A 144,179-nucleotide genomic window follows, 5' to 3' on the forward strand; every position below is an offset into this window, starting at 1 on the left:
TATGAATTTAAGAATTAAAAGTACAATATAATACTAATAAAGTACAAAAATAGTCTATTTTTTTATCTGTATAGTTACCAAAAATTTACTCTTTCAAAAATTGCCAAAAAAAAAAATCACTTCTGGGAAACTACACAGGCGAGCCTAGGGCCAAATCTCTTGTCTTGGTATTTCCAACAACTGTTCTGTTTTCCTTCTTCTGTTTCCTTGTCAAAAGTCTCCTGTTTAGCCTGTTTTGGCCAAGGGCAGTTTGATATTTATTCATTGATCTTTCCCTTTATTACAGTATCTTGAATTATAATTAGCATTTTTCAAGCCCTTTTACTTTATTCTTCAAACATTCAACAGGCATCACTCTCCTCTTTCTGTGAAGCAGTTCAGACCCATGGAAGAGCTGTCATCTCGACATTCTGGACCTAACCACACAGTTCACCAATTCTCCATTAGCTGCTTTCATTGACAGTTTGATTAAATGATTTTTTAATTTTGTTTCCTCCCATAAATAACATGCAATTCAAAGTGCCTGGAAAAGTGTAAAAGCACTTGATGTTAGGAGTGGTTCTGTAAATATGCTCAGGGGCAATTGTCTAGGTGCTTGTAATTAAGCAGGCACCAAACACTTGGAGGTTTTGGATGTACTTTTAAAGTCTAAAAATGTAAACAATGTCCTCTCCCTTCCCCAGGAATTCTTAATGCACTAAAGGCGTAAGCAAAGAAGTTAAATCACAAGTAATCAGCTCAGTTACACTTCAGAGCAGACTGTGGCAGGACTTTTCGGTTCTCAACCAGATGGAATTAGACTCCTTGCAAAGGAGGCAGTGTTATTTCTTGTCAGGGTTTCAAAATGAACAGATAAATATGAAAAAAAAAAAAAAAACCAACAAAAAGCAAATACCTATTTTTCCTTTTGAAAAATATAATAGAACATTTAGAGGACAGAATCCTTGAGAGGTGACATCACCAAAAGGTATCAGACACATTTTAAAAAAAGTAAAATCATTGTATCTATTTCATCTTCTGATCTGACCAAAGAGAAAACAGAAATTAACAGGATATTTCCCTGTGTTGTGAGGCAAAGAAGAAATCTTCCTTTTCAATATAGTAAATTCTTGGATTCAAAGTTTATGACTTCTTTTTTCTATGCCTTTGCTATAGGCTGAAGTTTTTACATTGAGACAGCCATCATGGTGTAAAAACGTAAGTACAGTGGGTTTTATCTTGATGTAATTGAGATAAATCCAGGTGAGGGCACAGGCGAGCTGGAGGCAGAAAGCACTTTTCTATCCAATGGAGGTAGGAAGATCTGTTTAGAAAGCCTTCGGTGGAAGTGACTACTGCAGTCAGGTATAATAATACCTCCTTCCTAGACAGATTAAGAACACCGTAACCATACATGACTTCTTTGTTTCTAATTTAGAGAAGTTTATAAGACTTTATGGTTTAGTACCTCCAATCAAATTGTTTCTGATTTTGGTTTTGTTTGGGTTTGGTGTTTTTTTGGTGTCCAGATCCCTTTTGATTTGAGTATACTACCACCAACTTCTGGAAAAGCTTTGACAACCCCTTCAGTATTTGGCCCTGCATATTTTAATAGGGAGAATTCCACCTGACATCACCTTGGAAAGAATTATTACTGCTGGCGTGGAGGCAAAGATTGTGTATTAGCTTCAATGCTGAAAATGCTTGTATCGACATGCCTTGCTATAAGGAGATGTCCTACTAGCAACACTGACAGTGTTTCTTAGTATCACTGGAGCTCTTGGTCAGATTCCAAGATCAAATTCATCACTGGAATGCTAATAGTGATTAAGGAAGTAGGGTTTTAAAATACTTCCTTTTCAACAGATGCAAAATGATCTAAAGATATTTTTAAATTTACTAGAATAAAGAATGCACAGTTAAGTAAATGAACTTTCTAATTTCAGTGTCTTGCCAAATGTAACATTCTTCCAATTATTTGCATAGCAGCTAAATGCATCTAAATTTCCTGAAAAAATAATAACATTAAAAGTGATTGAAAGAAGGCCGGTATTGTTTCAGAAGGCAGAAAAGATTGTGGTGCCTATCTGCTCACAGGAGACATTGAAACCTGTATCTCCTGCACCTCCAGGTGTGTAGCCTTGAGGCATTAAGGCTCATAGGGTCATGAGGCTTCCTTAGCCATGAGGCAGGAGCTCATTTGCATGAGAGGACTCTGCAGCTCCCCCGCTGAGGCTGCTCAACAGTTTAGGAAACAGATAAATCAAGATGGGAGCCAAAAGAAGCCATCTATTGGGTAGGACTGAGAAGGGTCCTTGGCTTGTCCCCAGGCTCTAACACTGCTTTTGCATTTTTATCCAGTGCTTGGCTAGCTACCCAAACGGTCCTTGAGGATTAGCTAGAGCCTGGGTGTTCCCCTATCCTTCCTCATGGTCACCTTGCCCTACTAACCCACTAGGTTACAAATTTATGTTCATTCTAGATCCCCTTCTCTGGTGCTGTTAGAGCTTTGATTCTTTTGCCATAGCTCTTCCAGACTTATTTTATTTAATTTTAATTTATTTTTTAAAATTAAACTGTCTACTTCTACTGTGGTATTTTTTGCAATGTCTTGTAGACATGTGTGAGGTGGGTCCCTACCAGGCTGGTTCCCCCAAGGAATACAGGAGAGGAATACAGTTTAGGACTGAGCTATGGAGGTCCACCAAGTTTCAAACAGTCCTTGGCGTGACTATAATTTTAGGTGCCTGAGGTATGTTATTGACAAGAAAGCATAGTTGCACACAGACTTCTGCTGTATAAGGAATCAGGCAAGGGAAGCAAGGTTTGAGGATCATATGCTTGGACTTTGGTATTTGTATTACACAGAAGTGCAACTGTGTGGCACTTAAGCCTTTAGTGGAGCCAGCCCTCAACTTCTTTGCAACTGTTCACTCATCTCTTAATTGGAAGTAATTCTCAGTAATTCTCAATACTTAGTTGGAAGTAATTCTCAGTAATTCTCAGCCTACAGATCAAGAACCTCCAGATACATAGCAAAATAGAACAAAGTGATTTTAACAGGCAACCAATATTTTAACAAGCCACCCACCCACCTGCAGTACCGCATTCAGCTCGGGGGCCCCCAGCATAAGAAGGATGTAGACCTGTTGGAGCAAGTCCAGAGAAGGTCCACAGAAATGATCAGAGGGCTGGAGCACCTCTCCTGTGGAGACAGACTGAGAGAGTTAGGCTTGTTCAGCCTGGAGAATAGAAGGCTCCTGGGAGAACTTGCAGCAGCCTTACAGTACTTAAAAGTGGCCTACAAGAAAGCTGGAGAGGGACTTTTTACAAGGGCAAGTAATGATAGGACAAGAGGGAATGGCTTTAAGCTGAGAGGATAGATTTAGATTAGATATTAGGATGAAATTCTTCACTGTGAGGGTGGAACAGATTGCCCAGAGAAGTTGTGGCTGCCCCATCCCTGGAAGTGTTCAAGGGCAGGTTGAAAGGGGCTTGGAGGAACCTGGCCTAGTGGAAGGTATCCCTACCCATGGCAGAGAGGGTGGAACTAGGTCATCTATAAGGTCCCTTCTTACCTGAACCATTTTATGATTTTGGGGGAAGTCTATGAAGGTCTTCAAGTTTGCAGATAATTCCGGTCCTTTTAACAGCTCATAGGTTCCTGCTGAGAACACAAAACCACAGCAGGAAATAGCCAATATGGTTAGAAATTAGAGTATAGCCTCAATTACTAAAGCAGAAAATAGTTAATACATTTTAAAAGGAGAGAAATGTATATCATTCTGATACACTGCTTGCATGCTGGATAACTTGCACTCACGAGAGCTACTGAAAACAAGTGTTCCAAGACCCCATAACTTCAGACCCATAACCGTCTGAAAGGCTGCAGCAGAACTGGAGCCTATGGGAATAGCAGGAGAAAGCTGTAGGGAATCGGAAGCCCTTCTGCTTTTTAAACTGTGTGAACACATTATCTGCACATGCACAGGTTCCTATGGCAGCACAGTTACAGGGTTGTTTGGAAATCTAACTAGTAGCCAGGGTCTATGGATAAACTATGACAGCAATGCTTATCTATTATAACTATGACTTTTAAAGAACTGACTTAAATTAGTTATGGCTGTTGTTTAAATTGATAAATGGCTTATGCAATAATGGTTTATTAAAAATAGGTTTCTTACTTCAGTTGCAGTAACACAGCTTTAAAGCCCATAAATCTCACAGCCGTTGCACTCCCTGTTGGAGTAACTTAAAGTTTTGCAATTGAGTTAGTCACTGGTTGGAGTGTTTGGGGTTTTTTTTGTGTGTGTGTGTTCTGCTTTTTTTTTTTTGGTAAAAAAAAAAAAGAGAGAAAAGGAAAAATTAACCAATGGTGAATTATGAGTTCCTCTCGGGGTGACCTGACTTTTCCTTCCATGAGTCTGTTTTGTTCATTTAGAAATACAAAATACCACAGTGTGGCATATGTTAGGATGAGGAATCAGGAACCACATTTCTCCATAGGGGCTGTCCCACTTGTATTTCAGCCACTTTTAGAGGACTTTGGAGCATTACAATGTAAATAATGCACTGAAGAACTGCTGGGGATTTTTTTGTTTGTTCATTTTGTTTCTCAGAATAAAGAATTAATTAAAAGAGGCTAAGACCGAATTCAGCCTCAAAGCCATACATGCCTTCTATGATCTAACAAATATTCAGACGCCTGGACCTAAAAAACCCTGTCATCTGTAACAGAGATCTTTGGTGTCTCCCAGGAAAGTTATGTTGCCATGTAGTATTTGGGTTCAGAACAAAGATCATGAATAAAAGTAGCCAGTGTTTATACATTTAAAATCAAAGTTTAATGGTCTGTAAATGAAATGGGAGGGAATGAGGGAGAATTTGAGGCTAGCACATTGTTTTTCTTTGTGCTTTCTCCTTTGCCTCACTCAGTTTACAATGAAATTTAGCCACCAACTCCCACCACTGTTTTTCTTGGAGAACAGGGTAGGATGAAGAAACACAGCAATTAAATATAAAAGACACCCATGCATTGCAATAGGAGCTGAATTCCATGTGTTTGGTAACAGGAACTATAGGAAAAAATAAAAGGAGGTGACTCAGGTCCACCTAATCTTTAAAATCTGAAGCCATTCTCAATTCCTACCATCTCTGATCTCTAACCCACCTCTGCCCCACATGTAAAAATAGACTTTGTTAGTCAAACGGGAATTTTTGTTAAGCTCTTTTAGTTCCAATTGGTAATGCTGCTGCCATGACACTCACATCATTTAAAGTTCATTATGCTCCCATGTGTTTAACACATGGCTAGCAGCTCTTCCAACAGTCAGGATCCATGTAATCACAGCAAAGCAGTTAACATCATAAATAAAGCAAACATGAACTGATACTACACGCTTCCTTCTCATGGTGAATTAGGATGATGAACGTGAGTTCAATGCCATTTTTCACCTAACAGCAAAGTTGATAGACTTGGACCATGCAGGTACTTGGAAAATAATGTTTACCGGTTTCTTTGTCTCGTATCTGGCAATCCTGGGCCAGTCAGCCATATTTGTGATTCATGGGGCCCTTCATGATGGCAATTTCACTTTCTTCTTCTACATTTCCTTTTAGGTTTCTTTTTAGTTCGCATGTACGTAGGTCATTGTCAGCAGAGCACTTTAAGGGAGCTTGTCATCTTTGCTCATGGTTGGAATCTCATTTGCTCTAGGCACCACAAAAAGGCAGATCTTTTAAGGGATACAGCCATGCTTTATTTAAAAAGACGCATTATTTGAGGTAATTCCTGACCATGATACTTATTTAAGAGTATTTATGGTAACTGCATGACTTCAAACAAAGCTGAATTTTTAAGTGCATGCATATGTATACATGTGGCAATAGAGCCGATATATTGTTTGGTTTTGTTGCTGCTGTTGTTTCTTTAAGGCATATCAGATTGCCGTCCTATTTCTATCAATCATGATGGAAATATAATTCAATTTAATTGTCAAATCCACTAGCCTGAAACTTTGGATTCAGGTGTCTCAGAATTGGAGATAATGTCCTTTGATTCTCTGATTGCCTTGACAGCTTCTGACTTGGATTGAGAGGTGCCTTAAGTATTACTTATAGTGCATGTAGCTATTAAGGCAGTGGCCAGACTTATCTCCTCTATGGGTCACATGAAACTGCACTTTCCCTGTATATTTTAAATTTTTATGTGGTCATAGTAGCATCTCCTGAATCTGCCTATGTATCTTCCCATTCTTCTTCCATACATCTGAGTCTGTGACTTTGGCTGAAAAGTTATCTTTAAACTCTTTGTCCTAATGATCCAGACATTCCAGACTTGCATGTAAAAAAGACGTACTTGCATAAAAAGTCCCAGGGCATGAGTTACAGCATTACAAATGAGGTAAGAGTTGTTTTAGCGAGTTTACCAGCAATAAGGCCAGAAGATTCCAAGTTTGTTTTGGGCTGGTGTTATGGGCTTTTCCTAACAAATTTAAATATTAAAAAATTGGGTTTTGTACAGCATGAAAATGAAAACAAAGCCTTTTCAACACTTTCAAACAGCTACTGGTTAGAGGCCTGATTTGAAGGTATGGACTCAAGTTTGTCTTCTTCATCAAAAAAATAGTCGTCTTCATCCCCAGCTCCTGACATTTGGAAACAAAGGGGCTTGAGAGTTACTTTGTCCACAATGAAGCCAAAAACTTAATTGACTTGGTAGCTGTCTTTCTGCCTGTGTTCTTTCTCCATTTAAGAAATGAAGATACACTTCATCGTAGATTATAAAATAAGCTTCAGATCAGCTTTACTTACAGCCCTGTAAATGACTGTTGGGACTCTGATGTCAGATTCACAGAACTAGTTCCAAGTTTTTTTTTGTTTGCTCATAAGCTGCTGAATAGATTAGCGGCATGGTTTTGTTAGGTGAATGCAAATGTGCCAATAAAAAGAAGCACATTGCCATTTCCCCTCCTAAATAATTCACTAAGCATTTTTATATTACTTTCTTCTGTGGGCTGACAACTTTATATTCTTTACTACCAAGTTTATTATAAGCCTGTATTATCTTTTAAAAAGTGTATATATGTTAGTAGGTATATAAACATGCACCTCCACAGTAAGTTTTGTGTCACAAAGCAAATCCTATAAACTGCTCAGTTGCATAGTATTTTTTTATTTAAACTAGGGTCATAAATACTTCTTTAGCAGACAAAACCAATGTTGCATGGAAATACACTTTATTTTGCATAGGTTCATTCAAGCACATTGTGTCTCAATGTTAGAGGTAATTAACACACTTGCAGACTTTAAAATAATCTAAAAAGGTTTTAATTTAGTGAAAATTCTAAACACAATAGCAATATACATGCTCCTTAATTCACATGCATCATAAATTTAAGAGCGTGATTGCACCTGTAAGAGCTGAGCAGCCATTTACATTCTTGTAAATATTGTTTTGGTGGAGTGAGCTCTTAATAAGGGTTATTAGTAAGTTGGTATCTTTGTTTAGTGATTCTGGAAGACCAGTACTGGTCATCACTGTGATGATTCTCTATAAAAATTCTATATATGTGCACGTTTGGACTGTTGTTGGAGCAGTAGGGAGGGACAACTTCAATGGGTTTTTTTTTGCTTGTTTTTGAATTAATATGGGACTAGCAATCCCAGCACAGAAAGGCAGCTCTATCATGTAGCTGAAATGATAATAATTAATCTAATTATCATGGTGTAATAGCTGTATTTTATTAAAACTTCACAGTAGTGTTGTTGAGTTTTCCTGGTGAAACACTCAAGGCTGCCTTATCGACTCAGCAGATGGCTGCTCACCACTACGCATTTTGATTTCTTCAGCAGGCAGTTCCTGTAAGATGCATCATTGTGTTGTACAGTGTGAGTTTTAAAGACAAAACCATCTCTAAATTGTGCAATTTTTCCTTTGCCTGCTCTGTGCAGAGCTATCATGGACAGAAGGGCAGCTCTTCAGGCCCTGCCAGGATCGCAGCAGCCACCAGGATCCCTGTTGAGGTCAGTTTGCTGTGCTGGATTATCACATCCCCATCCAGGGGGTATAGTGACCTGAAGTGCTTTTAGAAATCAGACATGGGGTTTCTAATACTACTAAGCAAGCAATATTTCTTTGTCCCTCCCTTTTTAAGCCTACTGCTCACTGTACACACGTTTTGTTGTGTGCTGATCCTTGGTGAGAGTTCAAAAGACAAAATGCCTTCATGATTGCTTCATTTTTGTGATTAAAATTGATTTTACTGGAGCTAATAAGGACAGAATATAGCTCAGATTACTTTAAAAGTATTGGTAAGAGTTGAGTGTCTGAAGAAACACATTTCTTAGGAATGGAAGTCAAATCTCTGCCCAACTGGAAGCCTTGTGGCAGCATCCAGGGACTGTCTGGGGGACTAGGTGGAAAGAATGACCATTTTATGGATTCTGAGCCACTGGGCATCAGTGGCTTCTAATTTCAGACTCATGCCATGATATATAGGGGTTTTCCTGGCTTTGGAGACAACCTTTGCAACTCTGTTTAACTCTCAATACCTGTGTGAAGACTAAGCAAGAGTGCAAATAAAAAGAGTAAGCTTAAGAAGCTGAAAGTGCAAGTTCTCTCGTGTGAACAGCTGGATTACTCCCATCCCATTCTAGGCACTGGAAGCAGAAGGAGCTCTATGACTGACATAAACTCCTCAATTTTCTGTCATGTGTGAGTATAAACCCCACTGCATTGCATACTATTTAGTTTTCTTTTCCAGAACTTCTTTAAAGAGGAAATATGATGAAAGACATGATAGTTCAGCCTAGAATGTTACGGAGTTTTGCAATCTACCCATAAATGACGTGAGAGGACCGACTCTCTGCATACCTAATCTATGACAAATTACTAAATGCTGGGATAGAAAAAGCAGATGCCATACGGAGTTGTATTTCTGCCACCCTGTTAACTTTAATCTTATGTAGCTAGGACGTCGAGTTTCTGTTAGTTTCTCATCTGTTTTTTTCTAAGGAGTCATCATCATTTTACTGTGTCTGTCTGTAGGACGGGGAAGGAAACTACATTTTTTTCCCGTAGATCTGAAGTTCAGAGCTGTAAGTGAATACTCTTTTCCATAAGTTCAGTGCCCTATGCACATGGCTTTAAATATTTCATATTCATATTTCAGGTCATTTCATATTCTCATCTTTCAGAAAGGGAGAACTCAGTTTTCTGGAATATAAAAGATTCTTCAGCCTCCAAGGAGCAAAAATGCAATTTAAGCTTCCCAGAGCCACTTCACAAGCAGGGATAGCTACCAGTGATTAGAGTATCGCATTTTTTTCAGAAGAGCATCAACTGTAATGACCTTCATATCCTGGATTTTGGTTCAGAAGATGTCTGTGTTAATAAGGTTGTGTCAACAAGTGTCTCCATCTTCATTTATGATATCCCAGGGACACAGAATTTAAGAACGCTATAGTGCACAAATGCTGCTGTTACTATGACAAAGAACTGTGGGGGGAGATCAATTTCCGCACAACAGTACCACTGATAAGGAAGAAAGATGTGCAAGTGTTCAGGAAAGTTGTGGACATGGAACAATTAAAACTAACAGAAAAATATTCCAGTGGGTAGAGTCAAAAAGCTGTTCTTTAATTTTTAAATTTGCACAGCAATAACAGAGACAAATGAGCCTCTGAAATATTTTGGAAAATGTCACTTTGCAAACCTTGTAGATTGCTTAAATGTTTATTAAAATGGACCAAAAGCCAAAATTCTCTGGGTAAAATAAATACTTTGTCTTTGCTAAGTAACAATATTTGTGAACAAAACATAAAACTATAATTTTCATGTGTCAAACATCGTAGCATTTAAGATTAAATGTTGGAGTCAGACTGGGCATTTTTTTACATCTTCCTATTTACAAGCTGCTCATTAAGACCATTTACCTCACGTTAGCTATTAAAATGACTAACATTTTTAAAGTTTGCTCCATGACTAAAATAAAAACAACAGAAATGTCCTTTTACCATAAATTAACAAAAAGCAGAACCATATTTTTGTTATCTAGGAGAACATACTGTTATAAATACAGCTGTTTTTCATCTACAATTACATAAATAATAAACACGCTGCCATTCACAAGGATTTTAATAGATGATTATATATAAGCAATATTATGTTCTAGCAGAGGATGGCATGAGTTTTCATCATTCATTTTTATTGTACTTATTCAGGACCCTTGTCTTCATCTGAAAACTGTGGAACAGACTTCTTTGCTACAACATTATCCAGTCGCTGTCCTTGCAGATATGGGTTCACACTCTGAAAAAGTTTCAAATTATACTTATTAGAAACAGGGAAACATACAAAAGGTAACTAGGATTCATGGATCTATTTATACATTTCTTATCTGTCAAATACTTGCACACCGAAGAAAAACAAAAAAAATTACTTCCAGGGAGTAAATCTGAAAGTCAATCAATGATTTGTTTTCTAGTATTTTTTGTGTGCAAGAATTTAATCCTATCCACTAAAAAGCATACAAGTGAAGGAGAACAACTGAGAATAAAGGACAGTTTGAATTAAACACTGTCTTTTTGCTCCACTTCTACTTTCCTCAGCTCAGCAGAGAAGCAGCAGCAACAGATCTCATTCCCTAATTCCTGAGGCAGGACGGAACTTGCTTGAAGAGTACAAGTAAGCTTTAGCTTTTTAGGCTCTGATGAATCTTATGCCGGGAGACGAGTTAGATACCATGATACCATTTCTGACCAAAGTCTCTTCTTTAGCCTATCTCTTCTCCAGGAAACCCCTCCTTGCTTCCTCTCTTGATACCAAGATAAAAAAGTGCTGGCACAGAAGCAGAGCCAAGCAAGGGTTTGGCATAAGGAAAATAGCTCTCATACCACTGCCAGAACAAGGGAAGGCTGGAAAGGATATCCCTGGAGAGGGTTTAACTTCACTTTGCACCATGCAAGCAGCACAACGTGAAACTGAAGATGAACAGATCCTGTCTCAAAACTGTTTGGAGATCATAATACTGTAGAATGTCTATGCTTGAATTTTATCTGTAGCAATGGAATAAAATGCATTTACTGTCATTGCAAGTATCAAGCAGTTTAGTGGAGCTTCAGAATTAACTTAAATATTATTTACACCCACTTTCTGGCTTGTTACAGTGTCAGTGTAAATAAAATTCAAGTATATACTTTCACAGATATAAACAAAAATTCCAGTGTGCTGGGTTTTGATGCCAATAAAATTTGTTTGCTTAAGGACAAACTTTGGAGGAATGCAAATTTGCCTGATTCTTGTCAGGCTGGCTGTATCACAAATATTACTTAGGATATTTCTGTGCTTCTTTCCCCAAAATGTAGGAATTCAAAACTATGGAAAACAAAAGAAAAAATCTCCAACTTTTAAAATAGGCATGAAATATTTATTTTCAAATATCCTAAGTATTTGCCAAAACTTTGGAAAAGATTTGGGGTTTATCTTGTCTTCAAGCTTAAGACCTTGGGTTTCTCCAGATTTGTAAATGCTATCATTAATACCTAATCATAGCACAGAGCAGCCTTTCTGCTTGCTTCTGTTGTTTTTTGAGTGCTTTGCTTGCTGCAAGTAAAAACATAAAAATATTAAGAACCAAAAATGAATGTGGAAAAATCTTTGAAAACAAAACACTAATTTAATGCTTTAAATTGTTAAAAATAAGACACATGTAAATGATTTGTTTGTGTTTGTTTAAAGAAGTTCTGTTTCATGTTAATTTAGTGAAATTTGTCTGTTGCATAAACTTCTAGGAATTATTTGAAGATTCTTAGGAAGATTAATTGGTCTTTTTTATGGAATGATACTTGCTACTTTTTGAACTAAAGTTGAAGAGAATGAGAATACAGAAAAATTTGAATTCTCAACTGACAAAAGAAAAAACATAATAAAATGCAAAATTTTTGGCTGATTTCGCTAAAAAATGTTTAATCCTACACAGCTGTGCTGAATTCAAAGTAACATGATTCCCAAGCACCTGCGTACTCAGCTCGGAGACCACGGCAATGTGACTCAGTGATTACAGAAGCACTCCTGTCATGTCTGGGATAATAGATTCTGGACAGGGCTATGCTCATGCATAGATATTTTAAAAAGGGGAGAACTGCTAGTTAAACTAGTGGTCCCCATAGGCTTGCTTGTTGGGCACTGCAAATGCTGCCAAAAAAACAGACAGTAGCAAACAGTAAATACGTACCTTTGCTATTTATACTGGTCATTTGTGTGTATGTATGTTAGTATGTGTGTTTATATGCACACAGAATATACGTAGTTTTGTAGACACCAATAGTGCCTCTGTGACTACTCTGTATCTATAGCATTGTATAGATACACCACAGTTATGTCGTACACATTTGGCCAGGACTTTCTTTAAGCTGAAATATGGATATTCTGACCCTAAAGACCAGTCTGTTGCTGGAAGCTAACCTCTCTAACCTCTCTGTCTGTGCAGAAGGGCATGGAGGAGTGGCAGGGACTGCAGAAGGCAGGAGGGGAATCCAGTGATCTTGGTTTCTGGAAAAATACACTCTGATGGTGACAGCTCTCAGTTACCCTTCTGCTGACAAAGCAGAAACTCTGAATTGTTCATTAAAGCATTAGTAATTGTTACAGTACTACTCTCAAAACAATAAAATACTTTAAATTATAATGAATTTACTATTGACATGCCTGTGCTAAGAAAATAAATCTGCTGCTGCTCTAATCCTACTCTAACATGCTGTTCTAGCTATTAATAAATAATCCAAATAACTATTTCCAGAGTAAATTCTACTCACTTCAGAGTGAAAATCAGGTGCCTACTTTTTCCTTTTCTACTAACAAAACTGAAAATCAAACGTAAGTGGGAATCAGATAATAAGCTGAAGATAGATCATTAATTTACAGCTGAACGGTGTTCACTGCCAGCGGTATGTGAATCGGTAAGAAATGAACTCATCTTCTCCCGTTCTAGCAAAGACTTTAGGTTTGAGAGTTAAATAAATAAATGTTTCAGTTATTTTAAACCAAATTTACTCCATTTACAATATAAACTGTGCTGTCATATTTTGAAAGGCTACTTTCTGGCAGACAGCTAGGCTTTCTCTTCTTGTAAAAAACATACATACATATACCAGCGACAAAGCTGAAGATTTGACTCTGCTTGAGAGTGATTTTTGATAAAAGGAAGCTTGACACTACTAAAAAGAGAGAGGCGATAGTGAGGTGGACTGCACAGAGCTTTTATGTGATACATGGATTGCCTTCCTTTTTCAGGGGCTGAGAGATGAGAATGCCTTCATCTTTGTCTTTCATGCAAGTGGGGCACAAAGGCAGGAGTTTAATCTGAGGTAAATCTAAGTACGTAGGTGAATCAAATTACATCAGCTAATTAACCAGTCCCACTGTCATTTACACCCAAAACCATATTCACATGCATGGGTAGTGATAATTAATTTTACCAATATTTTAGTAGGAAACTTAGATTATGTTTTAAAGACATTTAAATAATTTTAAATGGTTTTACGCAAATAGCATAGATTTAAAACACAGCTAATATAATTTTTTTTAAATTAATGCTCTGCATTGAAGTGCATCTTCTGAAAGCAATGAGCTATTTAGAGAAATACATCTTGTACTCCGCAGACAGTCCTGAAGCTTGCTGTAGTAGTTTATCACAGAGATTCCCTGACTTTACACATTATCTAAGGTAAAATGCAGAAGCATTAGACTGACTTTTCAACAGTATGATATTAATTCTTATTAGCTCTCTAAATGATACAGGGGCTGTAAAGCATTTTGATAGTTACCCTCTTTCTTCTTTTTGGACCACCATTAATCTTCTCAAAGAGTAAGTTCTTGCTCTGGAAGGAGAAGAAATGCAGCCATTAAATTTATTACACTTTTATTTAAAAATATATAACTTTTGCTGTTAAATATTACCAAGTTTAGAGGGGTGTGTAATTTTATAGGACCGATAAACCACAAATAAATATTTAGATATTCCTGGTAACATTCTGCAGTTCTTCAGAAGCTGTCACAGTCTTATTGACAATTTAAAAGCCAGTAATTTTCCACTATGTTGCACTATATTATCATCTGTGTTCAGACAGTAAGTGCTTCAAGTACATAACAATATTAACTGGATGCTCCCCATCATGTGATATACGGTATGAAAAAAAAAAAAGAAAAAAAAAGAAAAGGGACAGAAAGAAAAAAAGAAAAATAAGAGTGGGAGGGATAGGAAGGAGGAATCCTACCTCTGATGCATCTTTCTATACACTTGAGGTGACACAAGAACAGAAGCAAAAATATTTGCTTTACAAGGGATTTTATAATTCCTTTTAAAATGGCAATTGGCGTCATTCCTACTGTTTTGTTGTCTTAGCTTATTCCATTCCAGATATCAACACTTCCCAGTGCAAAGCTCTGCTGAAAGGAGTTCAGAGCCAGCTCTTCTTTTGTTTAAGTAGTGCCCTCAATAAAGTCTCTAAAAACCATTTGGTCTATAACTTTTTTAATGGCAAACCTTTTGAAAACTGCCAAAAACATCTTGGCAGAAGAGAAAGTTATGATGATTAGAAAAGAAGAAGAAAAAAAATACAACACAAAAAACCCCTCTGACCATAGTTTACATAAGTGCATCCACATATTGTTGTATTTCATACAAGCAGTGAATTCTAATAAAGTCTGGAATAACACACATGCTCAACACATTTTGTTTCAATTGTGTATTATGAAGAAAAACAAAACTCAACCCTAACCTGAAAATGGAAGAAGAGAAGAATTACATGTATAAAAGCAGAACACTGTATAAACAAGGCCATTAATTCTGCTATAAACAACTGACCTAACATTGATTATATAAATAGAAAGTGTAATTCTAGCGCGAGACAAATTCACCAAACACTTCTATCCTCTCTGCAGCCCTGATATGAGAAAAAACAAACATTTTCAAGTGTTACAATGAAATCTGCCAAAATTGTCTATTTTGTACTTCTCATGTTCATTAAACCCCAAATTCACAAAGCCTATCTCTTGCCCGACCTCAGTTATTTTGTCTGAGTTGTTCCAAAAAGGAACAGAGATGAAGTTGGCCAAGGGAGACATTCCTGACTAGTCATTTATGCAAACTGACTTCGGGAAAACTCCAATTTAACATTTTAAACCTTCAGATGCGTAAATTATTCTATTTATGAAACAAAGCACTGCTGAAGCCTCTCTCTGTAAACTATTTGACCTTATACTTTTCACAGAGGAACAGCATTTCTGAAACAGAAAGAATTTCTTGACTACTGCAGCTAAGATTTCTGTCACTCAGGAAAATTCCTTACAATTGAACTGTTCCTGCTCAGAAAGATTGTATTTTGTTTAGTCTCTTTGGGAATGCTTGAAGACTGTAACTACTACTTAAGCGCTATGCGGAGTGCAAAGCAAATGAGGTTATGGAGCATGAGCTAAGAGTATTCTTGTGCGGTAACAGCACTCCTGAAAATATGTTCCACTGCGTAAGGGCCCACGCTCATCAGGCACCAAAATTTGCCCCTGAAGTGCTCACCATTCTCATCCATCACTTAGGAGTTGGTAGGACTGAAGGCAGAATTTCTCCAGTTAAAGATACACCTCATATGGAGATGTGCTGCATATGAATTGCTGCCTTCCCCTCACTCTGGAGCTTCCTTTGCACCCTCCTGGATTAGGCTACTACAGGTTGGTATTTGGGTGGGAAAACCCCAGAAATTAAAATGCTTACAACTAACCAACTAATGTCGGGAGAGTTACCCTTAGATCTTTCAGACTTCGCTGAAGCTTTAAATCACTGATAATTGGCAGCTCTTTAATCTGGACCTGCACAATTATTAAGCAAAACTGAAAAAGAAAACTGCATTAGCAAGCTTGCATCCTTTCAGAAGGGCTTTTTTTCTGGCAATTTAGTCTTATTCGGTATATCAAGCATGACAATTTTTATTACACCAAGCATATTACACTGAATGAAACAAGCTGGACTGTCTGAAATTGAAGACCTTTCCTAATAATCACCCTTGACATCCAGATATTTGGTAAAGAAGAATTAGTGTTACTCACTGTAACTGAAGTTGGACTAAAATTAAATCTGAGTAACTAGTTTCATGTTTCCATTAAAATTAGGAAGACAGAGATGATAACTTCTTTAACAAGAATTTCAACTTTGTCAAATATTTTTATCCCTGTTTCCCATTTGCCTTTCTTTGCAGTGTCTTGTATGCCTCCATGTAGCTGATAAGCAAAACTGTCATTATTTGTACCCTTAAAATTAAGTGTTAGCCATTGCTTCAGTAAAAAGAGGTGTTACTGAAAAACACAGTTGCTTTTAATTTTCCATTTGTACTGATACTGGTGTCAGAAACCACAGTTGAATTGCCCTCCTCTTTTTAACCCCTACATGTAGTAGTAGTTAACACTTTGGGTTTCAATAAATAATTTATATATAAGTGGGGTTTAGATTTGTACTGTAATTTGTATATTGTATGCTATCTTTTTGCAAGTCTTTCTGGATGCCAACAGCACTTTTTCAGACTATCTAAAGAGTCAAATTGTAAGACACGGAAAAGGCAGACTCAAATGGAAAGTACTTGTCTCCTGCAAGGAAAAGTCTGAACTGAAGGTAAGAAAACCCCAAACCAACCAACAAACAACATAAATCTTAAAAACTATAGTTACACAATAGGGTATAAAATTCCAAAAGTTCCTTATCTTACTAGTCCCACTATCCCCTCTAGGTTTTCCATGTATGAGGAGAAAAAAGAAAATAAAAAGAGTCTTTGGGCTAGAGAAGAGTATAAACTAATTATCTCGCCATATAAATAACTTGTTTCCAGGACTTCCCACAAGGCAGCATATTGATATTTGGAAAGTTGTCCCAAAGACATGAAAATTCTTCCTCTTTCTTCCCTCTCCTAACCCAGTATACATTTGTTATGATTCATATATTGTATCATCCTATGTATTAGTATTATCTACATGTAATATTTCACATCTACATGGAATCATACACTTTCCTGTATGAGACAGCTTCTAGACTTGTTTTACCCTTATGTGTCTACTATTCACAGGGTACTGCAGAGGTCCCACAGCTTTGCAAGCATGAGAGTCTGTCACCAAAACAAATCAACCAACCTGTTTCTTTGCCATTATTCATGAACGAGCAGGTCTTTTAGTTGTTGTTATTTGTTTTTTTTCCCTGACCTGCTAATGTAATCTGGGTTTTACTGCGGTTACGCTAAGGAATGCATGCTGGCTCCTTGAAAGGACAAGTCAGAGGGAGCTGTAACGCTGCCTCAACCACTCTGTGGCAGGAAAAGGCAGGGGAGAAGCTCCCCCAAGAGCTGTGAGGAGATGCCAGCTCACACGGGTCCAGGAGACACTCTGGCTCCAAGGGCCTCAGACAGTGGTGACAGCCTAGTGCATTCACAGCACGCAGGAGTTCGTGGAAATGCAGTCTGTAAATACACAGCCGTTACAGTCCCTGGGGCGTTTGATCCTAGGCTCTGTCACAGGAGAAGCAGGAATGGGCTGCTAGTGGACAGAGGGGATTCTGGTGGCTGGGGGCAGTGGGAGGATGAGGATGCACACAGTCACATGCTGAGCAGCCCGCAAGTTGGCTCTGTTGGTCATTTACAACCTAACCCAGATGACAGTAAGTGATCTAAAAGATCTGATCTACTTTATCTCTCATTTATAAAGCCTCAAACAGCTAATTTTTAGAGTGCTTTTCTGCTCTTATTTTTCTAGAGAGATAAAAATAACAAAACCAGCCATAAAACCAGATATGGTTGCATTTATCTTTTTAATGTGTAATAATATACAATGAGGAGGCAATTGGGGCAATTCTCCTGGATCTCAGCAGAACATTTGCTCATGCACATTACCAGCTGTTTCATCTCTAATTAAAGAGATCTGGAGCTGGCTATGCTGCAGCTAGATATGATTACTGTTTAGTACCTAACAGTCTGTTTTAATCTATGCATGAGTTTTTTCCCCTGAATTAGTAGTGATGGATGGAGAAATGAAAAAGGCCAGTATTCACTAATGATCATCTACAATTTCTTAAGCGTATACATTGCTGATGACAATGCCGTATGTATGCTTGATTCTGAAATATTGCTATAGGCCAAAGATTTACAGAGGTGCTTTTATAGTCTTCAAAATGGTATTATGAAAGTAAATTACTTACGAATAATAAGAAAAATAACAGCATTGTCTGGCATAAATAAGAAAATGCACCATCTGGTGTTTTTAAAATAAAAACCTTTGATGGTAATTACTTAGAATGCAACAAGAGTTTCCAAAATTTGGATATTTGGCATGATTCTCTCTAGAAATTTAGCACTCACATAAGTAATTAAGACTATAAATCTTTGCTGCTTTGATTATGAACGATGAATCATTGTCTCACAGTTAAAGCAGGAGTAGAGGCTGCCAAGCATGTCCATTTATCGATATATGCTTAAAGAGCACTGGTTTATGGCAATCTTCAGTTGTTAAAGTGTTATAACAATATAAAATGAGATTTTGTGATTTGTTGTAGAAGCATAAATTATGATCATTGCTACTGTTTTCTTGGTGCCTGAAGATGGATTTGGGATTGGACGTTTGACTGACGTAATCTAAGATTAAGCATCAGACCTCACTTTGGAGCCTTTACCCTTCAGAAATAGTCTAGCTGCAGTTATTAAGGTCCTTGTATGCTCAGAGCAAGATTTTTGACCTTAGTGCAGCTTGCTGTCTTTATTATATGCAATGTGCAAGATGACATGTTTTTAATGTCAGTGCACAACCCGAATAGAGGAAGAAGCAGCATCAGTCCTCCAAAATCCTTAAGCCAGAGAGCTTCCTCAGACCAATTTGTTTGAACCAAGATTTTTTAAGGTGTTCATGCGCTGTTACACTCCATTTCTTTATTTATTTTTTAATATCTAAGTAGCTGAACAGTGAACAGTCACTGAACCTGGATAATCTTTCAAATTAGGGACCTGCTACGTTTTGAAGCCTTGCACTAAAATCTGGACTAATTTCAATTACGTGTTTACTGCAGTTTGAAATGTGGTTTGCTGCATTTATCAAGCTCATACACAGTTGTTGTGCTTTGGGACAGGTAATGAGAGACGGATTTCTACTTTCTATTTTTTATGGGCTTTTCACCAATCAATCAGTCATTATTCCTATATTTTTAAGGCCAAGTCCATCTTTTTAAGAAGTTTCCCTTCATTTTTCCAGCAGTAAGCACAATATTCTCCTTGTGGTTTCATAGTATCCCATGCAGCAGACAATACGCAGTTTCACATGCCACAAAAATAATCACGCAGCATGTACTTACCCACTTGGCCATGTTGGGATAGTCATGCTCTGGATCAAAAAGGTGTTGGTGTAATTGGTATTCTCTGCTGAACTCTGCTGTGTCTGGGGTGTTTTCTAGACATCCATCATCAACTGCAAAAGTATGTTAGAAAGCACTTATGTACCACATTAATCAACAAACTTCTTTAATGCAACTATGCAATCAAAATAAAAAACAAACCAAAAACCTGGATGACTAGAAAACATCCGATTATTTTTTTTTTAAAAAGGAGTTTGTCAGGATATATTTAATTAAAAAAAAAACAACAAAAAGAAAACCAAAACCACAACTTCATGAGACTTCGAAACTGAACAAATTTATTTTCCCAGCTCTCCCACTCTTTTTTAAATTTAAAACAAAAATTCCTTTTAAATTAGTGATTGAACTTGATTTTACATAGAACTGCATGTTATTCTGATTCAGAAAGGATTGGATCCTCTTTTCATTTTTAAATGCCTAAAGGAAGCTTTAGAAATTGTTTAGGCAATACTTTTGAAGCTCATGGTAAAACAATGCTGTGAGCAAAACAGAATTTCCTTCACTGAGCAGCTCTTCATGAATTCCATTTCTGGTTTGCTACTTTGTTCAAAATGGCTGAAAATCATTTATGCATCATAAAAGCTCATAAAAATGCAATGTGGCAGAAGTTTTATGCTGAAGACTCTTCTGCAGATTTGTAAGTATCTGATGGGTCCAGAAACCTCCTTTAATCACAGTGGATGGTTTTGCAGACAGTGTCACTTCAAGGCCAATGCCCTTTCAAAAATTTTTAACCAAAAAAAAGTCATCTTTGGATTAAACAAAGATTCAGTGACTTGAGGCCAGAGTAGCTTTTCGGATACAGTCTTCTTGTGGACCTCCCTCTGCTTTGTCAACATGGGGAGCTTGCAGTCCTAGTTCTTCTCAGACATACCCAAGGAGATCCTACCATGGAGCATGACGCTGGGCATCCAAACAGCTACATCTGCCAGAACGCAGGCACTCTGGAGGGGACACCTGTGAACTTTCTTTTCTGTACTTGTGTGATCATCATGTAAAAAGATCTGCAGATGGATTATCTTTTTTCCCTTAGATGTGGGAAACAGTAGACTTGACTTAAAAATGAGTTGATTTAATGACCTGAGGAGGTTATTCTAAGTGCAAGAGATCCTGCTTTCTCTCCTTTCTCCTTAAAACAGGAGGAAAAAAATTTCCAATAGGAAACAGGGGAAACCTAACCACAGTGGTTAAACAACTCAGAAACCATTAAACTTGGTCACAAGCACTTAAAAAATATTTCAGTCTCAGCAAGGACAAGGTCATTGCAAGAGAGAAGCAGGTGACAACAGAAATGTGGTAGACTTTCTCAGAGCATCTGTGTCTTTTTGGTAGAAAACACAAAGGGCAGCTGGACATGTGTGTCTTCTGTGACTGCTAATTCAAAAGTCTTCAAGCTCAAGTGCTCCAGGCTTACGTATTCCTGCTGTGGAATGTGCGTATGTAGACAGTGACTGGAAAAATTGTTTTCCATTAAGCAAATCCACAGACCTGATTGAGGAAGGCCTCTGGTAATTTGTATGCATAATGCAGTCACCACTTGAATTTCCATTTAAGGCTCTGAAAAACATTTTACTCTAATCCTAGTAGATACTATCTTCACTCCCAGAGTACCTACGACAGAGCCATTTATCCTAGCAGGCAGCACTTCCCTGTGAATTCCCCTTGTGTTCAGATCTGACTGTATTAGCGTAGCTAATAGCTAGTAACTTTTATTTCACCTAAGAAAGAAAAAGTGAAGGGATTTTCAAATACGTTTCTCTGGATGTCAGGTTTCAAATTTATTTATCTGATCACTAACAAGTCTAATGGGCAAGCACAGAACTTACTTAGAAAGTCTCTGTATGTTATGTGTGTGAGAAAACTTAAACCCATCATTTGCCACCTGTCAGGCAACAGCTATATTGAACAAAACGGAAGATTAGATATTTCAGAAGAGATGCAGGCATCATCACCGAATGGGCTGTAATAGAAAACAGCAAGGGAGGACTATTCAAAATCTTGTCATATTTTTGAATGAAATATAAAAACACTGTTTGCAAAACTTTTCATGTCTTTTTTTTATCAATTCTAAGCTACTTAGAACTTTTTTAAATAAGAATACAGACAACTGGTTTGCATTATCCAAATAACATAAAAGAAGACTAAACAGAAAAGATTTTTAAAGGATCTCTTAGCTCACGAATGAAAAAAAAATGAGAAAAATAGAGTGCTCATTCCCAGTTCAAGCTCCCAAGGCAGCCAATGGGTATTTTACTACTACTTTCAGAACTGGAAGTCATTCCTTGGCTCAAATAACAGGGAAAAGATCAATTCCCTTAGGGTATGCCTTTATCACGCACATGCAGTGCTGCTTTCGACATCCTTCAACACAAGCCACCCAAGCATGGCTTGGAGTATGCACAGGTGCAAGCTGAGGGATGCACTGGTTATCTCCGGTACGATACTGCTCCGCGCTCCAAGGCTGCACTGCTCCTCTGCCAGAGTGACCCTACGTGCAGTGCGCTGGAGTATGTCCACGTCGTTCTGTTTCTTGGCACAGATGCACCCTCAGTGAGCTATAAAGCCACACAGATTGGAGCCAAAGTATCTTAAATATTGACTTATGCTCTGGATTGGAGATCAGGGCAGACAGTTTCATTCCTCTTGGCACAAGGAAAGTCTCTAAAATAAGGGTAAATCTCATCTGTACAGAATGATAACTTTTTTCAGGGGCCAGCCTAAAAATGAACTCCCTCAGGAACAAAACACTATAGTAAATCTCACTATCTTCTACTCCAAGATGATTTCTTCCACCTGCCCTTCTCTAGCACTCATACAGCAATACAGAAGGTGAACATATTAACAAAAAAAAAAAAAGCTTATCTAAAACACCTGGATTGATCAACAGTTCTGCTCCTTGAGAACGGAAGAAAACACCCACTGCTGATCAACTGTTGTACTACTTAGTACAGTGCCAAAAGACTGAAAGAGGTACAGTGAGAAGGCCACAGCAGAATTACCTGTTTTTCCAGTAGGGCAGGGATTTGGAGGGTCAGGATATCCTTGGTCTTCACTGAAATCCTTCGGTACATTATCTCCTGTCAGCTCAGCTACAATGTTTGGGATATTGCCATAAGGACCCAAGTGCTGGAGACCCTCATGTGCACCACCTAGCAAAGATGACATACACACACAGTCTTCTTACAAGATTAAAAGTGTAAGTGCTTTCATAGCTCCAAGTAATCCAAACTTTAAAATACATGTACAATTGTTATAGAGACAGATCCAAGTTCAGATTTCAAACATCTCTTTTAGAAACATAAATCTGTGAACTAAATTGGATAACTTCGGTAATGAAAAATGAAACTAGGAAACAAAATCAGCCAGTTATCATTAATCTTAGGGTTATGTTTCTTCCATAACTATTTATGTTACAGGTAAGAAAATGCAAAGAAAAAGAAACATGAGATGGTAACAGAACTTAACAGATTTACAGCACAGTCATCTCCAGTCACCAATACCTTTACTGTTCATTGTAGCAACTAATAACTGAAGAAGATATGGCAAGACAGCACCATGGCAAAAAGACAGTTAACAACACTAGAAAAATAATGGCCATTTGCACAGCCTAGAAATACATCAATGAAGTCATGTGGGGGACCCAAGGTATATCGAATTTGCTTGTATAAACTATAAAAATTATTTCTAAATCAAATTATTTCTTAAACACCAATTTCAGTTTCCTGCAGTAATGGTGAAAAGTGAGTAAGAGTCCATATTGCTGATTAGAATTCTTGTGCAGGTATACTTACACAGTGGTCATTATGGTATGAAACATCACATGCAGTGAATTTCATACTTTTACTTAACAGATCAGGCCTAGATGCAGGCTTTTGTATTTGCCTGCATATACTTGCATGAAGCACCATCACTGCAGGATTCCGACAACAGCAGGCATGTAATAACATTACATATCACTATATGTGTTATTATAAAACTATGTGCAGGTTTTATAACTCGGTGGTGGAGGACACAATGGGTGATGGGCTTCCTGTTCTTGGGCAAACACACATGGAGGTGGTGTGCAACAGCCTTCTTCCACACATCTCAGCTTGGGCGCCTTGCCTTTGATAAGCAGGGTCTTCCACTAAAGGTTTGGGAACCAAACTCAGGCCATTCTCTTTATATGTCTCTCTACAAATATTTATCTGCTGCAGATCTTTTCTGCACGAATTACTGGCCAAATGCATCGACAGGCTAAAACCCAGCTGCTTGCGGAGTTTTGCAAATACTATTGTACAGTATTCTTTTGAATTCCAGTCAAATAAAAACTTCATTTCAAGCATGCTCTTTTCCTCTGCCATAAGACAGCCACCACACACGTTGCAGAAATAGCTAATATAGTTATTGAGTTCTGAAATGGCTGTGTGACAGCAACATTTTTGAAAAACCTTATATAATGAGGGATAACAACATACAGTCAACATATAAATTCCACAAAAAATGAATGAGAGGAAAAGGAATTTGAATGATTGAAAAATGGGAGTTTAAGAGTGAACACAGACACAACTGTTTGGGTAAATAGGATGATCACCATATTATCACCAAATAGTCTTATTTACATTTCTATAATTTTCATAGGTCCAGAAGATTGGAATAAAGATTCTGAACATGAAAGCTGCTCCAGAAGAAGCATTCAAGTACTCCTGTTCCAACTTACAATAAATACTACCAGTCTAAAGCATCTTTTATACAGCTAGGCACTGTAAGATAACATAATCCCTTTCAAAATTGCTAACATAAGGCAGTTTTGAGAAATTCTGTATTCATTTCTATGTTTAGAAGTAGCAGGTGAATGAAATCATCTAAATTTTGTAAATAATCAGTTGGAAGCTGACATCAAAGTACCAGAAGCAAGATAGTCTATAAACATATGTTTCAATTTTATTTGCACAACGGACTAAAATCTAATCAGCATGCTAATTGTCCCTCTCAAGTACACATTTCTTATTCTGTAATGCAATGTTGAAGGAAATTTTCATAGATATGTAACAAGCATAAAAGTAGCCCTATAAAAAAATTTGCATCTCTGTCACATGCAGTTTTTCCCTTGTAGCTGATCATGAGACCTGGTACTAAAACCACAATAGTGTTATACACACTATGAACTTTACTGTGTATTTACAGTCCATAGTCAACACAAAGATGGTGCTTGTAAGAACTGCGTAGATTCACAATAACACTATGGGGATGAGGCTAAAAAATGTATAACATACATTTAATCTAATGTCATTTAATCTAACATCTAATGTGTACCATAAAATATTTCCTTTGTACTGAGCCCCTTCACATGAAGATTGATTGCATATACGTACTTAAAAGCATCAGGTTATGATTGTGCTGTAAACTACAGAACCACATAATCAATACGTGTTTGAACATCCTGTATACAATGTGGTTCACTATAGGACAATCCATCAGATAGAAGCATATCTATGCTTGTATGTGGTGCAGACCTCTTGGCACCAAAGCTCCATCCATAAAGAAAACAGAGGTACTTAGCAGGCTCCAGTGTGCTATATATACATCTAAGTTTAAACTGACTGCCAAGAATTCCCTTGACTGAGTACAAAACAATCTTTTTATTTTAATATAAAGGATTGTTTCCTTTAGGTATAAATGTCCAGGATCATTTAAGGGTTTTTCCTTTCTTTCCAAGAGTATAGACAATAGCACCTGCTCTGGTGCCATAATTTAGCACACTTTAGTAAAATGACTCAAGTAATAGCATTATACTCAAGTGATGGCATTTGGAAAGCCCATTCCTTATAAAATCTGATAAATAGTGCACTCAGTAAAGACTGCAATAATAGAAAAAAAATGCTATGAATATACCAGATAGGGATATTGTGTACAGTAATTCACAAGCCATATTAGTTTTGGTATGGTAATGTTACTGATTTGAAGAAACATACTAGGATTAAATACGCTGCAGCTACCAGGTCAAAATACTGTGATACAAACATATAGTCAGCTACAAATACGGCACAAAGTGGTTCTCTTGAACATCCTGTCAGAGACTGAAAGAAAAAGATGACTAAGGAACTTCTTGTAATTTGCTATCCAAGGGAAGCATGAGAGACACCATTGTTAAAGTATTTGAAACTGGACTGGCAAAAATACAGAACAGTATAGAGAACATGCCTGTACTGAGAAAGGATGAATAGATAAATCTATTTTTTCCCCATCTCTCCTTACTTCTTCTATGAACTGGCTTTTGTGTGCCACATTTTGGCAAAAAATCCTCCAAACCAATCAGCTCCCTTTCACGTGTGGGACTTCTGTGTGAGAATGTAGTGATTTTACATCTCTACAGGATAAACTAGAAGTTTAAGCCGTTTGGACTGAAATCAGTACTGTCATAAGTAAGATTTGGATTTCATTTAAAATATATGCACCAAGTACATTTAACCATCTTCAGGCACTGGTCTTGAACTGCTGCAGAGTGGAAAACAAAAATGGAACAATGCACCCCTCCCCTTTCCTATAATTCTAGAAAATCATCTAACTAATTGCTGTTATCACCTCAATTAGAGATACCTGGAATGACTAAAAATTTAAAGTGCTCATATTTTAGCTCATTTCCTTGTAGAATCAAGACTGTTTCTATGGGTGGGAGGACAATATGGCAAATGGTTTTGGAGAAAGGGGGGGGGGGGGGGAGATAGAGCAACTAGTTCCCTGCCAGTATTGAACATTCCCCTGATCAAACACATCCAATGGAAATGCTGTTAGTCCACGGAAATTCTAGTTGCTGCTACCCATCTACTGGTAGCATAAAGAACAACTGACACAAATCTGCTCTCAGAAGCAATCCTCCACATCAAATACAAACAGGTAATGCTGCCCCACAAGAAGAGTAATTTTAAGAAAGTCAGTGAAAATAGATTTTCAGAGTGTGAAATTATTGCAGAACATGTAAAGACAAATAATAAGACAAATCTGCCTTTCAGTCTGATTGGAACTGTTTCCCACATCATGGTGTAGATAGGAGAAATTCAGAAAAGAGGTGGTTTGGCCAATGATGGCTAGGAGATACAAAGTAGAATGGAGTATGTGCATATGTTGTGAGTAAATAAATCCCAGATCTCAAATTAAAGCTCTTTTATACAAAGTCATGCTAGATGCCCTAGTTTTCATATTTTTGCTCTTAAACATAATGAAGTGGATTCTTAAGGTGTCTAAGCCCTTTTCAGACGCACAGAGGAACACTCCCCCCAAGTAAGATCTGCACTTCTTATGATCTTGAGCTGTACAAACTCTAAGCAAATACGAGCTGCAAGGGAAGCCTGGTATACCTTATCCTATTTGTGTAAGATTCTTGAGGGAGTAAATAGATATTAATCAGAGAAGCAATACCATCTTTGCTGCTTTGCAAAACCTTTTGTTAACCCAGACTCTTAGTTCTTATCACTGCAAAAAACACATTTGCATTTCATTGGACAATACAAGGAAAAAGTTCTTTACTGTGAGGGTGGTGAGGCACTGGAATGAGTTGCCCAAAGAAGTGGTAAACACTCCATCCCTGGCAGTGTTCAAGGTCAGGCTGGAAGGAGCCTTGGGCAACATGCTCTAGTGTGAGGCGTCCCTGCCCATGGCAGGGGGGTTGGAACGAGATGATCTGAAGGTTGTTTCCAACTGTTCTATGATTCTATGATTTACCTTATATCACTAAAAGCTTTACAGTCCAAATGTGATTTCTCCCATGCGTCTTCAGCTAGCTTCATCCTGGAGTCCTATCCTGGTTGCTGAGATGGATTAAGATTAAGAAATAAGAGGCACTGAAAAAATCATTAATTATCACTTTTCTCTATTCCACAAAAGCTGCTAAATAAGACAGTAGGAAAGGAGAAAGAGCACAGGAGAACCAAGTATGGAAAAATGCAAACCTAGCCAACTTCCTTAACCTTTCAAGATCATGCCTCAGGAAACCCAAGAAAACTACAGCTATACGTACTCAAGCATCCCAGATTCCAGAGTCAGCTTGTCTTCTTAATGACACAGTTTCTTAAACTATAAAGATTAATTTTCTTTTTTCTCTGCAGAAGGACAAATTCTTTTCAATGTGTTTTGTTTTCTAAAGCCTTAAGCACACACATCATACAATTACTGACCTTGTTTTCAGTGAGTAATTCCATTCTATCCCATATTTTAATTACAAACAGTACAAATACGTAAGATATTAAATGCTTTTTTGTGAAATCACAAAGTAATGCCTATGCCTCTCTCACAACAAATTTATAACATTAGCTTATATACCATTATTATTCATTATTCAAATTGCACACACAAAAAAAGATCCAGCGGCTCACTGTTTTCCTGACACAGCAAAACCAATCTCTTCAGCCTTCCTTGGTTGAGCAGTCCTCTCAGGGACTATATTAGTTTGCCCTTCAGTCTGAGCAGAAAGGTTTTGCACTTCACTGCATGGATAAGCTTACTTTTTACAGACACAGTGCAACGGGCAGCACGCAGCAATAGGCCCCCTCTACCATGCTAACTTCCAGCTGCCATGCATCAGCAGAGTCAAGGGGAAGCGAGTCAAGCACACACATGGTGTGTTATGGTAGCTGCCATAACATTAGCTTTCTAATGACCACGTGTGCAGTGCATGGCTGTATGGAACCAGGCAACAAAAGGAAGCAGGTGACCTACTTTATCCCACATGGGATGGGACACTATTTCAGTCCCATAAATGTAAGTGTGCCAATGAAAGACCGGAGGACTTTATTCACTGTTATTGACACCGGCTACTTGAGGAGTCCAGATGCTCTGTCAATGTCAGCAAACTCACAGTTAAAGAAAAATGCTCCTTTTGCACCTATAACATGAAGCACGGGGGCACCAGAATTGTAAGGAATTGGATCATGTCTTCTATCTACCACTCCACTGAACTTCACAGTTTTCCTGGTCATTTCCCCACTCATATTCATTCAGCTCTATTTCCCATGCAGATGGCTCAAAGTCCCAGCTGGCTCTTCAACAGAAGTGTTTAAAAGCTTTGCATGCCTGTCTGACAGCTGCCACCAGGATGGACTACCCCAGGCAGCCTCACTATGAACAATCCGAGTGTTGGGCTACAAAGCTCCCAAGTCTCTGCTTTGGTGAGTTGGTATAACCTCACAACCCCAAAAGCAGAGTCAAGATGTGGTTTCTTTTGCACTTGAACAAAAACGTTGCCACATGATGAAGACGCAAGAGAATGGTGAGATGAAGAGCTCCGCCAGGTAAGACCAATGCTACTCTTAGGTGGTGCAAGAGGTACTTGGGCCAGCTAACCTGCGGTACTACAGCATCCCAAGGGGAGAAACCAGCTTCTTCCTCCCTTCTGTTCAGTGGCTGAGAACATTCCTCTTCTCATTCATCCTTGCAGCAGCTGTGAGGACACTGCTGAAAGCACGCACGACAGGAAGCACAGAGAGAATAGCTCTGGAAACCTTGGGAGCATGCCAGAGATCCTATCTCCTGCACACAACACCACAATCAAGAAAAGCAAGAATCTCTTCTTTGTCTAGACTTCCAAAATATCTTTTCATAGAACCAAATAAATTTTCAAAGCTTCTCTTACTGTATTTAAAATTCAGATGGAAGCAGGGGAAATGTACGTAAGTTTGAGAACAGTTAGAAAAAGGTACAAATCCTAACTAAGGATTATTTTATACATATGAAAGACAAGCAGGGAAAAAAATCAAGAGCTCATCATAATTTGCCCAATATTCAGTGGCAGATTTTTAAATTCTTATGGACCATATTCCATTGCTAGATAAAATTTTACAGTTTCATTTTAAATTTCTACATAGCATCTGCTAACACTAGAAAACAGAAGTACTAGAAACCATGAGACAATACAGAAGCTATCATATTCCCTCCTCTCCTCAGGTTTCTTACCTCTGTTACTGAATTATTTCCCTCTAGTAACATGTAAAAAATAAATCAAAAATGCTACAAATCCCATTCTAATTGGTTAGCTACCTTTAAGTAAGATAACCTACTTAATTCTAAATCCCTACAGATCGGCCACCTTTCTTCCCTGAAAGGGTTCCATCTCAAATGGCTTTCACCTTTGATGGCATCCTTAAAGATAAGTCCCCCAAGTCAGAACCACATGCAAATAACAGATCTGGACAGAAAGAGGGTTTAATGCACTTTTCTTCTTGCACGTGCCATTGACTGACTTCTCTGACAAGCACATTAGTTTGGAGAAATTTCCCTGCCTCTCCCCAGACACACCAAGGAGACAAGAGCAGTGTCTACGCACTTCCTGAAGCACCAGGGCATTGAGGAAGGCAGTTCCTGAAACTGAGAAGTGGCAGAGATCACAGCGGTAAGGACCACTGCCTCCACTGGATCTTGCCCTTGCTCCTCAAGAGGGAAAGCTGTCAAACACCTCGAGGTAACATGATACCACCTCCACATAGCAATACAAACACCCATTTTGCTTTCTTATTATTCACTGCTTGTCATGCTTTATACATTCAAATGGAAGCATTACGGGCCAAATTTTCAATCGCTTCTCCTTGTTAAAGAACAAACAAAGGCATACTGAGTCATTATTTTCCTGGGTTTGGAGTTACAGGTATAATCATTTCATATTTTCTTCACAGAGCTGTGCCATACCACTTCGATAAAGAAAACTCACTGTAAACCACCACAGTTGTTTGGCAGTGTCACCAATTTTTAAATTCAGGGGTTATCATTTGAAGTCACCTCTCTTATGACATGTACCACTGCCTGATACTCAAATTCTGGTTACATTTGGCATTACAGTTTGGGGAATAAAATACAAAGAAAACAATAGGAATTCTTAGTCAGGCCCATACAAATCCAGATGTCTACCGTATTAATGGATGAAAAGTGAGGCGTTACCATTCTCATTTTATGTTACAAATTTGAGATGTTCTATTAAATTTTGAAATAATATTTTCTGGGCTATTTCAGTAATTTGCAAAAAAAAAAAAAACCAAACCCAAAAACCAACCAACCAAACAAACACACCCCCCACAACTGAAAGCAGAGACTAGTAGAGTGATATTGTGGTATGATTTTGTTTGTTAAATGTCAGGCCTGTAATGCAGCATTAGACTGAGATCACACGTGCTTCAGCAAAAGCAGTCCCAATGTGCATGTTAATTTACATCCTAAGTACAAGACGACTTTCTCTATAAAACAGGTGCAGTAATCCAAACCCCAAATGATCGTGTGGTCTCTCTGCACTAAATTGACATGACAAAGTGGCCCTGAAGCAGCAGAAGGTCTGCCCAGCCCTATGGCAAGTTGCCAGCCCAGGGACTCCATCACTGCTACCCTAGATGCTGGCACAGCAGATGTAAACTAGAGCAAAGAGGATGCAGCCATCACATTGCCATGCTTGCCGACCCCAAACATTATACTCCCATGTGTCAATGCTTATTACTTCTAGTCACCCAGTGAAGTCCAAATATATTCAGGCATAAGCACAGCACACTCTAGCCCAAAAGCAATGGAGTGCAAACATAATTTCTGTACCACTTTCACTGGGTACATTCATAAGCAAAGTTTTGGCAACTTTCTAATAAGATTTTACTGTTCTTGCAGGAAACAAGTAGCAGTTCTGTAAGTATGTTACAGGCCAGACAGCAAAGTAACCCGGCACTCAGTTTTCTTATTAGGAAAATGGAAACAAAATAGACATTAACACACATGAGTAATTGCATAATTTTACAGGGAGTAAAACTTTCATGCAAAGCGCTATTTGTACAGTCTGCGCTGACAAGTCATTAACTACCAGTTGTTAGAAGAAATATTAGCATAATGTTTCAGCCTCTTTTGACTTTAACAGTCTCAACCAGGCAAACAGTAACTAACTTCTTCTAAATCAATAATCGGGTATGTATTTCCTTTCAAAATAATCAAATAAACCTTAGCCTTTTCTCAGCAGCTATAAGCAGGGTCTGAAGGAAAGTCAAAAGCATCCCAAAGAGGCATAATTATTTTCTCATTCCTACAAACAATTAGGATTTAAGACACATCATTTAATGTTGTCACTGAGGCTGACAGCATTACAGCTCTTTTGCAGCTCTGGGCTGTCATGCCAGCACTTTCATCAACCATCATCTTGTTTGAAGTATTTTTAAGAAATAAAAACAAAACAAACAAGCCACCCAAGAGGTTTTCCGTTGTACTGAATTGTACAGAAGACAATGAAAATGTAAGGAGATCATATTTGCAAGAAGAAAATAAGACCACATTTCCCATTAACAAGTGAATTGCTATGAACTGCCCAAGCTGAGCTAAAGGTGCCCCCATGCGTTTAAGTGAGGTTTCACTGTTCTCCCAAGCTTGGCTTAATAGTCCTGAAAGCCGCATTACACATATATTCCTTCGCCCCTCCCCCCAAGAAAACCCTTCAAATATTGAAATACACTTACAAGCATGCAAGGGAAGAAAACAAAAAAACATGTGCTCTCTAACTCAATAAACCCCCTGACAGGCAGAAAAAATAACTTGTATATTTTTGAAATGTTGAAGCTATTTCCTTATGCTATTCCTTTGTTCTCTATTGACACAGATACAGTCTCCTTCGTGTTTATAGAAAATCTGAATGTAGCCCAGTGGTGCTTGTACAGTATTTTAGTGAGTAAACGACTAAAGAGTAACTACAGAAACACAGCTACTCAACAAAAATTCATTTGCTTTTCTATTTTTTCCGCTCTTTTTGTAAGTAGCGCTAAGTTACGCTACAATAGTTTTCTGAAAAGACAAATTAACAAGGAGAGTTAATATCAGAGAAATTAAAGTAGTTAACATGGGTTTATTTTAGGAATCAGGATGTGAAGAAAGAAAATCTATTAACTGGACAGCAAAAACCAGCTGCCTCTAAGATACCACCTCGGGTGTTAAAAACATCCTCACTTGACACTCATCACGAAGGATCTGTTTGGCTTCTGCGTGCTTACATGCCATGCACTATCTGCTGGCTGTGACACCCAAGTGCAGGGAATCAGCCAGCAAACTCCCATTTTTGTGACATATTTATCCCGTGAACTGCTTCCAGACAGCTAACAGAGCCCTGGCAAGGGAGAGGAGCTCAGGCTGCTGCTGCACTTCCCTACAGGCTCTGTCCTCACCAGGCAGCTCTCGTTGCCACCAAGAGAGGGGAAAGCCACACCACTCACACTCCTCTGGACTTCCAACCTCCCCGTGGGTTACACACAGCTTGAACTACATTGGAATTTCTTGGTGGATTAAACTCTTTATCAGGCATTTTCTAGACTCTACTCCTATTTCAGCAGCTTGACCTGAGGTAACAGGTAAATTGACAAATGCAAAGGGAAGGAAAAATAAAAACAAACAAACAAACATGTATTTCTGGATTTCAACACAAGAAAATGCAGCAACTTCTTTCAATTAACAAGCCATACTTTTTCTATCTATCAATAAGAAATCTGGTCACTTAGGAAACAGAACACATGAAAAGTGTTTATCTTTCAGCTGTCTTTGGTACAGAGCAAGTTTGTGACTTCACTTACTACAGCCAAGGCAGCCCTAAGCATATTTTTATTTTTCTGTGGGACTGGGGCAGAATAACCATGTATCATTCTTTGCAAGTTATCCATCATGTGGCTTTTAGCATTTTAAAGTCAAAATATGATTAACATCAGAAAAGACATAAATAGCTGAGATGGAAAATGGGCAAATTAAGAAATATGCTTATGAACTAACAGCAACAGTATTTTTTGATATATGGAATTAAGATCTTACTCAGCTGGAAAAGTTTATTATAACAATCACTTAGATTTGCAAACATTTTATTATAACCAGGCTGCTAGTATAAACTTGTCTATATTATGTCTCCAAATTCCAAAGCCAGAAGAATTAATTTTTCCCAGCAGCACCTTGTTTGCAAGTGTACATATACAGGTGAAATCTTGGCCTTTTCAAAATCAGTGGTACTTCTGGAGTCCTGGCTTGGCTGAAGCTGTTGTTACCTGCAACTATCAACACTACCAGGTCAACTCTGATGGGGCAATTTCTGATGAAAAACATTCTGTTAACTAAACCAGTTATCTGTAGGAACACACTAAAATTATTAAACTCTGATTGATAAAGGTTTTTTAATGCTGAGATTAAATAACTGGTCAAAATCAGAAACAGATGTACTCCAGAACAGTCAATGGGTTGATTATGAAGATGCTGGCAAGGGATGAACCAGGTTTTAAACTGTCTGCTTTGGTCACTGCAACCTAGAGTCCAATAAATGGCTGGAAGTCAACCCTCCTAGCAGCTTAGAATTGCTCATAACAGGAATTTCACACCCAATTTTACTTTCCACTAGTTTCAGGTAAAAATTTCCAATGAAGGCAGCACCTCAGAAGAGTAGCTAGTGATTTATCACTTTGCCATGATGGTATTTGGGATGAAAACTCTATTTTGCCTTGACATATTCCAAATATTGTTAAACTTCTTTCTTCCCTTCCCCCTTAGTTTTCCCTTCTATTATCTTGTATATTTTTTTAAGGACTTGCACACCGAATTATTAGCCAGTATACACATTGCTGCAGAAGTTTAGTAAACCCACTGTTTTGAGGTACTAGAGAGCAAATGCTTCTAAAACAGCAGAATTTCTCTACAAAGCCTGTACATTAAAAAAATACACCATTTCTTCTGCCGAAATCATTACATTATGGAAGGTAAAAGATGGATGATGATTTTAAAATAAAGATCACACAACAAAATGGTGGAAAAGTCCATGGTTTTAAGCTCAGGATATTTTGCATCTATATGCAAACCAGCAATTATTGCTAAAAAAATATTATTAAATTAGTCATAACTCAAAGCAGAAATTACCTACCTTCAATGCTCTGCGGACCAACCAGATTCATAGCCTGGTGTGCTGGATATTCTACCCGGGGTCTGGCAATGCCCAATTGCTCCATAACACCATGGAGGAGCCTCTGGATATCTGCTTCAGAAACCCTGTCAGGAGTCCTAGGGCTGTGGCTAAAAGCTGAAGCCAATCCAAATGCCAGCAGAAATACCATGTTACAAAGCAAGGCAGGTGTCATTCTGGCAGCCACTTTTATCCTGTGAAAAAGAAAGGAATTTGATTATAAATGATAGTGGGGAAAAAAGTCCAGTACGCATGCTGGAAATAACCTCTGCTCTTACTACCATACACAAATGTATACTACCGCATAGTCTACTACCACAGCTTCTAGGGGCAGCTGAAAATCTAGCCAGGGGAAAACCAGAGGAGGAGCAGGGCTAGCAGGGTGGATGGGTTCTTCTCTTCTAAAAAAAAAAAAAAAAAAAATACAGTAGCAAACCGCAGAAACAGATTTTCTGATCTGTGCTTGCCCACAGCATTCATTTACAGTCACGGCAAACAAAATGGGTCCACTGTTCTATTTAACCACACATGTCCCCTCCCGTTTATTCTGTTTTATAAAGTTCTGAGCTAAAAGCAAAAAACTCTTCATCCTGGAACTGTGTTTTCCAAGCTCTGAAAAATTAATCACTCGAAACTGCTGAACAATCTGGATTATATTTTATTGGTACCTTAAGACAAGGGGCTGTCTGCTTCATATGCATCATCTTCCCCGCCTGCAGCAAATAGCTTTCATTTTTGTCCTTTCACTAAACGGCTGCGCAGTACAGTTTATTTGGGCAAAGAAAAAAACCCCAAACATATATATATATATATATCAAGCACCACTTACTATGCTCTTTGAGAAGCTGAATTTTAACCAGAACGCTTGTTTCTTAAAACTCCGTTTCCCCTCGCATCAGAGAATAATTGAAATGCATCACTTCCAATCTCCTGAATAAACAAAAATCCTTGCGGTCCCCCTTGCCTTCCTTAAAAAACACACAGCTGCCCGATATCTGCACGCCAGACGTTTAAAGATGCTCCACTGCTCCCGCCACCCCACGTAACGCACCTGAAAACGTCTTCGAAACAAAAATGGCTGAAAGAGCCAAGGCTGGAAATACTCCCAATACGCCAGTGCACGGCTCCACCAGAGCACGGCACAGCACAGCACAGGACAGCACACCCCACCTCGCCCATCGCGCCCTATCCGCCTGTGCCGCAGAGCGCTGCACGGGAGTCGAGCCGCGTCTTTCTGATGTAGATGGGGAAAAGCCTGCTTTCTACAAAACATCCCCCGTTAACACGCACCCGAGCAGGGCTGCCGCTCCGTTGCCCCCACACCCTGCACCTCCGAGCTGCGTCCGTGGAAAGCTGGGCTGTGTATCCTACCCTTCCCTTCCCCCAGTACCCAGGGTGGCTCAGCCGCCGCAGAAGCCCCCCTTCCCCCCCGGGCAGCCCCGCTCCGCCCTGGGCCCTGCCGCCCCCAGCGGCTCCGGGAGCGCCGCGCTCACCTCCTCCTCCTGGCGCTACGTTGCGTGTGCGGCGACTCCGCAGCCGCGCATCCTCCGTGCGCAGCCGCTGCCCCACGTCCACGTTCCCCCGGTGCCAGAACGCCGGCAGCAGGTGTGCACCTGGCCGGCCGTGTGCTTGCTGCATGGATCTGTCCAGCCAGGAGATGACGCAAAGCTCGGTGGGATCTTGGAGATCTCCCCTTTCAGCTAAACACAATAGTCTAAAAATAAACTGAAGGGTGTTGATGGATTGACGGTTACAGGAATAAGGCATTACCCCGTGACTGTTCGTATTCCTGCTGTGATTTCTCTCCCGAGAATAATATGATTAATGGTCTACTTGCAGAATGATGCTTTACCTAACCGCAGGTATGCCAGGTAACAATACGGCAGCCATCGCTAAGCGCTTGCAGCAGAGGACTCCAGGTTAAGCACGTGTGTATACCACCCATAGCAAAGGCTGATAAAAAGGCAACTATAAAAAGGAACTTGCTAAATGGAGTCTGTCATTTAATAGCACATGGCAAAACAGTAATTTCTAAAAGCTATTTTATGTCACATCTTCACTGCTACTGACATGAATGTGACACATTTTAGGATAACTACAGAAATGTTCTGAGATTTATACCCCATAAACGAGAACAAATCCACAAACTACACACTCAAATGTAGATTACTGTCTCATTTTGCTCTTACATCTGCAGTTTACAGGATTAAGCAATAGGGACCTCCATTTAGAGCGTCTAATCTCCCTCAAAACCAAAATAAACTTTATATAAATGGATGTGTACTTGAACTGTTCTGTAAAACTAAAAACAGAGCCTCAACTTTGACAGTCTTTCCTGGTGCTTAAGGGACTTGTTTGTCAGACACCTACCACAGTCTCCCTTCCTAAGGTTCAAGTGCACTTGTTCAAGACCAGCTTTCATTGATGATCAAAAATAGGTTACTGCTTTGTCCATGCCAAAGCTACGTTAGCATTCAAAATATTTGGTAAATATTAGCAGAGGAAAAACCCCTCAAGGCTCGCTCTTGCAAACACAAATTGATATCACAACTTGCTATTACAGGACTCAGAATTTATTTTCTTCCTTGTGATATTTCCTTTACCTCTGTACTATTTCCATCTCTACCTCTGTGTGAGCTATGACAGCTAGCAATTGCTTTGTTGAGCCTTATTTACCTCAGTGATATAATACAAAATCTGGTGCTCTGGTGCCTACAGCCAGTCAAAGGCAGAGGGTAGGAGCATGTTCCTGACAATGGCAAGAAGCAGCTGCCTCTTTTGATGGTGGTGAACTATTAACATTGGCTCCTTATTTCATTAAACTGGAGCTTCCAATACTTAACCACAACATCAAACAACCTTGTTAAGGCCCTCTCATAACTGCTTCTCTGGTATTAGATCTGGACAATAATCTAGTAACTAAAGGAGGCAGGCTCAACTAGGCTGATGGGGGCAGGAGGTTTCTATCAGATCACTGAGCTGAACTGATCTGGCTAGGAAGTTGGGGGTATGTGGGGAAGGAGGCAGAGAATAGAAAGCAAGCAAGCAGAACTATTCCTTTCATTAACATATCACAAGAGGCTTAGAAGCCTACTCCTGCTAAATTATGTTGTACCATCCTTATGCTAGTTGTGAGACTTACCAACATGTATCTATTATGAAGAGCCAGAACAGAATCACTTCTGACCTAAGTATTTTCCAACTTACTCCTTTTTGATGTCCACAGTTCACATATGACAACATAATCTAAATTTCCAAGTCATTATAGAAGAACAGGGTCAGAAAAGGGACACCACCAATGGTTTTATTAAAACCAAAATTATGCAGTGTTTTCAACTCTTACATTCTGCCAATAAGCAATTCGCACATACAGAAAGCTAACGAACGGTTTCAAGTGTTTACTCTTAAATAATTTTACAACCGATAACAAACAAACAGTTCTAATTCCAAAAGATGTAAACATTTGCTTGTGCAAATCAACTTTTAACTCTATGGCTTCTTACATTCATCTCTTACAACATTATCAGCATCTAAACCTGCTTCTGCAACATCTACTTAACACTGTTCTACTGCTCTAAAAATAAGTTAAAACCACCCTGCCATATTAAGATAAAAACATTTCACTGCTCACAACTGAAAATACTTGGTACCTATTACAGAACACATTGCTGGATGAAGTTTTAAGATTTGTCACTTCTTAAATGACCTGCACATTTATTTTGCCTGTGTTCCCATAATTCTCCAGTGTGTACATATGTCAAAATACATTCTCCCAGTTTACTCCAATAGAAATAAATATACACTGTCTCAAAAGAAGTAGACCTGGTATAAGATCCAAAGTAGTGCTACAATACACTTAAAACTAAGCAGTAGATAAATTTAACTACCAATACACAAGCATCAAGACATTTTCTTTCTCATGTCTGTTAGCTTCGTTTTAAATGTCAGAAATTTTTCAACTTTGTACTTAGTCTAAATACTGCAAAAACTTTGGGAAATGCAGCATGTTTTAAGAAGCTGAGATAATCAAGTATGGGACCTAATACAAATGTTTGTAAAACCAGGTTATTTTTGTTTTAGATGTCAATTTCAGTTGGGTAGACTTGACTAATATTTGGAAAAGTTTCAGTAAATGAAGAAAACCTCAATATAAACTGTTATTTGTGCAAGTCTGACTCATACAGTTAAAAAAATTAAAAAAAAAACAAAAAAAAGAAAAAACCTGACAAATAGAGCTAAAACATTAATCATACAAATTGAGATTTTCTAGAGGTTAACCAAGTTACAATAAGCCAAATTAACCATCATATTTGATCTCACAAGTCTATAGGTTTTGCAGCTGGTAGCAGTTTCACTTTAGATATTGGATTCTTTGGAGAGCCTCTGTAACAAACTCTTTCTTTTCCTGGAGCACCTCTTGCGATCATAGAGTTTTCTGGAATATTTATATTTGCATTACCTTTTAAACTGGATTTCACTGGTCTCTGATTGGTTAGATCCTCTAGAACAGACTTCGATGAATGAACAGTCACTTTCTGTTCGTGGATTCCAGCAGTTCTGACAGAAACATCAGGCTTGTCTGATGGATTTAACAGCCTGCCACATGATTTGGATGTCAAGTCTAGCTGCTTACGAGATACACAAACTTGGTCATGTGTACTTTCACTCCTGAGTGGCAACACCACAGAATTTTCTGAGGGCTTTTCTGTGCAGGACAATAGTGCAGAATCATAGCTCAAAGACTTAACAAGCGGTGAACCAACCTCACTCGCTTTAAGCAGCTGAGAGCCTACAGATCGTCTGTTAGCCTCCAATAAGGAATTAATTCTTCTTACAGACTGTCTAACAGGAGTACGTTGAAACTTAAGAGGTGGTTTAGTTTTGCTTGCAGAACGCGGATCATTTAATGAAAGTTTGTTGAACCATTGTATGTGGTCAGAAACCTTTCCATGGTCAGAAACAGTTGATGGCTTAGTTAAAGTTTTATCAGAATTTTCAGCTTGCAAGTATTGGTTGCCTATTTCAGTTTGCGATTTAGGCAACTCTGAAGTAGGAAGCTGTCCAGCCACAGGAAATTTAGCAGTACCTTCTTCCACATTACAGCATTTTACCACACAGTTTTCAGCTGTTTGTGAGTGCATTAATTCTATTTCCTCTTTTCTTCCAAAGGAATCTAAATTATTTAAGTCATCTTTTGATGAACTGTTCTGAACAGCCAACTTGTCTTCCCTGGCCAGTACTTGCGGAACAGGAAGTTCTGTTACATTTTTTATAACTGGCTTCAGGACTTGAAGTTCAATCTCAACAGAAGTTGTGAAGTTTCTTTTCCCCAATAGTTTAATTTCATCTTTTTTTGATTGCTGTTTATCAACAGCATAAGATTGATTAAATTGGTGTGACATCTCTCTGGATTTTGTATTCGCTAGATGTTCAGAAACTTCTTCAGCTAACAATTCTTTCTTTGGACTGATCCCACTGACACACAAGGTTTCCTTTAATGTTTCATCTGCTGCATCTGAGAAGGAAGACTTTGTATCACCCCTCAAATTGTGAAGATTACTTCCAGATGCAGAGAAAGCTTGCTTAACTTTCAGCAGTGTTTCTGCAGTCAAATTACTTTCCTCTTCACTAAGTTGCAAGCTGTTGTCTTGTTTGCTTGCAGCTGTGGAGTTGAATTCATCTGGAATTAATGGTGGCTTTCCAAATACCAAAATGGATTCTGAAGAACTGATTCCCATTTTAGAGTGTCCTGGAAGAATCTCCTCATTCCTGCTGATCACCTGAGAATCTGCAACAGTAGGACTATTCCATGACATTCGATTAACTACTTTATTGTGACATTTTGGATTTAGCAAGTTTTCTTCTGACTTGCTCACATTCTTTGAACCTTAAAATAAATATCATAGTGTTTAAGAATGCTGTTTCATGATCGTAATGATTATAGGCAAAATTCTTGCTAAAAACCTTAATTATCAAAGCAGCAATGAATTTAAAGATGCTATTGCTTCTTTAAGTTTAGAGATATGAAAAAAGATTGTAATATTAAGAACTGAAATCACATCTCATCTCACTTAACAAGAGGACTACTAAAATACACTAGAAACACAAGTTTGTCCTAAACTGATTATTTTTCCCCAGAGGTCACTAACTTTCATTCATAAAGTTACCTTTGCTTTAGAAAAAAGAAAGTTTCCCCCACCTAATGCATTCTGTTAGACGCTCACCTTTCTTAGGGAATTTTTCACTGACACGTGGGCTGAAGAGTACATCTTTTTTTGCGCATTCGGTTCTGTTTTCCAAACCTTGTTGACTTGCAAGACGCCTTCCAATATTTTCAGATCTATTACCAACTGCACATCCTGATACAATATTCTTGAATGAAAGGCATTAATTACTTTCATATAAACTTGTAATTTGGAATCTCATTTACAGAGGAACCTCCAAGGAAAAGGCTATGTAAATCAGCCATAGCAGACTTTTCTTGGTTATACTTCATTTTCCCTTGATTCTCTGTAGACCTAGGTGGGGAACAACCCACCTGCAGTAAGGCAGGCTTCACCACACTCTGAACATAGTGATTCTGTGCATAGGCTCTGCAATATTTGAATTTCAGAAAACTGAGACCAACTGATCACAATTGTGGCAGATCAATCCCAGCTAGCAGGTAAGGTCCCATCCAGCCACTTGCTCATTCCCTCCACTCTCCAGCAGTATGATGGAGAAAATTGGAAAGGCAAAAGGTGCAGGGGAAGCAAAATCGCCACCACCTCCCAAAAAGACCCCCACCAGACAAAAAACCCCCACAAACTACCAAACCCACAAGTGACACAAAACCAGTCACTCATGACACGTAGACCAATGCTCAACAAACCATGAGTAGTGGCTACTTTGCAAAAACTCAACCCATCCTGGTTTTATTGGTGAGCATGATACTGTCACCAAACAGTTCCTTGGTCAGTTCAGGTCAGCTATCCAATCTGTCTCCTCCCCTAACCAAACCCAGAACAAGCTGAGCAGTTAGCACTATGAAACTAAACCTAAATCTTCGTGTCCTTGATAACAGGTCCTTCCTGCTACTGAAACTACAGTGCCCAAAACTTGGGATTAACATATGCACAGTAACAAGACAACTAGGTTAGAAGCAGAATACTTACCATTTCTCTGTTGCTTTTTCCCAAACCAAACTTCAAGCGTAATGACCTACGAACCATTTCTTTTCGACTAATCTTTGGAGAAAAACAACCTGTCTTTCCTGATTCAGCCCTGGAAGGACAGAGTAGAACAACTGACACTAACACTTTAGGAGAGCAATGAAAACATACTGACACTTATTTATGGCTATTTCCTCTAGTTCTACTTTTGCTGTTGCCTTCTTGACAAGCTTTCCTAATAGGCACAAAAGGTTAATATACCAGATCTTTTGCTTAGCTCTATTTTGCCACATTAGAAAACCTGGTCATTTTAAGATACTATAAAAATTTGGTATGTTATGAACACCAAACAAGACTGAGATTTTACACATCAGTCAAGGGCTCTAGACCTACCTTTCCAATTTATCTTTAGTTTGAGAGTTAAGGCAAATTACCTGTATAATTTTTTGCTTGCATGTCTTTTACTTCTTCTGTTCCCTGTACTAGACAGATGATTTTCACCAGCAGTTGAAGGAGACAGTGAGATTTGTGATGACTCAAGACACACACATGGGCTTGCTTCAAAATGAACTACAGGAACAAAACCATATTTACATGATCTTAAAATAGTCACTATTTTCCAGAAAAAGATTTAAGTTAATACAATAAGGAATACATTTTTAAACAGCACAGATTTGTTTGCTTGTTTTGGGGAGTGCTGGCTTGAAATTTCTTTGACTTCCACTTTTCTTTAATATTAAACAAAGCTGTTGCTTGTAGCATTCGTAGAAGCAGAAGAATGCAATCAATTGCATGCTACTGATATTACTACCTCAAGTTTCCACACTATCATCAGATAAGTTCCTCAAACTTAAGAGCTTAATAAGAGAAATTAAATTCAGCCTTAATATTATTTGCAGTGTGCTTCTTTTGCATACCTAGCCAGAACAGTTAAATCAACAACAACTGAAAGAGTTGCTATTCCAGTAAGCATTTTTTAATTAAACAGATGCATTATTTCTGTCTTTGGGAAGCGTTACTGATTTAGTTGCTTATCCATAGAAACAAGAATTTCATGATGAGCATGAAATGGTTTAATAAAGCAAAGCAATTCTCAACTGAGGAAAAAAAGCCCTGATCTTCAGGCAAAACCAAACATAGCCAATCCAAAAACTTCTTTTTACTCTAACTTCAGTTGGCACCACATTAAGGAACCAAACAAAACAGGATCTGCAGAATACTTGGAAGCACTCTAGTAGAATGAAATGGTATTAAAGCATTGTCGAGTGTTTTGGTTTTGGTTTTTTTTTCCTCTATAGATTGAGGGGTTTTTAGGATCTAGAGAAAACAGGAGGTGATTGGATTCAAGAAAAACTTTTATAACAGCAACAATTACATTTCACTTAGAGCTAAGACCTGCTATTTAAGTATTTAGGAGAGAGAAGACTACAACTTTAAAAAGGTTGGAAGCACAGGAAGTCTTCATGGATTTGTGCGCTAAGACACAAACGCAAGTACAACCTAGATGGTACAGAGGGACTGAAAAAGATAAAAACATAACAATGGCAAATTTGAGAGATTAATAGAACAGAAAACAAGAAACAGATTTTGCTTTAGGTCAACCCATACAACATAACAGCCAGTGGAGAAGAAAAGCCTGGAGAAGAGAAGGCTGCGTTGAGACCTCATAGCAGCCTTCCAGTATCTGAAGGGGGCCTATAGGGATGCTGGGGAGGGACTCTTCATTAGGGACTGTAGTGATAGGACAAGGGGTAACGGGTTAAAACTTAAACAGGGGAAGTTTAGATTGGGTATAAGGAGGAAATTCTTTCCTGTTAGGGTGGTGAGGCACTGGAATAGGTTGCCCAGGGAGGTTGTGAATGCTCCATCACTGGCAGTGTTCAAGACCAGGTTGGATGAGGCCTTAGGTGATATGGTTTAGTGTGAGGGGTCCCTGCCCATGACAGGGGGGTTGGAACTAGATGATCTTAAGGTCCTTTCCAACCCTAACTATTCTATGATTCTATGATGAACATAAACACAGACTAAGACAGGGAAGTCGTGCAAGGAGCATTGTTAAGTGAAGTTTATCAATGACTGCCTAACAAGAACAGAAGTCAGTACCTTTAAAAGCCAGAAACAACCTCTTCAAGCAGCAAGAGAAAAGTGAAGACACTGTACCTGATGCTGGTGTTGAGCTGCTGGTGAAAATGCTACTTGGTAACAACTCAAAAGCAAAACTATGCTTTAAAGATCGTCTCTTCTTGCTGGACAAGCCCTGAGAGCAGTCAGATGGAAGTTTACGTTTGGTACTTGGAGTAAGAACCACCGGAGTCACAGATGAAAGGACTGAAATTAAGAAATCCAAATTTGCAAAAACAACTTAAAGGGTGAGAGTTTACAAAAATATAAATAGAGGGTTGTTTTGTTTGTTATTTAACTCTAGTTTAAAAAAAAGAGTACTGTTGTAAAAGCTCAGCCAAAGTGCATGCATTTTGAAGAGGCAAAGCAATCTGTATAGCTTAGGGGTTGGTTTTATTTTGTTGTTTTGTTGCAGAGTACCAGAAAAGAAAATCCAAACTTACACATTAATAACATAAGGAGGGGGAGGGGGGGAAGGAAGTATGTATTAAGAAAAAAAAAGAAATAATTGTCATCTTATGTAAGTTTAAGAGAGATTAGAAGTGAAAGAATTTCAGTATTGGTAAATTAATTCCAAAGATGATAAAATGCTGCACTACTGCACTGAAGCCTTAGCATGCATTAGATGAAAAGCACAAATTCAGTTCTGTAATCCTAGAATCACACACCCGCTGCTGCAGTGACTGTAGCTGCTCCAAAAACTACAGTAAATGCAGTATCCTCAATAAATATGTAACTATATTCAAAGTTTTAAACTACTTAAAACATAATCAGTTATCTTCAACTAAGTTCCAGTTCTTCAGTTAAAAAAAAAATAAAATAGTTGACAAATCCAGAAGATACTGCATAGGTTTTATTTAGTAAGAATACACCAATACCTACCGCTTCTGTCTTGTTGTGGTGTAGTGGATGGTGTTCTGTTAGATTTAAATTTATTCAATGCACCACTAACAATATCTGAAATGCAAGACACAGCAAGGAATCAAATTTAATTATGAAGTTTGTCTTGCTCTATTTTCAACTCAAGTTTAACTTGTATTCTTTCAGAGAGAAAAAACAAATCAGTTTAAATGCTTGCTTTATGTAAAGAAAAATATAAATCTTCTCACAAAGATGTTTATTCATTTCACAGTAGCTGAAAAATTCTATTTTCTGTGAAAAAAAAAAAAATCATGCATGGATGACAGAAGTTTCTTGTAGAAAATTGAATTCTACTGGTCATTATAAAATTATATGCCTTGTGATTTCTTGTAGACAAACCTACCAGGTACCCATTCAAGTCTTCGTCAAAGTCTCAGTGACTTCCACACTTTACTAGACAGTCATCTTGAAGCTGAAAAGCTCTTACAGCTTTCAAGTTAGGCCCAAACAGAAGTATGAAAGTAACATACAACTTTTCTGTGAACTTTTTTTTTTGTTTGGGGTGTTATTTTTTTGAAGGCAAAATTAAACCCAGCAGAGTAGTTTTACTCAGCATGAAGTTTTACATTTACCCTGTTTTTAACAGTATAAAAATAGAAGCAGATTACACACACAGGAAAAAAAAAAACAAAAACAAAAACAAAACAAAAACACAAGCCAAAAACCACAACCACACCACACCTTGGCTAAATATATACAATAATGAAACCTTAAATTCAGTTGCTGTCTTATTTAATATTCCAGGCACATGAGCTGAATACATACTTATACTTTTGTATCAATACATATAAGATCAGTGTTACAGTGGATTTGAAGTCAAGAATATGTGTTCCATAATATTTCTTCAAAGAAAATGCAGAACAGAGAACATACCATTTGATTGGCCATATTTGGCAGAACAAAGAAACTACTGAATGGCTAAACTGAAAAAAAACAAAAAACCCACACCAAAAAAACAGATGCCCAAACCAAACGCATCCATATCAGAGGACACAGTATCAGATAATCATAGAATCATAGAACAATTAGGGTTGGAAAGGACCTTAAGATCACCAAGTTCCAACCCCCCTGCCATGGGCAGGGATACCTCACACTAAACAATATCACCCAAGGCTTTGTCCAACCTGGTCTTGAACACTTGAATTAAAAGTTATGCTTCAAAACACAAAATAGTTACTTAATTTAAAACACACATGCCATTTATATCCTTGCCTTCTCATGATCTGACTTAAATACCTAAGTTCCCAAGTATAATTTCAAAACTATCAAGAAAAAGAAAAAACAAACGAAAAATAAACAAAAACAAACAAAAAAACACCTTTACTTTATAGCAGCCCTCCAGTATCTGAAGCGGGCCTATAAGGATGCGGGGGGGGACTCTCTGGCAGTGGTAGGACAAGGGGTAATGGGTTCAAACTTAAACAAGGGAAGTTTAGACTGGATATAAGGAAGATGTTCTTTACTGTGAGGGTGGTTGAGGCGCTAGAATGGCTTGTCCAAAGAAGTTGTGAATGATCCACCCCCAGCAGTATTCAAGGCTGGGTTGAACAGAGCCTTGGGTGACACCGGTTAGTGCAAGGTGTCCCTGCCCATGGCAGGGGGGTTGGAACTAGATGATCTTAAGGTCCTTTCCAACCCTAACTATTCTGTGATCCTATGATTCTGCAGCAGGATCTGGACTTGGAAAAAAGGCCAGAATATTAATCTGGTTTCACAAATCTGAGCACAAGCAAAATAGCTTTCTTGGCAGACAGACACATCAGAATACAAGTGAAGTAAATATACAGTAAATATTATTGAGGTCTTTTGCAAATCAAACCCAACAAATTTCACAGGCCTGTCTTCTGCTTGTTGAAGCAGCATGTGCTTAGATTCAGCAAACATCAAGTTTCAAAATAATTCGATTTTAGTTGCTGAAACTTTCAGACAACATACCTACCCCCAACACTTTGGTGCCTCCTCTTCTTGCATTCAGTAGGAGATTCATTTTCACCATCTTCATAGCCCCACAGTGAGGGAGTAGATTGAAAGGCATCAACATCTAACATTGCAGGAATCTTTTCCAAGATGAATTCTGGTACTTGCCCTGAATTAGTTGAGAAATATTTTTTTTAAAGTTACCTTACAAGTTGAAAACTTGTACACAAGTATATGAAACAAGACATTTTGATAAACATTTATCACCTTACCGATTTCCGATGCATGGTCAATAAGTGTTTGCACAACAGCAACTTGCAAGCGAATTCTTTTTTCTGTACTGGCTGACATCTTTGCATTCTCATTAGAGTGCAAGAGGTTGGGAGCAAAAATCACTGCCAGATTACTGCTATCCATTCTGTTTTCTTTGGATCTTCACAAGAAAAATTTGCGGGTTCACACAAATTATCAGGACATAAGCAGTGGAGAGAGAAAACACCAAATAAGACAAATACCATTTGGAAAAGAAAAAAAAAAAAAAGGACTAATTCATTTGAGCACTTACATACCAAGAATAATGTGTTTAGACTTATGCACCCCAGGCTAAGTAACCACACAACTATGTTACTGAAATCAAGAGGTTACAGACCCTGGTCAGTTCTGGGGAACGCAAGGCGCCACTTAGATTACATGAATTTTATCAGTCACTCCTTTTGTTTTCCAAACAAGAATGAGGAATACAGCTATGGAAGAATGGAACAAAGTCTAGTCTCCAGCAAAATACAGTTTCATTAAGGTAACACTTTGGATTTATGAAAGAAAAGACCACAACTGAATTCTAGAGAATGACTGCAGATAAAGTCATAAACCACTCACAGAAAGTTATAGCAATTGCCTGGAAAGAGAAGTCATTAAAGGAACTGGGAAATCTTTAAAAGGACTCTTTTTACACTGACCTTAGGGACACAGTTCTCAGAAAGTTGAAGAAGTATCTCAAAGCTTGGATTGTTCTGTCAGCCATCAAACATGACAGCAACACAGTTGCAGTTTTCTTCTCATTTCCTAGCTGCTGAGCTTTGAAAAGGCCTTCCTGCAGGTGAGGTGGAAGGATGGGTTCTGGCAGCTCTCTAAAGAACTGTTTAAGAAGCCCTGCAACATCACATGGCAGTGCAGCTGAGAGGCAGTTTTCACCTTGATCCAGTTTACTCTGAAATTGTTCATAAGAAAGATGATTTGAAGTCTTCAATATACCATCAAGATTCCTAAGTTCAGGAATTAATCCTCTAGCCCATATCAGAGAAAACAGTCACAACTTGCCCATTTTTTTAGTTTCAGCCTTGTCATGTTTTACTTAACTACAGTATCTACAAAGAGACACAGATAATGTTGTCAGACCACATGTGTTAATTTATGTATTTCACACATGCCCATCCTTCTGGGAGAACACAGCTAAACAAATATCCTTATGGTATCCAGTGTGTGTAACTGCCAACAAATTTGTTCAATCCCAAAGTGTACTTTTGCTGTCTAGAAAGCTGAAAAAATTCCCAGAGCAGGGAGAGGGGGGGAAGTGAAGTTTGCCATTTTCTGAACTAGAGCTCTTCTTATTTCTAAAAGAAGTAATATTACCTGTCTACTTCCAATATTAAAGCTTGACTATAACTGAAAGGAGCCCAAAAACTAAAACATGCAGATGACCAAGTGAAATGCAGATTTATTTTTTTTTATAAAAAAAACCAAACAAACAAAACTGTCAATAATACCTTTAAAGCTTTTAAACGAGCAAGAGATCCAGACTTTCTGAAGAGTCCCTCGGTCTGAACATGTTCTTCCAAGTACTTACAAGAATCAACAAGAAAGCTGAGGAAAAAATGGTAACATAGTTCTGATACTCAGAATAAGATTTATCTTTTCCAAGAAAAGCTATTAAATGATAAACAGATAAAGCACATATAGGATAGTTTTTCCGCAATGACAAGTAGCATAAAGAAATACAATTGAATGATAGCTGTGGCTCTGAATTCCCATCTAACTTCTGCATCCCTTCTTCTCCAACTGAAACTATTCTTACATCTCCTATCAGCTTTAGCAGGTTTGGAATAAATATGTTCCCTCTTCTGACAAGAGTTCAATACTATAAAGAGAACAAAGTAAGCATAAATTTAAAGTGTCAATTTACCTTGGAATATAACCATATTCTGGCACAAGTGATTGTGGTAGCGCATGAAAAGATATCCCAAAGATTTTACCCTAAAACACAAAATTCAATTAATGTTTTTCAAAAGTTGATAGGATACCAACTACATACAGTCAGGAAAAGCACATATTCCACAAAGTACAAAAGGAAGGGTGGTTCAGACAAAGAACAGTCCCTCAGATAAGACAGATAGGAAAAGAACTATCGTCTCCAGCTATCTGTGTGTATGCTGTTACAGGTAACACCCTAGATTACGTGAAAGAATAGAAAGGTTTTCTGCAGTATGTTTTGCACTTTTTTTTTTTTACAAGGGGACCATTTACAGGTAATATCGTAGGGATATTAGACTCTTCTGGAATCTCACTGTACCTTTTTAAATTGACTATTTTTCTTAAAAATCAACGCAACACAGAATATATTTAAGTGGTTTGTTTTGTTTTTTTCCCCCCATCAGCTGATGCACTCAGGATTGCCAATTCATGGATGATCAAACTCAACAGAATAGTCTAGAAAGTTGTTCTAAACTCTTACATTTAGCATCTGTACTTGAGAAACAGTTACGATTCCATTGTCTTATAGCTGGACATCAGTTTATCTGTTACATATTAGAAAACAAGCAATTCCTTCAGCATCTACTGTTGCTCACCTACAGCATTTAAAAAAAATAAATATCCAAGATTCCTGCACAGTTATAAAAGCTGACATTTCAATGTTGCAATTTGTACTTTTATTTCTCTGCCCCACCTCTTTCTACTTGTATTTGCTGAAGGTGCAATCCAGCTCCTCCCCAAACAGGAGAGGATTGGGATCATACCCAACTTGTTATCAGAGATGAATGCAATCTCTTAGTCATTTATACCTGAAATTCAAAGTGCTGACCATGTTGAGACAATAGTTAATCAATAACTAACCCACTAGGCCACTCCAAGCCTACAAAAAACAACTATAACTCGATAAGGGAAGAAAAGCAACATTGCCATTGTATTCCAAGTTGCTACTAAAAGTACAAAAAGAGAACTAACTCCAAGATACATACTATTTGGGGTTTGGGTTCCCCCTTCCCTTCTCCCCCCCCCGTATTTACAAGATTATGTAATAGAGAACTGCAAGTGACTTGTAACGTAACATTCAATATTTGTAACCAATACCCTCACTTTACTAGGTTTTGTTTGAAACATCAGAAGTAACAATTTAAGTTCTTAAAGTTTTCTGTTCCTTTACAATAGAAATAGAATGCACCCAGCAAACCAATATACTCTATACCTTTCCTTACCTTGGTCAACTGTTATTTAAACGTATGTTTTTTTCCTCTTATTTAAGTACCACAGGCACCTGTATACACATCTTTTATCATCACGTATATTTATTATTCACAGCTCTTATAACCTTCCCTTTAAGTGGGAGGAAGAGGGAAGAGCCTAGAACCACATGCTTTATATGGCTTTTACTTTACCCTTGCTTTTTGCATTACCAGACAACTCAAGCATGTTTTTGCAATTTCCTTGGCTTATATTGACTAAGGGTCACTACAGCATTTTGTAATATCTCCATCTTACAGAAAGCTCATTGTGAGAATGCTCAGTTCTGTGCCGTATCAGTTGCATGGAGAACTTGGTTAGGACATGGTAGCATCCATGCTTTAAGTTAGAGTCTACCAGAAAATCAGTGTTCTGAAATAGTCTTCAATGCTATATAAACTGGCATCTGTTACGTTTAGTTTTACTTAAGAGCACTGAGACAGAAAGCACACTTTTTCCCTTCAACAAATTCAAAGTAGGTATTTAAGGTAACAGGAGAGATTTCATTCCTCAGAGCACAGATCTCTGTACCAAAATATGTATATAGCCATATCTTATACTGAGAGACCATAAAAACAAAGCTCTTCAAAGCAAAAATCTAAGGAATCAAGTAAAAATAAGAAACATAAAGCTTTTAGAAACAATAGATACGTATTCTGAGAAATAATACAATGACAAAGATTTAAATTCCATTGTGACTGACATTAAACACAGTAAAGAGTAAAAAGCTCTTGTGCAGATCAGAGGCATGAATGCATGTTTGAGTGGCTATCAACTACATCAACACAGAAGAACTATCTCCTTCACCATCCGATCTACCTCGCAGCGTTCAGGTCCTAAATAAGGGTGCGGGTGTGGAGTGGGGGGAGGAATTTAGCATCACTAAACCACTATCTAACTACATCACGACATGGCCACCCTGAGGAACATCTGGAGCATTTGCTTGCTGAGGAAAAACGGGGAAAACTGACTTCTCTCCTTGAAGGGATTCAGCCGTCCGTCCGTCCGCCCGCCCCACCCCCCGAGAGAGGGCTAAACCCCATCAAGGATAAGCAGGAACAACAGCGTTACGGTGACGTCCCCGATACCAGAATCGATGCCCACCGAGGACGGAAGGCCAGCTACCAGGCTCACGTTAGCTTTGCTCATATTGCAGCAACCACCGAGCTCACCCACCCCACCGCGGCGGAAAGCCAGGTACTGTCGCTGCCCGGCCAGAAGGTGTCCCCCCAAGGCACTGCAGCGCTACCATCCTCCTCAGCCCCACTTACCTCCGCAGCCGCCGCTCTGGGCTGCACGGCCGCCTCCAGGCAGCTCCCACTCTTCACCTTAATTCCGTAAGAGGCCCGCAGATCCTCCAGCACCGCCAGCCGCACCACCCTTCGCCTGTGCTCCGCCATCCCAGCGCCCGCCGCCTCCCCGCCCTTTCGCTCCCCAGCCGCTCACCGCCTCTCACACCCTACTCAGCGCCATCACAACCTCGCAACATCCAAACCAAACACCCTCCACTCCCGCACCACCGGTTACCACTCAAACCCAGCGCCTCGCCCCGCCCGCGCCTCCGATTGGGGCGCTGGCGCATTCGAAATCAGGCCCCCTCAGCCCAACGGCTGGGGCGGCTTGTTCGCATGGCGCCTGATTCCTGCGCGCGTCCTCAGCCTCTCTCAACTGCTAAGGCTTTCAGGCGATCGCGATGGGCACCTAAAGGCTCTCCCTCGCGGCTGCTGGTCCTGGGGCCCTGTGGCGGCAGCGCGGTGTCTTTCGAGAGCAGCTAGGGCCGGTTGCCGGGTGGTGTCCGCGAGTGGCTGCGTGCAGCCGGGTCCTGCCGGGTCCTGCCGGGTCCTGCCGGGTCCTGCCGGGTCCTGCCGGGTCCTGCCGGGTCTCTGGGCAGTGGGAGCTGGCGTAGAACAGGCCCATCAAGCAGGGAGAGGGGCATCTCAAACACTACCTCCGCGTTTGCTTCCGCTCTCCTCCAGCAACTCACAGGGCAGTGTTACCAAGTTTTAGGGTTAGCTTGGTTGTTTACTTGGAAATGTCTGCTTGTTTACTTGACCATAAATTTTAATTTAAAAAAGTAAACCACTGCAGTTTTGTGAGGAAACTGAATTCTTAAAGGAGGAATGAACAGGCGGTGTCAACTTTGATAGTATTGGGATACAAAAAAGACCATAGATCCTCACAACTGCTGTAGTCAGTGGTGGTTTTCCTGCGTTAGCTCTGGTCTGTGCAGATACATCTGCCATCACCATTTTCGGTGCACAGAGGCACAATTCACAATTTAAGTGGCAGTTAAACCATCAACACCAGGTTCGTTTGCACTTTGTAAATTTGGGGTTGCTTACCTATGCCATACTATGTTCTCATACACCTTTTTCAGGGAGGTCATTTGGGATTTTGCGCTGTGTTACAAGAGCAACTTCATTTATTTCTACTATTTTTTCTTTTTAAGTTTCTGTGCCAAAGGTAACTTATTTTAATAACAGTGAAATTAACAGAATGCAATCTTTCTGTGTGAAATCGGAAATAAACGCTGTAGCAAACACACTGTAGCAAAATGCTGTAGAAAGAAAAAGCTTTCGAGCTTTTCCTTTATACATGATCTTTTACAAGTTCTGAAGAGAGTCTAAGAGAGAATACCACAAAGTTTAAACTCATAACAACCACATTGTGGTGATCTGAAAACCTATGGACACAAAAGCTAGAGAGTAAACCAAAGGAGAATAGCTATAGTTTTTCCACAAGTCATCAAAATAAAAACAGGGAGAAAAAACAAACAGAAAACCAAACAAACCTCTAGAAAGTTGTGTGGAAGAAGGACCTAGCAGCAATAAAAAATAGCAAATTAGACATGAATTTTCATAAGTAAACCCACAGGATTTTGATTAGGAATGTCAAAATCATGCCATTGAGCAAAAGTAATATTCCCCTAAATGCAGTTTTAGTGCAGCCTTACTGTAAGTAGTATTATCTTCCTGGCACTGAAATTGCATGAAAATACAAAATTACCAAACCTAAAATATCACTGATGACAAAAGTAAAAGGAATAAAATGAATGGGTATCATATAATAGAGTTTAAACAATTTCCACCCAGCTTCACTTAGTTTTCTGTAGTAACGATGAATTACACAAGAGGGAGCTGTGATCTGATAAATGTATCAAAAATTTCCATGTCAAGTATTTTCCATTCAGTATTCACAGAAGAAAAAGCACATGGTGATTGTGCTGTTTTGTGTTCCCCCCCCCCCCAAAAAAAAAAAAGAGATGGTGATAATCTTTCTACATTTTGCAGAAGCATTTAAAACCAAAGTGTTATCTAGTAATTTTGTCCAAAACATTTGTCAAATATTTTCATATGCTTTAGGTGACTGTTTCAACATATTTCTGCTTTATTTACAGGCAGGGACTGGAGCAGAAAAATGACTTTGCAAATAAGAAGTAGGCTTCTAATTTTGGAACCAGTTTTAACATTCCAACTCAAATTACACTCTTCCAAAATTAAATTGGGAAAAACCCCCATAAACAGCTATTTAATGATTCCCCCCCCCCCAAGAATTGTTTAAGAGTTGACATGTTAAGATTTGACATGTTAAGTTTCTGGCCTTTTAGATAATTCTAATTTTCAGAGGCTATAGATGAAATCCTGCCCTGAATTAAGTAAATGGCATAACTCTGTTTTGTCATCAGGAGGGCCAGGTTTACACCAATTTTTGCATTAGCATGTAATACACAAATGTATTTGTACACACACACTCAGACACACTTTTGCACTATCCATATATAGGTGTATGTTTACATTTTGGGAGAAAAAGCCCCACATGAGCACCTGTCTTTAGCCTGGCATTTTGTGAATTTGGAAGCTACTCCAGGAAGCAGAGCTTTAAAAAAGTCCAATGTTTACTAATAGTCTCATTTCAGTAACCAATTAGAACAGTCAGCTGCCAAAACAACAGAAACTCAGCCAGAGGAAGCAGAAACAAGTTACTTCAGCAAGCAGAGTAACATACTGAAGAATACAGAAAACACATCTTACTGACAAGTACTCTTACTCTACCTGACCAAACTCAGAACCTGGTGGGAAATAGTGTAAGTATCCCTCATGCTGTCAGTAAAAGGGCTATTTTTGCTTTACTACTTCAAGCAAACAAGTGGAGGGCAGAAGGATCATAAGGGCAGATTGTGAATAAGAAAGATCATGAGTGCAGAAAGACAGACCAACCCATCCAGGAGAAACTAAAAAGTAACTGCACAATGGGCCTTTACGTATTGATGTTCTCAGAGTCTGACTACTAGCACAGCTTATTCTGAACACATACTCATTCTTGTGCCTTTCCTGGCTTTCTTGCTTAATGAGGAATTATTTAATTCCCAGTTGCCATCTCTGTGTGCTGTTCAGCCTGTGTTTATATTAGTTATGTCCCTTTTCCATCTCCCACTCTCTCCGCTGCTTTGTCTTGTCTCCAGTAAACAATTTTGCCCAGGACCAAAAGTGCTGGGGGATCACTGTCATGAAACAGTCTCCCTACTTGCAACCATGCAGAATTATATCAGAAGCAAAACAATCTGTATATTCTGAATACTTTCAACATGTAAGGTTAACTTAAGTGTATTTGAAGTAAGAAAATAAGGTTAGAAAGATGTCTTCCAAACTGACATTCAACATGAATTTACTCTGAACCATGGTTTGAAGATTCTATAGTAATAATATAGTTCTATTTAAGCCATGTTTCATTTGGGCTACAAATTTGATCTCAATTTACAAGTTTTGTTGATTAGGCTGAGAAATTTGAAAAAATGCCTTTTACCACACTAAGGAAAGGGACAATTTTTTTGAAGTCACATACTGTCTTGGAAAGCAGCGTGTGAAAGTTAAAGAGTGTGTCTGATTCAAAGCAGCTTAGCTATTGATGATACTATACTGGTCAACTCAACTCAGTGTAGACACTTTCTGTTCCAAGTGTTTGATGTTTTCAAGCATTTCAGGCTGAAACTTGGAGTTTATACTTGACACTGTGCATGGCATTTTGCACTTACAGTATGTTTCATTTTGTCCTTCTTAATTTTTATCCCTAACCCTGAAAGTGTTCAAGACCAGGCTGGATGGGGCTTTGAGCAACCTGATCTAGTGGAAGGTGTGGGATTGAAGCTAGCTGATCTGTAAGGTCCCTTCCAGCCTAAACCATTCTATGATTTTATGATTTAATAACACTAGTAGGACTGTTTTCTGGTTTTCTCTCACTTGCAGTTCTTGTGCTTGAATTGTTAAATGGTCTGAAACTGGCAACTTGCCTGTGACAGAGTGATTTAACAACTACATGTGCAATCTTCACCCATGGTTTTCAATTCTGGAGCACAAAATTCTAAATAAAAGGTGTTAAGATATCTCTAACAAGGACAAATGTTTTAAGCTGTTCCTCAATAAAGAATGTTATCCAGTAAAACCAAAACATCTATCTGTGTATCAAGCTGCAGGATGTACCTTAAAATTAACGCAGAGTTGAACAAGCCATCTAATAGACACAGAGTTCTACATCTGCTGCTTAAACCACAACTGATTTCTTGAGTTAAAATACAGACTGATACAGTTATAACACACTTAGAATTGTTACAGGCTTGTATTTTATTGACATTGTAGACTGTTGGACAGCTTAAGCAACATGTAAGCAAGGCAGCCCAACTGATGGTCTCCTCAAAATGGAAATAATAAATGAAGACTAGTAGCATTCATCTGAATAGCTTGCAAATATTGCATTAGAAGGTAAAAGATTGGTTTGCTTCCTATCTTAGTAGTAAAATTAAAAAAGGAACAGAGGTACCCAGAAAGAAAATAGTCAAAATGGAAAGGCAGGAGTTGCATTCTCCAGTTTAAATAAGGTTTATTTAACAGAAATGTGAAAGGTAAAGGAGACTAAAGTTAACACAGAAGTTGATGATGCATATTTCCACCTTAACATGTGTGTATGATAACTGGGAATCCAGGGGAAGAACCCCTGTACATGCAAAAAACCCAGGAAAGGTTCTATAAAATTCAAGCCACTGTCCTGGAAAGCATGCTTTTGTTTAAAAATACTAGGAAAAAAAACCAACCTAAAAGTTCTAGTAGTTCTATAAGAAGTAGCCTGTAGTAGATAGAAAAAACAGTCAGTGCTTTGTTGATCTTTTATTCTCATTCAATTTTCCTAGAGTGCTCCATTTCTCAGAGAATATACTCATAGCAGTCTTTTGTTTCTATTCAGCATAGAAATTACTACTGAATTCTCTACTTCATGCCCCCCAGTGTCACAGGGGATGGGTAATGGCAGTTGCAGTCAGTTTATCACACACTGTCTCTGCTGCTCCTTCCTCCTCAGGGGAGGACTCCTCACACTTTTCCCCAGCGCCAGTGCAGGGTCCTTCCCATGGGAGACAGTTCTCCATTAACTTCTCCACTGTGAGTCCTCCCCATGGACTGCAGTTCTTCACAAACTGCTCCAGTGTGGGTCCCTTCCATGGGGTGCAGTCCTTCAGGAACAGGCTGCCCCAGTCTGTGTCTCCTGTGGGGTCACAAGTCCTGCAGCAAACCTGCTCCAGTGTGGGCTCCTCTCTCCATGGGGCCACAGGTCCTGCCAGGATCCTGCTCCAGTGCTGGCTTCCCATGGGGTCACAGCCTTCTAGGGGCACCCACCTGCTGTGGCATGGGGTCCTCCATGGGCTGCAGGTGGATATCTGCTCCAACATGGACCTCTGTGGGCTTCAAGGTGCCAGACTCACCATGCTCTGCACTACAGGCTGCAGGGGAATCTGTTCCTGTGTCTGGAGCACCTTCTCCTCTCCTCCTGTACTGACCTTACTGTCTGCAGAGCTGTTGCTATCACATATTCTCACTTCTGGCTCTGGCTGCTGTTCCATAGCAGTGTTTTCCCCTTCTTAAGTATGTTATGTATAGCAGAAGTGCTACCACTGTCCCTGATGGGCTCGGCCTTGGCCAGTGGTGAGTCTGGCTTAGAGCTGGCGTTAATTCTGTTGGACATATGGGAAGCTTCTCTCAGCTTCTCAAACAAGCCACCCTGTAGCCCCACCTCCAGCCCCCCAAAACCTTGTCATGCAAACCCAGTACCGGGTTCTTCTCTGAAGAGAGATGATTTTGATCCGTCAAAATAATCGTGCTGAGAATGCATTATTGAGACAACTCATTCATTCTGAAGACCTATGTTTCTAGAATTTAAGGGTTAATAAAATTTCCTTGGAGGAAATAAAAGGTTTGGACTGGTATAATTCTGTACATGGAAAGGAAATTAACATTTCTCTTATATTACTTCACATTTATAGAATACTAGAGATTAGAAGTGTTTCACAAACTATATATAGGACTCAGCTCACCTGCTGAAATCCTCAGTCCGTTGAGAGTACAAAGGCATTGACTTGGACAGACCCAAGGGAAAAGTTGGATGGGACATGAAGCATCATGTCTGGTGTCACAGAACTTGTCATAAATATTCCAGAAGGACATTAGTTTTTCATTGTTGCCTTAGCAAATTGTTATCACATTGTAAAAGTAATGACTCATAGGGAAAAGCCTTATTTGTTTATTTATGGCCACACATTAATTTTCATAGATTGTCGGAGTTTAAAGCAAAAATGACTCTTAGATTGTCTAGTCTGACCTCTTGTATGTCACAATCAAGCAATTTATGTACTACGAGTAACAACTGATAGTTAGACAGTTTTCTAATGGAAAAATGATGCATATTTGACCCTCTTGGGCACAAAAAAGCAAAAATTGCATTCCTTGGCAAATGCTGTAGCTGCTATGAAATTGTCTAGAAGATGGGTGTAAACCTCTCCTCTAGCTACACTGATAACAAAGCAAGAATCTGAAACTCCATTTTATAGCCTGCCTAGTCCTACAGAGGCCTATTTTGAGGAAGCCTGTCAGATCGTTACTGAAGGAAGGTTTAGACTAAAGAACTAACTTCTAGATTTTGGAGATGAGGTAAAGTAAAAGAGAAAAAAAGCCTCTTCTGGCACTTCTGGGCAGGTTCATATTCTAAATGCCTTAAGAATGTATAAAACAAAGTGCAGGAAGTTTAAATGCTTCTAGCCCCGGGTGAAAACTGACTAGAAGTCTAAAGGGGGCTTTAAAGTTGCTACTTTTTCTTTGTGCCTACAGTGGGATCTCAGCTGGAATGCAGCTGACCAAGTCTTATAGGAGACATCCAAGGCTTTAGTCAGATACGGCATAGCATGTTTGAAGTAGGAGGTGTTCTGAAGTCTTTAGAAGTTTAACTCCAAACCCAAATCTTGATGTTTTCTCTCCTGACTTTTGATCTCTCCCTTTCAATTGGTGTGGGAAGGAGAGATGGTAAAGCAAGCTGTGTATGAGAAATTAAATGAGAACAAAAGCTTGTCCAAATTATGCAACAAGGATCATTATGCTATAAAATTGCTCTTCAAATGTGGCTGTCAGTGAAAGATATTAAGATTTCAACAGTTACTTTCTTGATGAAGACTTAATTTCTTGCATAAAAAGGTTTTTAAGCTTAAAGCTGTGCCTACACAATTAGTGTCCTTTGGTTTTTGGAATGTTTGAAGGGTGCTATGAATGTTATAGAAGTATTTTTCATCACTACGGATCAGTTGTCTGAAATTACTTTCAGAATAGTCTCGTAATTTAAACAATTTACAACAAAGGTATCACTAGATAGAATGATTAGTAGATCCTTTTGCAATAGAACATATGTAGTTCTAGGAACTCAGTGCAGACTTGAGGGTTGTGCTGCTGTATCTTGGCCTAGAGTTGGACTTGGACAAAACCAAGCAGTAGCTAAATTTCATCTGCAAATTCAAAGGAGAACTTTAGTGGAGTACAGCAGAGAACAGAAGCCACAGGCTCTCTTTAAACCCCATTCTCTGTTTCTTTTATGGAATGGAGATTTTCTGTGTACAGTGGGGCAGAAGTAAGCTGTTTTAACATATCAACAGTGACCGTGTTCAAAGAAATAAATCTGCAGATAATATTCATGATGGTGGTGGTTAGTTTCATAGACTGCACAGAAGTGCTCATGTCACTGGAGGGCTCTGCTGTGCATATGTATAATGAAAGCCCACTATTTGGCCTAGGAACAGCCTGATATGTGGTTTTAAGAAAGCTTATTTTGACAATCATGCACAGACTTTCCTTCCTCAGTTTTCCCCCTAATCATCCTACGCTAATCAGTTACACAGTTGTTTCTTGTGGTGGTGTTATGATACCCCCACTACTTGGGATGGGAAATCTGGCCCCTGTTCCTAACTGTCTTTTTTCTGCTGTGTGGTCCTGGGCTCCTCTTAAACCTCTATCTGTAAAAGGCTGTCTACTGAATATTTAAATGACAGTAGATAATTAATTTGTGGGTTTACTTAATATTCCCCCAATTCTTTTTCCATTCTTTTAATATATGGAGTTGCTTTAATCTGATTTCTTTCCACAAATTCACTTATTTTACCTCCAGTAGAAAATATAATTGTACATGAACCAGAATGTTCACTGTTATTTATTTTCTCTTTTTACCTTCCCTTTCTTTTTACACATTTGTATTACAGATGTGCCTGCTAGACTTAGCTAGCATTTCAGCCTCTCTATGCTAGATCCTACATAAAACCTGCAGGAGGCAGAACCTATTAGGAAAAGCTTGGAATCCAATAAACAAGGGAGAATGTATTATTAGGTAGAAGAGGTACAAACTGATGATACTGCTTGTCTGGAAAATCAGTGGCTAAGATGACTTCTAAATATAGAATCTAGGTCTTTTAGAATTGAGTCCCACTAAACACCCACGGACCTATAGAACCTCTTTTTTCATAAAGCATCAGTAATTCTAACTGGGTAGAAACAGTAGTACTGTGTGACTTAGACATACGTTTCTCTTATATGGCCCTATCCTGTTACCTTTGTAATAAATATAAAGAATTCTAACGGCTATTTAGTCCCACTCATCTTGAAAAGCAAATAAGTAAAGGGAGCATACCTTCAAATAAGCTTATACAAACTGTTTGGTGCACAAAGTGTATTTTCACAACGTGGGACTGGTTAGCAGCTATGATGGAGAAAAAAACAAACTGTTCAATTTAGACAATGATGACTTTTAACAGATCACAGTATAACTTTGTTATCACCCATTTTCATATCTAAATAGCCTACTGACAAACAAAGAAAGCCAGACACAAACATTCAGCATTAATGTAGGTGACTGTAGTAAGGTCACATCTATTACTCCTACTTTCATTATGGTTAAACAAATAGCACTGATTTCTCACTGTTGTAAGGGTTATATGTGAGTGTAGTTAGAGTCTTGTTACCTATAAAGCCGTAATCCTGAAACCTCTTACACGTATAGATACCTTTCTATTGTTTGTGGGTGGATCTTAAACCATTTCACAGACTTAGCATATTGAGTGCAGAGAAGTTCAGTCAGCTTTCTGTGTATGACTAAGGGAACTGGATCTCTGCTCTGTAGGTCTGTCTGGTGCAATCTTAGGCGACCAAATGTCAGGGGAAAGAATTTGTCACTTAGGAGTGGCATCACACAACTGTGGATCTGCAGCTTCCGTTGCTGGGACACATGTACGTGGCATGCCTCCTTGTGGGAGCTTGCAGGCTTTTGAAACTGTCTGCACTGTGCAGCTAAGCGCTGTTCAATGGTCAATCTTTTTTCTTATTACATCATATATTCATTTTGTTTTATTACTTGTTGTATTCTGTATGTTTTAACTGTGTTATCTCATTCCTCATCACCTTAGATAAATGAAAACTGACCGTATTTAATGTTAAGTCAGCAACCCTGTTAAATACACTTGAATTTTCATGTAGGAAAACTTTTTATTTTACAGGATCAGAATTAAGTCTGCTTATCTATTATTTTAATTATTTTAGAAGAAAACATAAAAGGAGACCGAAGGAGACTAAATACATAGAGAATCAGAACTTAAGAGAAGAACAAAACAGAACAGAAAATTTTCTTGAGACTGATAACAAAAAAGGCAAATAAGAATCTACTGCTGTATACTTAAATTTCCTCTGTTATTTGTGATCTCTGGAATTTTGCACTGGTTTTAACATGACATTTCAAAATATCTCTGTTTTCCAAATTGCCATATTGGACTTTTTCCACAGCTTTACTCTACTAGGCAAACTAGTTCTAACCATCTATATGTAGCTATTTTGACATATATGCTATTTATATGTTATTTTAAAATTTATTTTCTTTATAGTTACTTACTTTTTCTCCTAAAAATACACATAAGATTAGTGTTTATCTAGGAAATGCAGAAGTTCTTCTGGATTTTTTGTCTTGTGACTACTGATAAGTTTAGATTCTTACTGCATCTGAAAAAAATTACCTGCCTTCCACTTGAAGGCATTCACACTGGTGTCAAGATGTGTCAAGATCTTTTGCTGTGCCACCTCCACTGAAAGGCTGTCAAGGTGAAAACATTACATGTCATCCTAGCTTCCCACGCTACATCCAATTTTAATTTACTCTTAAATTGCCACATATCTTGTGAGCACTTGTGAGTATTCACAGTGTATCACAAGATATTATAGTACACTGTGAATACATTGTATTCTATTAAGTAGATGTTTATAATCCATGTTTCCTTCAAAAATAAAAAAATTGAGGAATACAGCAAAATGAAGGAATACTGCACTTTTCAGATTGTGGTATTTGTAACTGTTTTCTGCAGAAAGGAAAAGTGAAAATGAGACATTAGTAGAAAGAGACTATGAATTGTACATGATCTCGGAGGAAATTTTGCCAGAAATAGAAGACTGGCATCCAGCAGTTCCAGTGTCACAGCTGCAGGACTGCTCTTCCCCTTTTCAGATTAGATGCTCTTCCCTGTATCAGTCAGATACTTCTCTAAATAACCTATATCAGGCAATCCTCACACAAGCAAAACTTCCCTTGTTCATGTTTTAGAGGAAACAAAGTTATTACCATATTATTGCATAAGCATGTAATTTCTTTCATTTGGCTTTCATCTTTCATAAATACGCAAGCTCTCAAGACAACAGAAAGTAAAAATATTGGAATGTGAAGAAATTTTAGTAATTTCTACATCCATTTATTTATAGCTTTATAAGATATATTCAGATAGCTACAGAGATGATACTTAACTTTCTCCATTGACTCTGAACAAAGCTATCCATTTAAAAACCTGCAAAGATCAGACATTTCCTACGTTGGTGATGTTAGCTGCAGAAAAACCACCACCCCTGAAGCTGATTTCCTGCCTGAGAAACCATAAGCTAATTGTAGAACAAAAGGTACGTTTTGAGAGGTCCTCCACTTTCAGCAGTTACTGCGTTAAAACATATCTGATGCAGAGCAGCTTGTAAACATTTTGCATGTTCTGTGGAGAAGATATTCTGGTTGATGTATGCTGTTAATACTGCTGGATGTGATGATATAGCATGAAGTAAAGCAAGCTGCATAGTTTAGTGTCAAAATTTTCAGTTTCAGCTGCTCCAAAGAGCATGTATTTGGGTAAAGAGTAGGCAGCTGCCTTTTTTTTCAGTCAACTGTCATCTTCACTAAGTCACTTTCCACCTGCTACTTTTTTGAAATACTAAAATGCTTCCCACTCTCTTCAAATCAGTTACCAAGATTCAGACCTATGGTGCCAGGATAATGTCTATTACATGACTGACAATGAAAAGAACAGTGTGAAGAAAGCAACAGGTAACTTGTGGCACTTAGCAGGCTGGTTTTGTGGCTTCTTTTTTAAATTGAAATACATTCACTGACATTTATTATTTATTTATTATCTGGTGATGATGACTCCTAGTTTTCTACTAATTTTTTTAAGCCAAATGTTCAGCGTATTTAATGTCCAATTTGAACTACTTTTTCATAATTAAAATTATTACTATTAACGAATGAAAATAGGTTAACACCTAAAAAAAACAGATTTTCAGAGAACAGCTTTGTTATCTTAGGCATTCAGCTTCTAAAAGTATTTAGGCACACTGTGTTAAGTGCTGCTAGGTCTGTGTGATGTAGATGTGGGGTTCATTTCTAAAATACAATAGGATGACCTTAAACTGAGACCTTCTGACCATCCACATTAATGGTCTCTTAATATAGTCCCTAGGAATTTTGTTCATACCAGGGCCTGAAGGAAGTCGTGTGGCTCTGGAAAGCTGCCCCTGTCTCTTCCTGTCTGCGTTTGAAACTTGTGTGTGAAGGGCTTGAACACAGGAAGCCAAGTAGAAATAACTTCAGAGCTTGCTGGTCCTGGCTGGGATATGACTGCTTCACAGGCAGGAGTTACTTTATCAGCATTACATGACCTGCCAAGGGACAAGGTACAAAGACAAGGTGCCCACAGGAGAGAAGAAAAGGGGTTACAGGTACTGAAAATAATCTCACCAATGGTTAGCACAGTCAGAGTGTTATAGTTTAGGCTATAGACCAGTAAGACCCAGTCCCCTACGTTAAATCTATTTCATAAAGTTGGCTGGAATAGTACTTAATGAAAAGAAGAGCCATAGGTGTTTAGGAGCTGTTTGAATTTATGCCATTTTGACTGATTATTTCAAAATATCTAGGACCCGATGCATAGCAACAGTCAGCACTAAGGATAACTGATGGTTTCAATAATGGGTAATCAAGTGTAGAGAAAACTGAAATATCCAGAGTGACTGGTACTTCTGAAAGCAAAGTCCAGATGTAGATTAAAGTTTTAAATGCTCTGATTTCATCCATTTAAGATTTTCAAAACTTGTGGTTGTGGGAATGAAAACACTGCTCATTCATTATTAGTAGCACTCTTTCATTTTTCTGGTTCTTATTGATTGCAAGCCTAATGAACTTGTAAACCAATAGCAACTCCATTAAAATCCTTCTGACTTTGTAGTGTTCTAAGACAAAACACTGTCTAAAAGTCGTTCTTTAAATTTATATAAATATATATTTTCATACATGCACATACATATATGAGCATTTCAATTTCAGCTAAAGAGACTCACAAAATCTTGATGAAATAACTGTAGACTTTAATATGATACAACCATGATTTTATAGAAGTTATAACACAACTTTTGATACCTATATAACTTCTGCTATAGAACTAATATGGTTGTTCACATGCATAAACATTAGACACCTGCTATTGCTAAACTCAAGTAAATTAGTTTATACTAACCAGGGAGAAGCAGAACTTCAGTATAATCCTTATTGGTCTAGAAAAACATAAGTCTTAGATGAAGTTCTCTGTCAGGTGAGGTAAAATCTGTGTACTTTACGATAAGCAGAAATAAATTAGGATCTTCAGTTCTACTGCAAAAGTTTTCTCATCATGGAGGTTTCATTAGAACAAGTAAATTCCTTTTATACCTATTGTATAGCAGCTTTCCTTCTAAAAGCTCAAAATACAACACAAATGACAATGCCATTCTTGAGAAAATCCATCTTTCTACAAAACTAAAGAACGTCAGCAAGACTGGTGTAAATATTTTGTGGGTTTCTTTGTTTTTTAGACAGATAAAAAGCCTAGCTTCCCTTTTTACCCTTTGAATTTTGCTGCCATTGCAATTATTTATACTTTGCTGACAGGATGATCCAAATTGCTCCTAGGATGATGAAAAGAATGTATTGCAAGGGGAGACTACAAGAGTTGGCTTGTGCAAAAAAAAAAAAAAAAAAGGAATAAATTTCAATTGTCCATAAAGGCATTAGAGATAAAGTAATATACTATTTGATTAAGGGTAATGATAGTCAAGACACAAGTAGATATATGCAGTACAAACGCATTTAGATTTTAAATCTGAAGAAAAATTCCAACCATCAGGAAACTAAGTTTCCCAAATAGCCTTACAATAGGTATAAGGGGGGAAATAACATCACTGTCTTTATGACGGCACCTTATTACTTTACAAAAGAGATTTCACGGTTGCCTATAATAGGGAACCAGACTGAGTGACTCAGAAAGTAATTTCTAATCCTATGTTTCCAAATTCCACTTCTTTGTTTAGGTGGGGGTAGGGCAAAGAAAGGTTTATGTAGAAAAGCGAATCATTAATGTAATGTAAGATTTTAAAAGGAGAAATAAGGTAATGTGTTTATATTCTCAGACGTGTAAACGTAAATATGGAGGAGAGCAGTAAGAGAATGTACAAGACTAGGTGCAATTACAAATAAATAGAGTAAAAAGGATGCAGTGGCTTTTATTATTTCATGCCTGTGAAGTGCACACCTATAGTTTTATTGGTCCCACAGAAAGAAATTTTAATAGTACTGTCTATTTTATAGTCAGCCACATTGAGTTTCTATACACGTGAGCAGGCTTCCTAAATTATATGTATTACTGTGAAAAGATGGCAATCTTAAAATGGGGCAGCAATTTGACATCTGACACAGATGGTCTGAACAGCCCCATAAAAATGCTTTCCTTCTGTCATTGGTTGTAAGCACTAATTTATGCTGAACCTACTTAATGTGTGTTTTCAGTAGCATTTCTTGCACAAGTTTACTTGCTAGATATTATAAAACACCAAAGAACTGAAAGGAAAACAAATTTCACTCATCATCAGGAATGTCATTCAGATCTGTGGCTAGTTGTGTCACCTGACACATGGGTGTTGTTTCTCTGCACAGAAAATTATTTTCCTTCTTCTTTCTTGTTCCCCAATAGGAAACAAGCCCCTTATTCCAAAGTTCAGGTCAGAATGGAATTTCCACCCTGCAGCATTTCTCTGAAACCACTCTTGGGTGGTGAATCTCTCCTTCTATGCTGGTAATGGAATCCCCCACACAGCCAGTCTATACTAATGATTTTAGTTGCCTCCAGCATCACTTATGACTAAGTGCAAAACCCTCTTTTACCTCACTACCCCCTGACCCTGCTGAACCCAAGTCTAACAAGATGACCAAGGCTGTTCTCAAAACTTCTTCACAGTGGAGCTGTTTATACACAAAGGCGTGAACACTTCATTAAGAGTTGGCAATAAAGACCATGTGCTCAGGAGCTAAAACTGCTGCACAAATACGTGTATCCAAACTAGATGTGAGTTCTTCTCACTACTTTTACAGTCTGAGGGCTGGAAGGGCAGAAGATGATAAACTTTTTAAAATGTGTACACATATTCTATTACTTCATAATGTTACATATTGTACAATGCCACCCAGCGTTGTCAGAGTATAAGTGCTTGCTCTCAGAACTGTGTTCATTTCAGGCCATATCTGAGAAAATTGCAGTATGAGAGTTCTTGTTCTGCAAACTCTTAAACAAGAAGAAAGCTTACCTGTTGTTTGAACTGAAACTTAACCATTCTCTGTAAATACAGTGCAACCCCATTCTAGCCAAGGGATCATTCTGGTGTGGGTATGTCACATGCAAGAGCTTGAGAAGTTTATAAGCATTTGTTCACCCCTCATGCATTGCAGCAAGCATTCTTGGGTTGTTTCTACAGAGGTTCAGTTTTGGCGTTATTGTACTTTCCTAACTCATGTAGCAATACTTGGACTTTTTAGTTAGCTAGGCTAGTAAAGATATCTTTTCCTGTTTTTCTTTTTTTTTTTTTCGTTTGATTTTCCATGTAATTTTCCAAAAAGTGTTCCTTCGATGTTTAGGCTGTTTCATCTATTACTCCACATATGAGAGCATCCTGTGGGCATTCTGATTGCCTTGACTGTCTGACAGATGCCTACATCATTGGAAGTGCTCTACAAATCCTTTACATGGCATGTTCTTAAGTGATGCAAAGCTGCACATACACTTCCTGAGAAAAACCCATAGGACTGGATGTAGCTGCACATTACCTGTCTGTATATTTCAGCAGAGAAACTAAGAATGTCTGTGGAGCTTTCCTGCACAAATCTTCACTTTCAAACCTGCAGTTAGGGAAGACAACCTCAGCACATTTTCCCCATTTCTCTTTAGTATTATCTCATAAAATGGGCATCAGAATCACCTTAAGGATACCACATTATTGTGTGACAGAGCATGCATGGATATGCTGAAAACAAGTCCTCAGGAAAGAAGCACATACATATATTAGATCCTAGGGTGACTAGCAAGGTCTTCATGCTTTTTTATGTAACACATATTGAGGTGGGTAATACAGGCTTTGACAACAAACACTGTAGCTGGTTTTGTTGTAAACAAAAAGGCTAAAACCAATTATTTCACATATCCAGAATTAGCCAAGTTCTGAATATATATATTAGTGTGAGATATATTACTCTAGGAATATGTATTATAAACTTAGCATAAGGCAATATAACCAGGAATTTCTCTTGAAATATAAATGAAAATTGTCATGCTTCAAACAGGTGGTTTCCCAGAAAAACCTGTTTTCAGAATTAAAATAAAAGAACCAAAGCCGAAACAAAACAAATCCAGAAAAACAACAAAAAAGCACCAGGTCTTTCTGGCTCCTGGGTGCCATTGAACTCATTCTTAACTGATAACCTTTTGATCTTGTGAACACTGATATTGATATACCTTTCTCTCTGATTCCTAGCCTTTTCTACCAAGTCAAACAGGATTTTGCCAGTTTTGCTTTATGTGGCATGGCCAATGCAGTTGCGGCTTCTGGTTCCCATATTACTAGTTCAACTTTATTCCTTGCTTCTTTATCAAGGTAAAGATGAGATGAAGACATGATCTTCCAAAAGGACATGACATTCACTGAATCCATTGACTTGGATGAGTCTTGTGAAAACCAATGCAATCTTGCACCTCACTAGTCACATGTCAACCTGGACCAAAACTGTGAAAATTTTGAAGAATGAGATTCTTCTCTTTGTACAGGCCAACCACTGTGCAAAATATCAATTCAAATCCATCCAATGAGGTGTATATGCTTTGCAGTATAACATGCATCCAAATTACTATTGTAAATAATGTTTCTCTCAGTGAAATATGAGTTGTTGGTTCTTTGGCAAATACACTGATCAGCCTGAAAACAGTGATTCAAAGCAAAAAACAGTTTTGAGAAAAATAAATTTTGAATGTTGTATTGTTTTCAAAACATAGTTCCATTTAATAACTGAATATTATACTTCTCTACATAGCAATGCCTAATCATTTAGCTGCATACTACTGTCTCCTTTTTAAAAACTCTAATGACTTTTGCTGTTTCCTTCCAGAACTTTGTGTTCTTTTCTTCCTTTTCCATTTTAGTTCCAACACATACTCAGCCTGTAAAGGGAACTTCTATTTAAGATCTCTTCAGCGCCTTCTTCTTTGGGTCAATGCTGAGTGACATAGCTTCTTTAATCAACCATTACAAAGCTCAAAACCACTTCTGATAATATCTAAAACTTTATGCACTTATCTATAGCAATCTCTGAAAATTGCTTCTTCCAAATCATTACTCCTTTGCACTGTTGCTGAAAGGCATACAGTGGAAAATATCTCTTGAATATACAATTAAATATTGAATGCAAGGGAACTTAGGCTGTCACTAAAAGGGCTTTTTTTTCTGTGACAAATATATACATTTTTCTTGTGAGGGTGAAAATAGCTGAAATAGGAGGATGTATCATCTAGTCTGTTCTTGTCTTAGTTTTTGAGATCCTGCAGGAAAACAGTATTCAGGCCTGTGAGATAACTCATGCACAGGCCTGAAATACAAGAGATGTACTTAACTGGTATGGTGTTCACCTAAGAGCAAGGTAGAGGTCCACATCCCTGTTCTTTCATCTGAATGCTTGTACACACATTGATGGGGAAATCAGAATACAGATGATTACTCCAGACAACAGGTAAAAGCTAAGGCTGATTTTGTAATTGATTTTTTAAATTATATGTGCTATGATTCTGTGATTCTGTAATCAGTGAATTACGAGGGACAGGATTGTTTGGGCATAGAGTCAGGGTAAGAAGGCTGTAGTTTCCCATTAAGCACACATGGCATACCACCGCAGCAGAAAGACCATGTAGTTCCTTTCTGTTTTTCCCATTTATTCTTTAAAGAGTGTATAATTTATTTGTTTATATAACAAGGAACACATTTGTGACTTCTTAAAAGACAGCAAATAAATTACTACTCTGAGAGGACAGGGAGAACATGGAAAAGAAAGAAGAGAAGCAGAACCAAAGCAGTATTTCTAACGGGATAAAATTTGCATTAGGTGAACCAATGCCTTGGAACTTTTTCAATGAGAAATGCAGTTTTCATAGAATCACAGAATCATAGAATCGTTAGGGTTGGAAAGGACCTTAAGATCATCTAGTTCCAACCCTCCTGCCATAGGAAGGGACACCTTACGCTAAATCATATCACCCAAGGCCTCATCCAACCTGGTCTTGAACACTGCCAGGGATGGAGCATTCACAGCCTCCCTGGGCAACCCATTCCAGTGCCTCACCACCCTAACAGGAAAGAATTTCCTTCTTATATCCAACCTAAACTCCTGTTTAAGTTTTAACCCGTTACCCCTTGTCCTGTCACTACAGTCTCTAATGAAGAGTCCCTCTCCAGCATCCCTATAGGCCCCCTTCAGATACTGGAAGGCTGCTATGAGGTCTCCACGCAGCCTTCTCTTCTCCAGGCTGAACAGCCCCAACTTCCTCAGTCTTCCACCTTCATACGGGAGGTGCTCCAGTCCCCTGATCATCCTCGTGGCCCTCCTCTGGACTTGTTCCAACAGTTCCATGTCCTTTTTATGTTGAGGACACCAGAACTGCACACAATACTCCAGGTGAGGTCTCACAAGAGCAGAGTAGAGGGGCAGGATCACCTCCTTCGACCTGCTGGTCACGCTCCCTTTGATGCAGCCCAGGATACGGTTGGCTTTCTGGGCTGCCAGCGCACATTGAAGCTGGCTCATGTTCATTTTCTCATCGACCAGCACCCCCAAGTCCTTCTCCACAGGGCTGCTCTGAATCTCTTCTCTGACCAACCTGTAGCTGTGCCTGGGATTGCTCTGACCCTGGTGTAGGACCTTGCACTTGGCATGGTTAAATCTCATGAAGCTGGCATCAGCCCACCTCACAAGCGTGTCAAGGTCCCTCTGGACGGCATTCCTTCCCTCCAGGGTATCAACTGAACCACACAGCTTGGTGTCATCGGCAAACTTGCTGAGGGCGCACTCAATCCCACTGTCCATGTCAGAGACAAAGATGTTGAACAAGACCGGTCCCAACACCGATCCCTGAGGGATGCCACTCGTTACTGGTCTCCAGCTGGACATTGAGCCATTGACCACAACTCTTTGTGTGCGGCCATCCAGCCAGTTCTTTATCCACCGAGTGGTCCATCCATCAAATTGATGTCTCTCCAATTTAGAGACAAGGATGTCGTGTGGGACAGTGTCGAACGCTTTGCACAAGTCCAGGTCGATGACATCAACTGCTCTACCCCTGTCCATCAGTTCTGTAGCCCCATCATAGAAGGCCACCAAATTGGTCAGGCAAGATTTCCCCTTAGTGAAGCCATGCTGGCTGTCACCAAGCACCTTGTTGATTTTCATGTGCCTTAGCATGCCTTCCAGGAGAATCTGCTCCAAGATTTTGCCAGGCACAGAGGTGAGACTGACTGGTCTGTAATTCCTCTGGTCATCCATTTCCCCTTCTTGAAAATGGGGGTTATATATGTCTTCTCTACTGAGTGATGCAGGCAGCACTGAACTTTACTCCCCTCTGTCCTTCAACTAACTTATTCAATGAGTTAAATATAATTCTCAATTGTAAAATTTCTTTTAAAAATATCTAGTCCAGATGTCAATAAACATCTGAAAGAAAACACTTTTCAAGTGCACCTTTGCAACCTGCAGCACCTTAGTGTGAGAAAAGTTCTGGTCTGACTGTTCAGGAATTCTGACTAAATAGAAACTACTTGCACATGACTGGGAAAGAAAGTTAAAGAAGAAACTGCTATCTGGTGATGCTCTCTTTTTTGTCACATTTTACAAAATCGCTACCTGACAGGCACAAAGGTTTCCCAGAAGAGCACTTTAAGGACACCTGTCATATCACAGTTTTGAGAAGCGCGCATACAGGCTGTGTCAAAATCAAAGCAGACCATGTAAGGACAGAGTAAAACCACAGCTTAAAACCAAAATTTAAAAAAAAAATCCCCCTTTTTTTTTTTTTTTTAAGCAGAGCAGTAAGTGCAATACAAATGGGGTTAGCATTTTGTAGTGTTACAAGGCTTACCTACTGTTTCTTGTTTCTAACTAGTAAACTGTAACTATCTCGGCTGAAATTCTTCATGTCACTGTTTGCCACTAGCGGGGTATATTTGTAAATTTCAACTACCACAATGGAACATCTGTGAGAGTAAACTGAAGAGAAAATACATTGTATTGTCTGTGTTAAATTACCTTCTAGACTTCAGTAGGCTAACATTAAATAATAGGATCAACCTATGCACAGTACCAGTGCATATAATCAATCTTTTAATGCTTTATTAAATTCACCAAGATGATGGTGTTGATTTGCCTGCCCTGATTAAAACTTGTTTTATCTGATACTTTTAAAATGACTACAGCAACTTTTACCAAGCCGCAATTCACAATTGCCCAAACGCTTTCATCTCCCCAAGCAATGGTCACAATTCTAGTGCCCAACAAAGGCATACCTAGAAGTCATTGTTCTATGATACCGTGGCTTGAGGAGCTATTCAGTCTGATTGTTCCTGGACTCAAGTGATAGTGCATGTCCCCCTTCTAGGTTAAGACAGAGCAACAGTTTTGTGAGTCCTTCTGTGAACTAGAGTACATGACTGATTTATGTTAGAAAGATCTATGCACAGATAAAACAGATGAGTTAGCCAGCTTAGTTCACAACACAGTCCCACAGTCAGCTATACATGTACAAGGCAGGGGACATGAACTGGAATTCGTAGGAGTAATGAATGTGCAGTCATGGGAAAGACAACAATGCCTGAGACTGGCCTTACCACTAAAGCCCTGTGTAGTGGAATTAGAACCTGGGGGGTTATCCCCTAGGCCAAAACTCAGGAGAATAATAACAGTGCCTGGTAGAGCAGCTAAGAAATGGTACTACTTCAACCACGTTGTCTAGTTGTTTGTATAAACTGTGTATTGACACCATTTCATTTTCAACCCTTAACAGTCACCTTGAAATAAAACATTGCTTGGATAACTATGTCAACTTGTTAGGCACAAATCAAGTGAAAAGAAATACAGTCTTTTAGCCAGCTTAAAGCTAGTGTTATATAATATAATGGAGGATTTTACATTAAAATGCCTCTTCCATACAGTTTCTCAATCTAAGTATCACTCAAGATACAGGAAATGAGAAAGGGCTCCTGTGGTCTGGCTTGCAGCAGAGCTGAGTTTCCTCAGCAGAAGTCAGTGATACATATGATTTGAGCATAAATTTCTAAATACTTGGAAAATCAGACTATAGATAGCTTAGTTGAGACACCCAACATTACTTGATTTAACTGTTTGGGTTTTACTCTCAGTACCTTGGTATTTCATATATACAACATAAAACAGTTTTTTCTTTCAATCTACTAAATTGAATCAAGTAAAACCAACAGAAATTGTAAAATTGAAGCTAATTTTTCTGTATTCAGTTCAGATTATAATAAACTGCAAATAATTCATCTAGCAGTATACTGCAAAAAATTAGCAAACTGTTCAAAAGACCGTACAACTACCAGACCTAAATTAAGCTAGGGGTCACTAAATTTAATTTCCTGCAATTTTGGCCAACCACATAATCTAATCATTTTCCTAAATGTTCCAAACTGCTTGCCCATAATATAAGCCATAACCCAGCCAACTCTGGATTTTACAGACCATTCTGCCAGAAACTTCTAATGCTGAATCTGAATTTATTCATGGGAATTTTCTGTCTGTTCCTGTGCTGTTTTCCTTCAGAATGAAATTTCATATATTCTGCTAAATGAATAAAGATTTTATGATACATTGCAATATATCAGAGGAACGGAGTACCTGCTTCCATAACATTTATTTCATTCTGAATTCATCTTCCTTGAGCCTGCATGACAAGAACTATTGCAGATGAGATGATACCTCCCGCACTTCAAATAACACAACTGCTTTCCAATGCTACTGTAACCGATGTCATATAGTACACTTGCGTGTTCCACAGCCATATCACACCAGTGACTCATAAATCATTCTGTGATCGACCACTCACTATAGTTGTCCCCACCACAGCTGTTTCCAGTCAGTGAGCTCACAAATTAACAGAAATTCTCAGTATTACTCTCGACGAGTACTTCTACTTCATACTATTAAATTTCATCCCTTGCATATTATTCCAGTCCTTACAGTCACCCAGGTCTTCCTGGGTATTGCAGCCTTCTGTGCTATTGATAGATGTATTTTTGTTATTGGCAAACTCAATCATCAAACTTGTACCTCCATCCTAAGCTTATTAATGAAATTATCAAACTGTTTAATGACTGACCCTTGAAGAGCTCCAGTAATCAGACTCTCATAACAGCACTTTCCCTTTCAATGCCACTTGTTATTTTTCTGCCTTGCAATACAGTGCTTTCAACAATTAGGAAGCATTGATTATGATGTGCACAGAATGCAGAGTCATTAGGCAGGAGTCCTGCAGAGATAATAGGTTCTTATTATCTCTTATTTACTTATTTAGGTAAAGACAGTCTAATGATGAATGTCTACCTACCAATTAATGTAAGGATTTCTATAAATCTATAGCTTTTTTCATAATAAAAAATGCATTTTTCTACATTTGCAAACACTAGTTGAATCTGATAGATAATACTAAGAGGTATGGAGCATTAAACTATGAGGTTTTGCTATCATTAAAACAAGACTTTTCATTTCATAAATGACAAAATATTTTTGATGTTTCATTTTGAAAAATCCTTTTTTTCATTACTGATCTAAATTTTTAAAAAATTGAAAACCCCGAATGTTCTGTGGAAAAAATGAATAAAATTCTTAATGACTCACAAGGAAAGGTTTTTTTGCTTGTTTGTTTTTGTTTGGTCTTTGTGGTTTTTGTTTTGTTTTTTTTTTTTAGGAATCCAAACTAAGAAAAACATATTTGGAGTATAAAAAAAAAAAAACAAAAGCCAAATCAAGTCTTTTGGATTGTCATAAAATGAAGGTACTTTCTGATTGTTTTGATTTTGCAACAGAACAAAACCAGCAAAAATGACTTAACCCACCTCTAGTTTTATAAGCAGCATAAATTCTGGTGTCCTCATATGCCCACCCCATCACTTTGCCAGTTTAGTGTTCTTCAGGACACAATTTAAAATTAAATAGCATGTGGCAGAGACAGCTCTGGTCTTAAAGCTCAGATAGTGTCACACTATCCCATGAGAAATTCTGAAGAAGGTTGGGCTTCATGCAGGGACAAACACAGTGCCATGTATAAAAACAAGCCTGTAGTTCTAAGATGAAGATATAAAAGTGTGTATCAAAAGCCACATGCACATTTGAGGTTATGTTTTTGTACTAGTTCTCAGAAAAAGCTAGGAGAAGCTTGAAACTAAGATAAAAACCCATTACAGGCAAGCAACCATGTTGAGATGATGGGCCAGGAGGGAAAAATTTAGCCAAAGAAAATCACCCAGGAAAGTATTGTATCACATGCATACAGCAGAAATTAAAAGTTCTTTTCTGAAATGGAAGAAAATAAATTGTCATACCTATCAGTTAGGGACGGTTTACCCTGCAACTCAATATTTATTCGAAGGCATAAAATGTCATGCTGCTTTGCCTAATTAACTACTGGCAGAAACATTTATCAAATAAACCCCCCTACAGATTTGTTCATTACGTATTTTTAAAAATCACTTTCTAACAGATATTTTATGTCAGAGTGATCACATGTACCCTAGCAACCAGGATGTTATTGAAATTCTACATACAAGTGCATGAGTCATTTTAAGAGATGTAGTAAGTCTAATAATGAATGTTTAATGAATGGTAGAATCGGTAAGCTACAAAGTAGATTTTATAAATATAAAAAGCTCGGTAAATTAATTATGTTTCCTAAATGTGCTGATAAGAAAGGATAAATAACTGTGCTTGTTTTTTTTTCCAAGCAATGTTAAGCAATATTTTCTATGTTGTCATTCCCCTTATTTACCATCTGAAACTTTTTACACAGCAACTTCACTTATCTCAGTTGTAAGGATTTGTTATAAAAACATGTATCATATCACTCTTATCCTGCCCAAATCTGAAAGAGCCTTCTCTACTCCATGTATGGGTACAAATGCCCTATATCATCTGTGTTACAGAAAGCATTCATGTAGTATATTTTACATGCCTTTCCTGATGCTTCAGCTCTGATCTTTGATATATAGAGGCCTTACGCAGGTTTGTAAAAAAGTGTAATGTAGTTATTGCAAACAATTTGCACACTGTGCTGCTTCAAAGATCACCAAAAGACATTTGAAAAAAAAAAAAAAAGAAAAAAAGTGGAAACATTATTAAGTCCCAAAGTAAAATTTCTTTCCACCTAAGGGTCTCAATAGGTCCTGTTTCATGACAGAACTGTTGCATTTATTACAAGATTGAATGCCAACTACTTGCAGCCTACAACTAAGCAGCCTAAGTACAAAATAGCCTATAACAAAGTCTACAGCAACACATGATGGAAATGTGTGCTTAAGTAGAAAGTAAAAATGCACTTTTTTTTAAAGTCTTACCTGAAGTACTCAATGTATTATACAATAGAAAGGTTTAAGGTTGAAAGGAAAGAGCAGTGAGGCATTCTAAAATGTCAGTTCTCACATTCCTAGCACAGACAACATATTTGCTTGTCCTTACTATTCTAACCTGTATTCATTAGGCTAACTGTACACATTAGCTACTGTGTTTCATGCTAATTTGCATAATGCATAAGTTAATGCGACCTTAATTTTGGTTTCTTTAGTACTCAGTCATTAACAGATGCTGTATATACTAGTCATACCTTGCCAAACCTTCTTTTCTTAATATTTGTTTTAAAAATCAGGAACAAATTCTGATCAGTTACCAGTCAGGTGGGAAAATTACTCTGAAGTTTCTGAACACTGGACATGCCTAGAATAGTGCATGAAAGAGAAATAGGCCTTTGTAAACACACTATACAGAAGAAGGAGACCTAAAAGTAATTGGAGGAGGGAGGTGGCTTTGTCAATATAAAACTTGCTATTGATTTAACTTAAACTGAGAATGATGGACATCTAATCCAAACTAAAATAAGTTTCACTGACTGTTCCTCATAACTGGCACAGGCTTTGTGGGTCACTGTTCTAATTGTCCAAAGCACAGCACACATTTTTCATGCAAAAATGAGACAACAGTTATGGTTAAGACAAGGATGTCTTTTTAAAAGACAGAACCTTTATTTATAGACACTGAACTTGAGGCACATATTCATTACTTCAGCTTCTGCTGAAAGAAAAGCAGAGGTAAACAGCATCTCACAGTATTGTGAGTGAAAACCTGTCACTTTTTATGATGTAGCTGAATCTAGGGTGTGGTGTGTGCTTACTATCTTATTGTAGAACCCATCCCTTGGTCTGTTTGCAGTAAGATACTGAGCAAGCCAGGATTTTATAGCTCTTTTGAACTCTCTGAAAAAAAGCTACTACAGTTATCAGCACTTGCACCACCAACAACATCAAAACTAAACAGAATTTCTCAATGTAGCTTTCATTCTCTATTTAGAAAAAGGAGAAATAGTAAGAAAGACGGTATTAACTTTTGGGATGCTTGCATTTTCTAAATAAACAAAGAAGTGAGTGCTTAAGAGAAGACTCCTTAAAAAGAGTCCTTAAGAATACGAGAAATCAGTAATTCAGATTTATCCTTCATAAAGAGTAATTTATTTGTTTTTTCCCGCTTTTAAATGATCCAGAAGAAGATGTACCACTTAAAACTGTCCACAGAGTCAATAAACAAACCCTCTCTGATCTGCAGGAACATTTCAAAGAGTTATCTATGACAGCTCTATTTGCTGGTCTATCGGTGAATGAAGTCCTCAGATGTTGTTTCTGTTCTGGTTAATTATACAACATCCAGCCACTGGAATACTGCACTATGTATTGAAACTGATTTTTAGAGTCTTTCATGGGCTTCAGCATGCTAAACACTGTAAAGACAAGTGCTTGCTCCTGCCTGACTGAACTGTGTCTAAACAGGCAAAAGGGGAAATGGGAGATGAGAATTTGACCAAAATTACAGAACTGACTAACAACAAATAAAGGAACCAAGATTTCCTGCATTTAAGCCTGATAAGCAGTGGATTAGGCTGCTTTTTACCTGCAGAACTTACAGAGGAAACTAAATACTCAATTTTTTCATTTTAAAAACTGTGTTTAGCACATTGGATTGGGAGACACATTTTTGAGCGCTCTGTTTTGCCTCTTGTTTTCACTCTGTCTTCCTAAGGAAATGAAACTTGAGCAGTCACGGTGGGTGTGTATGGGTGCCTGCACGTGTTCAAGTAGTAACTTTTGAACCTGTTGGCAGACTGTAGCAAAATTGGACAGAAAGTATTGGTCTCAAAAATAATGTAATTCAAAGGTATTGGTCTCAAAGGTAATGTAATACAAATGTGAAGTCAGGAGGACAACTGTAGATGCCAGACTGTAGCCTGAGAGAAAGAAAATTCACATGATAGAAATCATACTACTTTAGTTTTGATGTTAACAGAACTACTCTTCAGTTAGGTTTTAAAGTTTTCCTCTATATTAAGAAATTTATTTGTAGGAAATAAAATCCTACAAAATGGAATATCATGAAAGTAATGCAACATTAGGAAATGGAGACTAAAAGAAAGAAAACCTAAGTATTATTCATAATAAACCAATGAACTAGAGTAACTGCCCATGCCTGGATGGCATGTGGAACTCTCCTTTCAGCCCGTGGGCATCCTGTCTCCATGGACAGCCACAAGACCGTTCAGTTTTCCTCTGTACTTCAGAGGGTAAAACTGGTAGTAGCAGGAAGCCCCACTGCTGTATTTAAAGGAAGAAGGAGGAAACAGAGATGAAAACTGAGGTGAAGCTATGTTCACAATTGAGACTATTTATGTTAGTGATCTCAAATGGTGTAATTAGGCAAGGTCTACTCAAAAATATCAGTGTAGACAAGTCCTCATTGAGGCTCAGGGAAGACAATGGATCAACTTCTAACACTGGAATATGCAGTTTGAGCATCTGTCTCACGTCATAACTTATTTGCTCCTTTACAAGCACCGCTCCTCCTCTTAGCTGTTGAGATACCTTGCCAACAGCACGTGAATGAAGCTGGTGATAGGGTACCTATGTTTCATTTGAGTACTGTTGAGCAGGTCAAAAATTCTATTTCCCTTTTTAAAACAAGGGTTCCAGTATAATTCATTTTTCCACCCTCGCTAATGTGAGCACCTTTCAACCAAACCAAAGCACACAAGCTCCATTGTGTCACACACACTCAGCATAGGCATAAAATGGAAGGAGAGAACCTGAAACTCTAAGACCTTTTTATGTGGAATGGGCTAGTGAATGTTTTTATTCTGGTTGCTATAGCAACAAATACAGCTGATTGTGCAATCACTGCAATTACATGTCTAAAAAAGGTGGAACTTTCGAACAGTAGCAGTACAACTGCAATGTGAGAAAGTGATGTAATCAAGGAAAGATGGAAGCAGAAGTCAACAGCATGCATTATGGCGCATTTATGATGAAATATTTGAGAGAGGAAAGCTGGCTCTTGGTTAAGATGTTAGCATTTTTGACATCTAAATTCAGTATTTTGCTCTTCCACAGCTTTCTTTTGTGACCTTGACCATGTCATGCCATTCAGATCCAGTGAAACATGGTACTGACTAACAGTCCTGAGCAGTAACAAGCTATTTTGAATCCTTAGCTTTGGAGCAGAATCCAGAACCTTAAATTACTTATTGACAACAGGATGTATTCTGAGCTGGAAGCAGCTCAACATAGTTAATATTAATTCCTTCTGAGAGATGATATCTTAGATTATATCATCTGAGGTGCATAAGTGGTGTTTGCTGAATGGAGGCACTTCTTTTACTTGAGGTTCTGGAGTCTCTCCACAAGATTGCCTTCAAAGGGCAAAGAAGTCAACATTCTTTTTTTGTAATGCATTTAAATACAATGGCTCAGATGCTAGGAGCCCCCATAGAGATGCTGTTACTCATAGAGAGTGCTCTTGTACTCATTATATAAAACATTTGGGTTCAGTTCTTTCCACTGTTTGTGGAAATTCCAGCCTTGCCTCCCCCATATCAGTGGAAAAATGTCTTAAATGCCAGGCCATAGGATATCTAAAAGGGAAGAGTGCTCTCACTCTCTCCTATTCAATAATTAAAGAACCTTGTGTTTGCAGGGAATGCACACAACACTAACAAAGCCAACTACTAGAACACTTTCTTGGGAAGGGGAAAAATTAGGTTCCATTTCTTTTATATTTAATATTAAGTAGTCCTTGGATCAAGCTGTTCAAGCAACATAGTCAGAGGAGCAAACAGCCTATGGATTTTGATTGCTGGGGGCTTACTAGCCTTTCCAGAAACAGAGCTTTAGATGCCACAAAACTGAGGAAACAGCTATGTGAGAGTATGAAGAATTTTACCTTGGATCTGAAGAATCTGGAATACAAAATACTCTATGGACTGAGATGTCAATCTTGCTGAACAGTCGTCCGTTAGTAAAATGACAATGTTGGTAGTTCCCTACATGCCTCAGGTTCTGTGTGATTAACTAAATTAAAATTGTGACAAAAGTACCCCATATGGCCATGGAAGATAAAAAATACAACTGACAAAAATTTAACAAAGTTAAAAAGCTTCAATGATCCTTCAAAGTATCAAAAAGATTAAAAGAATTAAGCCTGCAAAAAGCATAGTATTTAATCTGTCAAAAGATAGCACAAGGACTTTGATTGTGGGAAATTTTTGTTGTTTTTTAAAATATATTTCATAAATTAGTTGCAGAGAACTTTGAATAACTGTCTTGCCAAATAATTTGCTTTGTGAGGGCCAGAGACAGATGAAATACTAAGAAATAAAAAGTGAAAAAGAGATATTTGCACAACAGATAAAATTAAATACAAAAAAAAACCCAAACCCCACAACAACAAAAAAAACAACAAACAAAAACAACAACAACAAAAACCAAAACAAACAACAAACAAACAAAAAACCCAACCCAAACCAAACCAAAAAAGTTCTGGTCCACACATAAATGGCAGAAAATGAAACAGCAAGGGACATGATTGAGATAAGCTTGTTAAATAGCTGAGGTGGTCTCCTGAATTTCGTTTTATCACTGATGTTTCCAAACCCACCAGGATTAGAGTTCAAGGAACACAAGAATGAGGTGAATGATGAAAGTAGTGTTGAAGGATATAAGCAATGCTTGAATAGGTGGCCACATACTAACTTGACCTGTATATATGTAAATACAGGCAGTTAAAATAAAAACAGGAAAACAAAAGGAAAAAAAAAATGAAAGAACTCTTTCAGTCCTGTGTGATATACCTAAGCATGTTATGCAATCTACACAGCTCCAAGTGAACAACTATGAAAGCATAAATTAAGTCAGACATTAAAATTGTATATGTTTCTGTAAGCATCGTCACCACAAGTATTAGCATAGAATAGTCTCAGAAATTTGTATGAAAATCAAATGGTCTAGCACATCTACACACCTGCCCAACTTCTAATGGTGATGAACAATGTTGTAAAGTCAGCACTGTATGTGAATGCTTCCCAGTGGTGGGTCAAACTGAACCCTCAGTAACTAGAGCACGCTGGTTACACAAATGGTGCACAAATACACTGGCTGCCAGAGAAATCATAAAAGCTAAGTAAAAGCTAGGTAAGAGGTGTAAGGTTCTGAGTCTTAACCAGCAATTACTTCTACAGGGCGCTACTATCTATTTTTTGCCACATATCCTCAATGAATCTGAGGGACCTACAGACCTGTTTTATTTAGGAGTTTATTTTTTTCATTGCCACAACCACAGACAGACAAAAGCAGTTAAACAGCCTTCCTGTCGGAATACAAATGGTTTGCACCTTGTAAAATAGTGACCTGAATATTGGAAGAATCTGACATGTCCATTTAAGGACAATTGTCCTTAGAATCATAGAACCATAGAATGGTTAGGGATAGAAAGGACCTTAAAGATCATCTAGTTCCACCACCCCTGCCAAGTTGCTCAAGGCCCTGTCCACCCTGGTCTTGAACACTCCCAGGGATGGGACATTCACAGCTTCCTTGGGCAACCTGTTCCAGCACCTCTCCCAGTAAAGAAATTCTTCCTTATATCTAACCTGACCTTCCCCTATTTAAGTTTGAACCCATTACCACTTGTCCTATCACTTACAGTCCCTGATGAAGAGTCCCCCTCCAGCATTCTTGTAGGGCCCCTTCAGATACTGGAAGGTCCTTTATTGTCATTTCTCTCTCCTATGGAAACACACATTAAACTTTTTTGTTCACATTCTTAAATAATATTCTGTAACTGATGCTGAAAATAACTGTTTGGCACATTCTTAAAACATCTTAAAACATCATTAAGAATACTAGTTGAATTATGCTAACTTATTAGTCACACAATCTATTGACAATGTTTTTTTCCTCTTCCTCTTTCTTTACTGCACTTTTAAAGATAGATACCATTAAGTTTAAAATCAGACTTTGAAATGTGCTTGTATTTGACAAAGGAATATCACATAATTTTTTTTTCTGTAGCCTGTGAGTCATCCTGAACAAATATTAACAGCCCTTCCTTTCAAAATTCCAAAGAAGTGATGAAATAGGACAGGTAGATAAGAAGAGAGAAAACACACCCAAACAACCACTTTTCAGACAGAAATAGAATCTCAGGCTTTCGCTACCGTGTTATTTTCAGGTTGTCATAAGACTTCACTTTTCATATTTATATCACTAGATTTTAGAATCTTTCAAAAGTTTTAAAGAAAGGTACTGCTAACCATTTTTTACAGATGATCAAAGGGGCAAAATAAAAAGCTGCAAACTAATGGTTTTGGAAAAAAAAACCAACCCAAAACCCAACCCAACCTTCTAGGGTTTTTTGGTGGGTTTTTGGTTGGTTTGGGTTTTTTTATTGGTCATTTTGGGGTGGGTGGGTTTTCTTCATTTTTTTTTTTGTTGTTGTTGTTTGGGTTTGTTTTATTTTTAAAAAAGGTTATAAAAATTTTTGGATACTTTACCTAACCTTCTTGCAGCCTGACTACAAGAAATCTTAGCACTAAAGGTGCTCAGCATATCTTGACACCTCTGCATTGTTTTCTAAGTTAGATGTTCACAGAGACACCTATAATTAGAGACTAAGTTCCTGAACCTAACAGTGTACTTGTGTTAGGGCTTTACAAGAACATCTTAATATATTACCCCTTGAAGAACTTCTAACAAATAATGATTTCTTTTAAACCAGAGTAATCGTCAGCATATGAATTTTTAGCCTGTCCCTGTTTAGCATTTTAGAATTGGTTTTGGTATATATTTGTAATTATACTCTGTTCAGTACTTCTATAGCTACTCTACCTGATTAAAATGGAAGCCAGCAGTATATAATGCTTCTAACCCAGAACAGTGACAGTAATCCTTGACAATATTGTTGTTCTGAGAAGTCCTTTAAAATAGGAAACAATAAACACTGCTTTAAAGCTGAGAAGATAAGGAGGTATAAAACTGGGAGAAGGAAAAGATCTCAGGAGTTCAAGAAAACTTGCATCATTTTAGGTCTAAGTAACTGTCATTTCCCTATATTCATTTTACATCTAGCCACAGTAGACCACAAACAAGGGTGGTCCATCATCTCCCTGCTCTCTCAAAACTTTATTGCATTCATCCGCCTGAACCTGTTGCTAACACGATTTATTGCAAGTGTCTATTAAATCCAGTAAACTGAGGAAAAGGTTTTACATTCCCTTTGTGTAAGTAGAACTCTGATGGTATTAATGTAGGAGCATTGTGTATTCTGTAACAAGTCTGAGCACAGTTTTTCTGGTATTTTGGTCACCCACCTCTTCAAGGTATTTTCTCTGTTCATTCTTATTAACTGTAAGACCTAGAGAATGGCCAGTGCATTGACTTACCCTGATGATATTCTTAGCAACAAAGTAGAAATTCAACAAAGTAATTGTTATGTCTAACAATTTTTGTAAACAGCTTTAAAAAAAAAAAAGTGTTTTTTTTTTTGTTCTGACTAGCTTCAGATGTCATACAAAATATCAGTTCTGTTCAACCAAAAATGCATCAAAAAAATTCTTCAGTCAACCACCCTGCCTTCTGCAATACTTGTGAAGCAAATAACCTCCAGGTCAAGCCATAAGTATACAAACCAACTGAGAACAAGAAACACATGAGAGACAAATGGAGTGAGTTCTAGAAAGATTAATCTTTCCCTTTATGCATACATATGGCTGGTAAACTTACCATTTTCAGCCCACAATGAAGACTTTTTTTTTTTTCCTTTTAAAGAATGGTCAACTTACTGTTAATTCTTGTATAATTAACAACAGAAGACAGAAAGCCCTTTGCAGCCACTGCTATTATCTGCAGTCACACTGCTCTTGTTTTGAGTCCTGCTCTGTTTCCTTCTGATCCCCCGAGCAACAGGGGCTCTGGTGAGTTGCTGGAATGGGTTTGACGGAAGATGCTCTTCCGCCCCTCTCCTCTCACTTCCTCTCTTCTCCAGCTGACTCACATACTGAGCAGAGAAACAGGGGCAAGCCAAACCTGTTGAGATGGGAAAACCGTTTCCCTTAAAGCAATGAAAAGGAAAGAGAATCCCTCAGCAGAGGAGGAGTATAAACTGTGTCTGGGTGGCATATCATGTCCACTTACATTTTCAGCACTCAGCCCATTGTTAAGTTCAGATCAGCACAACCTTGCACTTTGGTGTGAAATCCCCTTGGAAAATATTCCTGCCCTGTAGATGAGATCAGATACGGCAGAGAAACACCACTTCCTACACACCCACATCCTGTGAAACCCCTGTTACTCCTCATTCCTCCTCACCTTGACTGTCACTCCTGCTTCTTCACACAATCCTTACCACTGATGTTGTCACTGAAAATATTAAGGGCAAAAGCATTAATACTAGCCTTGAACATTGCAGCAGCAAAATTAAACTTTGCCCACTCAGTTTGGAAATTTTGAAGCAGCTCTGTCAGAAACAAACCACGTGGAAATGTCTACATTTTTTCCAGCTTGAAGGAGTTCTGTAATATTAGCTGCTATTTGCTAAACAGAAAAGTTTGAAGTAAATATTACATTAAACAACTCTCACACACACTTCTGTGAGCCAAGCTTTCATCCAGTGATACTTTCAATAGGACTGTTACATCCACAACAATTTATCTTTGAAATCACTTGTAAAAGGTTAAAACAATACACTTAATGTATTCCTAGTGCAGGGTGTCTTGCCTCTTGCAGCTGACCAAGAGCTATCCTGTAAAGGAAGTAGCTAATCACTGCCTCCTTGGAAAATGTTTACAAAGGGACATTTGGGATGATGTTATCTACATCCTGTTTAAGTAGCTGTTTTATTCTTTTAAATCAGATGGTGAACCTAAAAGAAGTGTTCTTAGTAGTATTGTTATGCTTTTTCTTTCTGCATCTTGAGTCTCACTGTTTCTGGACAGTAGCTATTTCAAGGGTAACAGCTGATTTTCACCTTATATATCCATACTTTATATGCATGCATTTTAAGAAAGAAGATGTTGCAGTATGGCTGAGGCTTGGGTGGAGTGGGAGGAGGAAGGGAAGGAGATTAATTTTCGTGCAATTCTCATCAAAATCAATTGGTAAATTGCATGTACACATAAGCACCCTGATGACCTGAATCAAAACCGATCAAGTATGTTAAGTCTGAAAGACCATAAAGGAAAGGAAACTATTTTGCTTTCTTTTGGACTACTGAAGGGAAATAGGAGTTACAGTAAATAAAAGTTTTTATCTTTCCCTGATGACAGAATTAAATGTGATTTTGGTTTTAGTGATACAGAACACAGATTTTAATTAGCAATATCATTAACTTTCATGCCATGTTGCAGTATCATAATAGACCTGCTGTGTGCTACTTCTGAAACAGCTGGATATTAATGCAAAGTAAGCAGATAATCTTGAAGGTGGATGATCAATGCTTACTGTATTTCAACATTCTCCTAAATAGGAAATCACAGAACTGACAGACAGGGGTAGAGCAGTTGATGTCATCTACCTGGACTTGTGCAAAGCATTCGACACTGTCCCACATGACATCCTTGGAGAGACATCAATTTGATGGATGGACCACTGGGTGGATACAGAACTGGCTGGATGGCTGCACACAAAGAGTTGTGGTCAATGGCTCAATGTCCAGCTGGAGACCAGTAACGAGTGGTGTCCCTCAGGGATCGGTGTTGGGACCGGTCTTGTTCAACATCTTTGTTGGTGACATGGACAGTGGGATTGAGTGTGCCCTCAGCAAGTTTGCCAATGACACCAAGCTGTGTGGTTCGGTTGATATGCTGGAGGGAAGGAATGCCATCCAGAGGGACCTTGACACAGTTCTGAAGTGGGCTGATGCCAACCTTATGAAGTTTAACCATGACAAGTGCAAGGTCCTACACCAGGGTCAGAGCAATCCCAGGCACAGCTACAGGTTGGTCAGAGAAGAGATTCAGAGCAGCCCTGTGGAGAAGGACTTGGGGGTGTTGGTCAATGAGAAAATGAACATAAGCCGGCTTCAGTGTGTGCTCGCAGCCCAGAAAGCCAACCGTATCCTGGGCTGCATCAAAAGGAGCGTGACCAGCAGGTCGAAGGAGGTGATCCTGCCCCTCTACTCTGCTCTTGTGAGACCTCACCTGGAGTATTGTGTGCAGTTCTGGTGTCCTCAACATGAAAAGGACATGGAACTGTTGGAACAAGTCCAGAGGAGGGCCACGAGGATGATCAGGGGACTGGAGCACCTCCCGTATGAAGACAGGCTGAGAAAGTTGGGGCTGTTCAGCCTGGAGAAGAGAAGGCTGCGTGGAGACCTCATAGCAGCCTTCCAGTATATGAAGGGGGGGCTATAGGGATGCTGGGGAGGAACTCTTCATTAGGGACTGTAGTGATAGGACAAGGGGTAACAGGTTAAAGGTTAAACAGGGGAAGTTTAGATTGGATGTAAGGAAGAAATTCTTTCCTGTTAGGGTGGTGAGGCACTGGAATGGGTTGCCCAGGGAGGTTGTGAACGCTCCATCCCTGGCAGTGTTCAAGGCCATGCTGGACAGAGCCTTTGGTGACATGGTTTAGTGTGAGGTGTCCCTGCCCATGGCAGGGGGGCTGGAATTGGATGATCTTACCATCCTTTCCAACCCTAACTATTCTATGATTCTATGATTCTATGACTTGGGGCTTCAGTGGGACTGGACACACTGCTCTCACAATGCTTGTGGTGTGTTGGGCAGTCCTGTGCCCTCTGCTCATTGTTTCTTCTTCCCATCTTGTACTGAAAGACAGGATAAAATGAAAGAGGAGAGAACTTCTTAGGCAGAAGTTCTTCCCCGTGAGGGTGCTGAGGCACTGGCACAGGGTGCCCAGAGAAACTGTGGCTGCCACATCCCTGGCAGTGTTCAAGGCCAGGCTGGATGGGACTTGGAGCAAGCTGCTCTAGTGTGACGTGTCCCTGCTCATGGCAGGGGGGTTGGAACTAGTTGATCTTAAGGTCCTTTCCAACCCAAACCATTCTATAATTCTATGATTCTATAAATCCTTTAATCAATGGAAAGGCTGAGGTATTACTTGTAGGACTGAGCCTCAAAGCCATACAAACCAAAACATGCTGCTAATCATAACAGTGCCACTAGCTAATAACATTTTCTGTTGTATCAGGCTTGATATTTCTATATATACATACATAAGATATATGTTCACTGTTTTTCTTACTGGAACAATTCATTTTAGTCCACTGTTATTTAAAGTCTTTCAGATTAAAAACAACCAAAAAAATAATCTAACAAACAATTTCAGTTGCACATAGTTGACAGTGCAGGACTGTTACCAATCTGCAGCTTGCAAATTATATGAACAAACAGTTAATCATAAATTTAGGTATAGCTCTTAAAGTAAATTTTAGACTCTCTGGTGGCTTTCAAGTCCTTTAGGGAGTCCAGGGTGAAAACAGAAGAAATTTAGTTATTAAAAATTACAATTACAAAATTACAAAAATTACTGACTCACTTCTTTTGTAAGATTTGCCTGAAAAGAAGAAAGAGGGAAGAGGAATTTGGCCATTTTGGGGGGATTTGTCTCTGCTCAGAATCCCAATCAGGTACTGATGGAACTCAGGTACTGATGCACTGTATTCACTACCTGATGTATATATCCATCTATCAGAGTCAAATTTCCTGGACTGAATGCAAAACCTCTAATTTGGGTTGCAAAATCATGCACTCATGTATACACCACTGGAATATACAAGCACTTTCACAAGCATAAATACAATTATTTTCAGAGTATTACTAAGCAACTGGATAAATTCTCACCAGCACAGCTGTAAGTCAAGAAAAGATTTTACAAAACATCTTTGTGAAATACACCGAGATTGTTTTTCCCATTTAAAAAGTGGGAGCAGAGGCACAAGGGAAAGGCCACAGAAGGTGTGGTACTTGAAATGAGACAATAACGACCTGTCCAAAAATCTAATTAGCATTACTTAGTAATTTGCATGATCAAAGTACATGTTTTTATTTAATTTTCAGTAGTGAATGCTCAGATTTGTGCAGTTTCTGCAGGTAAAAGAATGCCCATTCAGCATCAAAAACCTGAGGAACAGTCAACAGATATGCAGAAAGCTATTTTCAGCATCATTACTTGAAGGGCAAGGAACTGTAGAAGAGCCCACAGAAGATGCAACAAGCAGTTTTCAATTATCTCAGCCAGCAGACCACAATTGTACCTCTACAATCTTCTTTCCCTATTGACTACAAGCTATCTACCTTCTGTAACCAAAGCAGCTAAAAATGACAGCTCCCATCAGTATGCCTCCTTAACTGCCCCTACTATGATCTGAATTGAAGCAGAGTTGCTATGAAAAATGTTGCATCTTATTTTAAAGGCAATACTGACATCCATACACACAATGAAACAGGAATCTTGTAATTTTGGAGCAGACAATTGTTCAAGGGACTTCTCCATGATAACACTGTCATAACTTCAACAGCTTAAAGACACAGCCAGTACAAGATCTATAGGTAGAGACAATGCCTTTTACTAGACCAACCAGTACAATACAGGAAAAAGTATACGTATTTCCAGATGCTATTTTTAAAGTTTAGTAAAGCTTTCAACATAATTTTCTACAATATTCTTGCATTCAATCTGGGACATTGAGGTATGGATGGGTGAACAACTAGCTGCTTATCTACTAAAAAGCTGTTTGAATGGTTAGGCTCAGAGGGAATGGGTTGTACTCTAACTGGAAGTTGGCAGTAAGTAGCACAGGGGTCTATCCTGGGACCTGCCCACCTTACCACCACTTTTAAAACTCCCACCTCTGGGGGAGGTGATGCAGTAGACTCTTCTCAAGTTTGCAGGTAGCATCAAATTGAAATGAGAATTCAGCACACTTTAGGGCAGAGCTGCCATTCAGAGAGATCTAGATAGGATGGAGGAATGATTGATGGAACTTCCGTGAAATTCAGCAAGGACAAATCCATAGTCCTGCACCTGGGAAGGAAGAGACCCTTGCACCAATGCAGGCTGGGGACTGCCTGGCTGCAGAGCAGCACTGTTGGGAAAAAGGTGGAGGTCTTGCCAGGCAGCAAGCAACACGAGCCAGCAGTGTGCCCTGACAGCAGAGAAGGCAAACAGCACCCTGGGCTTTATTCACAGACACAGAGCCAGCAGATCAAGAGAACTGATTACACCACCTCTACTCAACACTCCAGACTGAGTCTAGTTCTGGGCTCCGCAGTACAAGAAGAACACTGACAAATTCCCCAGAGGGCAACTGAGATTGGAGACTGGAGCAGTTGCCCTGTGAAGAGATGCTGAGGGAAGTGGGCCTTTTCAGCCTGGAAGAAGATGGCCTTGGGGGATGTAATAGCAGACTGGCTGTACTTCTGAGAAGGTTACTGAAAAGGATCCAGGCTCTTCACAGCAGTGTGTGGCAGAAGTATGAGAGACAACAAATAAACTAAAATGACAGAAGATATTGATCAGATATAAGGATTTTTTTTTTTTTTTTTTTTTGCCATAAGAGCAGTCAAACATTACAACAGGTTGCTAGAGAAGCTGTTCAGTCTTCAGACTTGGGAGGCTTTCAGTATCCAACTGGATAGAGCCCTGAGCAACCAGGTCTGGTCCTCACAGCTGTGCTTTGAGCAGGGGGCTGGACCTGAGGTCCCTTCCAAATTCAGTCATTTTGTGATTCTGTGATTCTTTCCAGAAACCTTCTTCAAGCCTACTCAAAACCTTGCCTTTTGCTGACTGTGCCAGTTGGTCTGATAAAAGGTACTGCCTTTAACTACAGACTATGTCTTGCCTATAAGTTCCAAGACTGAAAACCATAAATGTTCCATCAAGCGGCAGCATGTAACACACCTCCATAGATCACTGCTAGGACTGGACTCATTCAATCCATGCCACAAACTTTCTGAACTGACAAAAATGACTCACAAGTAGCTGTAATGATCAGCCTGAGTGTTCACTGAGAGTGGTATAATAAGCTAAGAAATGCTCTGCGAGAATCCAAAACCAGTGAGAGCTGGGTACTGCATGCTCTACTCGAGGTTCTGACAAATTTCCTAAGATTTTCCTTTTCCTCATTCATAACTTTTAGTCTTGTCTCTTTTCCACCTTGTTCAGCAAAAGGCTAACTAGTGCACATTAATAGGTTTAACAGAAGCAGCCTTTAGAGAAGAAATGACAGTATAGAGGTAGATTGGATACATAGATCTGTTAGTAGCACAGCTAATAACTTTTGTTAGATGTCTTGCACCTACAGCCCTTAAATGTAAGGAGGCACTGGCTACTGGGAGCTATCAATTTCTTGTTTTATTGCAGAAAAGCTGGAATCTCAGAGGCACCTTACTGACAACCCAATCACAACTCAAATGAAAGCAGTTTTTTTCATGTGCAATTGCTAGCAGGCCCTCACTGATGACTTGGTAAACCCAACGATTCTGATTACTACCTAGTTTGCATAACGTATGTTGACTTTTCACACAGTGACTTTTCATAGCTTTCCATTCGCTGTCCTTCTCTCCAGTTATGTTAACAAGCTTTCCTCCTTTTCTGGAATTGCTTCCTAAACTAGATTGTTCAGCTTGCCTTCCTAGTGTTGCCTACTGACACTGGCATCTAGCAGATGCTCTATCAGTACCAAGGAACCTTCTCATACATGATTCCACAAGTACAGCGAATAGCTTTAAAAATCAGGCTGTGATCTTACAATGATCTATGTAAAACAGACCTAAGCGAAAGCTATTGGGAAAATGTGCGTTCTTGCTCTCTTGCCATTGCTTGGTTGTGGCAGTGGTTGAGCTAATAGGAGTGGGTGGAGAAATGAATTAAATAATAGATGTTGTATGGCAGAATGTTTATCATTTTTAGTTGGGTTGGGTTTTTTGCCATTAATCAATTTCTGTATGCAGCTCACTGTGTGGTTGTACAAGCTCCACTACTTGGACCATTGTAAAGCACAGGAATATGGACCCACGAAAGATGGCAAATTAAATGAGCTTAAAGCAGATAGAAAAGCACAGCTTAAGAAAATTATTTTCACTCTGCTTCAAGGCCAAGCTAGGTCTGTGGACTTGCACTAACTTAGAGGGAGAAAGGCGTATCTTGAAGTAAGCAGAACTTCAAAGATCAGCTTGCACCAAGACAGAAAGTTGGTTCCAATGGTAAAATCCAATTTGTAAGTTACTATCGTTGCAAGATGTTCCAGGAATCTGAGCACAACAGTATAAAACCACCTGGCTGGTCATGTTCCCTTGGGAGTAATATGACACATTCTCCATCCTAGCCATCGTCATGTTGCAACTCTCTTAGCATGGCTCCTTTGGATCATAAGTTATATTTTAAAGCAATCATCCACTGATTGAAGCACTGAGAACAGAATAAATATCTTGCTTTTCCACAGAGCAAATCTCTGAACCTCTGAGGACACAAACCAGGCATAAATCTACTTTATAGTAGAAACCCACTTCATCTGAAGAACATTATATTGAAGAATCAGTATGTCAGACTGTTGTGTGGGCATGTAAGTTACAACTGAAATTTTGCATGAGATTGTCTACTGTGAGATTTACATATGGATTTCCTTCTGACCACAAAGGTATTGTGTGTATTGTTTCTGTCAAACCTCCGTTTATTTGTGTGTGTATGCACACACATGAACTGCTCAAGGAAAATGTGTTAAAGAAAAAGCAAAGATAGTTGGCAGGCACTTCTCCGAAGTATAATTCAGCCAGGAAATTGGCTTACCAACATAAATGCTACAGATAATATCACAGACCACATGACCTGTGGTCTTGGATATATATGAATGTATTTTGTTTGTTAAACCACAGCAACCTTCGAGCTCTGTGCTAGGAATGGGCTGAAAACTCACTCAGAAGAACATCACCTACTGAATCACTGATAAGATTCCAGAAGTATGTGGGGTTTTTCCTTTTACCTGGAGGTTTTCAGCAAAGCAAAAGTCAGGTTCACACAGCTCCTGCTGTGATAATGGCTGTTACCACTCTCTGTGAGAAAATGCCAGTGAGCTGTGTCCTTTGCAAAACTGATCATTTTGGAGACCTAAACAGAAATGTGCCCCAACTGTTCGCAGGGAATTATTCTGAATACCTGAATCTTACCAGTTAGCCTTAAAACTGAAGAAAGAGCTTATGAAAACTGTCTGGATCTCAGTGTGAGGCCCAGTGGCATTCTGATGACTGAGTAATTTTTAAGAACATAAACAGCGCTCTCAAAATAAGCTGTTGACTTATTTTTGTTGACTCCAGCTGGCAGCTGGAGTGCCCTGTGACCCAGTACTTTTGTACTGCTCCGCGGAGTGTATTTCTCAAGGGAAAACCATTTGATCAGAACATAAGTTGCAGGATACAGGGCAAGTTTTCCCCTTCAGACTTTTTGTCTGGTTATTTCTCTTCAGAAGTAAAGGAGTTGTCAATGTTGAGTTGGAAGAGCTTTCAGGAACTCGTGATTATAGTAAAAGGACCATGAAAACTAGTGGGTCCCCATTCCTTGCTGTGAGGTTATACTGGAGGGGCGGTGTAAGGTGCCAAATAATCAGTCTTTAAAACCGCAAGTTTTAAAGTCAGTGTGGTGTGTATCACCTCCCTGCACCAGCCCCAGCATCCCGCAGACACTGAGCATACCACGGGCCGGGGGCGCCGCGGGCTCCTGCCGACGCAGGGGTCAATGACCCGGCCACCTTGCCGTCTGCCCGGCCGCTCGCCAGGCTCCGCCGCGCACCACCCCGAGGCTGTCCGCCGAGGGTCCCGGGGCTGTCTGCCGCCTTCCGGCCGGTTCTCCCCTGCGGCAGGTGTCTGCCGGGCCCTGGTGAACACCCCACCCCTCTGCTGGCGACCCAGCCAATCACTCCACCCGCAGCCACGTAACCCCGGTGCTGTCAGAGGCTGGGGTCCGGTCGCGGATTCACTCTCCAACCCCCCCCCAACAGCCGCTGTCCTCGGTCCCCGTAAGCCCCGATGGCTCATCCCGCCGTGGGGAGTGGGCTCTCCCTGCCCGCCCTGGCCCTGTACTGACCAGTTCCGCCAAAGTTGTGCTGTGGAAAAAGTTGCGGCGGTTTTAGAGCCGGATGGTGCGAGGCGGAGAGCGTGTTTCGGTACCCGGTAAATCCGGTGGCTTCAGAGAAGAGCAGCCCAGTAGCTCCGTACTTCCTTCTGCCGATAAGATCTTCGCCTGCGCTCGTCACGGGTGGCGGTGCCGCCGCCGCTGCCCCACTTGAATTGCTTTCAGGCTCCTCCCGAGGCGCGACGGGGAGCGGGAGAGCGGCGAGGCTGGAGGAGGCGATGCGCGGGGCCGCGCCGCTCTCCCCGGCCTCCCCCGCCCCGCGCAGCCCCGCTCCCTGCGCTGCGGGCAGACCCGGCCGGGCGGCGGAGCTGCGGCTGGCACCGGCATGGGAACCTTAAGGAAAAGGAGAGAAACCCCGTGAGTTGCGCTTTAATTCTCTCGGTCCTGTCTCCCGCTCTCCCAGGAAGGTGCCCGCCACGGGGCGGGCTGCGGTCCGGCGGTAGGTCTGGGGGTCACACGCCGCTGTGCCTGAGAGCGTGAGAAGCCCGCCCGGCGCGGTGGGGACGGGCGCGGTGGGCTGGTGCTGTGCTGCCCAGCGGGGGCTTCCGGGGGACGGTGTTCCGAGCGGCTGGGGCTCCGTGGAGGCCGGGTGAGAAAGAGGAAGGAAAGAAGCACTGGAGAGTGTGTGTGAGGGGAGGACATTGTTTTACCCTTTTGAATACGGGTGTGTGCAGGGCAGGTCGGTCAGCCCGGGCTGGGGAAAAACCTCACCTTACGGTCCCGGCGAGACGGCTGGGCGGGAGGGGTGGTGCGGCCTTCACCCGGGCTCCGGTTACCTGCGGCACCGCCGGCGGCGCGCGGAGCGAGGGGTCGGGGCGCAAGGCTCCTGCCCACCCTCCTAGCCGGGGGAACGCCACCTGCCCCGGTGCCACTTCTGGAGCTGGTGATCATTTGTTTGTGGTTTCTTCCCACCGCCAAATAGGGTGCAGTGGAAATGCAGGGTGCTCGTGTTGTGTGTCCCCTCCCCCCCCCCCGCACATCTTTAATCTATTTTTTATGTCAAGCAGCTGCGGCAAGGGGATCCATTCTAATGAATGACACGTTAGTCCCAGACGTGTCACCGGCTCAGTTTTGTTTGTCCAGTGCTGCCAAGTTGGCCACAGTGTTATTGCAAACTTTTTTTGGGGTGTGGACGCTTTAGTTTTTTCTACGCTCTGTTGCCAAGACCTAAAGATAACTTGTGCTGTAACTACTACTTCATTACTACTGCATTGCTAAGACCCTATGCTCTGTGTCCAAGAGGCACTGGAATAAAGCTAAGAGAGGGGTTTCAGCTTGTAAAAAGAAAACTCTGAAAGCTGAACAGACCCTTGCACTTTTCAGATGAGAACAGGAAGTCAGATCACAAAGCTAAGATGGAAATTTAGAGAAAGGGGGAAGGGAAGAGAACATTCTTTGCACAGGCACTGTTAGCTTAACTGTGGAGGAGCTACATGATGGTCACTACTTCTGCAGGATCTGGCCTGCATTTTCCTGACTTTTTTAACTATGAAGGCCTGGGTTCAGTGTTAGGTTGTGAGTGACATCACGTGTAGTTTCATGGCTTTCTCAGCATTCAAATGAGACAGAAAAAGGCTTGACTAGGGTGAGGTAAGGTCCAGTCGGTCTTCATAAGGTGTGCTTATTTCCAACTTCATCCAGGAGTGCCTGTACGGGAATGTTCATGTCTTTTCCTTCCTTTTATGTATGTGATACGCACACTGGATAAATTTCTCTGCCTTTTTTCCCCAGGACTGTTTATTAATGAAGTCTAGTATATTGTTCAAAGAAAATTTGTATGAAAGCTGAAGGTAGCATCTTAAAGATGCGGGAGTCACTTGCTTAGGAAGACTGTGGAGTGTAAATTGCCCCTGAAATAAACCCAAATTTTATTGAAACACCAGTGGTTGTTGCCCTTTTGTGAGCTATATGGTTATATTCTCAAGTCAGATTTTGAGGTGGTTCCTGTTCTTTGCAGGCAAAAATGTTTCAGCACTTTTCATTGATATAAAAATGTATCTCTTTACTATTTCATGCAGAGTTATGAACTTGTATGCAGACAATAAACAGTCTTTCTTCTATCTGTAAACATACACATTCTTGAAATCTAAGATTTTATATGATCAAAATACAAGCCTAAAACTAGATATGGGCTTTATTTTGGTCCCTTTTATCTTTATTATTAAAAACATTAATCATGCATGCAATTTTAAAACAACTTAGTAAGAAATAATAGTATAGAACAAATGCAAATTAATATGCTTTATTTGATTTGTTTTGGTTTTAATTGTTTAATTTTACTCCACTGTAAAGTTGCACTGATATTTTGTTTACTTAATAGTGATTTTCCAAATGATTAAAGCTAGTCTGGCATCTTTCAGAGTGTGTATTGTTTGATTATAGTTATATTTTTTCCACCTTTGCTTTTGGTGGGCACACAAATATGTGGTAGTAGATTACTGCATAACAATATTGCTGTTACATAGTTTGAGGGGGTTTTATGCTTATGCTGTAATGTAAACATAAGTCCCCAACAAAGAGCCAGTACTTCTGAAAATCTTGACAGATTATTCAAGGAGCTCTATAACTGTGTACTCTACAATCCATGTTTAGAAGGGGGAGAGGGGGAAGGCACTTACTGAGCAGTCTCTTTGGTGTGCGTATTAAGTGGGAGGGTTAGGTTTTTCAGCACCCTAGCTACAGGGGGATAATAGTCTTAAATCTCTCCTCCTTTGCCATGCAGTGTAAAATTTACCATTGGATCTTCTTGTATTTACTTCACCATTGGGCTTTCTTTTAGGCAACCTGCCCAAGCATGCAGCACAGCCCCTGAATCAGCACATGAGCTGAAGCAGATTGGTCGTTGTCCCAGCATCTCACATCTTACCCAGCTCACAATGGTGCCCTTGGGGCATTTAGCCAAAGGGGCCACTTTGGAAGATCTTCTTGAAACCTGCATTCAGTCTTTTGGTGAGTGGCTGGATGATTTTAGAATTTTGTTAATTTGTTACCATTCTGGCTACATTTAGGTCACTTAATAGTGAATTACATTGATTTATTAGTGGAGTAGAAAGGCATAACTGAGAACTTGCTATGCTGTAGGTGACCACATTCTTATAGGTTTGTGAATCTGTTTATGTCTATATATATGTGTGTAATATGTGCTAAGAGATTAGAGAGATTAGTGTGACTCCTGCTTTTCCTTGAGAGAATATGACAAATGCTAGTCATCTATACTTCTATATGTGTGTTTTTTGTTGTTCCTTCAAGTACCAATTTGGTAAACTTTAGTAAGTAGTCACTGTATTCGCATATTGCAGTAATATTCTCAAAATGTTTGCAAACAGCGTGTTTATATAAAACATCTTGAAATTAGCAGGGCTATTTTTAAATTAGATGAATGAAATAGCATTGGATTGCTTCTTGTGTTATCTGTATGTATTTGAATTTGCTTCTCTACAGAAGAGAATACAATAAAAAATCACAACTATACTTTTTTTAATCTATCAGTTACCTATCTGTCCTTTTACAATAAGAACTTTAATATATGAACAAGCATGACTGTTCCCTGAGTTCTACATTCCTAGTTTCTTTTTCCAACTTTTTTAATTACTAGATGTGTTTTCTTTTATATTATTAAAATATGTTAGTACTGAAGGCACTCAAAATGATTCTGAATAATTTGCTTGTAAGTAGTTCTTCTGTTTGTTAATTGCTGTCTTTCAGCCCTGTAAGCTATTCCCAAACCATATGTGGCAAAGTCCTAGCTTCAGAGTAGTCTTTAGAAAATAAATGTACTTTAAAACCCACTAGGCTCTAAAATAATTAATCTATAGGTAAATAGTAACATATAGTGGTGATCTAGTGATAAAGCACATAAATACTGTGTAAACATGTAAATAATGACTGATGTTTCACATTAATTGGAAATTTTTATGCTTTTTTTTTAAACCAACATGTTCAGAGAAATGCATGGCTGAGAAAAGCTGAAACAAGTAATTTTCAGTAACATTTTGCTTCTTTTTAGCTCTTTTCTCCTCCATTTAGTTATTGTAAAGAATATACTCACCGGACTCTATAAAGCCCCAATTCCTAAATAAATGTCGATTAAGTTTTGGTTCACTGGGAGTCAGATAAGACATCTAAAGCCTGTGTAAGACCTTCATACAGTTTTAATATTGTGATTACTTGACCAAAATTAATGTGTCCACATTTCTATGAAAAAAAAAGGTATGATAAATATAATATAAAAATCTAGTAAAATTATTATGGTGATTGATTTCAAGTACTGTGGGTGAAACCCTGAATAGGAGATTATTGTTGGTTTAATTATGTTAATACTTTTTTAATACTTTTTTAATACTCTTTGTATAAGAGCATACACATGCTTATGTGTTCTCAGATTCCTGGGCATCCTTATGTTACAAGGAATAAGGTGACAAAAGAAAGCAAACGTAACTGTCTAGTTCAGCTATATATGCATGTGAATCTTTCCAAAGGGTTTCTTACCTCAGTTAAGTAAGTCCACTAAATAGGGTTTTCTTGAAGCTTGACAGGTGGTATATAGGTCTAGCAAAGTGAATTGTAATGCATCTGCAAACCTAATCTTAAACTCAGTGTTGATTATTAGGATTATGGTGTGTGGTGCCGAAGTTTAGATTTGGGCAATTCATAGTAGTGTCTGTATCTGTACATCTTTTCTGACATAATGCATATTTTTAAGCCATGTTGGAATTTCCCAGTAGAATATTTAAATAAATAGTAAAATACAACTGTTGCAACTATATATAACCTACATAACAAAGTTCTTTAAAGAAGGTTCTTTTAGCTACCAATAAAACCACTGTTCAAAGTTCGTTCACATTGTTGTGCTAATAAAGGAACAGATGGAAAAAAATTTAATCTGGGATTCTGAGGAAAGGTGGAGGTAGGGAGAGAAATGGTGGGAAAACGCCATAGTTGCTGAATGATTAGTAGTAAACTGAGTGATTGAACAAATTTCTTTCCATGCATGGTACTAATGTAAAGCTATTGCTGTGTAATAGTTCTGTTCAGACTGAGGTTGTATCTTCAGTCTCACATTCAGTCTCACATATGCTGACCTATAATATTTTGGATATTATTTTAGAAATTAGTTATTGTGATCTGAGCAAGTTTTATTTCAACACTAAAAATGCAGAAACCCCTAAGACATGAGCACAGATTTCCTTTATATGTTGTAAGTTTACTTTCTGGAAAAAGCCCTTGATTCATTTGCTGTCTAGGGTTAAGGAGAGCAATATGCAGTAGGTAGAGATGATGCATCACATTTCAGAATGTATACTGCATAATGTTAAGATCATACTGCACTTGCTAATAGTATGTGTACAATTACACAAACAATTCCTATATTAAGAATGCAGCTGAAATTATGCTTGTGGATTCAATTATACAAATTTGGGAAAAGCATATGTGTAAGAAAGGCTGCTGTCGACAATGATGTGTAAAGGAAGTGAGCAGCTTTTTGCCATATTTGCAGAGAATACCATGAGAAGTTCTGATCAAGAAAGTATTAAGAATTAATAAACTTACAGCTATGAAGAACATGAGTATAAGTTATTTCATAGAATCATAGAATAGTTAGGGTTGGAAAGGACCTTAAGATCATCTAGTTCCAACCCCCCTGCCATGGGCAGGGACACCTCACACTAAACCATGCCACCCAAGGCTTTGTCCAACCTGGCCTTGAACACCACCAGTGTTCCTAGAGTTATCCTACAGTAAGGATAAGAGGAAGAAATGAGAAGGCTAAGCTTTGCCACAGTCTTGTAAATGGATTCCAGGATGTTTTGTAGAAAGACAATTTTTGTCCAGACAGCCAAATTAATCCAAAATCTATGCAAAGGAGGCAAGAAGCAAAGATTGGGTCTTGGTGATATTGTCTGTGGATCCACAAGAGTTCTGGATAGGTGATGATGCTAGAATGTGGACGGTATAGAATGAGTGATCTATTTATCTATTTATTTATTTATTTGTTAATTTATTTTAGAAAAGACCAGATGCTTTTTCAGTTTCATTAACTTAATCATCTAAACATCTACTTGGGGAGGATGAGTGTGTGCTCTTTCACTCACAAATTTGGTCTTCTTTAGCTTGAACTGAGGAATGATAGGCATGTGCTTTAGAGACAGTGAGGGTCATATGAGATACTGTTAAGTCATGTAGATGATCACTACATCTGAGAGACCAGCATTACATCAGTGTTTCAGTAGCATGATGAGAAGGGGGTGCTGAAAGCAGAGGTTTCTTCAAGTTCCATGAAAGTTTGCATCAGGATAGAATCATAGAATGGTTTGGGTTGGAAGGGACCTTAAGATCATCTAGTTCCAACCCCTCTGCCATGGGCAGGGACACCTCACACTAGACCGTGCTGCCCAAGCCTCTGTCCAACTCAGCCTTGAGCACTGCCAGGGGTGGAGCATTTACCACTTTTTTGGGCCACCTGTTCCAGTGACTCACCACCCTTACAGTAAAGAGCTTCTTCCTTATATCTAGCCTGAACGTTTCTGTTTAAGTCTAAACCTGTTACCCTTGTCCTGTCACTACAGTCCCTGACAGAGTCCCTCTCTGGCATGCTTGTAGGTCCACTTCAAATATTGGAAGGCTGCTATGAGTTCTCCATGCAGGGTGAGTAAGATGAATCACAGAATGGTTTGGGTCGGAAGGGACCTTGAAGATCATTTAGTTCCAACTCCCCTGCCATGGGCACAAACACCTTCCAATAGACCAGGTTGCTCCAAGCCCTGTTCAGCCTGGCCTTGAACACTTCTGGGGAAGGGGCTTCCACAACTCTTTGAAGACATTATCCTTTGTCATTTCCCTATACGCTGTTGTATAAAGTCCCTCTCCAGCATTCTTGCAGTCCCCCTTTAGGTACTGGAAGACTGCTCTAAGGTCTCTCCAGAGCCTTCTCCAGGTTGAATAAGCCCAACTCTCAGCCTTCATAGGAGAGGTGCTCTAGCCCTCTGATTATTATTGTGGCCATCCTTCGGCCTCACTCCAGCAGTCCCTTCTTGTGTTGATTTTCTCTTAGATGTTAGCTGCCTAAAACTGTACAAGTTAATCATAGTTAACATTTTATAGAATAAAAATTAATTACATTAGCAGAGCTGTCTAGTTATGTGAACAGATAATATTTCTATAGCTAACTCTTTTATCAATGCCATGCAAAAATATATTAAGTCTTAGGAATTCTTTGAGAGCCAAGAAAGTATTGCATCCAGTTTACAAACAATGAAGCTGGCAAGTTTGAGTTCTCTCATTAAGAGAACTATAGCCATTTTTTCCTCAAAACTACAGAAAATTTGAAAATTGTATCCATTTCCTTCCTTTCAGTTATCTAGAAAAACCTACTGTACTCTTAACATAAATACATTTTTCAGTCTGGTTAAAACATACAGTAACTACTAAAACAATCACAGTTCAAGTACCAAGTTTATCTGTGTCCTTTTACCCAATTTACTATATGCCAAATTCTAACACAGAATTCTGACTCAAAAGCAGTTACTTCTTTCAAGGCCTATGCACATCCACGGAAGGCAAATTTGGTCGTTTACTTCTGTCTGTTAGGTTTGCCTGAAGAGTTATTTGTTTTTCTCTCACGCTCCACAAACTTGCAGGGTTCCACCCCTCAGCCCTGAAGCCTAGGCTGAGTGTTGAGGTCTCCAGTCCCAGTTAAAGTTAGTTAAACTTTAGTTTAAGTAAGCAGTTAAAGTTTGTTCATTGTATTGTTCTGTATTAAAATGTTGTTGATCATTGTGTGTTAAGTAATCTGGGTGCGATTTGGTCAAATATAGTGCAGAAACTGTGGTATTGCTTTGCAACAGAAAGTACGTTAATAATCAATCACATTGTGGGAACAGAAGAGTCATTACTGCTTTGGAGAATTCATGACACTGTGGGAACAGAAGACTAGTTACTGCTCTGGAGAATTCTAAGTGCTGTTTAGTGACCTATTAAAGTTAATTGTGATTGTACCAAAACGAAAATAGATTTCTGTTTTAACCCAATGTCTGTGGAAAAAACTTTCCCAAAGAAAAGAAACTTTACATATCTTTACATATAATTTTAAAGTTCTATTTAGCTAATTTGACTTCAGTCTTTTCAATAGCTCTTGACTTTGGAAAATTACAAGTAATAAGAAAAAAAATGAAGAAATCTTAGACTTGCTTTATAAAGCAGTTTCCATTTTACTTACATATACCACAAGGATATGACAGAAAAGTCTACCTTCATACCTCTAAGTATAACTTCAGAAAAACAACATACATTTTATTTAACAATGCAAAAAAGCTTAGATAGCAATAGAAAATAATTAATTTTCCATTCATGTATGAGTTTAAGTCTTTCTTCACCTCAATCTTTGTATGAAGTTGAAGAAATGTCACTTGTCCTTTAAGCTTCCCCAAGCATTTTACTTTGTGTTAACTGTTTTCATTGTGTGTGCTTTAGTGTGAAGTCTCTCAGTGCTTTGCTGTGTGTTGCTAAGTGTAAAGACGTGTATTTGCATTGTTTTCTTAGAAGTCTGAAGAAGGGGTTTCCTTAGACTGTTACATAGTTCCCTGTATCTTTATGTTATGCAGGACAGACTGGAGATTAAAAGCTAAGATAGCTTTCTAAACATGATACCACCTTTTTCCCCCTATTTCTGAGATAGGTGCAAGTGCAAAAGCTGGCAAAAGGCAAAGGTAAGAGAATACCTGTCGGGAGCTGTTAAGATTGTATTGGAGATGACTTCAGGAATCTCCAAACACGCAATTTTAAGACTCAAATGTATATAGAAGTCATGTTAAGAAAAATTCAGTGCCTTGTGCCACCTCTATTGTGATGGAAGATCATTAAGAGAGAATATGGGTTTTCTGAGATGTGGAACTCTTTTGGCAGAGAACAGCAGTGTGAGATGTCAGGAGCTTCTTTTCTTTTTTAACCTTCACATTTTTTTTGAAAAAGATTCACCTTCAAAATATTCACTTTGGGTGTGGGTGAGATTGTCTTCCCCTCTTGTTCAGGAGAACCAGTTATGTTTGATGTTGATCTCCAGTATGAAGTGTTTTAAAAAAGTATTTAAAAAAAAAAGTGATTGTTTTAGGTTGAATAACGTAGAAAATAATCAGATACCTTTATTAGTAATATTAAGGAATGACTTGCAACAGTACTTAGGAGGCATAAGATTCTGCTCTGCAGTAGGCCAGCTGGTACAGTGGGGCCAATAAAGCTTACACTTGAACACATGTAGGATTGTTTCTCTGGTAAATATTGGGCATATTGCAGCTGGCTTGAATCAGCAATTGGGAAGCTTCTGTATGTAGATATTTGATAGTGCTACCTGCTGATTAGGTATGTTTTAAGTTTGGCATGAAGCTGTGGGGTTTTTCTGAAACTGGTTCTTTTGGTCCATGGTGAACAAGAGGTGTTTTAGTCTAAGAATGAACTGTTGTGGTTTAACTTCGGTCATCAGCCAAGCACCACACAGATGCTCACTTACCCCCCCACCTCAGTGGGAAGGGGGAGAGAACTGAAGGGTACAACAGAGAAAACTTGTGGATTGAGATAAAGACAGTTTAATAAGTTAAAGGAGAAAAAAAAAACAAACCAAACAAAAAAAAAAAAAAAACAAAAACAAAAAAACAAAAAAAAAAACAAAAACGAAAAACCAAACCCAAACCAAACAACCAAAACCCCAGGCAAACCCAAGAAAAATATGTGATGTATAAAACCCTAATTGTCCATCACCAGCCCACTGATGCTCAGCCAGTTCCCAAGCAACAGCATCCCTGGCAAACTTCCACCTACTTTTTATTTCTGAGCATGACATAATATGATACGGAGTATCCCTTTGATCATTTGGGATCAGCTGTCCTGGTTGTGTCCCCTCCTAGCTTCTTGCCCACCTTCAGCCTTCTTGCTGGTGAAGCAGTGTGGGAAGGCATGCCCCAACTCTTGTGTTAGAAGCTAGTTTTCCAGAGTGTCTGTAAGCACTAATTTCGGAAATATACCTAGAAGTTAAAGAAAGACTAGGAAGCTTAGGTATGTAAGGGAGGGAAGCCTGAAACAGTAGGTCAGAAATATTAGAGCAGGAGTCATAATTTTCATCAGTAATGAAAATTAAGGCCAGGAACTGGGATCTAAGCAGTCTTCAACATCAGCATCTCAGAGGAAAGCAGCTTGGTGTCTGCCAGGTGTTACAGTTTCAACCTTCGGATAGGTCTGACTTCCTGCTTCCTTGAATCTTTTGACCGGCTGCCCCAGGATTAATCATGCAGTTAGAAACTTATTATAAAACACTGCAGTTGTGGGATGACTAAGTGCTAAGCATGCAGCTGGGTTCAGTGGTCAGTTGTGATAGCAGCCTTGGAAGTTTCTGATTCTGTTCTGGAAGTCTCCTTTGTCTTGTCCATCAATACTTAAGCCAGCACAGCTGTGTTGCCAGGCATTACACTTGAATTATTCAAGAGTTGCCTGCAGCTCAAAAGCTGCACGTGGCTTCAGTATCATGATTTAAAGCATTGTAAAAGTCTTGAACTCACAAATTATGTTTTGTAGGCTTTGGAGAAAAAAGACTATTTGATTAAAAAAGTTCTCATCTAAATTTGCTAAAATCAGTATTTTAAACATGCTGTAGAACAATGTATGGGGGGAGGGTGTGTGGTAACTTTTTATCTTATTCTATGTACTTGATCTGAATTTCCAAGGCTAATGGAGTGCTTTCCACCCACATTTAATCTGGTTTCTCTCGAAGTACATTTTAATTTCTGAAAATCATCCCATCTCCTCTTGACAAGAGCTTTTATCTTCTTGTTTTCATTTTAAAGAATTACCCACCCAGAGCTCTTTCTGCAAGATGTAGTTTTCCAAAAAGCTGTTTCTGAGAGAGGGTAATGGCTTTTTCCCTTGAGGCTTTTCTCCCCTAATGTTCCCTACCCTCATGCTGAGCAGTCTTATCCTTTTGGATGCATATTAGACTCACTTGTGAGTCTTGGATATATATTTGCATTGTTAATGAATATTTGGAGGAGCAGTGGTGGGTTCCTCTGCCCCCTTCCCTCCTTTCTACAGGAAGTTTGAAGGGGGAAATAAACTTGGAGAAGCCTCCAGTTTAAAGGGTTTCTTCTAACATCTGTGTTTACTTGGCTTATTTAGCATTCTATGGGTGCAGGGACTGATCAGAAAGTAGTATGATTCTCTGGAATATACTGATTTGTTCTCATTTTAACTTTGGAGTTTCCACTCCTAAGACCAAATACTTGTGTAAATAAATTTATGTATGACTTGCTTAATAGTTCCAAGCATGTATGGACAATAAGACTATTTATTTATTAAAAAAGAAGAAAAAAAAAAAAGCTTTAGCACAATTCCATGAATATTTTTGTGCTTTCTACTAAACATTATAGCTTTCTTGTTGTGTGATGGGGAAAACCACCATCCTGCATAGAATTAAATGTAAGCTGGAGAGCTCAAGGTTCCACCTGCTTTCTGCTGCAGCTAAAATTAAAACAATCATTCTTTTACCTAATTAGTGCCTCATCTCTTTGTGAGGACATTGTAATTAAGTTATGTTATTTCTGAAAGATGTTAAGGTCCTAAAATAATTATTTAAAATAAAGAAAAATTCACTAAGGATATGCACAAAAATCTGCATTTGGGGTAATCAGTTGTAAAAACGGTAAAGTCTTTGTTATACAGCATTTCTGCAGAAAAGTATCTCAATGTGAAGATGAATTTTAAAACTGAAAGTGGTTTAATGATAGTGTGCCATTGCAGAAGCTCTAAGATAAGTGCATGCATAGAGGGATGTGTGTGCCTCATTTTTTTTATATTTATACATTATATATGTGCACTTACATGTATAAAAATGTACATGTACATATAGGCATTATGTGATTCACAAAGGTGCAAACTGCAAAGGGTTCAGGAAAGGACATCAAAGTTGACCAGAGATCTAGAAAACCCGGCTTCTGAGGAAAATAGATTTCGTGTTTCCTAGCTCAGAAAAGAGACGAGGGGAGCAATCCTTACATAGAGAAAATATATTGATAAGAGAAAAATTGTTTTTCCTCTCTGCTGGGAGCCAGGCATAATGGGTTTAAGCTGCCCAAGTTGCCTAAGGTCTTTGATTAGACCATAAGGAGAATTCTTTAACGATGTAGGTGCTCAAGTGCTGGAATAAATCACCTACAGAGGCTATGAAATCCTTGTCACTGTAGAACTTCAACAACAAATTAAACTGTTTCTGAAGCATACTGGCTTTGAGATTCTGTATTGGAGCAGGGGATTGAGTACGTTAGCTCTTTAGCCCTTATTTCTGCCATTGACTGAGTTTTCAGGTGTTGTTAAAATACAAAGGCTATTTCCAGCCTGAGAAATAAATACCCTTGTTTAAGTTTAATCTACTAGTTCACCCTCAGTGATGGTTTTCTAACTGATGAGCAGGATGGTGGTTTCTCATTAATCTGAGTCTGACCAAATGTGATCAATTTAATGACGAGAGTTAAATGACTACCTCCGTTACTGGGTATCAAACTCTAAGTAGCAATAATAAGCCTGATGTAAGAAGACTATTATGAGTTTCACAAGTTTTAAGCTGAAGGGGAGCAGTGTGTTTCCTGTTTGTGAAGGGAAGTTCCAGAAAGTGTCCATGAAATATTCAATTTTCTTTGCTTCTAGCCATTCCAAGGTTTTCTCATAGTACTGAACCTCACGTGACATTGACTTACAGCTGTTTCAGTTCAGTCATATTTCATACACGTCCATGTATTTCATCAAGGTCTTTGAGACCTTAAGATCATCAGTTGCCCCAGTTTTCAAATCACATGCTGCTTTAATAATCTTTGCAGAAATTTGTAACGCCATGGCCACACCATCTTCTTTAATCCACCAGAAAAAAAAAAACAAACCAAACCACAAACAAGAAAACTACACCACTTTGCAGAAATCTGAAAGAATTCTATGTTGCACTAGAGTGTAGCAGTGTATCAACCCACGACTTTCAGCTTTGCACTTAGCAAGATGTCCTTGTTTTGGCTGGGATAGTTAGTAACACACCAATGTTTTACTTGTTGCTAAGTAGTATTTGACCAAAGTCAAGGACTTTTCACTTTTTAGTTTTATTTCTTTCTTTTAGTTATCTCTGGTTTCATTACTATTCTTCTTAGTAGTAGCTGTATTTATAAATTTATTTAGTAGTAGTAGTATTCAGCCTGAAGAAGAGAAGACTTTGGGGACACTTTATAGCAATCTTCCAGTACCTGAAGGGGGCCTCCAAGAATGCTGGAGAAGGGCTTTTTACAAGGGCAAAGGGGAATGGCTTTAATCTGAAAGAGGGCAGATTTAGACTAGGTATGAGGAAGAAATTCTTTACTGTGAGGCTGGTGAGGCACTGGAACAGGCTGCTTCGAGCAACCTGGTCTAGTGGAAGGTGTCCCTGCCCATGGCAGGGGGCTGGAACTAGATGATCTCTAAGGTCCCTTCAAACCAAAATCATTATTATTATATGATAGGATTTTATTGTAATTTATTATTAAACTATTATTATCACAGTATCACAGTATGCTAGAGATTGGAAGGGACCTCAAAAGATCACCTAGTCCAATCCCCCTGCCGGAGCAGGAACACCTAGATAATGTTACACAGGAATGTGTCCAGGCGAGTTTTGAATGTCTCCAGGGAAGGAGACTCCACAACCCCCCTGGGCAGCCTGTTCAGTGTTCTGTCACCCTCACTGAGAAGAAGTTTCTTCTCAAGTTTAAGTGGAACCTCTTGTGTTCCAGTTTGTACCCATTACCCCTTGTCCTGTCATTGTTTGCCACTGAGTAGAGCCTGGCTCCATCCTCGTGACACTCCCCCTTTATATATTTATATGCACTAATAAGGTCACCCCTCAGTCTCCTCTTCTCTAAACTATAGAGACCCAGCTCCCTCAGTCTTTCCTCATAAGGGAGATGCTCCACTCCCTTAATCATCTTAGTTGCCCTGCGCTGGACTCTCTCCAGCAGGTCCCTGTCCTTCTTGAACTGAGGGGCCCAGAACTGGACACAATATTCCAGATGGGGTCTCACCAGGGCAGAGTAGAGGGGAAGGAGGACCTCTCTCGACCTACTAACCACCCCCTTCTAATACACCCCAGGATGCCTGGCCTTCTTGGCCACAAGGGCACAGTGTTGGCTCATGGTCATCCTGTCGTCCACTAGGACCCCCAGGTCCCTCTCCCCTACACTGCTCTCTAACAGGTCGTTCCCCAATCTATACTGGAACCTGGGGTTGTTCCTGCCCAGATGCAGGACTCTACACTTTCCCTTGTTATATTTCATCAAGTTATTCCCTGCCCAACTCTCCAGCCTGTCCAGGTCTTGCTGGATGGCAGCACAGGCTTCTGGCGTGTCAGCCACTCCTCCCAGCTTAGTGTCATTCAGCAAACTTGCTGATAGTACACTCAACTCCCTCATCTAAATCACTGATGAATATATTAAATAATACTGGTCCCAGTACTGACCCCTGAGGCACTCCACTAGTTACAGGCCTTCAGCTAGACTCCGCCCCATAGACTACAACTCTCTGGCTTCTCTCCTTCAGCCAGTTCACAGTCCACCTCACTACCTGATCATCCAGGCCACACTTCCTCAATTTAGCTGTGAGGATGCTGTGGGAGACTATGTCAAATGCTTTGCTGAAGTCAAGGTAGACCACATCCACCGCTCTGCCATCATCCATCCACCGTGTTATTTCCTCATAAAAAGCTAAGAGATTGGTCAAGCATGATTTCCCCTTGGTGAAGCCATGTTGACTGCCCCTCATAGCCCTCTTATCCTTGATATGCCTTAAGATGGCACCAAGGATAAGGTGTTCCATCACTTTCCCAGGGACGGAGGTGAGGCTGACCGGTCTATAGTTACCCGGGTCCTCCTTCTTGCCCTTTTTGAAGACTGGAGTGACATTTGCTTTCCTCCAGTCCTCAGGCACCTCTCCCGTTTCCCAAGACTTGGTAAAGATGATGGAGAGTGGTCTAGCAATGACTTCCGCCAGTTCCCTCAGCACCCGCGGGTGCATCCCATCTGGACCCATGGATTTATGGATGTCCAGATTGCTCAACTGGTCTCTAACCCATTCCTCATCGACTAAGGCAAACCGCTCCGTTGACCTGACTTCATCTGAGGTCTCAGGGGTACAGGGCTCTTCAGGACTGCCTGCAGCAGAGTAGACAGAGACAAAGAAGGCATTCAGTAACTCTGCCATCTCTGTATCTTCTGTCACCAGGGCACCCATCCCGTTCATCAGTGGGCCTACATTGCCTCTGGTGTTAGTTTTATCTGCCATGTATTTGAAAAAGCTCTTTTTGCTGTCCTTGACCCTTCTCACCAGGTTTAATTCTAAGGAGGTCTTAGTCATCCTAGCTGCCTTCCTACATCCTCTAGCAGCAGCCTTATATTCCTCCCAATTGGCCAGCCCCTCCTTCCATGACCTGTAAACTCTCCTCTTCCACTTGACCATACCCAGCAATTCCCTATTTAGCCACGCAGGTCTCCTGGTCCTCTTCCTTGACTTCCTACGTGTCAGGATGCTCTGATCTTGAGGTCGGAAAAAGCAATCCTTGAATGCCAACCAACTATCTTGGGCCCCTTTACCTTCAAACAGCCTTGCCCATGGGATTTCCCCTAGCAATTGCTTGAAAAGGCCAAAGTTTGCCCTGCTAAAGTCCAGGGTTGCAATTCTACTTACTATTCTACTGGTCCTACCACACAAGATCCTGAATTCCACCATCTCATGGTCGCTGCAACCAAGGCAGCCCTCAACCCTTACTGCTTCAACCAGATCCTCCTTGTTAGTGAGGATGAGATCCAGCAGCGCTCCTCTCCTGGTTGGCTCATCCACCATTTGCAGGAGGAAGTTATCATCCATACACTGGAGGAACCTCCTGGACTGTGGCTGGGTTGCTGAGTGGTCCTTCCAGCAAACATCAGGGAAGTTAAAATCCCCCACGACGACCACGGCCTGTGACTGTGAGGCCGCTCTCAGCTGCCTGTAGAAGGCCTCGTCAATTTCCTTACCCTGATCTGGTGGTCTGTAACAGACACCCACAACAGTATCCCCCCTGCCAGCCTGCCCCTTAATTCTCACCCACAGACTCTCAACTCGCTCGTCATCTGTCCCTGGACAGAACTCAGTGCATTGCAGCTGCTCCTGCACATAAAGAGCAACCCCACCACCCCTCCTGGCTGGCCTGTCTTTCCTGAAAAGGACATAGCCCTCCATGACTATATTCCAGTCATGTGAGCTGTCCCACCATGTCTCTGTAATTGCCACCAGATCATAGTCTCCTGACTTAACACAGGTTTCCAACTCCTCTGGCTTATTTCCCATGCTGCGCGCGTTGGTGTACAGACATTCCAGGGAGCGAGCTGAGCACACTGATTTCACCCTAGGATTATAGGAGGCCTCCCAGTCTTCATCAATTCTGGAGTGCTGCCCCACTGGGGCAAGCCCAGCTACAAGCCCATCCCCCTTCGAATCTAGTTTAAAGCTCTCCAAATGAGCCCTGCTAATTCATGCCCCAGCATCCTTTTGCCTCTGTGAGATAAACCTTTCCCACTTGTCGTTGTCCAGACTGGTGCCCTATAAAACCGGTTGTTACCAGAGAATCCAAAGCCCTGCCTGTAGCATCAGTCTCGAAGCCAATCTTTTATGAACTGAATCTTCCCATTCCTTCCCACATCATCAGTGGAAGATGGAAGGAGTGAGGAGAAGATCACTTGAGCCCCAGACTCTTTCACCATCCTCCCCAAGGCCCTGTAGTCTTTCTTCATCCCCCTCAGACTGCAGGAAGCAGCTTCCCCCTCACCTGTCTGGAAGACCAGCAGCAGGTAGTAGTCTGTCGGGTGCACCAGGTTGGGGAGCGCCCTGGTGATATCCCTGATCCGGGCTCCAGGCAGACTACACACTTCCCCATGATGAGGGTCAACTCTGCATATCGGGCCCTCTGTTCCTCTCAGAAGGGAATCGCCTACTACAATGACCCTTCTTTTTTTCTTATCAGAGGCAGCCTTGAGGTGCAAAGTCGACCTCCTTTTCCTATGTGGCCTTGTAGGCTGGCCTTGCACCACATCCTCACCTACCTCTCCTTCAAGATCCAGGGCCTCAAACCTATTACTGAGGGACACCTGGGGAAGCAGGGCAGGAAGGGGGGAGGGTTTCCCACGATGCCGAACTGGAACTCGCTTCCAACCCTCATCGGCTTTTTGGTCCCCTACCTCTGCGCAACAGCTACAGGGCAGGGTCTGTCTCAGGCCATCCCCCTCTGTGTGAGAGGGCAGGGGGTCCTTCCCCTTTTGGGGGGTATCTCCCTGGAACCGTTCCAACTGGCACGCCAGGGAGTTACTCCACCAGTCGATCTCCCTTTCACACTCCCTGATGGTCCTCAGCGTCTCAACCTCCTCCTTAAGTGTTGCCACCAGGCTAAGCAGATCTTCTACCTGCTCACACCTCACGCAGGTGTAATGCTGTCCTCCCTCCCCCGGCAGCAGCAGGCTCTGGCACTCCCTGCATCCAGAGACCTGAACAGCCACGGTTTGGGACAGGGTCTCTGTCTGAGTTGCTGCAGTCACCTTACTGCAAGCTCTCTTTCTGGAGGCAACCATATTGGTCCGCAGTCGGACACCAGCAACAGGGTCAGCAACGCGACCTGCTCGTTCCTCACTGCCCTCTCCGAGGCTCTTTCAAGGCAAGGGGCAGGGGGGTGGTCGCCGTCACCGTGGGAACGCCCCCGCCACGTCAGCCGCTCTCTCGCAAGGGCTGCTGGGGCTTCGAGGATCGGGAGATGTCGGGAGCCGCGATGTCTCTGCTCTATCCCCTCTGATTTTCCCAATCTCCGTTGACCCTCGCGGTCGCTGAACCGTGCCGGCTGTGGCTCTAGCTAGGCCAGCTCCGATCAGCTTTATCTTTTTTTTTCCAATTCTCCCTGTCACACTGAGAGGGTCAGGGAATGAGCAAGTGGCTGCATGGTACTTAGCTGACAGCTGGGGTTAAACTCCGACACAAGACCTCCTGTCAAGTGCTTGATGCTTTCTTGCATTGTATAGTTTTTGATGCTACTTTTTGATAACCACTGAAAGACTTAGGGGAGTTTAGAAGTTATTCATGTTCCTGGTAGCCTAGTTACAGATCATGTGATGTCAGTGCTCTGTGATTCACTTCTGATTCATTTCAAATGGTACACTAGGTGATAAAGTTGGAACCTGATTATGAAATGAAGGCCTCTTAGACCTAGGAAAACTAACTTTATTGCAGAATTCAGTTCAGTTGAGACATCCTTGGCAATCTTCCTGTTGCCTTATATTGCACTCATGAGTGGGAAGGTCTCAGTACAATTATCTTGTCTATCAAACATACTCTTTAAGTATATATGGCTTGGTGGCCATCAGCACTTGGTGAAAAGCAGGCAGTATGTTCTTAAAGTGTGGCTTGTTGGCTTTTGAATACTTTGATTCTTTCAAGTATTCATTAGATACAAGTCAGTTCATTTCTAAATCACAGATAACAGAGAGACACCATTTGGATCATGCAATAGATTGGCCAATGGACCTAGATTAGGATATTCTCACTCTTGTATGTACTGAGTCTCACATGCATTGTAACCGTAGCTTTTAGTGTCTTTGAGTTACTAACATAGATAATAAAATATTTAGCCCTAAATGATTTTATGTTTTCACTCCTGTAGTTAAATACTGGAAAAGTATATTCAACTCCTGTTGCCTTGTTTGTTTTACAGAATATTTATTAAACCAACTTAGTACAATAAGGGCATTTACATGAGGAAACGCATGTAACCAGTGGGTTGTGTTTTGCTGCAGTAAAACAAAGCTCAGGATTATGCAGTATTTTGTAGTTTTCTTTAAGATAAATTGACTGAAACACACCCATTCCACTTTGTTTAGTATTCACTTAGTGGTTTTTGCTCAGAAGGGTGTGTGGTTAGAAACAGGTATACAAACGGAAGCAAAAACGGGTCTCAAAAGGTTTAAAACAAACTGCTGGAGGTTCAAGAGAGTGCTGTAAAGGCATTCAGAAGCACTCTTGCAACACAGTCAGGAAAGCCCTCGTTTGCTTCACCATTTGCAGAGAGGCAGTTTAACATAACTTTTGTTACTTCCTTACACACAGCTGTTAGAAGGTTGGCTCTCTGAAAAAAAGAGACCTAGTAGTCAGAGGCGTGAAAGATCCAATGACAGTTCAGAAACTGAAACTGAGCTGGAGTCTGTTCTTGACTTTTACCAGTTTAACTTCATGATTTGTTTTTAATTATGACTTTTTGAAACATAAATAGAGGAGGAATCAGACTCAATATTTTCCTCTTTAGTAGCATTTGCTGTATCATGGTGCATGCACTTGAAAAGTGCTTCCTTTTAAAACTGGGCAGGAAGATGACATTAAATATTTGATGTGCCATGTATTTGTAAAATTATGTGCTGCTACAATTCCATTAAGGCTTGCTGCTCAGTGCTGAGCTGTACTGGGAACTTTAGGATTTTTTTGCTGCGGAGTGTTTTAATTTGTTTTTAAACCGTCAGTAATACAGTGTTTTTCTTTGTGGAGATGAGCCTTTTAGTTTGGTGAGAGAGTGGATAGCACAATACTTAGTACTGCTTTAGTGTGTGCAAAATAATTGCATGTCATCGTAATGCAGCCTATCTCTTTTGTGACATAATTAGGTCTCTATGTTATGAAGCATAAATGCACTTTTATTATGCAAGAAAATACCATAAATGTGTTGATCTAATCACTAAGAGTAGGCAGAACATACTGTTTTTCTCTGCATCATGGTAAAACGGAAAAGTGACCTTCGAGAGGACAGAAATTCAATCTGGAGCTTTGTGCCAAGTGGTACCTATGTTATGTAATGGCAGAGGATTTTGGAATACACACAGAGGAAAAACTGATAGGAGAGTGAATTATTTGCTGTCTTTGTCAGCTGGAGATGATCTATATTGAACACTTCGGAAAAATTGGTAATTTAATTGCAGCTGTATATACTTAATAGTGTGTGTGCACATAACCATTTGGCTTCCAAGTTAAGCATATATTGAACTGCTTTTCTGATTAAACAAGAGTAGTTGGATGGAGGCTCTGGCAGAACACCAAGTTCTGTGAAATGGGTGCAAATTGATGGAGGCCTCTGTGTGCAAGGCCTAAAATAATTTTACTCTTCCTGAAGACACTGGAAGAGTACAAAATGCCAAATACTACAGGCCTGAGTAAGTATGAGGATGTGAAATAGGGAATGCACAGACTTTGGTTCATGCTATAAAACAGAGAACTTGTGGTATAAGTTAAGAGGCTTTATTTAAGTGTGATTTAAGTATAACTACAGAAGGTAGATTTAGAAATGGTCTCTTATGTTAACTGTTGAAGATCACCTGGAGCATAAAGTTCTCATTCTGGGCTTGATAGTGCCGAGTTGGGTGCTCTGTGGTCACAGAGGCTCTGCCAGAATTTGCTAATCAGGATTTTTCCATTTGTCTTGCCTGAGAGGCTGGCTGTAGTAAGATGTTTCAAGACTCTTTATTGTGCTGAGTGTCCTCCAAACTGACTGGGATTTTTGCTAGAGGAATGAAGTTACCCATACCAGCTATGTTCTCTGCTTTCAGGGCTTCACAGTTAGATAAACAGCAACTTGTAAACTATAGATCTAGGCCATTCTAAGCCATCTACCTACTAAACTACATCTACTCTGCATAAAACAGAGTCGGCCTGTCTGCCATCTTAAATTAAAATTTGATGGAAATAGATGAATCTCAAAGAATTGCAGGAGTAGGAGAGACACATCCAGATTGGTGCCCACATTGGTGTAGGAGTAGTTGTGTGAGCCCAGCAGTGGTCTGATCTGATTTGCTGTCTGGCGGTCAGCCTGGATTCAACCACAGCATGCATTGCTTTAAGCATGAGTGAGGAGTTATGGCCCTGTTGTGGGGAAGAGAAAGAAAAGACTTTCAGGGGAGCATATTGTGATAATAGGACTATTGTGTAGTGAAGAATAGTGGAGACAGATCTAGAGGAAATCAGGCTTTATTAGTTCTATGAAAGATCCAGTGTATTATTCAAAAAGAAAGACCTGGGCTCTGGGGTCCTCTCTTCACATTTGGTACCTTCCTGTAGAAGGGCATAGGAAACTCTTGTTTAATGACTAACATGGATTATCTTGTTTTGCAAGTGGGCTAAGTTTAATGTTCTTTTTGGTGTTGTGCAATTTAAAAATCCTTACCCCCATGTTAGATGCCATTTCATATGCTGCATCTGCTATTTCACCTTCCTCTTCCATTTGACATTATTGTGCATTGCTTCTGTATATTGTTCGTGTTAATGTTGGTTTAAGTGATAATTACATTTATCCTCACAGAGGACAGTGTGTTTAAAATGATTTAAAATGGTAAATCTTCTTTTGTATTTGCAAGGGTGTCTAATTCCAATTCAGGCTACTTTCGTTCTCTTATGACAGGTGTAGAAAAACATCTGTTAATATTTACAAATACTTTCACTACTGTGTTGCAGAAATTAAAACTTTTAAACATTCTGCTACATTTGATGTCCTTGATGTTTTCTGAATATGGAAAAAAAGACCACAAGACCTTTAAGATATATCTCATCTAAAAGCCTTCTTCAAGTGACATCCTTGTAACACATAATTTGAGGAAATGTGTTAGCATATGTAGGTCCATCACAGGGAGCATCAATAGGTTAACCTGTGGGCTTCTACATACATTGTATCTCGTTCTATGCGTTCTATGGAACCTGTGCATGTACTTCAGGGTTACGTATGTCAGCTATACAAACAGCCTTACAAACACATAAGAATATGGACATTCAGTTTGATAAGTTCAGTTGTGCCACTAACTGACTATTATGTATCGGTAACTGAATTCTTTTGCTCTGCAATTCATTAGTTTGTTTCAAAGGTTATACTCATCTGCCTAAAGCTAAGCATTTAAGTGTATTGCTGGGCTGGGATCATTAAAAATAACTACCTGGATATTTTGAGTGCTTTTGACACTTGCTTTTTTGCTTGCCTTATTTTTATTTACTTGTCTATTTATTTAAATTTGGTAAGGGTCTTCCAAATCGTGGTATGCAGCACTCATCAGAAAAATGATGCACTTCCTAAGTTAGTAGGTTACTGCTATTTTTGAAATAGCGTAGGTGAACAGGCCTGATGAGAATTAGTGTTCTGAAAAAGCCTCTTTTACCGAGTTATGCCAAGATTTCAATATGAATACTCCTTCTTTTTTTTCAGATTTAGAAGGAAATGCATATCAAAACAACCAGCTGCTAAAGATAATTCTGGCTATGCATCAGTTTATCATCTCCTCTGCAGACATGCTCCAGAAACTCATTGATCTATATCCTTTTTTAATATTCACCTGCTGTTAAGGTAATATTAGATAACTTGACAAGTTTGAAATGGGTAAGTAGAGGATATTAAATATTTGGGTGTATTACTGTGCCATTATTTAAACAATATACTCGTTCTTCACAGATTTTGGTTGTGTTTTGGGTTTGTTTAGGGTTGGGGTTTGATTGTTTGTTTTTTTTTGGGGGGGATTAGCTTATCAGCCGTAGAACAAAAGATGAAACTCCCTTTCAGATTTTAAGTAGGATAAATCACCTTCCACTGGCCTTTGACATAATATCTAGCAGGTGTAAGGTTAATGTAGGCATCTCAGTTAAGTTCTGTGAACCTGGGCCCAAGTTTCAGATCTCTTTCTCTCCTTTCTGTCCTCCATATAAGTGGAAGAACAAGGAACAAAAGGTCAATTCTTGAAAATATTCTATTGTATCATCTGGAGATGAAAATTTTCAACAAATATTATTTCTTACTCACACTATCACTTACTCGCACTGGAATAAATAGTAAGCTTTTCCCTCCTATTTTCTCCTATTTTGAGGTAACTACCTGGAGTCATAAAAGTGTGTTTCTGGCTCATTACATTTTTCACAACAAAGCTACTAGATAATATTGGCAATACTAGCCTTTAAAAAAAAAATAGTTGCGGCATATATTACCTGACTTCTTAGCTTTAAAGAATGTTTACACCTAATTAGATGGGAGACTAGGTACAGGAAGCAGACCTGACAAGCTAAGAATCTCCAGCCAATTTTGATACAATTTAATTTAGATAATCCTTTCTTTTCCCAAACTCTGTATCTTACTGGCTTTTAAAAGCAGCATCATTTACAACCAAGCTTTACTGTAGTGTTGGGTTCTGACTATCCTGCTGCTTCTCTAACCAAGTGATAGATCAAGTGTGCTAAGCTCCAACTGTGCTGTAGTGTGCAGTTAATTTATGCTCATATGGTCTTTGAAAATGGAGGAAAGTAGTTGCTTGTATGTTTCTGAGAAGCAATGTTTTCTACAGTCAGAGAAGTGATTCAAACTTTTATCAGACTTGTAATTTTGCAAGCTTATTTTTTTACTGTGTATAGACATTGTAGACTCCCTGTAAAGACATTGAAAGGTAAAAACAGTTTTGAATGGATCAGATAGCCTGGGCTCTTGTATTTTGAAAAACCTTGCAGATGTCCCAGTTTCACCATTTTCCATTCCCTGAATTACGTGACTGATTTTTATATGGTTATGGGTGATTTGTGAACCATTTAAATTCAGACAGTCAGTTCAGGGCCCTTCAAAATATTTGGGAACTTACTCAGACTTCACTGGTTCTATAGTCAGCCTAATTTAAGCATTTAACATGGGTGCTTACATTGTGGGTGGTATACCCCCTCAGTTTTGGTCGTTTTAGGCTTCCATTAATTTCAGTCAGATTGTGGTAGGATTCACAGGGTATTTTCATGAAGTTGTATGTGTTAGCACTGAAAATATGTGTGTAATCTACAGCAGAAGAAGCAAGATATGTATAATCCATTTTCCAAATGGAATTTCCATGTCTTCAAAAGACATTGGCTACAGTATCAAAATGTGCTTTACAGAGTTAATAGACTAAAAATATTCCCAATTACCACAGTAAGTCAAATAAAAACTGTTGTGTAGTTAGAAAGGTGAGATTTGCAGAGAGAGGCATTTCACATTTTTCTCTACCATTGTATACAGCTGGTTGCATTTAAAAGAAAATAGCATCTTTTTTTTGAAAATCTTTAGTGAATTGTAATTAACTGAAAAGGCTTTCTTCATAGAAGCAGTAATTGATGAATTTAGTGTTATTGTTTCAGATTCTAGTGAGATGTGCAAATGCATGAGTTTTATTAGAAATTGTGAAGCATGTTGCAGAGAAAAAAAACATGTAGAAAGCAGAATCGTTTCACTAAACACTACTCAGTACTTGGGGAGCTACATCAGTATTACTCACAGTAGTCATATGTACAATAAACTTTTGCTAAGATTCCTGCGATATACTTTGTATACACTTGTATAAAACCCTAAACTGATATTATTTGTCATCAGTAGAATGATTCCTATTGCTTACAGGTATGGAAGTATCAAGCATGTTACATTTCATATCATATGTGAATGGATGTGGTTTTCCTTAACAGTTTTCTACCTATCTTAATGCTTTAGAAAGTAAATCTTCCATGCTGTGTGTAAAGATATGCTATTTTGTGAGGTAAGAGTATTCTTGCTTGATAGGTAATGGTCTGCAGCTATCCATGTGCCATACGTAAGAATGCTTTCGCATATGTTAAGGTGATATTAAAAGGACAAACATACTGCTTCAGCTTTTCAAGGTTCACTTTAGTAGTTTTACACAAAAAGACCCAACTGGCTTTGTGCACATCCATTGAAGCTGGTGCATGAACTGTTGGGTCACAGTTTTTAACTGAGTCTATATGTTAAACATCAGTGAAAACTGACAGTGCTAGCATTGGTAGTATTGTGTCTAATATTAAGCAATCCAGGAGGTTCCTCGATTGTGTAGAAGACAACTTCCTTCTGCAAGTAATAGAGGAGCCGACAAGGAGAGGTGCCGTGCTTGACCTCGTGCTCACCAACAGGGAAGGGCTGGTTGAAAATGTGACGCTCCAGGGCAGCCTTGGATGCAGCAGTCATGAGATGCTCGAATTTGAGATCCTCAGGACAGTGAGAAGAGCGTGCAGCACGCTCACTGCCCTGGACTTCAAAAGAGCAGACTTTGGCCTCTTCAGGAGCCTGCTTCAGAAGGTTCCATGGGATACAGCCCTAGAGGGCAGAGGGGCCCAAGACTCTTGGTTGATATTCAAGGATCACCTGCTGCAAGCTCAGGAGTGTTGCATCCCAACCAGAAGGAAGTGCAGCAGGAGGGCCAGGAGACCTCCTTGGATGGATAAGGAGCTCCTGAGGAAAATTCAATTGAAAAAAGAGGCTTATAATAAGTGGAAGCAAGGACAGGCGGCATGGGAAGAGTACAGGGATGTTGTCTGAGAAGCTAAGGACCAGGTTAGGAAAGCTAAGGCTCAGTTAGAATTAAACTTAGCTAGAGGTATTAAAGATAACAGGAAGGGATTCTACAGGTACATAGCAAATAAAAAACAGACTAGGGAGAATGTAGGCCCCCTCAGGAAGCTCTCGGGAGAACTGGCTACACAGGATTTGGAGAAGGCTGAGGTTCTGAATGACTTCTTTGCTTCAGTCTTCACTGCCAAAGGCTCTGACTGCACCACCCAAGTCTTGGAAGGCAGATGCAGGCACTGTGAGAATGAAGACCTTGTGCCCACTGTAGGAGAGGATCTGGTTCGAGACCATCTTAAAAATCTGAATGTGCACAAGTCCATGGGTCCTGATGAGATCCATCTGTGGGTCCTGAAGGAGTTGGCAAATGAAGTTGCGAAGCTGCTGGCCATCATATTTGAGAAATCATGGCAGTCAGGTGAAGTTCCCGATGACTGGAAAAAGGGAAATGTAGACCCCATTTTCAAGAAGGGGAAAATGGATGACCTGGGGAATTACAGACCAGTCAGTCTCACCTCCGTGCCTGGCAAAATCTTGGAGCAGATTCTCCTGGAAGGCATGCTAAGGCACATGAAAATCAACAAGGTGCTTGGTGACAGCCAGCATGGCTTCACTAAGGGGAAATCCTGCCTGACCAATTTGGTGGCCTTCTATGATGCGGCTACAGAACTGATGGACAGGGGTAGAGCAGTTGATGTCATCTACCTGGACTTGTGCAAAGCGTTCGACACTGTCCCACACGACATCCTTGTCTCTCTTGGAGAGACATCAATTTGATGGATGGACCACTCAGTGGATAAAGAACTGGCTGGACGGGCGCACACAAAGAGTTGTTGTCAATAGCTCAATGTCCAGCTGGAGACCAGTAACGAGTGGTGTCCCTCAGGGATCGGTGTTGGGACCGGTCTTGTTTAACATCTTTGTTGGTGACATGGACAGTGGGATTGAGTGCGCCCTCAGCAAGTTTGCCAATGACACCAAGCTGTGTGGTTCGGTTGATACGCTGGAAGGAAGGAATGCCATCCAGAGGGACCTTGACACAGTTCTGAAGTGGGCTGATGCCAACCTCATGAGGTTTAACCATGCCAAGTGCAAGGTCCTACACCTGGGTTGGAGCAATCCCAGGCACAGCTACAGGTTGGTCAGAGAAGAGATTCAGAGCAGCCCTGTGGAGAAGGACTTGGGGGTGTTGGTTGATGAGAAAATGAACATGAGCAGGCTTCAGTGTGCGCTTGCAGCCCAGAATGCCAACCGTATCCTGGGCTGCATCAAAAGGAGTGTGAAAAGCAGGTCGAAGGAGGTGATCCTGCCCCTCTACTCTGCTCTTGTGAGACCTCACCTGGAGTATTGTGTGCAGTTCTGGTGTCCTCAACATAAAAAGGACATGGAACTGTTGGAACAAGTCCAGAGGAGGGCCACGAGGATGACTGGAGCACCTCCTGTATGAAGACAGACTGAGGAAGTTGGGGCTGTTCAGCCTGGAGAAGAGAAGGCTGCGTGGAGACCTCATAGCAGCCTTCCAGTATCTGAAGGGGGCCTATAGGGATGCTGGGGAGGGACTCTTCATGAGGGACTGTAGTGATAGGGCAAGGGGTAATGGGTTAAAACTTAAACAGGGGAAGTTTAGGTTGGATATAAGGAGTAAATTCTTTCCTGTTAGAGTGGTGAGGCACTGGAATGGGTTGCCCAGGGAGGCTGTGAATGCTCCATCCCTGGCAGTGTTCAAGACCAGGTTGGATGAGGCCTTGGGTGATATGATTTAGTGTGAGGTTGGAAAGGACCTTAAGATCATCTAGTTCCACCCCCCCTGCCATGGGGGGGTGGAACTAGATGATCTTAAGTTCCTTTCCAGCCCTAACGATTCTATGATTCTATGATTATTGTATAGGTCTATTGAAAAAATGAAGTGGGATATTGCAGCTATTGTATTGTATTCAGTAGGTAATTCTATTGTATTCAGCAAACTATTGTATTCAGTAGGTAATTCTCCTTAGTAATTCCACTCAGTCACTTGAAATGATTCTGGATCACTTTTCAGCCTTCCTGGTGTTAGAGTAAAACTTTATTTTTGTGTTTCTGTATTTTCAATGTGCAATAGGTATTGGATTACAGAGTTCTGGGTTATGTTCAAAATGGATTCTAAACTATCCACAACTATGGAGGAATTTCAAGAACTGGTTAAAGCTAATGGTGAGGAGTTACACTATCATCTAATTGACACAACTCAAATGTGAGTGCTGAAGTCTCAATATGTTCAGAAAACAAACTTTTGCTCTGAATTTCCTGTATTCAAATATAATGTCTCTCCAGTATAGCAGCATAATTGTCCTACAGTGGGTTAAATTTATAAGTCATATATTACCTATCCTCAGAAGAGTTTACACTTCATTATAGATGTTTTTTATATATATATATATATATATTACATAGAGAAACAGAATATATTTCAAGAATGGCTTAGGTTGAATTAAACTGCACTGTAGACTTTATGCTGATTCTCTATGCTAGATAAATTTTACTCTGTCCAGGGAACCTAGAAAATTTGTAGAGGCCTAATGACTTTGAAGGATCACTTGAAGTCAATGAGAGAGGAGAATATACTTTGATTGGTTAAAACAGATGAGGTTAAAAAAGTGTGTTTATATTTTTAACAACAAAGGTAAGTGAAAAGATGTAGTTTATTACATTGTAAAACTCTTGATTCCAGGTGATTTTAGTTAGAAGATTACTTGTCCTGTCAAGAAAAAATCCTACAGCTATACATCATATAGTTCTTTCTTGGGAAGGAAACCTTCCCTGTTATCAAGGAGACTAAGATAGCTCTGTGGAACTCTGTAACAGTGTCAATTTGTACTTTGGTTGGAAATGTACAGGCAAAAGCAGAGCAGAATTTGGCATACATTTTACATCTGGTTATGAAAGAGGTTTTTTACGTTTTCAAATTCAATTGAATTTCATTACTCTATGGGTGGATAGTGTAGGGCTAGAGTTCATACTCAGGCTCGTCAAGGAAACCTGTAAGAATTATTAATTGGAGGAGCACTGGATCTGTTCACTGAAGACAAAGTTATGGATAGTAGTTCTGGAAGTGCAATATATAATCTCGTGCTGTTTAGTAATAATAGTTGTATTGTACTTGCTACATCAGTATAAAGACTAAACAGTATTTTGTCATGCAATCTCAAATGTATAAGAGGAACTAGCTGTTTAGAAATTCAAATAACTCACTTTTTATTGAGTAAGGACTGAAAACAGTGATATTTTTGTATTAGGGAGAGACAAAAATTTTGCTCTTCAAACTACTAACTCAGGGTAATTCTGTTTTGTCTAAAAGAAATTCTAGGGATTGGTCTAGGAAGTTGACACAGCGTGTAAAAACCAACACCAGTAAGAAACGTAAAGTCTCACTTCTTTTTGATCACCTTGAGCCAGAGGAGCTATCAGACCACCTTACCTATCTTGAATTTAAGTCTTTCAGAAGAATATCAGTAAGTGATTTTTATTTTTTAAATCTATTTATGTACTTACTTATTTTAAAGAAAGATTTGAAGAACATAGAAAACATGGAAGAGGGGTAGTATTATAAGATTAACCCTGCAGCGTAAGCTGTTGGACGATCTGTGTCCAGACTCTTGTTTGACGAGTGTTGAAGGTGGCCAGTGGCATTTATTCTGAGTACATACCCTTTTGCTGCAGTCATTTGAGAGAGAGAGAGTGAACCTTTTAAGCAACTGTGGAACAGAGTTGGGGCAAGGTCAGTTGGAAGGAAGAGAAGTAAACATTTGGTCTTCTTCCAAATTATCTTTCTGTTAGAGCAAGTGGTGTATGGCACAGGAACAAGCAGCCTCCTTTGACTCAAGTCAGTAACCAGGCCGAGATGGGATGAAGGAAACTAGGAATATTCTCCTAGAATGCTAACCTCCTGTGGCTGTAGAAAACAGTGCAGCGTTCTTTTGCAGTGACTAATGGACTGTCTGTACAGAAGTCCACTGGACTCTGCTTGCCATTTTGTATTGTGTGTAACAAAATAAAGACTAGGGATGAGGAAACAATTGAGAAAATGCCATTTTTTAATGTAAGGGGGGGGTTAAAATATTTTATTACACAAGCGTTTGAGTACACAAACGATTTTTAAGGATTTATCTTTTCCTTTTGTAGGGATTTATGTTTTCTTTCATTTGCTTTGTTTTTTCAGCTATGTTGGCAGCATATAAGATGCTAAATTCCCCATGCACCCTGGCTTGCACCCTTGTATGCTACAGCATTACTTCTATTCAAACCTGATACAGTTCACAGATGGAAAAGAAAAGTGAACATTAGAGACAAAATTCTAAGGTGGTTTCAAAGTCAGTGTGATGACAACAAAGAAAGCAAAGTGGGGTTTTTAGGGTTTTTTGTTTGTTTTTGTTATTTAGTGGTTTGGCTTGGTTTGAGCTTGGTTTTATTTCTTTCTTTTTTGAAACACAATTTGATGATGAAGTTTCACCAGGAGAGAGGCTCTCAACAGATTGTGGAAAATTTCACTGTTGTGTGTTATTGTTTTGGTTTTTTTTTTAGCTGACAGTACTTGACTCTTCATGTTTTGTTAAATTCAAAAAGACATAGAAGCAAAGTCATGCACAGATTGCTGCCTGTAGGCAGTAATAATATGCAAAGCTTATATAACTCTTCGCATTTTCAAGCTCTGTGCAGACAAAAAGTAATTAATGATTAATGAGCATAATAAGTATGATTGCAGTCAGAGTGTCAGATGTGTCATGGAGTTCCAACAATTACATACTTGTTCACATTTCATGTGCTGGGTCCTGCATACGTTTTGGTATAAATTGAGTTACCAAGACCTCAGATTGGAAAATAATGTGTAATTAATAAATAGCTGTATAAATTAACTCTTTGCAGAATATGTTTATGGTATGCTAAGCCCCAGAATCCTTTTGTTATTCTAACATGGCAGCATATCCTGGGAGACAGGCTGCAAATGACTTGCTTGTTATCAGTCACAGGAATAACTATTCATTGGTTCAGTCATTTGAAAATCAGGAAGAAATACTTATCCCCTGAACATACATAGCACAGCAAAATCTTTCAGACACCATATATCTTGCAGCGAAGAAAAATGCAGGGAGTGGTGTTCACAGAGCAAAAATGGCAGATATGCTAGTGTTTGGAAACCATTTTAACTTACAGTTACAAAATACAGGGAGGTACACTCTTTTGTAAGAATCTGGATTCTCTTTTCTTGTTGAGACTCATAAGTTAGTCATTGCAATCCCAGACTCCTGAATTATTGAAGTACCTGGACTTCTTTACCTATCTGCCATTAACAATCTTGTTAAAGCTGACCTCATTAATAATTCTTACACCAAAATTATTTCAAAACTTTAAGTAGGATATTAGATATAAATTTGTTCAGCATTAAAAAAAAAAATTCTTTTCTGAAGGTGAGAGCTGCCGGGAACAAAATATAAACTAATCAAACCGCTTCATAATTGTACTGTAACTGCTATGAAGTCTGTAATTATGTAGTCAGATATTGAAAAATTATCTATCTGTATAAAGTGGTTGCTTAAATTTCAAGATCCAGCCAAATCTGGCTGGGGTTCAAAATTCAAACAGTAATTTTAAGTAAGTACTATGTAATCTCAGAGACAGTCCTACTTATTACTGTTACTTATTATTAATTTAATAAGAGGACAAATCCAGAGATGTCTGCTGTCATATCTGCTTTTTAAAATGTTAATAGTTCTTATTAAATGTGTGGAAAAATTGAAAAGTGGAGAGAAAGTGAGAGAGGAAGAGAAAAAAGAAATAGCAGCCTGACAATTTATGATCTTTTCTTAAGGATCAATGCCATTCAGCATACTCTTATGGCCTTAAGAAAGCAATATGTCTCTATTAAAGCTATGAATTTTTTGTAAAATATTAGTATTAGTGATCATAGTAAAGAATGGATATATAAACCCTATGTCGCATTTTCTGACGATTCAAATTCTTGTGTATTCTTGTTATTGGATAAATCAAGAGAATGGGTAAGCATTGCATGAACAAAACCAAATGATTGCTTCTTCTTGACTTTACCGATAAGAATGGCTTAAAAAAAATCAATTTCGTACATACAGGTGTCTACAGAACAATTTTATAACATTTTGGTTAAATAAGAGAATCTCACAAGCTGCATTAAAAATATTAACAGATCTGTAGCCCTCATTCTTAATGGTCTTGTATAAGTTTTATATTAATGTCATTGAACTTGCTTTTTGTATTAGTATAGCTTAATTCAGAAGTGTGACCTACATACATAAACTGAACACTTAATTTCCTTAAACTATCACTGAGTTACTAAATTACACTTTAAATTCAGTTGAACCTTCCCTGTTGAAGCCTAGATTCAGTGTATCTAAGGAGCCACTGAGCTGGGAGGATAGCCATCATCCTAAATTTTATGAGAGCCGAGGCTCCTGAGATGTATGATGTAAATGGTGTGATACAAAATATGGCAAAAAGATGCTTTCAGCTAATTCAATTAGTTGAAGCCTTCTGCTTTGAACTGAACAAAGGTTTGACCAAAGAGAAATTTCAGTCTTATGGATATTTAAGGTGTAAAATATATCTTGCATGTTTCATTTGAAAAGCAGGCTTTTATCTGCACAGAGATCATGAGGTATATGAGTTTTCGTTTACGCTGTTTTGTTTGTTGTTTTGTTTCGATTTGGGTTTTTTTATTTGTTTGGTTGTTTGGTTTTTTTAAGTTCTCAGATTATCAGAACTACATTGTGAATAGTTGTGTGAAGGAGAATCCAACAATGGAAAGATCAATTGCTCTTTGCAATGGTATCTCTCAGTGGGTGCAGCTGATGGTTCTCAGCAGACCAACACCACAGCTTCGGGCTGAAGTGTTCATCAAGTTCATTCATGTTGCACAGGTCAGTTAAATTTTGACATGTGTAGCGTTTATTTTGTCTTTCTGTGATACAGCACTTTAGGTGTTCTTCCCATGCTGCTACTGTAGGGTTGGCTGGGAGTGTTGGTACTGGTCTCCTGGTTCATACATACAGCATGGATATTTATGTATGCTGTGGTTTCACATCAGCTATTCAGATATTATGGCACCATTACTTTCTCATATTCATTCTAAAAAAACCCTGGTTTCACTGAAAAACTAGTCTTATTTTTGGATCACCTAGCGAGATTCCAAGCTGTGACTGTCCCTGTCCAAAGCATGAACCACTATTATGCCTTTGGCCATAATTAGAAGCATTTATACTAGATGTGACTTACTGGATAAAAGAAGAGATATGGTCCTATTGGTAATCTTTGCATACTAATTCAACTGCAATCATAATCAAGATAATAGGCAGCGTTTCCTAGTTGTGGTAGGCTGTGGGAAGAGGGAGAAGTACTAAGGAAGTACTTTGAAGATTTAGTGTATCTTCAGAATTAATATCTAATAACAGTAGAATAAGTATGTTGCACCAGTAAAATCACAGCTCATTACCAAAATGGATACTGCACAAAACTTGTAAGACTTTAGAGGAAGACGGTAGAGGAAACACAGAATTTGGATGTGTGTAGTGAACAACTTGAACTTTAATAAATTATATTTTGTTATGTCAACACAGAAGCTCCACCAGCTGCAGAACTTCAATACATTAATGGCAGTGATAGGAGGTCTCTGTCACAGCTCAATTTCCAGACTCAAGGAAACAAGCTCATGTGTTCCTCATGATGTAATTAAGGTTGGTATCACTCCTCTAAGTTTTACAAAGATGGCCTTTAGCTTTTTTTTGTTGCTGCACACACACAAAAAAATCTTATTTCGTTGACCAAGATGGAGAGAAAACCCGGAGAGAAAAAACAAAAAAAAAGAAAGAATTCCTTTGGTTTTGGAGGGGTTTTCTTTGTTATTTCATCTCTACAGTGCCAGTTACTCCTACACTTACAACCCCACTTTTCTTCAAGATTTCTATAGCTTCTCTAAGGTTTCTCTTTGAATACTCAGATGCAACAAGCTGCATTTTCATTTATTTGCAGTTGTACAGAATAGCATTCAAGCACAAAAGCAGAGGATTGGATCCTAGAACATTTGAGGAAAAAAAACTATTGTCACTGATTGCAACATTGACCATCTCGAGTCTATGAATGCTAGCACAGAGCTCTGCACTTTGAGTTTAAAACTGAAAGGACTGGTTTTGTTTATCTGATTTCTCTGGGACAGATTTTAGCTAGTTCAGACATGAACAAACTTAGTCCTACTATGCACACATTGACATACAGTGAAATGTTAGGAATCAGTTGTAATTTCTATTTGAATTCTTGTGGAATACAGATACATTTTTTTGAGATTCTGCCTACTAAAACTGTGAAGAAAAGCATATTTTTTAGCAGTGAAATGGCTTCTTGAGAGATTAATATGCTGTATTATTTTAACTTGTTTAGAGCCTGAAAGATTTTGCGTAGGTATCTAATGAACCTGTTTTAATCACAGTATAATCAGTTTGAATGAACAGTGCATACCTGAAGTATAGACCAGAAATATGACCTCCTACTGATAACTGTTGCAGCTCTCATGTTCTGTAAAAACCAGTTTTCAAGCTTATATTAGAAGCATATTGTTTTACAAATTTTGTCATTACAAGAAGTGGACTACCTATGTGTCTGTCCATCATTTGAATAACTTCTTTATGGCAAGATACTGTATACAAGCCCCAACAGAAAGCAAGTAAATAAAGGCTCTTAATTAGTGTCTTGAGAACACACTTTAAAGTTTAACAAATAGTTTGCAAAGGTTAAAAATCAAGGGGTTAGATGGAACTTCCACAAGAAAACATCAGTCCATTGATTTTATAAGGTTAAGAATCAGTACATGTATGGTTTTACACAAGGGAAATATTTATACTGGTAGACTTAAGATTCATTTGGTCTTTACAACAAGTCAAATATACTGTTTTTTCTTCATTTCCATGGAATAAAAAGTTTTCTGAAAAGCACAGATGTGCCACCTTGAACTGTAGTAGGAGTTCTGGTCATGCTGTGATGGGACCATATCACAGTGTAGGGTTTCTCTGCCAAGACTTTCCAATTCCAGCAATTCCAGCTGTTGACCTGGAAGCTGAAGAATTGCATTCCACATTTTAAGGTGAAGATGATGGCTTTTATGGAGGTCAGAGAGCTTGTGCTATGCATTATCTACATACACATCCCCTTGACCTGAGAGGAACCTATTTCTTTTACCAGCATTAATGCTGGTCTTCCTATATTATATACTATAATATTATCTATTATTATAGCTATAATATTATTATATTATTATAATATATAATATTATCGATTATATATTCTAGATAGTTAAATTAAGTGAGGTAAATACCTAGCTTTCATTTGAAACCTAAAGCTTTAAAAAAGCGTTTAAAGAGTCATTGCAAGTAAACCCAATAATAATAACATGGGAAATTTTTGTGCTGTATGAGCAGAATAAAACCAGCAACCAATTTTGATTTTTTTTGGTTTTATTTTTAGGTGTTTAATGAAATGACGGAACTGCTTTCATCATACAGAAATTATGATAGTTACCGACGTGCCTATAATGAGTGCAGTAACTTTAAGATCCCAATACTTGGGGTCCACCTGAAAGACTTGATATCACTTTATGAGGGCATGCCAGACTACTTGGAGGACAAAAAAATTAACATATACAAACTGTACTCTCTGTATAACCACATAAATGAGCTGATACAACTTCAGGAAATGCCACTTCCCCTGGAGGCTAATATGGACCTTGTTCATTTACTTACAGTAAGTCTGTTAGATGAGATAAATACCTCAATTTAAAAAATAATTTCATATACCTCTCAAGCAACTAAGTAGAGAATTCTATTAATTATAAATACATAATACTGTAATATTTTTCTTTCCTTAATAGAATGTGCAATAATAGAAGAGGAAAAAGTTAGTGATACTGATTTATCTGGCAGCAATGGTAGAAGTGTCAGTTCAGCAGTATGCTTACAATTCTTTCTATAAGGCAAGGAAATGTTTATGATATATGCTATATATGACAGGACATAAATTAAGAGATATACTTCATTTCAGAGCAGGATCTTCTAATCTGCTAGCATTTCAGGGCACATAACTTTCCGGTTTGTTCCTGGATTTTTCCAACAGTCTTTCTCCTTCTGTTTTCTTCAGTCATCTGCTTTCCCATTAGCAGGCAAATCAGTTTGAAGAAGTATTAATAATTCCATACATTAGTCAAAAATTCATAGAAGTAACATTTGAACGTTTGTTTTTGAGTGTCAGAAACTACTTTTATTTCCCTAAGAATCTAAAATTATTCACTATTATGACTACAACATAATGTTTGCAGTTGTTCACAGAAAGCTGTTGCATGTGTGCAATTTGAATAAGGTTATTAATTGGTTAAAATAGCATATTTTGATTACTTGTTTATATACCTATGACTACAGTAGTGTTGACTCTCTTAACAAGTTTATACTTTCTTTGGGCTTGCTATAGATTGAGGCTTGTAACATATTTATGTGTGGGTTTTCTATTCAATCGTGTCTAGTGTATTTTCATGCAAATAGCTAAAAATGTTACCAGTCTTTAATGTCAGCTTGGAATTCGTATCTGCTATACTATTTTCAAGGACATATGCAAAACCGAAAGTATAAATTTGAAGAGTTTTTCTATTTCCTTTATATACCCAGCTGTAATATTTCTCACTGTATGTAATTGCCATTGAGAGCTAAAGGTTCTCACTAAATATATTCAAGCCCATCTTCTGTCTTCATCGTGTACTTCTTAGTTCAATACAGTCAACCACAGCTGGTTTGGATAAATATGACAAGTTTAAACAAGAGTTTTCTGAGAATTTGGCTTGATGGACAGTTCATTGGAATGGTGCTTTTGTGCTTAGCTGCACAACAGACCACTTGAATATTATGGAAGTAATGTTTTTTTTCAGGTTACTTATTAACTGACTGCTAATTATGCCTACAGTCACTTCCTGTGCTGATGACTGTGGCTGTGTAATGATACAGATTTCCAGATAATGACAATAACAGTCTGGAATTTAGAAATGTACCCATTTCAAATCACGGTGAACCCCTGTGCAGCTCACATGCATTTTTTCTAGGTGCTACCAAAATCCTCAGAAAAGTACTCATGCACACCAGGAACAGGTTTATCAAGGGGTAGTGACTGGTTTGGAATTAAACTAATTTTGTGTTTGATTGCAGCTGTCCCTTGATCTTTACTACACAGAAGATGAAATTTATGAGCTTTCATATGCACGAGAGCCACGAAGTCACCGAGCTGCTGTAAGGGCTTTTACAGAGTCTTAGTGAAAAAGACCATAAATTTAATGATTAACATAACTTATCCCTTGCATTAATTTTATTTTATTTTATGCTAAATTGAAAACATTTCACCTTTATAGACTGAGCAGAATATGTTAAAGAATAAATTGTTTAGTTGATGATGAAACCTAAGCTAGAATACATGGGAGAGTTGACACCATATCAGGTTTTATAATATGAATACAAACACAAATGAAGTTACTTGTGCAGAGGCATGACATCAGGCTCAATATGGGCAATTGATACTGATTCTTTTAAATGAAGAATTCTTATGTGACTTAAGTGATGAAACCCATGAGTGTTATACTGTAGTTTTGTTCCTGTTTTATAAATATGGAAAAAATTGTGAATTTACAGGGCTGTTGGTGAACTGTAATAATTGAAGGAACAGCCACTGTTTTGGGCAGTTCAGGGAAGAGCTTACTCTGACGTACCATGTAATTATCAAAAGTATAATGTTGGGTCCAAGAGGCCATTTGTCACAAATGACAGAAGTGTAATCCAGAAAATCTTTCCATGTGGTACTAATGAAGTTCCATTCAATTTATTCTAGCCTTTGACACCTTCCAGACCACCAGTAGTTGCAGACTGGGCCTCAGGAGTAGCCCCAAAACCTGATCCAAAAACCATCAGCAAACATGTTCAGAGGATGGTAGATGTAAGTATGGTTGGCCCATTTACATTTCACTCATGCCCTTAATCTCTAGGTATGAGGAGGTAGAAAGAAGGGAAAAAATACTGGACTCATTCAAAGCTGTGCTGAGTTTATAAGCACACCTGTCCTCATAAACAGATATTTCTGCATAGCTGTAAATAGCAGCAGTGGCTGATGAGGCATGGAAGGAAATTCCTTAAATGGCTAAGGAACCAGTAGGGAGTGTGAATGCCAGTGACATTCTTCCAAGGAGTCAGGGAGTCCATTTCTACCAGGGATTCCAACATCATGTTATTTGGTCTGAAAGTGGGCCTCTCAGTGGCTTTAACCACTAGCAGCCATTGCTGCTTCTCTCTTATGGATCACCTGCTTTTTTGGAAACCGTTCAGTATGTTCAGGTGGTTGATTCTGAAAATGACAGAGAGAGGTAAAGAGTTTGTCTTTGCATCCTTGCTTCATCTCTTCTCCTTCTAGACACTTCTAATTTTGCTAGGTATGCTTTGATACATGCTGGTTTGGAATACATTTCTAAATTTGGCCTAGGGGTGCTCCTTGCCTTAGGGCAAGAGACAGTAACATGGAAATAGGTGTCTACATGATAATTCTGTCATATAACTACTTTTCACATAACATTCACCTGATGAAATAAACCAGACAGCTACACTGATTTAGCTGCAGAGATCACCACTGAGAAGACTAATTGAGAGGATTTAGTACAAGTTGTATATGTAAACATGGACATAATGATCTTAAAGCAAAACTGAAAAAGCGATGTGATTGTGTAGTGAAGCATTTAGTCCAGCCTACGTTGACTTACCTACGTTTTGCTACAAATCAAGATATCTTAATGCTTCTTTAATCTCACTCAAAAAAGACAGTTAGACTGTTGGCCCTGTTTAATACATACTGGGAGAAAGTGGGAGAGAAAATCCATAAATATTGTGGAGACTTTCTAAAGTGGTAATTCAGTCCATTCTCCTTATAAACCATTCTAATATTACCTTTCACAGTCTGTCTTCAAAAATTATGACCATGATCAGGATGGATACATTTCCCAGGAAGAATTTGAGAAGATAGCTGCCAGTTTTCCTTTCTCATTTTGTGTAATGGCTAAGGACTGGTGAGTACCTAGTCCTGCTATTCGACTTTGTAGCATGTTTTTGGAGGGCTTTTTGGGGTTTTGTGTTTAGATTTTATTTCTGTCATTACAGTGGTAAAATCATCCTCTTCACCCACAAATAGAAGTGAAAATATGACAAAAACATTTTCTAAATGTGTTGTGAATGGCATCTGTATGAGTTTACCGAAGTTGTAACCAGGCAGATGTAGGAGGAAGAACTGATAATAGAAAAAAATATTTTATTTTTTTTTTAATTATATTCAATATATACTACTAAGGAACTTTCCTAAAATGAATGTGTTCCTCAAAAATAGAGAATTGGCAAATGTATACTTTGGTCAAATTAAGAACATTATTCTTAACACATTGAAGCATGGAAAAATACAATAATGATTATTCAGAGATTTTCTATGAAGTAGTTTTGAGGTTGCATCGCATATGCAGATATTTTATTTATCCTTACAGGCTGCATTTTAAATGTGTAGGTAAATTTCTGTAGACTTTGGGAGCAGTTGACAAGATTACCGAGATCACTACAGGTTTTGGCCCGTGAAACTCTTTCCTTTTTAAAATGTGAAGAAAGATATGTTTAATTCTCCTTATGCTGTTAAGAAAATGTGTGTCTCACAAACAGCTTTTCTTCTTTATTTTCAGGGAAGGTCTGATTAGCAGGGATGAAATAACAGCTTACTTTATGAGGGCTAGCTCAATCTATTCCAAATTAGGACTTGGCTTTGCTCACAACTTCCAAGAGACCACTTACTTGAGACCTACTTTCTGCGACAACTGTGCTGGATTTGTAAGCTTACCTTTTAGTAAATTATGTTAACACTGCTTGGAATAATGCCTTTTTTTTTAATCTCATAATCACTATGTGTCATATACAGAAATGGATCTATATAAAACACCAGTGAAGCTATATGGAACACCAGGCTTCTGCCTGGTGTAGCTATTTAAGGTACCCTTTACACTCCTCTTGCAGTACTATTACTTATTTAAACATAGCTCCCACCTTGTGGTGTTTGGTTGTGTCACCAGTCAGTCTCAGACAAGACTTCCAAATCCAGAGCCTTCCACTCCTTGGGGCTGTTAGAACTCATGTCCTTGTACAGACATGACATGCCCCCTGCCTGTGGCAAAGAGAGATTTAGTGAAACTACTGTCCTACCAATCCCCAGTTTAGCTGGGACCAGACAAGGGTGCTGAGATAGAATTTTCCGTCTGCTCCAGCTCCACAACTTCTCTGGGGGCTGTCAGGTCTGCTGATGTATTCATTACAGACTAGCTCAAGGTATTTTGTTTGTGATTGACGAACACATAAAATATTCTTAAATATCTTATGCTAAAGAGGTAAATAGTTCATATTTTGACCTTAACACTAAAACAATAGAAGCCCAAGATATTCTGCAGGTGCTCAGATCTTAGAAATAAGTGGAGCTTTTAGTGGATTTTTATCCATTATCAATGTGGAGACAGATATATTAATTCTTTCTGTTTGTTTGAATGTCAGCTATGGGGAGTCATTAAACAAGGATACAGATGCAAAGGTAAGGTACTTTATACTTTGTTAATTTTAATCTATAATTGATGATAATAATCTGATAATCCTGAGATCCATTGTTATGTCTATGGACCTATTTAATCTGATCTCTCAGAGAGGAGAAGGCTGATTCAAGAATAGTATGTCAGACGTATGGTCCAGAAGAAATGCAAAGATGAAGGAACTCATAACTGATAGCTTTAACCCTTTGCAAAACATCACTGAATTCAGATTTGGGACCAGACCCTTCTATTTCAATGGGCTCAAACTGTGAAGACTGTGCAGCACATACACAATATGTATTTTGCAGAGTTTTCTTCCTCATATAGGTATCTGCTTTCTCTGCAAATCCTATAGTCAGAACGCTGTTGTGACTGAATGTCGCTGTTTTGTATTTTCACAATGAAAAGGAGTTTTCTATGTATATAGTAAAGAGATGTCATTGATCTGTTTACAAGATGTAAGCTGTTACAGGTAACGCATGTATAGAACACCAAAGAAGCTTTCTTGCTTCTTTGGGAGGCAGTACAGTGTAAGAACTGATCTTAGATGCTACAACAGAGCCACTGAATCATGTAAACTGTGTTTTGTTTGTAGACTGTGGAATGAACTGTCACAAGCAATGCAAAGACCTGGTTGTAATAGAGTGCAAGAGAAGACCCAAAACATCAATTCCAGACAGCAGCCCAACATCTGCTCTTGCTTCAAGCCTCTGCCCAGTAGGAGTCAAAGAGCAACTCCATGGTGAGAAAAGATCACATTAAAAAGATCAAAAGATCTAGAGAGTCTTTCCTTTGCTCCTTTTCCTTTTAAAGCTGAGTTGTACAGCATCAGCTTAGGTTTTGTTAGTTAACTGCAGTGTTTAATCAACATATAAACTACAACTAGGCGTGAGCCTGTACCAAGTAATGCCATTCCAGTTCTTGTCTGAGTAATGAAAGGCTCCCTTTCTGGGAGATCTCTTGTCATATGACATAATGTGTGGTGCACAAATGCCACAAAAACTGGTTGAATCTTCTGTCAGTCTCATGAGAACTAGATGTGACAAACTGAACAGCTGGCAGGTTCCCTTGATTCTCTCATCTTGTGACTAGCTGGTCTTAGCACACTCAGCAGTTTTTACCACTGTTGTCACATTAACCGACCACTGCACTGTTACAGTTCTGACTTGGATTTTAATGCGGAGTTTATAAAGTCAGTTTACTTACGTATCTGCGTACTAGGAAGATCAGGGGCTAACTGTATTTAATTTTTCCACTTCAGCAGCTGAATCTACTCCTCCTCTTCATCTGTCCTCTTTCATTCAATCAGAAATCTACTCTCTCTTTTCTTCTACATCTGTATAAAGTTTGCATGAAAGGTGTATAAACTTTTCATATTGTGTATTACCATGTAGAATTCCAAAGGAGAAAACATTGTCCTTGATTAAGATGTCAGGCTACTTTTGTTTTGAATTTTGATGTTCCAAATCTCTCAATACTCACTTTCTTTGAATTTCTCTCCTGCCTTTATCTAATGTTCTTCAAATCTACTTCTTGTCACTTTGATACCCATCTTTTGTGTTGTTTTTAAGATTCATAGTGCTGGATTCCATCTTAGGCTTTCTATTAGCATAATGCAGCCTATTTCTCTTGATAACTGACCACATGCATCTCTAAGATGGCACCTGCTATGGCTGCAGCACTGCGTAGTAACTACCTCATGGGACGTCATGCTTATAGGGAGGTTGAGCTGCAGTGTGTTGCCCCATATCACCCAGTGTGCCAGAATGTTGTACCTCTCAAGGCTATATCACGTCGAAGAGTGAGAATTCAGGTCTTGGTAGAAGGTGTAAACCTCTTCATCCATATCCTCATGTAATTCCCCAGAGCCTGCAGCAGCTACTGGACTGACTTTTTTCTTTCCCCTCGTGTGTGTGAATATGCAGTCTTATTTTGTTTTCTTCCCAGTGACAGAAGTTACTTTATCTGAAACAGATCTTCTTAAAATCCTGTAATCATATCTTTTACCCACTGCTTCTAACATTGTGGGTTCTCCCCCCCTCCCCTTTAACTGCACAAGTAAAAGTATTTTAGGATGACCTATACAAAAGCAGTGTAAAACTAAAAATTTCATTATTTCACCTTTATGAAGAGGATAAGTTTTGTCTTACAGCTGCAAGTTATGGTAACACTGAACTAACACCCAGGCTTAATTTTGCAGTCCAGTCACTAAGACTGATGGTCTATATAAAACCCTGTAGCCATCTAGAAGTTTAGCTAATCTTGATGGCACACTCGGTTTTCCTCTTGCTGATCCATATTTATGTTACTGAGACATGCAAAGAGTTTTGAGAGACACAATGGTGAGCAACTTCCAGCGATACCTATTTTGGAGAGCAATTAACATAAAAAGAATGTTTATTTATTAAAACCGTGTTTAATTACTGTGAGTCTGTTTCTCCTTTCCTGGGATAAGATCTTGACTCAATTTATCATATATATCCTACAGGACAAGAAGAAGGACTGTTTACATTTCCTAATGGCGAAGTAGTGGAACACAGTGAAGACAGCAAGGACCGAACCATTATGCTCATGGGCTCCTCAGCTCAGAAAATCTCAGTGAGACTGAAACCATCAGTGGTTCATGAGGGTACACAGACTGATCCTGTACTGCTGGCTGGTGATGTATCTCGTAGGCAGATTGAGAAGAAAGAACATAAGATGCCAGAAAATCCTTATCTCCAGCTAGCTCCACCATCCCCATTTCCAAGCCCAATTCTAGGCCGCAAAAAGGCATATGTTAAATGGGAAAACAAGGACTCCAGCCAGAAAAAGAAGGAGGAGCATCATAGCTGTAAACCCTCATACCAGGAACTTGAGCAGGTACATACATGATGAAACAAATTCTGGTTGGAGAGGGGGGTGGTGGGGTGGCTGGGTGGGAAGTTGTCACCTTACTCCAGTGTAATAGCATAATAAATTCTTAGCCACTTTAACTCCAGTAATGCTTCATTTCAAGCTTAGGGAATAAATGTTGAAGCCCTTGTTATGATTACACTGATCCCTGTCAGTCTTAAAAGTTATAAGCAAGAATATGATCACAATCCAATCGCTTAGGACAGCATGTTATTCTGTAAAGTAAGTAACAAGAGTCCTAAATTTCTTCCTGCTTTTGGTAGCCTCTGCTCCCCTAAGTGACAGAATATCAAAGGCCAGGGGTGGTGGGGCGGGGAGGGAGGCTCTGCTTTTGTTCAACTGACAGTGAATCCTTTCTTTTTTTTGATAACTTAAGTCACCAAGAAATTTTCCTGTGAACAGACATGATGCCTCTTGCTAGATTTCACCTGCATCAGCCCAGTTGTGGCTCACCTTACCCTACAAGTGTTCTGACAAAGTAGCTATTCATAAGGCTGTCACCTCAGATTTGGCCCAAATTCAGGTTTGTAGAAAAAACCACCTTTCCAGACAGATTAAAGAGACTATCACAGTATCAACAGTGCAATGAGAATGATCCAGATATGGCTATGAAGGACAAAGGCAGATTTATTTTCATACTTTAATCACTGCTGTCTTTATTCTAAGACAGACAAACATGAAAACAGTCCAGAAACAGGACCACAGTCTGATCTTTGTATGCTCAGTATAACTTTCAAAGTATCCTTTGCTATTGATAATATGAGCTTATCTTTTACAAAAGATGATTGGTTTATTAAAACAGAGATTAAGACAATTAGCAAGAATTTTCCAGTACAGACCATTTCTCTTTCAGTCAACAGTCCATTCAATATAGACAAGGATCTGAAGTGGGGATGCACTTGTAAGCACGAGTTCTTTAAATTGTCCCATTCATGTCAGTCCCACAATTTACACTTGTCCTTGCTCCCTCAGCAGATCCCGACTTCAATTACTGAAGAGCATCTGATGTTACAAATTAATGTCTTACTGTACATCAATTTCTGCATTAGTAGAGCAGAAAAGTGGTTTCTCCTAGATTACTGCTGTTATGAGAGCAGCGGAGGGTGGATAAATGCAGCTTGTGGACATAACTGTCAGATACCAGCTGCTGGAAAGTTCTAAAAGTATACACAAAGGATAGACCAGTGACTATGAACACATCCAAATAAATTACTGGTTCCGTTCCACTGATAAGAGCTACACCAACTTATGTTTCTGCCAGTCAACCTAAACATAAAACCAGACAGTCCTGAGACAAATTCAAAATAAAATACCATTATGTTTTTTTGTTTAGGAAAGAAATATTTTGAAGGCACACAATGAAGGTTTAAAGATCCAGCTGGAACAGGCACATAAAACAATTGAATCTCTCACAATCCACAGAAGAAACCATGTAGTGGACAACCTACAACACAGAGACTGCTCCTAGCAGACAAGAGATGAAATCTCCTATGGAAGAATGTAAGAAAGACTGAAGGAAGGGTTGTGATAAAGCTGCTCTACCAGGTGAACTGGAGAGTCTGAAGGATGTTAAACAGAGATAGTCTCTTTACTCGATACATTTGAATATTAATCACACACTCCCAAATGTATAAATCCTCTTCTTTCTTTGACTTTTTAAGGTAATTTAGCATTATCTGTTCCATGAAAATAGTTTCTTCTGGGTTTGTTTTTAAGAGGAGTGACACTGTTGCTGAAGTTTCTGTTCATGACGACGACGTGGATTGCCCAGTGACTTGGCTGTCAGCAGCACATCTTACTCTACAAGCGTTTGGACAAAGTAGACAGATACTCAGGAGACTGTGTCTCCTCAGATTTGGCCCAAATTTAGGTTTGTAAAAACAAACTTTCAATAAAGTTGAGTATATAAGTAAAACTGTAGAAATATTCCATTAAAAGAAACAGTTATCATTTTGGCTGAAACCAATTAAATCATGATATGAACTGTCATCTTTATTTCCAAAGTTTAACAAGAATAGTAAAAGAAGTAGTTAAGCTAATGATATCGGATTCTTAGACTTTAAGATAGACTGACAAGTTTTTTAAACATCTTTCAGAGCTTTAGAGGTCCCGCTACTTTAAGTAGCTTACCTTTGTTAACGTAAAATAGATGAGGCAACAGTGAGTTTATATTGAATATTGTTTCCACTTTTATATTCCATGCCACAGCTTGGAACACAGCCCTACTTATTTGGCTTAAGGGATAACTTGTTGTCTGGTTGTTTTTCTCTCATGTCTAAGTGGACACTGTTGTTTAGTATAAGCTCAAGGGTCATATTAAGAGAGAAACTGTACAGTAATCCCAGGGCAACAGTTACTGTATTCCAGAGCTCCTAATGTCTTATGGTTCTAGCAAAGGATTCTCCATTTTCGCTTGCCTAGATTTCATATGCACTTTAGGTAAAGAGTCAAGATGAGTGTACTTTTCTGCGTGTAAATTTTGTATAGTAAAAGGTGCTAGGGAGGTAACTTAGTTTTCTTAAAGCTACAAAGTGTACATATTGTTAAGAGACAACAAAATGGTCTTTCAAGTCACTGATAAATCTGTCAGAATAGCCAGTTTTAAAATTGCATTTGTGTTTCAAGAGGATCTGTATACTTTACACTTGTATAAAACTTGCTTGTGTTATCAAACAGGGATTTGTCATCACACATTTAAACATCAGAAACTTAGGACTTCAATACATTTACCTAGTCCACTTAATGCTCCTCAAAACTTGTAAGTTACAAGTCCATTATAGATTGAAATTTAGTCAACTTATTACAATAGCATGTGTGCTTTGTGTTCAAAGTGGTATAGATGTATGTTCCATCCACAATTTGTAGTCCTTATCAAGTATATGAATGCTTTATTTATTAAGAAAAAAGTCCATTTGAAACTACTTGCCAGTTTAGTGAGTCAAAATTCGTGTTTTGAACTTGTTTTGTGCCTGCATCTTCATGTATTAGTAAAAACAAAGGGAGGGAACTAGTAGTAGTGGATTTTCTGTTACTTTACTGTAAATAATGGACATGTGTAAGACAAAAACCAGCAGCTGTGAAAACTGTGCAGCTTTTTTCCTCATACACTAAACCTGAATTACAATTAACATGGAATTGCACTTTGATCAATGAAGCAATCAGAATGGCTTCAAGGTCTCCAAACTTGCTTTGCCCATTTTCTGTAAGCTTCTTGATTTTGTTCTCTATTCAGGGAAACTACAGTAAGGCGTATTTCAATAGGCATTTAGCAAGTACAAGTTTGTTTCTGCAACAATTAAAATAAACAACATAAGATAGAAGTTGAATGTATTTTCATGTATTTTGAAAATACCTCAGAAGAACAGCCATAAATCTTGTTGTGCAGCTAACGGAGAGCTTGTAGTCTAACCTCTGGATTCTAATAGAATTTGTGTGTATTTGTATATACGTTGTCTGTGCTGAGGATGGAGATCATGAACAAAATCTCTTATTTAAAAAGATATTTCCCAAACATCAGCCCCTGGCCCAAAGGCTACTGTGTTAATACAGAAAATCAAGTTATGACCATAGATTTGTACAGTCTTAAACGCTAACTTAAATGTTCTGCTGTGCTGTCATCTTGTTCCTACAAACAAACAATCCGAACAACTTAAAAGGGATCTGTTTGCAGAAGTGTCCTACAGAACACATACATGGTGCTTCATGTATGCTGAAGACTTCCTGCTTCAAAGAGGTCAGCTGATACCTGAAGAACGTCAGAGCTCTCAAAGATCCTTCAGGTTCCCTGTTTGCCCAAAGTCACTTACTATAGTTTTCTTCCTCCCTCTTTTTTTTTTTTTTAACTTCTTTTCTTAGTGGTAGTCCCTTCTTTCTTTTGGGACTTTCTGCTGCATGAAGGAGTAATAGCAGAAACTGAATGCAGGGATACTGCTAAAACTGACAAAGCTACTGAACAAAACTCACATCTGTATTAATTTTCAAGTTGCTTTATGCTAGGAAAAAAGATAAAGTATTAAGTGTTGTTTAAAAGTCATGTTAGCAAACACTGGTATTGACATTTATCTTGTCATGGCTAATTTAAATGAGAAGCACCTTTATTCCTCCAGGCTCAGCTCTGTTTCATGTACATACAGGAAGAAAGGAAATGCAAGTGACCTCCCCTCCAACTACTGTTTATTTTTAAATAAAGTGTGAATTCTGATGGTTTAAAGTTAAATAGAGTAACATCACAATTAAAAAAAGCAGAGCTACCGTTCATATTCAGATTAAACACAGCTGCCTTTAAAGTAGCTTACATAACTTTTTTTGAAATATGTTTTTGTTACAGTAGCAATATGTTTTTTGATGTAACTGATCTCTGTGGCAACTTGAAAACATACTGGTTTAATGTTGAGAAGATTGAAAAAGTGTACAGATTGTAAAGATTTTATATAAATTGTTAAGATTTCAGTTTAATATTTATAATAGAAAAAATACTAATATTTCACTTTATGCCTCTGAGTTTATATCTCAAAGAAATCTGAACCACCTTTATACATCTTTCTTGACCCTGTCATGTGAGATACTTCTGCAGGATTAACCTAGTGCCAGAGTCCCAGCACCGTTTCACCTTCTGTGAGCCCTGGTAATGCTGCCTGAGAGAGCAGTGAGGAAGCTCATTATTTGTTTGCAGATTAGTCTTTCCCTATTTTAGCACTTGACACAGTACAGGCACTTTTGTCACTCACATTTCCAAGTATTACAAAGCACACTTCTTCATTAGTATAATCTCTCACGTTTGTTAAGGTACCAGTTCTTGAAAGATTTCACAATGTGGAGCCAAGTTTAAACAAGGCTTCTGTAGCACCTGCTAACACTGGCTATTGCACATGCAGTACTGTAGCACCCTAAAGACTTGCTATTCGCTACGCTGTAGTAACCCTCAGAATACCTTATCATCTCAAAATACATTTTTACATAGGGAGATGAATATTCATTCAGTTATCTTCAGTCATCAGAGGGAGATGAGGGAAGAAGACACGGAGTGCAGACTAACTACTGAAAACACAGTTTCTGCTTATGTGGGCAAATCTGCTCTAGTCTTGCACATGCAAACCAAGTTGTGTTTTACTTCACAAGTACAGAAATTCAGAAAAGAAAACTTCAGAAGTAATTTGAGATATTTCCTTAGTTTATGTAAAGACAACAGTAACTATCATACAGACTTATGGTTTGTTTGGGGTTTTTTAACTAAGGCAAAATTTAAGCAAGACTCCTTAGTAATCCCAGCCAGTATAATAGGGAAGTATTTGTGACATGTCCTGTCAGCTGGAATTCTTCTATATTGTTCTTTACAGCCTTCTGCATTTTGATCAAAATGTATCTGTAATTTTTCAATCTCATAAAAAATATGTTCCATCACCATTGTAAATCACCAGCAAGATTTCTTCCTTACAAACACAAGAGGAACATATGACAGTGGATCCAAATAACACTACACAAGGGATGCAAGTAACTTCAAATACAGTACTTTATTCCTCAGTGTTTACAGCTGCTAACAAAAATGTCTCAAATCCTGAAAAATTCCCCAACCCATTTTTCAATTTTTGAGCAAACAAAACAATACTCAGGTAGATACTCACTATGCGTGAATAAACACAAAAATGCTCACAAACATATGTATGAAAATCTTTTGCTTACAACAGAATTTTTGAAAATACTTTTTTTTTCAAGAAAACAAAAAATTTGAGAAGAGGTTTAAATCAATTATTTTCATGGTATTATTGCATTTTTTGATAAATTAAAAGCATACATTCTGACACCAGAGGACAGAAAAGGATACCTTGATGAAATGTGGTGGTGCTTACTTTAGTTTTCAACTACTGGCTTCACATTTTGGAATTGCTTAAAGAGAGACTGAAATGGCCAGATTAAAAAATCAAAACAAAATATCCAACATATTCAAGTTTCCATTTTCTACATAATCTACATAAAGAAAACTGAAATATGGTATTAAAATAATTTAACTGTTAGAATTACACGTAGGCATATAGCTGGTTCACTTATGGTTTACTTCATTCAGAACCACCCTGCCCTCAACAAACAGGATAAACCAATGAGTGTAAAGGCACCAAGACACGTCCACATACAATTACACCTGTTGAACTAAAACCAGCCCATCTCCACATCTTAAGACTGACAAAATCTTTAGGTGTAGATAAGCCACTTGATTTCCCTAGCATGCTTCCTTGGTGAAGCTAAATGCTTGACTGCTGTTCAGAAATTACTTGTAGCATAAACATTACACTGGGATGAGCAAACAGAATTTTATATTAAGGCTTCAGTTGTTAAAAACTCCCTCCACTCCTCTGCTGACCAACGCTTCACCTCCGTGGCCAGCAGTCTCACTTGGTGTGTCACCAATCTGTGAGCTATTGCAGAGCATTCATCAAAAACCAGGCGCAAGAGCACAAACCCCAGCAGTATGCTCCAGCACAACCTTTGGGGGGTCTCCATAATGACTGCAGAGGCTGACAATGGTGTAAGCCAGAAAGGAGTGTAGAAGAAAACTGGCAAAGGAACTGTATTGCTAGCAATTGGCTGAAGTTAAGTCATTATTTTAAGAGTTCACATCCAAGCTAACATGTTCAAGCAAGGAAGACTCCTGCTCTTCTTTGTTAGGCACCTGTCTGGACCCTAGAGTATGGGTAAATAAGTCCTTATCTATCCTTTCACAAGCAGCATTCTCAGGCAGACTATGACCAAAGAGGAAACAATGGAGAGAAACTTTTGCCATTTACCTAGATTAAAATTTTAAATGAAAAGGTTGGTGATGTCTTATAAACAAAATCTGACACAGGCTTTTTAAAGAGATAATAATTTGATTTTGAACACAGCTTCATATTCACGCATAAAGCTGCCGATGAAACAGGACATGCTGCATGTGTTCCTGAAGGTAAAGTAACATCTGTCACGCAAACCAGATATGGACAGCGATAGGAAATTTGGGCAAAAATAACTTGTAACTGTGGAACATAAAAGCAGAATGAAATCTTAAAATTCAACCTGCAGTTAAGCCAACCTGCAGAGAAGCCATACTCAAAGTGCCTCAAGGTTTCTGTGCTATGAAATCAACAGACATCCCCAAGTTTACCAGATGCCTTCCTGAATATCTCCGTAACAACATGCCCCTGAATACCGTCACGAGTGTATGCTTGGGCATCATCTCCCTGTTGCACTCTGTACTCAGGAGTGGCCTCACAGTAGAGAGGATCTAAAAGATGCTGGACAAGAGAAACTGTCCTCTTTAACTGACAGCTCTAAAATTTAATTCTTGCCTACATATATTTACAGCCATAACTGCAAGAAAGTTTACTCCTTCTTCTAGAGTAACACTGTCTGTGAGGGAGAAGGCACCCATACGATATCAAGACTAAGTTTCTTTCAGGTTATCAGGCTAATTGGTTGGCAGGGGTCACTGAGGAAGAGCAACTGCTGTATATCTTATTAGCTGTACAACTGGTCTTTCCCAAAATGGGGGAGGAAAAAAACAAAAATCCCAAACAAAACAAAAGAGAGGGGAAAAAAACCCCCAAACCAGAACGAAAAGCCTTCTCAAGAAGCTCAGCTTATTCAACCTCTATGTCTCAAGGCTAATTTAGAAGGAATATATAAATGAGCTCTTACCAGATACGATGCCTGCAGAAGTTTCCTGCCCAATCTGACCTTAAAAGATTTTTATGAAACACCAATAAAATGGAAAACAGGTAAAATGAAAATAGACACTATCAAAACTCACCATGTTTCTTAAGTTTACAGTACACGCTCTGACCTACACCTCTCTGATATAGTTATTAACACATTAAACAACACAATTTTATTTGTTTCTGCAGAGTATTAATTCAGAATGTTCTTTTACGTGAATTCTGGAAGAATAAGAAACCCAACAGAGTAATTTTGACCAAAGCCTTAAGGATTTCACCATCTGACATGAAAATTCATTTACATGTCCCATATGAAAATTAGATGAAGACAAAAAGCCTGAAAGCAGCATTCTAGTTTTTCAAGTGTTTCCATCAGGTTCTTAGGCCTATTTTGATATTTCTACACAGAAATTTGGATCAGGGGAGTGGACATGTGACATGCAATAATTTGAGAAGCTTGAATATTAAATAACATCTGTTTTTTTAGAAAGAGTTTTATTCAGTTTTCTGAGGCTTAGTTTAAATAAAAGTACATTAAAAACACCATATGAACAGTACGAAAAAAAAGGACTTTAGTCATCACAGTTTAGTATAAAAGTTCTGCTCAGCTAACTAAAAGAATTCAATGACAACATCAGTTGGTGTAATGTTAATACTTAATTCTAACCTAAACCCAAGTTAAAGTATCTAAATTCCTGACACCAGTAAACACCACCACTATATTTTGCCAATTACTGTTAATATTTACACTATTTCAGTATCTTCGGTATCCTCCCCCTCCTCTGCTGCCATAAGGATCACCGTAGCCTCCCCTGCCACCATAACCTCCCCTGCCACTCT

At 38.9% G+C, this 144,179-nt stretch overlaps 4 protein-coding genes and 1 long non-coding RNA gene across 11 annotated transcripts in view; 2 read left to right on the forward strand and 3 right to left on the reverse strand.

Moving 5' to 3' along the window:
- Positions 1-9,598: 9,598 nt before the first annotated feature.
- Positions 9,599-35,234, reverse strand: SCG5 (secretogranin V). The gene is made up of 6 exons (XM_057420135.1): positions 35,150-35,234; positions 34,282-34,514; positions 22,412-22,561; positions 19,353-19,465; positions 13,807-13,860; positions 9,599-10,291 (listed from the first exon to the last, which is right to left on the reverse strand). The coding sequence occupies exons 2-6, from the start codon at positions 34,493-34,495 to the stop codon at positions 10,196-10,198; spliced, it is 627 nt and encodes a 208-aa protein (XP_057276118.1). The 5' UTR covers positions 34,496-34,514; positions 35,150-35,234; the 3' UTR covers positions 9,599-10,195.
- Positions 35,235-38,541: 3,307 nt separating this feature from the next.
- On the reverse strand, positions 38,542-51,369 carry ARHGAP11A (Rho GTPase activating protein 11A). Of its 4 annotated transcripts, XM_057420126.1 has the most exons (12): positions 51,197-51,369; positions 48,610-48,680; positions 48,194-48,290; positions 47,387-47,637; positions 46,703-46,863; positions 46,453-46,599; positions 44,475-44,549; positions 43,632-43,799; positions 41,906-42,041; positions 41,475-41,583; positions 40,545-40,692; positions 38,542-40,207 (listed from the first exon to the last, which is right to left on the reverse strand). In XM_057420126.1, the coding sequence occupies exons 1-12, from the start codon at positions 51,323-51,325 to the stop codon at positions 38,637-38,639; spliced, it is 3,063 nt and encodes a 1,020-aa protein (XP_057276109.1). In that variant the 5' UTR covers positions 51,326-51,369; the 3' UTR covers positions 38,542-38,636. The 4 variants fall into 4 exon arrangements, with proteins under 4 accessions (XP_057276109.1, XP_057276111.1, XP_057276110.1 ...); XM_057420128.1 differs by lacking the exon at positions 46,453-46,599; XM_057420127.1 differs by lacking the exon at positions 44,475-44,549.
- Positions 51,370-52,183: 814 nt separating this feature from the next.
- On the forward strand, positions 52,184-60,876 carry LOC130605046 (uncharacterized). The gene is made up of 4 exons (XR_008973598.1): positions 52,184-52,232; positions 53,323-53,361; positions 53,831-54,009; positions 60,815-60,876. It is a non-coding gene; the product is annotated as an uncharacterized LOC130605046 (long non-coding RNA).
- Positions 60,877-92,879: 32,003 nt separating this feature from the next.
- Positions 92,880-137,660, forward strand: RASGRP1 (RAS guanyl releasing protein 1). Of its 2 annotated transcripts, XR_008973597.1 has the most exons (18): positions 92,880-93,007; positions 95,430-95,599; positions 114,942-115,047; positions 117,205-117,267; positions 120,187-120,318; positions 121,423-121,576; positions 124,838-125,011; positions 125,708-125,824; positions 127,605-127,880; positions 129,326-129,406; positions 129,999-130,103; positions 131,111-131,220; positions 131,875-132,019; positions 132,731-132,767; positions 133,358-133,504; positions 135,251-135,624; positions 136,034-136,180; positions 136,991-137,126. XR_008973597.1 is itself a non-coding variant. In XM_057420131.1 (17 exons), the coding sequence occupies exons 1-17, from the start codon at positions 92,976-92,978 to the stop codon at positions 137,123-137,125; spliced, it is 2,358 nt and encodes a 785-aa protein (XP_057276114.1). In that variant the 5' UTR covers positions 92,880-92,975; the 3' UTR covers positions 137,126-137,660. The 2 variants fall into 2 exon arrangements, 1 of the variants encoding a protein (XP_057276114.1); XM_057420131.1 differs by lacking the exon at positions 136,034-136,180 and having other exon boundaries at positions 136,991-137,660.
- Positions 137,661-140,133: 2,473 nt separating this feature from the next.
- Positions 140,134-144,179, reverse strand: part of FAM98B (family with sequence similarity 98 member B) — a 15,086-nt gene continuing 11,040 nt past the window's right edge. For 2 of the 3 annotated variants that reach the window (XM_057420134.1, XM_057420133.1), the window contains exon 9: positions 140,134-140,291. In XM_057420134.1, coding sequence (XP_057276117.1) covers positions 140,263-140,291 — 29 coding nt within the window. In that variant the 3' untranslated portion in view covers positions 140,134-140,262. Of the gene's footprint in view, positions 140,292-143,199 lie in introns of those variants that run through there. The other variant, XM_057420132.1, reaches the window with a different exon arrangement.

This window comes from Pezoporus wallicus, unplaced genomic scaffold, assembly GCF_028554395.1.
Source record: "Pezoporus wallicus isolate ANWC-B61680 ecotype Strahan unplaced genomic scaffold, APGP_CSIRO_Pwel_v1 contig_5418, whole genome shotgun sequence".
NCBI classification, from domain to species: Eukaryota; Metazoa; Chordata; class Aves; order Psittaciformes; family Psittacidae; genus Pezoporus; species Pezoporus wallicus.

Coding starts and splice junctions, on each gene's coding strand:
- ARHGAP11A (XM_057420126.1), bottom strand. CDS start 51,325: ATGGCGGAGCACAGGCGAAGGGTGGTGCGGCTGGCGGTGCTGGAGGAT. Junction 48,681..51,196: donor CCAGAGCGGCGGCTGCGGAG/GTAAGTGGGGCT, acceptor TTTGTGTTTTAG/GGTAAAATCTTTGGGATATC. Junction 48,291..48,609: donor GAATATGGTTATATTCCAAG/GTAAATTGACAC, acceptor TTTTTTCCTCAG/CTTTCTTGTTGATTCTTGTA.
- RASGRP1 (XM_057420131.1), top strand. CDS start 92,976: ATGGGAACCTTAAGGAAAAGGAGAGAAACCCC. Junction 120,319..121,422: donor CTAATTGACACAACTCAAAT/GTGAGTGCTGAA, acceptor TTTGTCTAAAAG/AAATTCTAGGGATTGGTCTA. Junction 121,577..124,837: donor AGTCTTTCAGAAGAATATCA/GTAAGTGATTTT, acceptor GGTTTTTTTAAG/TTCTCAGATTATCAGAACTA.
- SCG5 (XM_057420135.1), bottom strand. CDS start 34,495: ATGACACCTGCCTTGCTTTGTAACATGGTATTTCTGCTGGCATTTGGA. Junction 22,562..34,281: donor TGGTCCGCAGAGCATTGAAG/GTAGGTAATTTC, acceptor CATCTTTGCTAG/GTGGTGCACATGAGGGTCTC. Junction 19,466..22,411: donor CTGCCCTACTGGAAAAACAG/GTAATTCTGCTG, acceptor ATACTTTTGCAG/TTGATGATGGATGTCTAGAA.